We start from the raw sequence: 121,896 nt of genomic DNA on the forward strand, positions 1-121,896 counted from the left end.
GTTCCATTGTTCTGTTTGTTTGTTTTGAAGACCGGTCTGGCAGCAGAAAGCACATCCCTTTCAGAATACAAAAGATGCCTTAGAGGCAACATAAGTGAAGTTTTATGCTGATGACTGACTGTTTGACAAACATCGGGGGTGAAACTACAACTCCATTCGTAGAGAGAAACGGGAGGAAGGCGCTGGGAAGGGGGAGGAAAAAAATTTAATAAATAACAGGGGTACCTGGGTAATGTGTTAAAAGAAAAGGAGGAAAAAAAGGGTTTAAAAACTGAGGGAGTGAGAGAACAAAAAAAAACTAATTTATATCCTATAAGAGGAATGTGAGGCACCCAGGGGGGCCCTGTAAGTTGTGAAAAATTAAAGGAGACGGATTCAAACTGTCCAATTTCCACATCAAACAAACCCTGGGCTCCCTGCTCCTGGAGAGGCTGCCTCATATCCAACACATAGCCTCAGAAAAAGGTGCCCCCCCCCCCCTCCTCCCCGCGTTCTCCTCATCCTCCCCCCGCCCCTTCATCCACTACTCAAGTCCACCACTGCAGCAGCCAGTTTTTTATTTTATTTTATTTTTCCTTTTTTTTACTGGTACTCTCCATTTCCTCAATAACCCCGCTCTCTAATTCCCCTAAGCACTGTACTGGTTACACTAGCCACTGTCTCTCCCCTGCCTAATTATACCCTTGTGAGTCTATTAATCAACTTGTGAATTATTTAAGGAGGAGAGCTCCTCTGCCTGTAACTGGCTTTGACACCGTGAAGGGGAGACGGAGAAGAGAAGAGAAAGGCAGTGGATAGGTGCGGGGGGAGGCTAAAGCGAGGAGGGGGAGAGGAGTGAATGTTAGGATGGAGAGATGGAAGGCGGTAGGTGGGTGGATGGAAAGAAAGAAAGGGAAATGAAAAGATGGAATCAGTATCTTCGTGCATATGCATCCCCTGAGGACCGGTGCAACGCTGCACCCAGACGAGACAAAACCCCGATCAACATTCACCCTGTTTGTTTGCTTCTTTGTGTGTGTGTGTATGTGTGTGTGTGTTGTTGTTGTTTTTTCCCCCATTCCCACCCTCTATTTTCATGCATAAGTTTTCATGATAAACAGGAAATTCATGAATTTATGGAGTGATACAGTGTGCAATGGAGGAGGAGGGGGGAGACAGAGGGGTGAGGTGGAGGAAGAGGAGTGAACAGTCAAAGCCAAAGAGTGAGGCGAGACTGGGGGGGGGGGGGGAGAATTATGTAGACGGCCGAATACACACATATACATAAACATACACACCACCGGGGTCCTTCTGCTGTTTGACAGGAGGCAGTTCCTCCCCAGAGCAGCAGGTATACGTGTGTCGAAGGTGGTGATGATGCTGATGATGGCTGTGGTTGTTACCATGCCGGAGTCTGATCTCCTGCCGCCGCCGCCGCCCCTCATCAGTCGAGATCGCAGCCCCGACCCTTTCTAATGACTCCCATCGACACCGACGCCCACCATAAGCAGCCGGGGCAGGGAAGACACAAGCCTGAAAGTGAGATCATTATTATTTTCATAATGTTTTGTGCTCTAAGTCGCACCCGTGGCGCAGCGCAGCGCAGCCCGTGGAATCTCAATGAACTCCAGCCTGCGGAGTGTTGTGGGGGCCGAAGAGAAGAACTTTTATTTCAAAGACGCCATAAAACAGTCAGTTCGCCTGAATTACAAAAAAAACAATACAGAGTATTTTCTCACAAACCTCTTCTCAAGGCGTCCGATATTTCTGGTTTTCAGATCTCGTATCTTTTTCTTGGAAGATGTTACTCTGGGTAGTTTATCGAGCAACATCAGTTTCTAGTTTTGGTATAAAATAATGCCAAATACAAATGTTCACCCCAAGCTCTGTGGGCTGAACCAAAATACCAGGTTTAAAAGACAGAATCAAAATCTCCACCACTGTTTGGAGGGAAGAGGTGTTTTGAACAAATTAATTTCCATTCACTTCTATTGTATTCGTGTGGAAAGAGATATCATAAAACTTGTGATAATAAAGAACAAATCTGGGCTTTATTTATCCAACAATGCCAATCAAGCTTGCATGTTTTTTAGACAGGGTTGTGTGCGCTTCTCATGCATGTGTGAATATGTGAGTGTGTTAGAAGAACATGTCATTATGCCCGAGCCGTTGCCGATGTCTGCGAGGGTACGTGAGTCCACACTGCTCCGTCTCTGTGGGATGTTTATTAAATTAATAAAAAGTTGCTCAAGGCGAGCTGAACCAAGGAATGCCCAGGGCTCGGCCGTGATTGGCACACTCCGCCGCCCTGCATTCTCTCCAGGGTCCGGCCGCGTTTGCTTTAACTAACTGGCCGTGACTGAGGAGAGCAGGCTGACATGAAGCCCCCCCCCTTCCACCCCCCATCCCCAGATATTATAAGAGGTAGGAAACAGAAGAGACTGAAGTCTGAATGTAAAAAAAAAAATTGAACAAATTTGTCCTCGATTGTCTGCTGTAATAAGTGTCATGGAAATTTCTAGATGCTTCATATTTCGCTGAATTACTGTGACCACAAAGTCTTCATGTGAGAAGTAAAATATGCGGATGCCAAGTTTGTGGTGTCAATTTCCGTTGAATAAAAAGCAAAGTCGACGCTGGTCCTTCTCTAAGTTTAATTCAGCTTCTGCAGAACGACTCACAACTAATTCAAGTACAAAAGACGCACAAATGCATAGATGGAAGAGGAAATATCAGACTTTCTTTCCGGCTGGTTGTGTCTAATGCTAAACTAACACGTTGTCTTAACCTTGACAGATTCTCCTGAGCGTCTGCCAGGCCGTCTCATCTCGTCCTGTCCTTGGACATCGAGCGAGGAGCTGGGAATTTGATCTTCATATTCTACCTCTCACATATAAAAGGTAAAGAGATGTTTGGTCTCAACTATTCGGCAGAATCTATCAGATCTAACTATTTCCATTACATGTGAGACGTAATGGAAGATTTACGTTGCCTGGCTAATGTTTGAGACCCACATTTTTTGTTTTGTTTGTTTTTGTTGTGCTTGTTTGATCTGTTTTTTTACCATAATTTGCAGCTCGGAGCGTCTGGTGATGTGATTTTAAAACTCAACTCGTCCGCACCCGACAGGACGGCTGAGCAGGAGGCAAAGGTCTGCGGACAAAAAACAACAACACAAAAACGAGATGGAGCAGAGGTCACAGAGAGGAAACAGTATTCATATCAAAAGAGAATAATCAGAAAGGCAGGGGGGGAGGAGACTCCTGAGGGGATGATGAGTGTTGTTTGTTGCAGAAAAAATGTATAAAACCCCAAAATGAGTCATTATACAACCATTTCTTACTTCACACAACCGCTTTATATAGACTACCGGCATTATGTTCCAATTAAATACAAAAGAAAAAGTCTGGCATTCGAAACTCTTCAGAGAATCTGCATATCGCCTTTTAGGAAAAAAACAAAGGGAAAAATTAAAATATGTTATCATCTTTTAAAAAATCCTTTCAAAAGTAAACAAGACAAACACAAACAAAACACAACAAAAAAGCCCCACTCTGTCTCTTTCACTTTATATCTCTCCGTCTATCTCTCTCTCTCTCTCTCTCCAGCTCGGCAACTCATAGGAGGAAGAAGCCGCGGGAACACATTTGCATATAAACTGCGAGAGGCAGGGATTGTCATCGGCGGCACATTAGACGCAAGGAGCGCGAAGGGAGAGTATTTTCATGTGCAAATTTCAGCCTCGCCAACTCCCTGCATTATTATTTCATTAGAGCCGAAGAAGGAAACCCTTCCAATCCCCAAACCCTGCCATCATCCCCACGGACACTTCAAGAATCACACCAAATCCCCCCGCCGCGCCTCTTCCCCAGAAGGCCCCACTACTGAGTAGCTGTTTACACCGGGGCCCACCGCGCAGGAGGAGTCAATCCGCTGCTGCGATGGTGACGGGAGATCAGATAAGAGGGAGCCGCAGGAAGAGGGAGCAGAGATACACCAGTTGTGACCAGCAATATTGGTGTTCCTCGGCATTAATTGCTTGTAAACTGCGAGGCTGGAGGCTTGCCGGCTTTCAAGTTTAAAAAGGAGATTACAGCCAATTAGTAAGGCCTCTGAAAACCCTTTACTGCCTGGGGAATAGTGGCTGATCCCTAATGTGGGACAGCTGCGAGCAACAAAGGAACAGTCGCAGTCCTGCTTTTGAAAAACACACTTGCAAGCAGAGCAGTTTCAAAAGACACACATAACGTATGCGCTCACATATAATCTCACAAGCAAACAAAAAACTGAGCCTGATTGATAGAAATAGCTGCAAAGAAGTGCCATTACAAGCATGAAAAATGAATGAGCACATGCAAACATGCAAACAGACGTGCGAACGTGCACACGCGCTCCTAAAGTGACACAAAGGGAACAGACAGGAAGGTAAATATGTTTTAAAAGGTGAGGGGAAAACGTTTGTGGGTTGGGGAACGCATTTCATCCTTTTAAATCAATTTGTCAGGTTTTTCTTGGAGCCGTGTTGCCGAAAGAGCCGAGTGTTTCCCTGTAAACTGCCATCTTTAATTTCTTTGTCTGACACGCTAGACTGCACCACGACACACCAGAGACCGAGCGTGAGGTGAGCAAAAGGTTCAAAGCCCAAATGGGAGCAGAGCCTGTGTACCCTTGAGCACCGTGGATTACCTCATTCACTCTCATGTCAAACAGAAGGCAGGAAGAGGAGGAACACAAGTCGAAAGATCTCCACAGGCTCCGTAATCTACCACGATTTGTGCCGAGCCCCGCGACTCCCACATTACGAGTCGCGCTCAATGATCTCCTACTTCCTCTTTATCTTTCCTCCCCGTGTCTCATTCCACATTGCACCTGCACCTGCACATCCTCAGCTACACCCCACCGCCCTGCCATCCTCCCCCCTCCTCCTCCGGCTCCCTCGTCCCTGTGCACACATTAGCAAAAACAGCTGTCTGCCAACTATTCTGACTTCAGGTAATGAGATTCAGATTCCTCCATATGTACCTAACAGCGTTCACCTGAAAGAGTTTGTGAAATGTAAGTGTCTACGAACGCTTCATAGCACCAAAAATAGGCTTTTTGTACAGCAGTTAAACTCGTTCAGGTGTTAAAAGGGACGTTTTTTGCCAAAGTGCTTCAGCGGGATTGTTCTCCACATGCCTGCCTGGAATCCTCATGCTGATAACAACGACTATTTAGAAGTCATGGCACCGTGTGAAACTGCCCCCAAAAGACGTACTTGAATTTTGTAAAAGTGCTGTTAAGCTGTTAAAGGAACACCAGTACAGATTTGAAGTTTACGTTTATTTAGCCGATAAAATGTTTAAAATGAGATGATAGAACTTTTGAAGAGCGAAATACCAGATTCTTTCTCCAACACTTGAAAAGTTAAACACACATAGAAGCTTTCTAATGGATAACTATTGCTGTTTGTGACAAAAAAAGCATAGTGGTGTATTTTTTGAAGAACTAAACCTCTTCTTCTATCATTGACTGTAAATAAAGATGGACAACACACTCTTCTTCCTCGTGTTTTGCTAAAAGCTCAAATATCCCCAAATCAAGTTCCGCTTTTTACAATATTTGGAATATAATTCTGGTGTATATCTGTGTATATCTGTGGTATCGAGGTCCCGTTGATACTCATAACTACTTTAAACCAAACTTACCAGAAACATGAACAAACAAACACCAAAAACACAGAAAAATGCCTTGAGCATGTACGTTGACCTTCTTAGAAATGCCCCACCTGCAGCCAGCGTTTATGTCCTATACTGCAGCCAGCCAACAGGGGGCGAGCAAGATGGTTTTGGCTTCACTTTTGGGTAGCACCAAAAGTGACCACTCCAGAGGTCACCGGCACAAGATAGCGACTGAACTTAACATGCTAACCTATGTCTGGGAATTCATTCTCAGATAAGGGGAAATAGAAGAATGCAGAAATTAAGAAATGTTTCTTCCCAACCATTTTCCATTGCGTTTTTAATTGACTGGTCAATTTGTAAAAAAAAAAAAAATCTTGATTAGTATGTTCCCTTTGATCAAAATGTAATCTGAGTAGACTTACGTTTGTTTCTTCATAGTATATAAATATTTATACAACCCATTTAATGTCCAAGAAATAAAAGATGGAGACAGACATTTCTCTCCAGCCCCACCCGTCAAACTTGGTAATATCGCATGTCACTTTCTGCGAGTTGGTGTCCCGTCTCCTCGCTGTGCTCAGGGGAGTATTTGTTTATAGCCTGAACCTCTCAGGAAAGTCGACAGCTGTTTGCAGTCGAGCTTAGCAGCGACACCACCATCCTTCAACATGATGGGTTTCGCCTTTTAATGCATCGCAGTTAACCACATCCTAATTAGATCTAACGACTTGCTCATTAAAGAGCTCTACAGCTTAATTGGCGTTCTGAACTGCAAACAGGGAAACACCACAAGGAGGTCGGCGATTTAAAAAAATAATATGGAAGTTGTAAAATCGGGAAGGGGGGGAAGGCGGAGGCTGACCAGAGAAGGCTACTAACCTTCTCATCAGACTGCATTTTTAATTAGAGATAATCAATATTCAAGGACGATGGATTTACCACAGTTTATATATCCATCAAGGATCATAAATACTTAATGCTTAAAAAAGTAAGAAACCCCAACACTCACAAAATTTATTCCCCAAGATTGTGGCAATCTGGCAAATCAGATATGATTAATTATAAATTGAACCATTACAGCACGCTTCAGAAGCTCACGTACCACAAATTGCATCCAAAACCGGGGTAGAACATGAATTTGCTCTCCTGGTATTTCTGCAGCTCGTATGCAAAGTCGCCGGATCTGATTCACATGCAGGGTCCGTTTGACGCCCTGTAGTTTCATTTAGATCAAAAAGACTCAAGTAGACAGAGAATCACAGGATATCCAGAATATCTGATCATATATACACACACATAGCACCCCCCCCCCATCACCAACACCCCCACCTCACCTTGCCTCTGAGAATCTCTGCGACTCAAGAGACAATCTCATTAAATCAAAGAGCCAGAGAGAAATACATAACGCAAATACTCCCGTCTTTTGTCTTTGTTATGAGACACAGTGAATCCCGGTTAAGCGCTTCCATAATTCTCCATGTTGGACTGTTCAGGGGAGCAGTGGACACTCGACGAGGCTTTGACAGTCACACCACATTAGTGCAGTAACTGTAAAGAGGCCTTTCTGAGATTTGTCCCCTAAAAATATTCTCACACCACCGGAAGCCGGAGCCTCTCAGGAGCCTGAATTGAAACCTCACAGCCTGAGGACAAGGCAGGCAAAGGCAGAAAATTAAATAAAAAAAACAAATGCCCCCAAACTGCTCCTATTATAGACACAACATGGCAAAGAGTAGGGAAACAATAGAGTTATTTCGGCGCAGAGCAGAGACGGACGGAGAGCGATGGCATCTAGGGGCAGAGGGCTGCAGGGCTGGGTGGGGGCTACCCAGGCGGAGGTGGAAGGAGGGGTGCTCTAATGGGCTCAGGGAGGCTGGCGAGCCCTGCTGGAGGCCCACAAGAGGCCCTAGCCTGTGGTCTTGCCTTGGGCGGGCCTGCCACAGCAGCAGTCAGGTGGGCTGACAGACTGAGGGAGAGGAGTCCCTCCCCATGTGGCCTGCCATCAACCCCCCCACCACGCCTTCCCTCTGCACAGATGTTCGGGGTTTGGGGAGCAACAAGCTGTGCGGAAACACACAAAGACGGGAATTTAACGTCGGCAAGTTGCATTGGAGCGTCATCTTCCACAGGATTTCTCTAATTGAGTCAATCTGCAGGTTTGAGCATGTTTCAACTGTGGACAGATTAAAAGTTAAACATTCACTCACGCAGCATGGAGCGCGCCGACGTATGAGGTTTATTAATTAATGGTCATTTACAGGATTGAATTAAACATGAGAACAAGTCTTGAGCGTCCGCACATATTACTACAAAGTTTTATTTTTGAGAAGAGAGAATAAAGCGCCGTCATCAGTGTGAATCAGTGCATCGACACACAAGTCTTTTCTCTCAGGTGTGTTATGGACTTGTACTCTGTACTTATACACTGAACCTTTGGCCGTGGAGCTCCCCGAAGCCCCATCCATATAGCCCACTGCAGGAGGTAAAGATCAGGGCGGCCCGGCCTGGACTCTCCCCTCCTGCCCGGCGAGGCGTGTGAAGCCTCTGGCACGACTCTCAGCATGGGAAAAGTGCAGCTTTATCACTGCTGCTCAAACATTCATCACACAACCTCTTCTGCAGCGCGCTCCAAAGGGAGACAATAGAGCCTTCATCAACTCCCATCTGAAGCTGCCGATTTACACAGAAGGTGGCAGAGAGGCAACTTCAAAGTTTTTTTTGGGGGGGGGGCCCGGGTCGATGCACACACACACACACTGAAGAAGAAGAAGAGAGAGGAGAGGAAGGAGAGGAGAGGAAAGAGAGGGGGACAGTCGAGGAGGAGCAGCTCTCTCCAGTCTGGAGGGAGGTCATTATCAGGCCATGTTTACCGCAGCACAGAGAACACTGATGTGCTGCTGCTGTTTTAACATTTGGAATATAGCATTGCAGCCATCACTGCAGGCAAAATAGTTTATGTCCCTCTGTTTGTCTACGTATGCATGTGCAGTATGTGTGTGTGTTTGCGTCCCAGCCGACTGAGACAAGATTTTAAAAGGCATTTGCGTTATTTCCTGCATATAGAGGTGAAGGTCAGCGTTTCCCCGGCGAATATCAACATCTTTGCACAAACAGCAGAATAAATACTTTATACCATAAGGTATCGGGAGAATATGCTGCAAGAAACATCAGATTTAACAACTAATACGTTAGTTGTGGACTCCTAAAACTGTCATTTTCACTGCAGCAAACAAATAAAAATGAGGCTGCAATCAGTTCTCTGGGCTCGAGCAAATATCAAGTTGTTTCAAGAATTTTGTTGACTTGAGCTAATTCATCTGCCCTACTTTGCCTCGTTTAATATAATCATGAATTGCTGGAAAATTATAAAACAAGTGAACTCTCTCTCATTTAGAGACTATTTTTAGGCCTGGATCTGAGAAAGAAATGAAATAAGCAACACATTAATTACATATGATCATTGTCTCAGATGTTTGTAGTTTAACTTTTATTTAACTTAAATTATGAATGTGAGGTTTCACATTGCTAGTTCAAACCTAATGAAAGTCTATGACTGCAACAGAAGTACTGCCAACTGTGAATTCAAGATGGTGGCATGTACAGACGCAGCGATCCCTCCCAACACAGTGTTTTAATGTTTACCTTCTACTTTTAGTAATGATTGCACTCTATGCGTAATGTTTCAAGTACTTATTATGTTACTGTACATACTTATATGTACTGTATATAAATATGTTTACACCAGGGATCAGAGAGAAATAGCATTACAATCCCATCTATGCTCTGTACATGTTGCATAATTAACAATAAAGTTGAATCTGACTAGAAAGTGCGCAGGAGTACACGACCTTGCCAGGAGATCAAGGTTGTTGGTTCAATTCTCAGATCCTCTAGTCAAAGTGACCTTGGCCACATGATTGATCTTTGTTTTGCGAGTGTATGGACATTTGAGACTAACTTCCTACTGGTCCCCCTGATAATAATTAAGGAGTCGTATGTTACATGTTGTGGATAACTGTAGTTTCTCTGTATTGTCAGTGGACCACTTTTACACATAAAACGTGTATGTGTGCTAGTGTGTTAATTCTAAATAAAATATGTATATAATCCTAGTTTAGCCCATGCAGCATTATCATGAATAAACTGCTCTGTTTTCACATGTGGGCAAAGAAAAGAAAAAACTGGCTGCGTCTTACGAATCAAGAACAATAAAGAACAATAAATGTGCAGTTATTTCTCTCAGTGGCAAAGATGTTTACAGACCTGCTGTGTCTCCCCTGTATCTACAGACCAGTTAACCCATATTTCATAAACACACAGTGTGACTGAAAATAGCAAAACAAAGTCAAACTATGCCTCATCGCCGGTGTCAAGCGAAGTACGACACCGTATTTGAATTGGAAATCCGGCAAAGTGACAATAACAACCTCGTGCACTCGCTCGGAAGGCGAGAAGAGGGTTAAACGAACAAAGCCTTGAAAAACAGTCCAATTCTCCAGCTCCTGCCCCGATCCTCGCAGTTACCCCCACAAAGTACACAAGAAAAAAGAAAATAGTATCATGCATATCATTCATTAGCAGCAAATAAAAGAAATTCTCTCTAATAGTGCCCCCAAATCCCAGAGCTCCCAGCACCACAGAGCCGGGAACTGAAGAAACAGTGAGGTGGGGGTGGGAGATGCAAAAGGAAGCCGTCTCCCTCAAGTGCTTGTTAGGCCCAAATTATTACAGCGATGAATAATTTTAAAAATAAATAAGAAAATAAATAAATAAAAAAGAAACATTTATAGATCTAAGTATTATCAGAGGAGCCGCGGGTCTGTTGCCGAGCTCTCAGGGCCCGTTTGAAATCCGCCTTTGTTTTTCCCTTTGATCTTTAACTGCTAACCTATCCATCGCTTCACCTGATCCCCCCCCCCGTTAGTGCCTCTTCACCCACTTCCCCTTGTTAAACTTTTCTCAATACGTGGCGCAGCACTGCCCGCACTAAGCGGTGTAATCATAATCGCAGCATCATCATCATCACCATCATCATCCTCCTCCTCCTCCTCGTCATCATTAACTTTTCCCTGTTCTTTCACAACAATAATTAACATACTGCACGGGGAGCGAGATTACAGAGACGGCAGAGAGTAAATGAGGGAGTGTGGAGGAGCGTGGAGCAAACGAGTGGAGGGGAGGAGGAAGAAAGAAAGAGACATGAGGGGAAGCTGCGACCACTTCCTCTATTCTCGCCTCCTTTCCTCTCATTGCAGTTCCTCTGATTCGCTTCCCTTTCCTCTCCTTGTGTCTCGTCTCTTTTCATCCAATTTCCTTTTCTCATGCTTCATCTCCTTATCTCGTCTTCTCACTCTTCATCTTCTTCCTTCTTCTTTGCTCTCTCCTCTCCTCCAGTGCTCTCGTCACCCCTTTGGACTTAACTTGCACCCTATATCCTCTCACTTCCCCTTTCTTTCGTCCACTTCTTATGTTTCCTCTTTACTGTCTTTTTCCAATATTTCTTTCTTCCTTGTCTTCCTCTCTGGGCTCTTTCCTGTTATTCTGGCTCCTTGCATCCTTTCACCTCTTGCTTCCTCTACTCTTCCTCTCAATGTTTCCTCTTTTCTTACTTCCTTGTCTCCCCACTGGTTTCCTCTCATCTAATTTCCTTTTCTCTCATCCAAACTACTCTCCTTTGCCTCCCTCTTGTTTCTACTATGCTAATTGTTTCAATATTATCTTTTACCTTCCTCCTGATGCACTGCTCTTTATCACTACTACCCTTTCCTTTCCAATTTCATCTAATTTAGTCTCGTGCCATCTGGTTGATTTTTTTCCCTTCTTTCATTTGTTATTTCCGATTTCCTTTCCTCTCCCCTCATATCCTTATCGTCTTCTCAACTTTGTTTCCTAGTTTGTTTACTCCTTCCTTCACCTTGATTTATTAATCCCATCATGATTTCTCACATCTTAGTGACTCAATCCTTGTTTCCTTTCTTCCTGCTTCCTATCCTTGCCTTTTTCTCTCATCTCATTTTCTCTCCTCTCCTTTCAGGTTCTTTTTCTTCTTATCTCCTCCGACATTCATCTTTCATCTCTTTTCCTTTCCTTGTTTCCCCTTTCTGTTCTTCTCTGAACTTGTCTCTTCTCATCCACCTTCCTTTCCTTGAAGCTCTTTTCTCTTTTCCCCTGGATTTTTTTGATATTATCTCATTCCTTCCCGTGTCCCTCACTTCCTATCCTCATCTCTCCTCTCCTCGTTTCCTGCCCTCTCTTCCTTCCCATCATGCACCTCCTCAGGTTTGTGACCTCCAGTGCGGGGATGTCCCAACTCTATGCTTTGTGCCCATGCTCTGATTTATATTGTAATGAGACTTGTCCCAACATCCCTTCCTCCCTGTACTCTCCCCCACCTGCCTGTCTCCTCCTCAGCCCACTCCCATCTTTTGCCGGTACCCTTCCTCACCCCATCTCCCCCCTTTGCTCCCTGAGCCCCTGAGTGGCTCGCTCGATTCCGTTTCATCACACATCAAACAGGCCTGACGCTCTCCACGCGGGCAGGACCCAGGGAGCGCAACATCTGCACGGGGAGGCAAGCGGGGGAGTGGAGGGGGGGTGGACTCTGGCCTCCGAAAGGGCGGGGGGTGGGGGGGTGCACGTCGTGCTACAAGCAGATGTCACTGGGACCTGAACAGCAGGCTGGGGGGGGGGGACGCCGCGGGGAAAGAGATGTAGCGAGGGACCCACCCCTACAGCCCGGCCCAGGGAGGGGGAAGAGAGGAGATGAACCTGAGTTTCTCCAAACACTCCACCTTTGCTCCCCTTCTCCTCTCCTCACCTTGCAGCCTGGTTCCCCTCCTGCTCCCCCTTGTGATTGTACAATTAGGTAATTAGTCACCTCAGTGCTTATAACCTTATCATTACTTACCTGTGTGTGCTTTCTCTCCATTTCAAAATTTGTGTCCTTCACAGGCGCTCCCCTGAGTCCTGACTTGGAGGTGCAGGGGCAGAGGAGGTGCACAATTACCTTTGTCTGGCTACTCCCCGTGGCACAGAGAGAGCCGAGGCTCTGATCCAGACCAAAGCAAAGGCCCTTGATAATCGAGACGGAGAGCCTGCTCTTTGGAGAGGGTCAAGATTGCTCTCACATCCATTAACACCACAGCTATTTCATCAGTGCCTCGTTCTGGCAGGCGGGACCTGTAGAGGGACTGTGATCAGCCTTCGTCGAGTGCAGTTGCTGACATTTCCCCAGTTAGTGAAAGTGGCAGTTGGGAGCTTCCGCTGTCAATGAGTCATCAAAGGGCTTGTTTGAGAACAGCTGTTGACGTCAGTGCACTGCCACGAGCATTAACCCTAGTCGAGAAGTGAAGTTTTTCCTTTTTTTTCCTACCGGGATTGGTGATGATCCTTTCATCTGCATGGGGCTACAGGCAGATCTCAAAGTTCACAGAAATGTTATCTGTCATCAAAAAGGAATCCTTTTCTCTTAGAAGAATTTGGAAAAGGTTGAGCAGAAGAGTTAATATTAATAACTGGAATTTTTCATTTTTTTTTTGCCTGCTTCAGCATTTACTGAGAATCCCTCCAACTTCATACAGCTGCCCAACAAAGCATTCATTAAAAGAGAAACAGTGGTTTTCCTTCTTCCTGAGCGCCGCTGGATTCATTTCATTTCAGCGCAGTGTGAAACTCAAGTTCAACTTTTCTCGAGTCGATGTTTTCAGACCAGTTCAAGCTGTCACAGAGTCTCAAGAGGGATTTTAAGTTAAAAACTTAATGATGACTCTATCTCAAGGTGAATGGCATGACAGCTCCCCAAAAGTAATGCCAAATATCATTGATCGCCCCCTGTTGGCTGGCTGCAATGTAGGCAATAAACCCTGCCTCCTCTATGTTGGTTGATGGGACATTGACCAAACTATCAAAACACATCAAATAAATCTTTTCAAAATATCAATTGGGTCATTGTAGTTAGTTATTATGATACAGATGTTTGCTCAAGGGTTTGATTCTAATGAGTTAGATTTGTATTAGTTATTCAATTAAAATAGTGTTACAACCTTATGATAGACAGCTGAGACTGACTCTCGGTTTGGTCGAGCTCATGTATCAGTGGAACCTCAATACCGTGGCTGCACTCTCAGAATTGCACAAGATAGATTTTACAGCTTCCATTTTGGAGAGGAAATGAAGGTGTTGTTTATATTCAATGTTTATTTACAGTCAGTAAACAGTCTGAAGTTTCTATTGGAGACAGATGATACGATCACCACATTTAAACTGTCCTTGCAAAAAGGTGCATATTAGACCTATTTAGTTTCTGTATCAGACAAATATATCTTTACATTTTGAGTATCTTTCATCTCCAGCAAGGTCAGATTGAGTTCTCTCAGAGATATTTTGTACCTTTCTCAAGTTGATACCTATTTGGCCTCATGAAACACTGACATGCTCTGTCAGTTGATCTTTCCTAGAGTTTAAAGTCCCATTCGTGGAACGGATGGCAGACGTCCATTTCCGGATATTCACATGTTTCCAGTGCAAACTTATGGAGGGAAGTTGTTGCAGATATTGATTGACGTAGTCTATAGTAGCCAATCTTTTTACTGAGGGTGCTCTATACGCGTCAGTAGCAGGCAACAACACATGGAAAGCCATGAGAACTTTTTACCACTATCTTCGCCTACACCTGCAGATTTAATATCGATGAATCGGATAGGGATGAAACCGAGGAGGTTGGAGGAAGCGTCTTACTACTTAGAGGAATTATCAAATATTTAAAAAACCTTTTTTATAGGAGAAAAGATCTCAAAGATATTTTGATACAAAAATACTACGATACTGTTTTTTGACACATTTGTCAAGACAAAAATGAGCAATTAACACTGGTTCACAATGTTTAAACCTGTACTTTTCATTTCATGGGAACTTTGAACTTGTAGCATTTGTCAAATCTCCTCAAAGTTTCAGCGGCACAGAAAAAAATCTTCTCATCTTTGCCACAAATTCACCCTCATCCATTCCTCATGAAGTAGTCTCATGTTTTAGGCTGGTGGAGTTTGGGTTCCCTGCTGTGCTCGCAGCGACAGCCGTCATGTCATCCTCTTTATAATTCAGATTTCTCGGAGCCAAACATCTGTTTTTCGTTGCAGATTGAATCAGAGCCTCTGTCCTGACTCCTGACACTCACATGTCACGTTGAAGGACAGCGGTCTTGAATTATGGCAGAAACACAAAGGCAGGTTGATGTTGTTATTGTAATCCCTTGTAGACCAATGAACAATTTCACAAGACTACTTTTTAAGTGCACTGTGGGGGTCATATAGACGGAGATATTCTCGCAGCCATACTTGTATATAAATTAATTTTTACAATGAATAAAACATCCAGACTTCTTGTGCAGGGAGTTTTAACTATGGAGACAAACGTCAAAGCACACAGAGAGAAAATTAATCGTTGCAGCCAGTAACAATATTTTTCCTCTGTAACAAACTGCTGAAAATGGATTTCAGGAGCAAGTGCGTGGTAGGCAGCAGCCTTTATTAGACAGGGCTGAATGCATTGCTTTAGCCTGACAGGGAAGTCGGTGCACTTTATCACAGTCAGGGTAATGAGAGATAACTTCTCTGTGTCTGCGGGGAAGCGAGTCCGGCACCACAACCCCCATGCATTTTTTATCAGCCGCAATTACTCAGAGCTTGTTGATATTTCCTTTTCGTTTCATTTGGGAACATTTGCATCAGATAACCAGAGGCCTGCTGTAGGGCTAACTGAGCTGCGCTGCAGTAAATTATAGGTCTCCAACTGTCCGACAGCATATCGGAGGATTTGCTAATGGCCAGGCTGCAGCACGAGAGGTCAGACGGTTCTGTGTGACGTCTGGGCTGTTGTCACGTCTCCTGGTTTATCCAGTCCAACAATTTGTGGGTCAAAACTTGGTGTCAGCTCATGATACGATCAGTAGAAACACACAGCGGGCTCAGCTACATGCTTGTTAGCAACTCAAAAACTTCTTCTACGTGTTTTGAAAAGAGATTTTTGTTCATCGTGAGGTGAAATAAAAACATTTCATAATTTTCACAAGGTCCAGAACTTTGACACGAGAGCAAGAACTTTGGATCCAACCACCAACCATGAAATTAGTGGACAACCCTGCATCCTGATATCAAAATATTTCATCCAGTTAAAAACAAATTCATCCAGTTCGCATCACACATGGACAATAAGTGTAACAATAAATGGACTGTATTTATTTATTGCTTTTTGCCTTATTGACAAGTCAATACTCTTTAGATTAAAAGCCACACTCACCTACTCACACACTTCTAAACACTGGTAGTCCATTCACACACTGCCGGCCCCACTCTCAGGGGCATTTTGGGGTTAAGTATCTTGCCACTATGGCCTTGAGGAACCAGGGATCAAACCACCAACCTTCTTGTTGGTGGATGAACCGCTCTCCCCCCTGAGCCAAAGCCGCAAAGCAGCACATAGCAAAGTAGCAGGATTAACAGGATACACAGCATGTTTTTACTAAAGACAATTTGATACATGTTTTGCAAAACTTAAATACAAAGTATCCAGAAATATACATTATATCAATATATATAATTAATGAGACCACTTCCAAATGAGCTTGTATGTGTGTGTTGCTGTATTGTCACTGTGAAACACTATCACACACATCCTCTCATCACTTTTAATTAGCTGCAGTTCTGCTCAATTAATGCTGCAGAGCTGAGGTGGAGATGAAGGGATGAGTTTCAGTCTCTCCCTGACAGCTCAGGTTAGATCAGGCCTGATTGACAGGCAGACTTCTACCCTGATCAAGGTGCAGAGACCAGGGCAGCTGCTTCCTGGTGTTTCGGATTTGTCATAATTGACAGGTGCAGAGAGACGTTCGGGGGGTCCTGGTGGAGCTCTGCTCCGTTTATGCAGATTAACACGTCAAAAGTACAAATGAATAAATAAACTGGTAAGCACGAATCAGGCATTTAGCCTGAGGGGATGCCATGATTACTAGATTAAACAAAGTGACTAATCACAAAAACAATCCGCCTCAGAAGTGGAGGAAGTCAATAGACGCCAAAGCTTGGGGGTAAAAAGCTAAGTCATCTTAATTATTCAGCTATAGGCAAACAAAGATAGGAATTCATGATTAATTCAGCAATGACAGATAAAAAAATATAAATATATGAAGCGATACTGTAGTTCGGATGAAAGAGAATGTGCCCGGATAGCTACATTATTCAAATGACGACATACAGGAGATTATGATGTTTTTGACAATGGACATTTTTTTAATTCAAATGAAATATTCAGATTTGTGGACAGGATCAGAGAATTGGCACAAATTCCCAAAGCAGCCCGGGCACTGGAGGTAGAGGCCCCATGGGAATTCTTTAGGTCAGTATAAAGAAGAAGGTGAAATAACAGATAAAGAACAAACGCTGCACACGTGAGCTGTTTTGACACTAAAAAGAAAATCCTGGTTCCTTTGAAACCCAAATGAGCTGATCGGAGGTCCTCGTTCAAAACACACAACCTAGCCACTGCCCATGAATCCATTCCTCAGATGTTTCAGTGTCTTTTCGCGGGTGTTTCTTTAATACAGAGCCGAGTTGACCAGAGCAACCGTAACCTCAGCTTGAACTTCCTTCATGTCTGGACACAACTCAGCAGCAAACACATCGCTTCTCTTAAATTGGCCTAAAAGCGCCCCTGGTTTCCGGACTCCTCGCTACGTGCCGCGGACACCAGCCTCCTTCGACCTTCGCACCAAGCTGCGGCCTGAACCTCGGTTATTGATTTTTTCTAACTATCTGTTTACTCCTCGTCTGCACACTTTCCCAGCTGCTTGGAGAGCAGCGTGTGCCCCGGGGCGATCAGCAGGGCTCAGCTTGTTCCAGTCTTTGATCATCGTTCAGCCAGCGGATTAACATATGCACACTCTCTTCCTCTCTTTGTCGCTGAGCTTGATAATAAATCTACGGCCCTCTTCTATCTATCTCTCTCTCCTCCCTCTTTCTCTCGCTCTCTCTCTCTTGCTTCAATATGGGACAAGCCATGAATCAATCAACCCCGCTTTACGCCTCGTGTCCGACATGGATGCAAATCACAGAAGGATCTGTGGGTAAAGCTCTGCTTATTAAAACCCGATGCCTGACTCATTACAACCCGCTCATGCACACGCCTGTCGCCAAGACGAACAGCAGGTAGCACGTGTGAAATACAGCAACATTGAACGAGACAAAACATGGAAAGACGAGATTAGCCGATTTCCGCGACTATTATCTCAACAGAGGCCGGAATTAGGCCTCACCCACTTTGCCAAAACTAAAAGAGAATCGAAGGCTAACGAAGTTAATCACCGCGGCATTGTGGGAGGTTACAGCCTCGTCTGAAAAGGGGCTTAATCAGAGGGAAACCACGGTGCCGAGGCTCGCCTCCGTACCTGCCCTTGCTGTGCAGTAAGTGTACTAATTAAGGTTGGTTTGAGTCTGCAGCCACCCCAGTTAGCTCACTTAAAGGGCCAAGGCTTCTGGGGTTTGGAACAACATTCACAACGACTCTGCAAGTAGGACACCGAGCAACCGTGTGTGAGAATGAGCAGAAAAACAGTATGTGTGTTTTTCCAGGTATATAAGTCACTTTTTTTTTTTTTCTTAAAAAGCAACCGATGTGGTTTCTCTAAATGGCCACCGCTGGGACACGCCCTCACTCCCCGTTGCTGTTCTTATTTATTACGACCTAATTATATCAGCGTGTCAGCGAACGCACCCGGCTCCTTGCCCTAAATGCCACAACGCTCTAACGGCTGAGCTCGCACTCGCAGACCTTACGTTTGCAAGCCGTGTACCATTTAACCACGGCTTCTCGAGGAACGCAGGGTTGTTAAAGCCTGTTCGCTCTTTTCTTTTTTTTCAACCCCGCTCATCCCATTACAAATGCAACGAATGAGGCAGAGGAGCACACGCCGTGAATAAAAATACAGTAACAACATGAGTCCAGGACTGGCAGGAGGAGGAGGAAAGAGCGTGGACGAGTTCCCCTCCTCATCATCAGCGTGTCGGCCTGAGCAGGCCTGCGAGGAGCTGGAGCTGGGGCCCTATTAAAAAAAACAGAAGCCCAGCTTGCTGGAAAAGATCCGTCCTCTCACCTCGGAAAACAACAACCCCGCTCGCCCCGACAGCGAGACAATCAGCCGTGCACTGCTCAGGGTGAGACGGCGGTGACCCGGCATGCCGAGATGAGGCCGGTTCTACACACTGATGAGCGCTTTCACAGACATCAAACGGGGGGCGCCGCAGACCTCCTCACGACCTGCCTGTGCTGCCCTGTCTCCTGCTCTCTGCTTTTATTTGAGGTTGATACGGGCAGACGGATCGGCAAATATCGATCACGGCGCGCTTGGTAAAATTCTCCCTCCAGGTTTGAAAGGTGATTACAGGCCCTGGACCCAGCTGATGCAGACCGGGTGTGTGTGTGTGTGCACATTTACAGTTTGTGTTTTTCCTACCCCACCTGTCAGACAGGCCAAGGAGAGCAGCCCTATATTCTTTGGTTCGAGTGTCTCCAATCATCTGCAGAAGAGAGACATCTTTAAAAAAAAAAACATCCATACAGAGACAGGCAGGCGGGCAGGCAGGCACACTGTACAACACAGAAAATAGGTTATAAAGCGTGGAGAATAATGCATGTGAATCCTAATCATCGAAATTCAAATGATTTGGATGCATCCCCAACCAGCCCTCCTCTCCTTGTCTGCCTTCTGTCGAGGCCTCAGAACTCACCAATAGGATCGGAGGGAAACAGGCTGCAGATTCAGAGGGTTTGCATTAGGAATGGCCCGTTATTAATTAAGCTTGTGGGGAAGAGTTTTTTGACAGCGGCTCCCGAGGCGGCAAGCGGTGTGGATCTTGGCGCTGACCTGGCCCAGCAGGGGTAGGAGCTGAGTCTTTGAGGTGGTGATGGTGTGGGTAGTGGGGTAGAATGGGCGGGTGGGCGGGAGAGAAAGAGAAGGAGGGAGGAGGGGTGGCGGCGGCGGTGGTGGGGGTGGGGGGGTTGGGGGGGGACTGGCTCCATGCCGACAGCCAAGCCTGCCACGTCTGCATGCCCGCTTTGAAGTGTCACCTTGAGGGAAGAGCCGATGGCCGGGAAGCCAGGAGGGCGGGAGCCGCGGAGAGGAGTGGCACGGTTGGCATTGCCAGACACGGCGCTTTAATATTGCATGGGCTCCCGTCCATCTCTGTACACACTCAGGACATTTCCTTCTGCTTGATTTAGTTTGAAAGTAGATCTCTGTTGTTTTTTTTCATCCCCTCCTCTCTCGCCATGCTGTGGCTCAACACCTGTGCTGGTTTTGTGCTCGTTCTTCACTGAACAAATGTCAAGCTCTGCAGTCAGAGGAACTTTAACAGCTCCCTGCATTATGAAACTTGACAGTGTTGCATTCCGCCTGCTGAGTGATGCAGAGCGGATGCATATGGCCTCAAAAACGCCTTCAATTATTACGGTGCAAATAGTCATGTCCAGCGTCATGAGTCACTGCCCTCAACTGGTTTATAGATGGAAATATTTGCATGTTTTCTGCAGGATATAAGAATATTTGAAAGATTCCATGTTTACTCTCCTTTGTTGAAGGTGAAAAACTGAAACCTAGTAGAAAATAAAAGATTATTCCGAGTGATTTTACTGCATAAATGTTTTATAATTGCAGGACTTTGACTCCTTCTCACCTTCTACCTCCGTGTATCGTGAAACAAAAAAGAATAAGATGAAATGTGGTTTATAAAATGTGTGAGACAAGTTGATCAGCATTGGAAACCAACAACACTTTCCTCACTTTAAATAATAATAATGTCCTCTGCTGGTAAACATGACTTGCTTAGCGAGAATGAATCAGAATTAAAAAGGAAAATACTCTTAAATCGATAATCACATGCAACATTGGCCGACTTTCTGCAAAAATCCAAGCACGATCCCGTCTGGTGCTAATTGCTAATGTTGCTTTCATCACTTGCTCAAATGGTGTCTTCCTTGAGGAGACCCCACCGGGGGACCGAACTTAAACTTTCACTATCTTCTCTCCAGTCGCGCCGCGTTTCGCCTCGACCTGCTGCCAGCTCGGCTTAAGAGCGCGGCGGGGAATCAAACATTGCGTTAGTTTGAGGAGTTTATCAACAGAGGCTGCATGAAGGAGGTGTTTTGAAGTGAGGGAAAAACGCGTTTAAAAAAAATAAAACACTCACACTGCATGCACTTTCTACCCACTTTAACAACCGTCCCAGTTCACAAATAGCAGTTTTAACTCCCCTGATTAACGCTGACATATGCAGGCTTTCATCTCTCCCTCCATCTTGTTTTTTTAATCAGATTAACCCAAACGGGCATCCTTTAATGGCCTCTTTTTTAGGAAAGCTGAAAGAAGGGAGATAATTAAAATAATTAAACCGCTGGGACCGGCCTGTGCGCGCTCCTCTTTTCTTTCTTGCCTTTAAGTTTCGATTCTGCCTTGCTTACTGATTCGAGCGGCACAGAGAGAGAAAGACTCATCATCCTCACTTAATTGCATTAAGTTGACTCTCGGAGGTCCAATTTTTTCCCTCCAAAACTAGCAGCCAATGTAGGATCTGATCTTTAGGTGCATGTCAGCCATCTAAATGCGGAAGCAGAGGGGGGAGGGCGTGTTTCTAAACAGCCTTTATGGAGCATATTTATTTAGTCAGTGAGTGTATTTTGCATAAGGCCGAAGATAAAATTAAAAAAAGAGCAGAGAAAAAAGTATTCTCTTTAATGATTATTTATTCATGGACTTTTAAGCTTTTAATGAGGACAAATGAAGCCGTTTTCCAGAGTGTCAGTATGTAGTATGCTTACCAAAAATATTCTTGTTTAGCATTATCTCTTGCACTGCGTCCACAAGGAATAAACACTAACATTTAAATATAACTAGGATTTTGGAGCAAGACTTTGAAGCAATCAGTTGGTCTTGATCTTGCATGAATAGAACATTTCCCCACAAGTTCTGATCAGACCCAGCGATGATGATGATGATGAGGATGATGATTTATTCATTTTCAGTTATTCTAATTGGACTTAAATTGGTAAGAATTCAATTGATGAAGATTGGATTGAAAAAAAAAGGAGCTTGGGTAATTTTTTTCAGGTTAAATTGTTAAACTTAATTTGAGCAACTTTATCAGTCAATGACCCCCTGAACCTGGCAAATAAGTGCTCCTTTATATCAATTATTCACTAATATATTCTCATTCATATGAATCACATGTGTCGTACGTTTGTAACTTCAACACCGACAACCGCAAAGGAGGAAAAAAAAAGTAGGCTATACGGCAGCATCTGAGTTATCTTCTGCATTATAGGTGTACATATCTTGAATATTATAATTACACATCTTCAGATAAATTCAAACTTTACTTCCTGTCAAAAAGAATCTAATGAATTTCTTGTATGAGGATTTTACTGAGAGCACGAGCCCCGACATCCTCCTCAGAGCGCAGCCCCGAACTTTACACAAGCTTGGATGTGTCTTCCCCCCCCCCATGCACTTTCGCTTCATTCAGATCATTTTCACAGGGCTTCATTTCAAGTTGGCACAAAAAGAGAGAGGGAAGAATCCCTTTGCTGGAAATACTTAAGATTTATATTTAAACTTTCATGGAATCTTTGAGAACATTGAGGAGCAATTTCACATTTGCACTGACATCTAATTTCTCAAGTAGAGTCTGAAAGCACAAATTGCCAAGGATTCCCTATGTGCCCAATTATCCTGCATCAATTTCCTTGACCCTGCGGTATGCTGGTAAATTAATCATGGCACTTTTTCTTTTTTTTTCTTGAAATACATATGCACACGTTTGATAAACTAATCATACTTGGTCGGTTATGCTCACAAAAAAAATGATTCAGTCCCTAAAGTGGGATGAGAGTTAGCAGCAAGGCCCTGGGAATAGGGAGCTGATAAAACATATGTCGTCACATGTGCACACACAAAAACAATAAAACATGTGCACGAGAGAAAGTCAAACACAAAAATCACGAGATAAAGTTAAAGCAAAAGATATAAAATTTTCGAATTTTAAGTTGCTTCTTTTTTATTTCTATTATAGAAAAAAGTCAAATCAAATCCATCAATATGACATATTCAATTATTGATTAAATATAAATCAATATAGATGAATGTTTACATTCTATATTTATATTGCTGGCTTGACTTTTTATGATTTTTCGATAGCCTTGATGTTGTATTAATTTAATCAAGTAAAGTGAAATGTAAAAAAAATAAAAATATATTTAGACTTGAGGGAAACAAATCACATAATGACATTTCATCAATATCATCAATACCGTGGTCGTGTGTTGACCTTAGCAGCACCATTAACAGCCTAAGGATGTGAATCATCTCCACCTATTAGCTGTGTAACACCACATTTACCAGGATGACTTACCTGTTGATCCCAACATGGCTGCAGAGCCGGCTGCAGTTTTCTGGAGCAGCAGTGTCCTCTGGTGGGAAAGAGCAGAAGAAGTCGAATCAAACACAGAAGACGCCACAACAGGGAAATTACCATTAACAAAGAGAGATATTCACCTGGGAATGGGTGGTTTGGTGGATATCAGAGACAATACATTAAAAAAACTACAGACAAAGTAAAAGATTGCTATTAAAAACACTAACTTGAGAAACAATTCCTATAGTTATTGAAAATGTCAGCTCGAAAATGTACAAGTCTAAACTGTTACATTACAAATATATATGTTCAATTGTGTGATACATTGTTATAAAATCATATTATATTTACCATAAATAACCGAAGCCTGAATAAAAATGTATAAAGTATACCATTGCAAATATATATGTTTAAATTTTACAACATAATAATATAAACTAAACAATTAGATTTTCCAACTTCCTAAATCCCAAACAGTGAATGTAATAGCTTCAATTAAACTGACAAAATAATACATTGCAAATATCCACATAGAATTATTATGAAAATATATACAGTGTCATATTTACCTTTAATGACCCAAACCCTTGATATACAAGCCTAAATTAAAATGTACAAAATATTACATTGCACAAAAAATCTTTAAATTGTATAATACATTTTGAAAAGTTACTTCTCTAGTGAATACCACCGTCAACAGTTCTATACCCAAAGATTAATTTTATGTTGTTGTTGGTATTAGTGTCTAAACCTATTGAATCTGAAAACAATGAAAAAGTTTCCCCACTCACCTTGTGTGAAAAGAAAAGTTTGACATTAAGAGAAATACGTTCATTTACTTTCTTTCTCAGTCAAAGGACTAATTTACTTAACTTCACTTAACTTAGAGACGACTGAGGAAACAAATGGCTCCACTCACTTTCCATTTACTTTCATTTCCAATCCACCTGCCAGTAAAAAACTCCAGGAAATAGTCACCTCCATAACCGTTTGAAAAGCCACAACTTATCCTTGCACTAACATTTTTAAAACAACCTAACACTTGTTATTTTTATATGTGCTTGCTGGTGGACTTACCTTTGGTGGCCTTCTTGTTTCCATATGGTGTGTGCTATGCTATGCTAAGCTAACTGATTTCCTTGCTCCAGCACATAGACGGTAAATAAAAATGTCCGACGTGTCTCCACTTCGTCCCGCTGTCCAGAGCAGAAGCTAAAATATCCCGGACATTCGGTTAGCAAAACTCCCGCCTATGCACTCCCTCGACCAATCAGGAGTCTGGTCTCAGCTGTCAATCATGGCGTTTCGCCCCGTTTAATTGGCAGCAGAGATTAATGACTTAAAAGTAAACACACCTGAAATAAGGAATAATCCAGAATGACAAATATCTGAGAAATGTTTACTTTTAAATTTGATCCATGTCCCAACCACCAGCATGGAGGAGACTGGGTTTCTCACCTTGAGGCTATGGCAGCCAACCACCAGGGGGCGATTGAGTTTATAATATCTATATAGTACAGCCTCTAGCTTTATATGTAATGAAAACTTTATTTGTATAGCTCTTATCTAAACAAGGTTAGCTAATGTAGCTATTCTTTCATGGGCAGCTCCATAGCGACAATTCTAATTGTATTGTTTATATAACGTTTAAGTTGTTGGTTTACCTTGACTTCACTTTACAATTTGTCATAATTTAGTCCTGTTCCTGAAAAAATAATAAGTGATAATAATAGAAGAAGAAGTATTAAATGCTGCCTTAAGTTTTAAACTATACTTTTTAAGGCAATGTTTAGGATTTATGTTTTAAAAAATGATTTCTTTGTCAACCTGCACAATAAATACTATCATATAAAATACTTCAGCTCTATTTGAACGTATATATTCAAATGTCTTGTTTTGTCGATTTTAGGTAACCAATAAATAAATAAAAGTTAGATATATTAAAATTGGAAGTGGAAAAAGATGATTTTTTTTGTCTATAATTAACTATAATTATTTCAGCTCTTGGGCTCATTTACGTGTTTGTTCCATCGCACCCGATGTGAATATTAACCTCTTCTCATCTTCAATATCTGAAAATGTTCAAACACCAAAACAAACTTAGCTAATTGGTCATAATGACGTTGAGCATCATTCAGGAACAGAAGCAGAACTCAAAGGGTTGTAGTGCAAAACATTGAAGACGATCTTTATTGTTCACAGTTAAACACAAGCCACTGCTTTAAGAACTTCCTTTTTTGTCGTTTTTGTCCCAGGCTCTCCGGCTCCGGTCAGAGTCCTGGTTCCTTCACTTTGTGCTGATTGTACCTTCTGTCTTGATTTGCTGTTGTTACTACGGTTGGCGTTTAAAGTGGATTGTTGAACATGCTTTAGATAGCGAGGCAGAAGGAAATGACAGCAGGAGCTCCCGGTGGACAACAGGATTTAGACGACTTTGAAAAGAGAGAGTTTAGGTTTGACACAAATTCTGTGTTTGTCTCGGTTGTTACACAGCACGTGAGGAACACCACTGTTGTTTGGAGATATTTGAATCCAGTCAGATTACAAATGTTTTCTCGCCATCTTTACCAAAGATAAACCTTTATATTTGGGAGTTTAGGTTTGTGTAACGTCTCTGGTCTCGTTCAAATTTCGGATATGTAGTGGTGGGCACACCTCTTGGGTGGCGGAATAAAAAGTAAAAGGTACAACACAATTTGGAATTCGTAAAAAAAAAAAAAAAATGCATAAAATTTCATCAGTTCCTTCATTTCGTTCACTTTCCTCATCTTTTCCGACACAGGAGAATCAACACGACGCCGTTACCTGCGACCTCACGCACGCACGCTCGCAAAAACAAAACACACTTCGACGTAGTTTGGAAAAAAAGTTAAGTCGGTCCAGCAGCAACAACGTCACAGTTCAAGGTTTCCCCCTGAGTAACACACACACACACACACTCTTCGCACCAATCACTTCCATCGCTCTCCGCTGTAACACTCGCAGAAAAACAAAAACACGAATCAAGTCTGTCGTCAATCCAAAGATCGAGGAGAATGTAACAATGTCTGATTTAAAGTTTGTATTTTGAAACTCCTGCAGTTTTATTTGACAACAGCAGAGGATTTCGGTTTTTATTGGTCCAATGTTTTTAGATACCGTCTCCGAGGATTCTGCATCCGATAAATATGACAACAGAGGTGAATGGAACTTTGTTTGTCATCCTCACAGCATTGAAACTAAATCCTAAAAATGATAACAGCAAAGTGTGTTTCTGAAAACAGTGTCCCCACGTCACTCTGGGTAATCCACAGAGCTCTGAATGCTGATCTGAGGTCTGAGGACTCAAGCCTGAAACATGCTTCTGCGACTGCGTCTGCGTCTTTTCACGCCGCTGTGGCGCAAGACTCGTTTTCATTCATGCTTCCCCAACCGTTGTGCGTCTTACAAAGCAATTCCGCGCCAGAACACTAGGCGGAGTAATGCTTTTTGTCGAGACGACCTTAGAGACGCCTTCTTTCTTCTTCGTCGATTGTTTATTTACATAGCCACTGCGGCTCCTCGTAGCCTTTTTCTGGCGGACAAATCCGCCAGTCAGTGACAGGTTATACAAGTGATCATACTATCGGATATCTTCTGCCAAGTGCTCTTCTATTTGGTCCATATTCGTTCTTCTAAATCTTCCGTGATTTCTGCCGGAATTATGGGGCATGAAACCGGAAATGCAGCTCCAGAAGGGATGTAGAGCAGACCAATCACAGCCTTGCGGGCTGAGTGAGCTTGCGGAGCTTTGCCGTAAATTTTAGAAAAGGGGGTCGACACCCGTCAGCACGTAAGGAGGGATACATAAGCACGTAAGGGACCCGGAAGGGCTCTTGCGCTTACGGGCCCGTGAAAACGCAGAAGCATGTTTCAGGCTTAACCAGAGTCACTAGGAGGCTGTTTCAAGTCAAACTGCTGCAGGGTGGGAGAAACTAAATGTTTCACCTCCATCGTTTTGGGGCGAAGGGAGAAAACTAACACAGATTTCTCAAAATATGGACATATCGACACAACTGGAGCCAATTGGGAAAAGTTTCTAATTTGGTTGATCGTTACATCTCAGACTTATAGTGTCACATCGTGTTCGTCTTTGTCTCATGATCCAACTCATAAGTTTAGCATCCTCACTGGTAACATTGCATCTCAGTCTTCCTGTCTCCTCCTCAAACAAACATTCTTCAGGGGAATGAATCAGTATAAATAAAAAGAAAAAGAAACGGTGGGGGGGGGGGGGGGTCTGGGGTCCTGCTGTCCACTCAGAGGAATGGATCAAATAACACTGAATTGTGGAGAGTAGCAGACACGTTACTCTTGCTGATTTTGTAGCTCTTCTCCATTTTCCAACCTAAGTCCGTCCTCATCCGCTTTCCATCCCGGCTCAGTTCTATGTCTCTTAACTGTGCTCGTGATGTGTTTCATTGTAGTCCATGATCTTTAGATGCTGCTGCCGGGGGCGCCCTGACCCTGCCTGAACCCGCCCTACACCGGGCCCGGCCCCTGCCTTCTTGCGGGGGCTTTCCTGGCTGGAGGCCCGCTGCTTGGGCCCAGATGGGGGCTCCTTGGTGGGCACGGTGGGCACCGTGAGCGGGGTGGCAGGAGCTGGCATTGCAGGAGGTGCCCGAATGGGGCAGGGAGCGGGGTTGACGGGGGCAATATAATCTGGGCAGGGTGGCTCCACACACATCTCAGTCTTCAGACCGTGGGCGAGGCCCGCAAGGCGCGGAGGCGGCGGCTGCTCCTCCTCGTCGCACTGGCTCTCGCTCTTGTTGCGGAACAGCTCGCGCGCCCTCATGCCCAGGAAGCTCTTGGCACTGGGGTAGGAGCCCACAGTGAGAGGCGCGTCGGCGGGGGGCAGGGGTGCAAGCGGGTTGACGTGGGGACAGGACAGCGAGGGCTCCACCAGCAGGGGCGGGGCCAGGTCCTGGCTGCCATTGATAGAGTTGGCTGATGACTTGGAAGAGCGGCTCGCCTTTGGTTGCCCTGGCGTTAAAGTGCTGCCGTTGCCCCGAGGGGAGTCGTGTGGTGTTTTACTGGCCGCCGCCTCGTTGGTGTGACTTTTACTTGGTCCATCTGGCACCGGGACACTGAGGAGAGGACAATATTGACGTGTTAGGAGAGATAATTGCTCTGTCAAGATGTTTAGAGCTGTAAAGGCGTTTTAAGGCATGACGTCCCTAAACAACGTGTTGATGTTGGGTCCATGCATGTTTGTTAGTATCCGCTTCTTTAGAAACATGGCTGTGCAACATGCAGATAGAACGAGGTGATAACGATTCTTAGTTTTGGACATATAGACTAATGAAAACATACATTTTTATATTCATTCATTCTATTTTCTGCCAATAGTGGTTCAAAGGTTGAGTGTTCAAAGGCCATGTTAATAAAAATGTGATGTGTGATTGTGTTACTGTGAGATCTGAGTCTGACCTGGTGTCAGCAAGAGTGTGTGGGTCAGCTCTGCCCCCTGGTGGCAAGCTGGCAGCAGTGCTGGCTGGAGCTTCCATCTCCACTCGGCTGTAGAGCTGCAGGAGTTCGGTCTGCAGCAGCTGAGTGATTCTCCTCTGAGCCCGATGTCTGCTGTCTGAGGCCTGCAGCTCCGACCTGAACACGGAGACACGACACCAGGTTCGAGGAAACAGATGAGAAGAGGGGGAAAGAAAACACGAGAACAGAGGCGGTTAAAAGACAAGCAGAGGGATGGAGGTGACAGATTGTACAAACAGGCATAGAGACAGGTGACTGATTTCCAGCATGTTTACACAGGTTTGTAGCTGCCGCTTTAAATACAAACACATATATGTTGTGTTGTATCTAGTTTAATGTCTCCACGTTTACAGGAGTTATTATTGTGCCGATGAACCTCAACTGAAGAGGCCTCCAGGAACCAAACTCACTTCGCCTGACATTTCACATCCTCCAGGAACTTCTTCTGCTCGGCGATGAGGTGTTCCTTCTTGGAGAGGTGCGTCTCCAGCTCGCCGACTCTCTGTTGCGCTGCCTCCATCTTCTGACCCTGAACCAACAAACTCTGCCTCAACGTCTCCACCTCTTTCCCGTAAGACGCCTGCAGCATCCGGGCCTCCTGGAGCGACGGGTCGTTGTCAACAGCAGCAGGAGGAGGAGCAGGAGGAGCAGGAGGAGCAGGAGGCGCAGGAGGGATGAAGAAAAACACAATGATGAAAGATGAATGAGGAACTTTACAGAGATTTTTATTATGACTCTACAGTGAATGAATCTTGGACCTTTATCATGTTCACTTATGTAGTTTTCTACGTCAAACTACTGTATCAGGGATGCAAACCGATGAAGGGTGATTCAATTAAAAAGGAAAAAGCAGCATTAACTGAACCTGCCAAAACACACAATTCGACAACAATAGTTTATCTTATATACTTCATGAGAAATGAACACAAACCCCTGACTATGCGAGTGTATCCTCATAGTTCAGATGAAGTTAGCTTCCTGCCTGAGGTTAAAACGATTCAGTCGTTATGACTTGATGCCAAACAAACCCAATTAGTTTCCCCTTTTTTCCCCCACAGTACGACTTCCCTGCATTTCACTGATTCTGACTCACACACACTTGCACTGTACCTTTGCATTATCGCCGCCGCTGTGGTGTAGCTCCTGCATGGACAGCTTATGTGCCTCCCCGAGGAGCAGCAGCTGCTTGTTCAGGAAGCTCATCTGCTGCTGGGTGCTCTCGCTGTTGCTCAGCTGAAGGACACACGAGACAAACAATGACGACGGAGGGCAAAACAGCGATTATGCTACAAATACCTGTCCACAAATATCTGGGTTATACTTCACAAGATGATTTAGGAGATAATCATCTATGAATTCATCAGAGACTCAACAAGAGTTGTGCAGATGCTTCAACATCACCAGAAGAAGCTCATTGGGGTTTATGACAGAATTCACTATGAGGTTGTTTAAAAGGGGAAATGTTTCACTCTACAGCTGCCATGTGACAATTATCCTAAAAAAAAATTAAAAAAATTCAATCCCATCTGCCCTCGCGGCTAAACCGATTCCACAATTTGTATTCTTGTTGTCCGCATTCCATGAATTAGGATCTCTACTCGACTCTGTGGTTGCTGTCTGATTTGAAATGCCCGTTCCCTGAATCAACGGCTCCTTGTTTGTCAGGACTTCGGTTCAGTCTGGGTCAGAGGAGCAAAACAGAGCTGTAAAAACCCCGGGAGGCAGAATAACACCCAGATCCCCAACGTCACTGACCTAAAAATAGAGGGCGAGAGATGACATTTCCAAGGCAACTAAGCCCCGGGACAGACTACAGAGAGGTGAGGGGACAAGGGTGGGAAGGAGGGGGGGGGGGGTGTGTGTCGTAACCCCCTGCATGTCTGACCCAACTGTCTGCCACTGCTTTTGCTGTCCTTCCAAGTGCATCCATTTAGAAAACAGTAGGGAGGGAAATTAAATCTGTGGATGAGCCTAAAGAGCAGAGCTTGAAATCTCTCGCTGATTTAAAATAAGTCTATGTTTGAACACCTGACAAAATAGTACCAATCAAAAATGTTGATAAAGACCTTCTGTGTAAAAAGCAGCATTTGGTTTTAAGGTCCGACAAAGAAAGAAGAAGGCAGCTTTACCTTGATGGCCGTCTGGTTGAGGAGGTGACCGGTGTGGCACACTTTGTTGTTGGCTCTCTGAAGCTCCGCCTCCAGGTCATCCATCCTTTTCTGACCCTCCTGTAACTTACTCTGGAGACACAAGACAGTTTTGGATTAAAGACGTATTTGTACTGAATATGTGTACTGTTATTTGTCCAAACGTGTCCGTGTGTGTGTATGAGTGTGTGTTTTTGTGTACCTGGAGCTCCTGGTTCTTGGTGTAGTAGTCGTCTCGACCCTGCTGCAGCTGCCTGATCTGACTATGGAGCCTGGTCACCACAGTCTCCCTGTCATCCCACAGCTGCCTGTACCGTTGCTGCTCCACCTGCAGACTCTCCCTCAGAGACAAGATGTCCACACTCTGCAGGTTCAGCTGGTCCTTCTGGGGACACACACACACACAGACACACACACAGATATTATAAATATCGAAATGTTTAAGGCAGTTGCAACAGTCTGTGCCACAAGTTTTTGTGAGAATAGCGATGAACACACACAAAGAGGCTCGCACACATTTTTCTCAACAATACAAAATCAGCGGGCAACATTTCCGCAGAAAACGAATGAGTCTTTCAGTTGATTGCTGCATGAATGTGCCAACGATCCTCCCCCTTGTTTATGTTTCCTTCCTGACAAAACAGCCCTCATGGCTTCTTTGTGACCATCACTTGTTGAAAACAATAATAATAATCTGTCTGAATAGGCGCAAACAAAACAGTTTCAGTTCAATTTCCTCTGCGACAAGCTGCAGATGAGACCTGACTGTAGAAGAGATTTGACAGCTGGAGTCATGAAGCGGCACAAATGCCTCAGCGATCAGTAGAAACCTCTGAAGAATTTAGTTGCTCTTTCTCCTCTCGCTGATCAAAATGCAAAGAGGTTGCTGAAGAATAAAACCTGTAAACACTCGTCTTATTGTTCTGTGTCGCTGCATCTAAAGAAACAAAGACTACTACACACCTTTTGTCTAATTCAAGCACAGTTGGTATTTATAAGTCCTGAAATTAGAAAGGTGCTTAAAAGGGCAAATCACCATAGCATTGTTCTGCTCCTCCAGTGCAGTGGCGTTGATGATGCGTCGGAGGAGGCGTCGGTTGCGGACGGCGTGCTGCTCCCTCTTGTAGCGCTCGTACAGCAGCTGGTTGTGCAGCAGGAGCAGCTGGCTGCGCAGCGTGTGAAGCTCGTCCAGCGGAGCAGAGCCTGGGGAGGTCATGATAATAATAACGTAATTAACAGAGCCACACACACACACTGCCAGGAATGGGATCAATTATCATTCAAGTGTGGGATGCCAAAAATAGCACGGTTAATATTGTGTCAATATAAGTGAAGAAATTACTGTACATAAACGTGTGAAATATAATCAAAACTCTGTTATCAGTTGTGAGATTTTGTTGTTGAACTTAAAAAAATTAGCTGATCAGTCACACACACTTAGCCACACACACACACACAATTTGACAATATGTTTAAAATGTGTAAAATGCTGTTCAATCAAGATTAAAAAATACAAATCATAAAATTGTCAAACATAATTTAAGATAAACAGAATCATTTTTTTACGATATATAAATGGAAAGAGAGCAGAGAAAATGTTTTTCCTCTGGAGAATCAGATCAGTCAAGAGAATAGACAGGAGCTTTGTGTTAGTTGTTATGAAAAAAAAAAACAGGGGAGATGATTCAATTCCAGAGTTGTTATTCCAAGTTGGCAAAGACTTGAGCAAAATCACAGTGTTTCTATTTTGTCGTGAACTGCAGCTGGAGAAAATCTGATTCCTGCTCTGGGAAGCCGAGTGAAGAAGAAAATTCCAAACAGCTAAAAACATCTAAGTTTCTGACCTGATCCGTGATCTGCATGACTGTGGGAACTCTGTGTTCTGAATAACCTCGGCTTAAACAGATTCCCTGTCCGGCCTGGCAGCATTTTCACTTGCTGTTTATGTCTCAAGCGCTCGTGATGAATACCTAGTCATGGCCTAAATAATGCTCCATCTGCAGCCTCTATAATAGCCTCTTTTATCAGTGTGCAACAGTGTTGCTGTGTTAGTGCTTTACCTCCAAAGTGCGTCCAGTCAGCTGACTTACTTGGCAAAGGTAATCTGTGAAGGGAGATAGAGAGAAAAACTGTTTATAAAAAGTGTTTTCTGGGGTTTTTCTGTTCCTAAGCTGCTCTCAGTATTCATTATGCAAATGTGAGGCATTGTAATATCAAGGTGTCAAAGGGGCTTCAAGAACTTCTGTGTTTTCTGTGGGGGCAGAATCTCCTTTTACCACAAACTATGGAAGTTTTAAACTTTGCAGAACTTAAATATCCACCGTAAAAAACTGTATGAGACACTTTATGAGAAATGTATATTCGAATATTTCGAATTTTCGTCTCTTATAAATGTATCATGGAGTTATCAAACCCAAGATACTGTGTTTAAAACTCTCTTGTCTGAATTAATAATACGTTTAAATTCACAGAATACATACTTGTAAGTTTGACATTTTAGGAAATAAGCAAATTAGCGTTTATAATGAAGGTAATAGGATAAGATATTATTATAGAGGAAATAAGCAAATTAGCGTTTATAATGAAAGTAATAGGAGAAGATAGACGGATACTTTGTCCGACTGTTTAAGACGAAGCGGCAGCCAGCAGCCACTTAGATTGAAACACAGACTGGAAGCAGGCGGTAACAGTTAAGTCTGCTTCTGTCCATCAGAGACAAAATCCACCTTCCAGCTCTAAAGACCGTTTTCTCACAGGTCAAATCAAGCTCGTTTCACATTATGTATCTAAACCAAGAGGGTGAAAATATAGATTTCGTCACATTAACTACTGCGAGTGTCCAGTTTGGAATAAAGTGACTTGCTGGTTTGTGTTTCAGGTGACATCACTCGCTCCATCGGCCGTGTTTGTCTCTGGTGAAGCTGTTCAAATGTGACGGTGATGAGCGACTGAATTGATTGTTCTGAGGCCGGCGCTGACTTTGCTGACACTGTCTCTACTGTTGTGCCATTGGGTTTGGAGGACTGGTGCACTCTGTGTGTGTGTGTGTGTGTGTCTGTGTGTGTGTGTCGAAAGAAGGGGGTGGCAGCTCCTGAACAATGTCAGACTTGTTCTCTACTGGGTGTTTCCTTTGGGCCACTGAAACAGACTGGAAACAACCCAAGCAGCCTCGGCAGAGTGAACTGCACATCAAAACACACTCCTGGGTTTCTTCAGTGATCAACACCAGCTTCACATCGACGACACATTCACAGCAACTGCAGTATCTCACAATCCTCTCCATTAAACAGACATGGGTCAATAGCATTTATGATTTTCGACAACTGTGTAGAAAGTGCAGTTGAAGAGCAGTGTAGATTTTACAGAGATCTGGACACGTGATAGAATCAATATAAATAAACTTCGAATAAATAGGCGACCAGTTCTCTGCAGCATCAGCGGCTGGGACTCGTCAACGTAGATAGAGAACAGCAACAACGGATTCTCTAGTTCGGGGTTCTGCGTAGTGAGTGGAGCTTCAGTGATCTGTGGAGTCCAGCAGGCAAGTCTTCACTTGCCATGGCTCAATTACTGAAGGTCACTTTAGCAGTTTTAGAAAGAAAGCTACACTCACATTTAACACAGATTAAGCAATCAGGTCTATCCAAACAGACAAGTTTACAATGGGCCGTGTACTCGTATAATTAAAATACTATCACATTTTACAAGGTTGCTAAAGGCTGATTCAAGATCAGGCCCCTCACCTCTTTAGAACTTTATCGTGGACGTCGCTCCCCTGCTGAACTAGGCGATCCAGCACCTCCAGTGGTGAAGCAGCCACTACCCCTTCCTCCTCCCCGTCCTCCAACCCCTCCTCTTGCTGCAGCAGCTTCTCCATCGCCGCCTTGTGCACCGCCTCCGACGTCTTCTGGCCCACGAAGAGCGAAGCCGCCCTGGGCAGAGCCAGGTCGAAAAACGACTCGTAGGGCACCGGGGCCGGCGTCTTGCTGCACGGGCTCGGGGAGAACATCCCAAACCTGCCCATCTCGTCGTCTGGGGCTGAGGGACTCCGGTGCAGGTGGTGATCGATCGGGGTGAAACAGGACTGGAAAGACCAAGACTGCTCTAGGCCGAGGGCTGAACTCCTGCTGTCTCCTCCTGCTCCTCCACCTCCTCTTTCGCTGCCAACCCCGCTGGTGCTTGCCGTGTTCTCCGCTTTGTCTGGTGTTGACACATTCTGGGGGTCGCGGATGGGGCCCTCGGGCTGGGCGTTGGAGTGGGTCTTGTCTTGTGCCTGACAGCCAGTCAGAGTCTCAGTGGTGTGATAGAAAGGGGAGTCGAAGCCCCTCAGGCCCTGCAGCTCCTGTGTATCTTCAGTGATCTTCAGCAGCTCCTCTGTGATGGCAGCTGCAGCAGAAACAAGACAGAGCTCAACATGAACCTATGCATCTTCTATTTAACAGTCCAACACCCACAACAGGGGTCAAAAGGTGCATTTGCTTATTACACAGGTGGGATTTAGACACACAGGGATCTAAACAGAGATCTATGTGTATCAAGGATTTTTAGGACTTTCGTTTGTATATATTTTTAATTATGAAATGTCCATTTACTGGTTCCCATGGATATATGTAGGTCTATATTTATTTTTCAGTTGAGATAAATTCAAGCGATGTATGGCATCTTCTCTAGAATATATTTGTAGGGGTCCCAGGGGCACCTTTTTGCTCTCACTCTTTTCCCTCCTGCTCCATTAGTGTTGTTTTCAGGTAACATGAATGTATTGGTTGGCTTTTTGGTCCACGGTTTAGAACCTATACAGCAACCAGCCACCAGGGGGTGATCCACATGTTTTGGCTTCATTTTCTGGAGGATTCATGTCGGCCATCTTTATAAATATGTCTATGAATCACACACACACCTTCCCAACTACCTTGACATCTCATTTTGCCGTTTTCTATAACTTGAGATGCCGGTAATTTTTATGGATTCTTTTCTTGAGGAAGTTGACTAACAAATTGCTAGGATCTGGTTCTATGAGATAAATACATAAATACAAACACACAGACTTAAACGGATGCTCACCCTCTTCCCTCTCCTTCTCTGTTCTCAGCTGAAGCTCCAGCTCCTGTTTCTTCATGAAGACCGACAACTCTGTTAAAGTCATGGAGATATTCTCAGCAGCTCCGGCATCTACGGATGAAACATCTGCATCAGAAAAAAGATCCACTCGAAAAAAGCACAAATACCAAAACAAGCAATACAAATCTGGTGTGGTTATTTTGGGGACGGTGATTTCAACCTTCAATATAACTTATGATCCAATAATTCCTCGTCTGGAATCACAAAGAGAGGTCCACCAACCAGAGAGCTCAGTCGAGCCAAGTCCAAATTATATTGCATGAGTTCAGGCCTGTAAAAAGTCATCTACTGTTAAATTTAATGCAATAAACTGCAGTAATTAGACTCATCATGACTCACCTCTATTTGTTATCTCTGAACTCTTCTCCGTGTCTTTCACTGGCTCCTGACGCACCAGCGTGGGTTTACTGCTCTCTCCTTGTCTGCGATCCTGAGAAGTCACAGCATTGAGAGTTTTATTCTAGTATTTCTTGTATTCACTCCGGGTTTGGTTAATGTAATAACCTGCAGGTCAGAAATAGAGACTCTGCATTTAATGCTTCTCACTGTCTTTTTGCAAACCACTTTAACTCAAGTTCCTGACAGATAGAGGCTTTTAATTTAACTACAACTAAAAATCATTAAAAACAGCTTTAATTACTCTCTTTTAACTTATTCGTTAACTTCTGAGCACAAATGGAAGACTTTAAAACATATTAGAAAAAGCAATTTGCCTCCTACTGTCAAGGAAATTAGTTTTCAAAGTGACTAATGAGATAATTTCAAATGTCTGGCGTGTTTTTCATATTTGTTTGGATGTTTCTGATTGACGCAAAAAGGAAAAGTATTCAACTGGCTTTTCATTAAGTCCTTCTGGATATTTGTCTTTTAGTGATTCCTTCACATTACAAACTCACTGAGGAGACAGTTTGAAAACTAGGAGAGATCCAAGGACATGTTTTTAAAAGGGAGAGGAGACAACATACCTTTCTTGGGGGACTGGACTGGACTGTGCTGCCTGGTAATGAGATTATGGGAAAGTCATCTGATAGGGTGGGTGGTGGGGAAGAGGTGGCTGGAGTGCTAGAGGCAGGCGTTCCTTTCCCTCCTGCTCAGACCAAAAAAATCAGAAATCAAAATTCCACAGCGTCACTCAAGTTCAACATTAAAGAACCCCCACTGGTGCAGATTGAAATATCTTCACATGATGTAACTTGTACCTGATGTGCAGTGGAAGCGGCTGGGAAGGTGTGAGGCACTGTGGGAGAGCTCCAAGTTGGGCGACATGCCCCTGGAGGAAGGGGGTGTGGCCATGCCACACAACGAGGAGGGGCTCCACAGAGGGTCCTTCCCCCCGCAGGAAGAGTTGAGTTCACAGGTCGAGTTCTGCAACAACAAAAGACCAGAAACAAGGTAAACATGCGAATTAAATAAAAGCTCAATAAATTACGTTATTTCCAAATTGAAGAAACATGCTGATTGGATTTCGTGTTGATACTTTATTAAGCCATTTTCCCATTTCCAATCTTTAACTGCATTCTTACTGTAATTTCATACTATGGACTGTAAATACAAATTGAGGACACTTCTCTACTTCATCCCACTATCCAGAAATGAAGATAAAATATCCTAGATATGAAAACTTGGCCAGCCAGAGTCTGCTCAGGTGCAATCAGGGGATGGAGCCCCGACCGATAATAACTCCAATTGCAAATTGATCTACGCATTACAAACGTACTGGGTAGCTGATTAATAATAAAAGTTGTTATATCATCACCTGGTTATGCAAGTACTTTATTAGTCCCAGTGGTATTTGCCTAAACAAACAGTCCTGGTTTAATCTGGATTTGTATTAACTTTTAACTCAATACAGCAAACCAACAAGAACAACTCAGCAGAGTTCACGAGAGCCTGTGTGTGAAAATCTATTTATAACTTTTGTGAGCAGACCCTTTAAGAAGTGACTCAGGGAAAACAGCGAATTAAAAGTACTTGATTTTATGATCACGACCCAGATTCCACAACTTCTGTAATTACTGGGTCGCAGAGACAAATCCTCAGATGGACCCCAGGGGGCAGAACAACACCCAGACCCCTGCTTCATGTGGCCGGGCCAATAATTGAAAGTCAGAGACAGTATCTGCTACGTAACCAACCCTCAGGGGCTTCTACAGAGGGGTATCAGGTCGAAGATGCCTTGTAATTCCTGAAGCTTGACCTAACGCTCTGTCAAAACACCACCTGTCTGCTCACTTTCTATCCACGCCTTACGAAACATGGTAGTCAGTGGTTGCTCTAATTGAGGGCTTTGTGGGGGATTCTGAAGGAAAGCAATTAACTCACCACATGTGACAGATGATACTTGAAATGTAAACATGACCCGGTGTATGACAGCAAGCAGCAAACAGAAGCTTGACGACCTAGTGCTCTGGTATTACCTCTGATCATCAGTTTCGGACCAGTCTTGTGTATTAAACCAGGATTTTGACAGCGTTTGAGCGGATTATGGATGATGTTACCTGGCGTCTGGAGGTCGGTGGGCTGCGGGAGGAGGGCTGTGTCCCTGAGAAGGGGGGCAAGGACAGGGGCGGGGGTAGCGGCTGCCGTGGAGTTGAGAATGGGGTCGAAGAAGAGCTTCCTGTTGTCGGGAAGAAAAATAGCCTGATCAATCGTTAAATGGATGAAACATGCAGGTTTCTATGCTCTTTTGGAAACTGCTGCTAAATGTTTGTGATTTAAACCAGTCAGAGAAAACAATGTTTAATTTGGGAAATAAAATGGAATTGCTGAGATCAATCCTAGTTATAACTTATTGTTTTGAGTTATAAACGTTAGAGTAGTGAAAAACAGGAAAGATTTATATATACAACAAAAAGGAAATACATATATTGATCATCATGAATTTGTGTATAAAAAAATACTAATAACACCAGAGAAAAAGTTAACATCAGCAAAATCCTTAAAAATCCAATATTGTTCCAGCTTGGTCAGGTTTCATAAATATCTGAGATGTTTTCTGACCGTAGCTGCTGTGGAGGTCTGTGTAGGGGCTGGAAGTGCAGTCTTGTGGTCGCATGTGGATTTGGGGGTAAAAGCTCTCAGGCATGGTGGCGTAACCCTCCTCACAGGAGGCCTCCTTGGGGTCTAGAGACACTTTGGCACATTCGATGACGATATCATGGATTTCATACTTTTTCCACCTACAGAGAAACACAGCACCGCATGTCAAAGTCATGAAGTAGAGAAGATGTAACACCAAATTGTTCCTTGGTTTGGTTAACGCAGCGTGCGACTTGCCTTGTGGGATCAAGCTCATGGTCCTTTGTTCCAGTCACCAGTTCAGGATGTATACGAACGTGTTCAAGCATCGGCTGAGTGGAAAGATAGGACACAAAATGTATATTACAGATTACAAAGAAACCTTAATGAAGAACAGCAGCGGAAAGTTCTCACCTTTACCACCTCCTCAAACGTTTCCATGTTCTCCTTCATGCTGTAGTGGGACCGCAGGTAGGACACAAAGTTGCACGGGTACATGCCGTAGAGGCGGTGGAAGAGGGAATAGACGCTGGCGTGCAGATGGATTAGATAAACCTCCGAAATATGACCTGAATGTGTAAAAAGCCACAAATGTGAAATCCGGCAAAACATATTCGTCACACCGCAAGATACTTTCAAGAAAAAGGCTCAAAGTGTAAATCGTCTATTTCTGTATTTAATATAGAATCTTTCCTAGTCTTGATGACCACTCACACAGTACATTGACATTCACACATTCATACAGTGTATCTACGGGCAGCACTTGATTCTCTTCGGGGATTTTCTGGATACAGTATCTTGCCCAAGGACACTTCAGAAAGCAGATGGGGAGACTGGGATCGAACCACTGGAGGACGACTGCTCTCCCCCTTCAGCAACTGTCTACTTTTTAGCTTCAGGTAAGCAAGATAGAGGTTCCTACCCGGGTTCTTAAGGTTCCAGGATGCCAGGCGGCCGAAGATGTCAAAATACTCCCACAGGTGTTGTTTCCCCGCTTGAGGGATCATGGGCAGCAGGGTGATCAGAACCAGCACTCCGGTTATCAGCACCACTACGTCCGCATCCGTCTGCCAAGGAGAATTTGTGGGAACTTGAGTGACAGGTTTAATTGCTAACATTCTGCATCGAACGTATAAGGAAATGTTTACTTAAAAATGTATAACTTAATTTTAACTAACTATAAAACTTGTTCCATAGAAGCTACATAAAGCCAGCCTCCAAAAAGGTCAGTGCAGATCAAATAAATGGCTTTTGCCTGACGTGCCTCGACAATGATAAAAACACACAATGAAAAGCTCAGTTGTTGAATAAATAATTCTCATCCTATAACCTCTCAACCCCTAGCGAGGAGATTTCTTTGTGTATAACTGGGCCGCTACCTTGAGGCATTTGAGCAGTGAGAGCAGCAGGGGGTATCGGGCAATCTTGTGGATCCAGGACGGCTGCTTGCGGATTACATGGCCGAGCAGGGTGAGGGTGGGCAGACGGCAGGCCTGCTTGGTCATGCACTCGTTCATCTTGTCCAGAAGGTGCTGTGAGGAAGTCGGGAGAGGAGGTGCAGCAGGTTCAGATTCAAGCAGTTACTCTTGCAGCAGTGATTTCACTGGAATAAATTGATTTGACCTTAAACTTTAAATCCTGTGACCGGGATTATGTTGTGATGGTTCTCACCTTATCATGTGGCTCTCTGACTGAGGAGAGGATATGCATGGCCTGGGTAGAATTAGTTTCCAGAAAGTAGTCCACCAGGCTGTTCAGCAGCATGGACCCTCGCTCTTTAAGAAAAAACGGGAGAAATAAATTATTCATTTTCGAGACGGGTATAATAAATATGAAACTTATGTTAAAAGACAATGACTCGTCAACCAAACGATAATAAAAAGGATATGATAAAGGCCGCCTGGTGCAATCTATCCATCAATCAAAACCTCACCACATTGACAAATCACGCTGACATGAATCAATCCAAATGGTCCTACCGGTGCTCAGCTGCTCATTGATAAGGCCTCGGATCTCTTCTAGCTGGTGGAGGTCGGAGGTCTCCAGGAGTGGGAGGAGGTCCCCCACATTGGGCTGCTCCCTGGCCATGGTGGCGGTGGCAGTGCAGGAGGTGGAGGCAGTGTCTCTCTGTCAAGGTGTCAGTCCCTGCCTGCCTGGAGGACTCCTGGGCCCACCCTCCGATACAGTCTCCAGGCACCTCTGCATCACAACAGGACATAAAGATTTCCCAGAGTTAGTCAGAGCTCTGATCGAGGGTTAATGGTCACACAAGACGATAGGGACGCTGTGCAGGAATTTTCTTTTAATCTGTCATCGGCAATGATTAAATGACCTTCATCTAAATGAATTAGTCATGAAGAATGAAGAAGTTTGAAGGGAATTGAAAAATGTTGTCCCCATGATGTTGTCACATTGAATCTATATACCATTTATATCAAGGACACCATTTATTGTTGTTAAACACGCAACTGAATCCCAATGGAGCCTCAGTTTGAGTCCAACTGAATTAAATATAAATGATTATTTCCATTCCATGAATTCTGTGACTCCATCTTTAGTATCCAGTTTTTTTACAACTCTTATGTCCTTTTACCAACTTAATTAAACAGACCTTGACGTCGTGCCTGATAAGGAACCATATATATATATATATATATATATATATATATATATATAAGAGCCATTGAGCTGCTTTCATTAAGTGACAAAGGTCCGGTTCAGACCTGGTATTAACAATCGCCTCTGGTGATACGGTCACAGGTGGACAGCTCAAAGTGTGAGCTCACCCATGATGCATTAAGGTCTGATCACCCAGACCACATTCGAAGGTGGAATGGCACACGCTCATTGACACTGACCCCATAAATAAGTCTGCAATCAATGAAATGGTCACACAGAGTCAAACTTAACACGCAAGGTACAATTCACGAGGTCCTGATTCCATTTGATTCAGGATATTTCAATCATAAAACATATTTTGCTCAAATATGAAAGAGATTCTCAGAGAACTAATGTCAATTGTAAAATAAACCTGTTGCATTATACATAATTATGACTGTTTACTGTTACGACATGCATTTAGTGCAGAGGGTGTGGTGCAGCACCTCAGTCAAGTCAACAACTCTTCATGGGAAAACAAATCCAATATATTCATCATTTGTACATACACAGTGTATTATAAACCATAACTTTATGTGGAATCCCTTTGCAGCATGTGCAAATAAGACATACATAATGTAAACATCACTAATACCAGTGAAACACACGCTTTGCTGTGATTGCCTGAAAAAACTACACTGGTTAAGACACAAGATAGCAAAAAGTGTGTATCAGCATAAAAAACAGAGCCATACATGTCGAAGACAAAGATGTCAACTTGGAAAGACAATGAGATTCTAGAGCTTCTGGTGATAAGAGCCAACGCTGGTGTCAATGTGACGTCGACAAAAACATGCAATCTCCTGAGTGGAAGTCATAAATCAAGTCCTGCCTCCTGCTGCTACCAGACGCTGTCCTCCGCCAAAACACTCCAGTGACTTTCCTGAACACATCGGACAATCTACTGCAGAGTTCGTCAGCAGAATCGCAACCGCACAAATACAAACCTCCTCTGACCCCGCAACCCATTTCAATCCTTCCTGTTTACTGTCAATGACCTACATTCAATAGGGACTGTTTAATTTAACAGTTATCAAACCACAGAAAGAACAGGCATGAAAACATGTTTACGGTTTCAGGTTAATAGTCTATTTGTATTCTGTGTAATATATTTAGGCGCAGCGCTGAGTCACTAGTTTGAATTAAAGCAGAGTCATGCAAATCTCCATCTGAAAAACAGGCCCAGATAATGTAGATAGGCAGGTCATTATCCTCAGGGTGTTTGTGCCCAACAGGGGAGATCGCGTCACTCTGTTTTTCAACACCTTGGCCACACACTCAACACACTAAAGGATGATTAGCACTTCATCAGTGACGAATAACAAATCTTTCAACACAGTCACATGTCCTCCACCAGCCCCCCCCCCCGAAAAAAAAGCTCCAATACAACAGGAGGTCATTTAGAAAACGAGACACGAAGGAATTAAACGATTTCCAGCACATTTGATCTCATTTCCACTGAAGTCATATGTCGGATGGAGACCCTGCCCTCGAGCTACTCTCACTCACAACAAATAAACACAAGATGAAAAGAACCGGAATACGACGTCCCTGCTTTTTGAATCCCAACAAGAAAACCCAACCTGTTATCAATTAACTGCCCAGTCATGCTGGGAGGCGGGGGGTGCGGGCAGTGGATTGAAATGTAGGTGGGTTCCCCCCCCCGCTTCATTCTTGCAGGGACAGGTCAGTGGCACAGGAGCCACCCTCAGTGTGGTCCCGGGTAGTTTGGGATAAGCTCAGGACGAAACAAAGAACCTTTATGTGGCCCGGACGCTCCCATGTACACACTAGAAATAACATCTGGCTCAGTGCAAGCGTTTACCGACAGGCTCCTACTCCCCTGTGCAAATATTCTAAAGTGGAATCAGAGAGAAAAACAACCTGGCCAGTCAATTTCAAGAAAAATGTCTACCAGCCACCTAACTGACCTGTTCAGGGCCCTGCGAGGCAAAGTGGGATTTGTGGTCAGCGAAGTAACTTCAGGTTTGATTCTGGGGTTTGAGTTCACTTCTTAGGGAGAGTGAATGCAGGTTAGCATCGAAGGATCTGATCATAACCTGTCAACTGGCCAGCTACTACTCAAACCAGTCCCATTCCCTGGAAACCACTGGACTGAGACCTACGCTCACCCCGACAGAAGGGATCCAGCAGTGTTGCCACCTCAGGACCCTTAATTTAGATCAGGAGGCCGCCAGCTTATTTTAGACTGTGTTCAATTTTGTCCAAATTCTTGTAAAGCAGCGTGTGTTTAGACATTAAAGGTTGTTAAAGCCATTTTTTAAATGATCTGCAGTATTGTATAAATGTATTATTGTAGATAACAGTGACATAACCTGGAACACTGTAAACGTAAGATTAAGGAACATTGCTTTTAACTCATTTTCCAATTCTGTAAAAACAATGATAACTCAAATATGTCCTCATCTTGACTCAGCATGCATGTGTATAAAGGTTTGTTGTCCGTTCTCTTTTTAATATCAACCTGCCTGAGAGTGCAGATTAAAAATTAATCTAAGGGACTTAACTCTGGTGCATGTATATGAACCATTGTGCTCAAATGCATGAATGTAAACTGTGCCTTTTAAATAAATAAAAGTTAAAGTGAACGTGTGTCTCAGGATATGAACGGGTGATGTGATGACAGGAAAAACAAAGTCAGGCTGTTTCAAGTTGCAATGCAGCTGCAGGATATAGTTTGAACGAGCAGAGAGATGCATGATGATGTTGGTGTTGAAATGAAGCAGAAGTAGAAGTGATGCAAGCACCGAGGCCCTGGTGGCCCCGTGGCCCAGCGGAATGAGGTGCAGGGTGACGGCAGCTGCAGGAGAAGCTGCTGCTGTGTGCGGACTGACCACAGGCTGCTGCTGCTGCTTGTCGTAAACAACTCGCAGAGAACAATGGGCAGGGTTGGGTTTTACTTCATCCCCCCGTTAATAGAACCACCCGGGCGGCCTGTCCCGAACGAACCCGACCCGCGGCGAACCGAACACGCCAGACGAGCCCCCGATGAGGCGGCTTGAAAGCACCGACATCCACGTTAAACCCCATCACTCGGGAAAACAAGCCAGTCCCACCGCCGGAGAGCTAACGTTAGCTGGCAGCAGCGACCCCGCGCTCGGTCCGGGGCTCATCCCGCCTGTCAGCCGCGGCCACCCGGCGGAGACGGAGGCCCGCCAGCCCCCGGTGGACCACACGGGTCCCCGGGGACGAGATTCGCTGCGGGGGAAAGCAAGTTAGCTGTGAATAATCGGAGCTGTTTACCTGTTAGAGACGCTGCACTCCACAGGGCGCCGCCATCTTGAACACCTCACAGCCCATCCCACCGCTGTCACCCTCCGCTGTCGGGGCTGCATGCGAACTAATCCCACAAGTTAGCGCCGCCGCGAGCCGCAACACCCAACTTTAGCGACTGATTTACCGCAAGAAATGTGAAGAATAAGTTACAAAAATTACACCAAGTGACTCTGAAGTGTCACCAGCGCCCGGGCACATCGGGGTTTTCGCCTGTGTTTGCAAAGCTAATATTGTTTTTCCCGTCTCCTCATTGGTGGAGGGATGGAGTGAGTGTAATGCGGTTTCGCGTGACCCACATGTGCACAGCGCACGCGCAAATTAGTCTTATTTTTTATCCCACCAGGTTCATTTTCTTTGCCAAATTAATAAAAATCAAATGTGTTATGTTTGAGGAAACTGAGACAAAGATTTGTCAAATGTTCATCTTCTTCGTCAAATTAAAAAAATAAAGTTAGTACTGGTCTGGAATAAAATAAATAAACCTCCATTGGAGAAAAGAACTGATGATACCAGTCATAATAATGAAGCACTGAGCAAAATATTAATCCCCCAAGTCAAATATATTCATGGTCATTTAACCGTTTATACCTCCTCAGGATGTTAAAAAATATCAGGACTTTCAATTTGACATTTGAACTAGAGAGCAGAGTTGCACAGTTCTCGCAAACCGACCAAGGGTAGTGCAGAGTCATATTTTGTGTCATTTGGACCCACACTAAAACAGTAGTCTTCTACAACTGGATCAAACTTTTGAGTATTACAAATTTCAAAGTGAATGCACTTTAACTTGGGTCTGAAGATTATAACGATTGCTTATAAGACCTCAACACGAAACTGTAACAGCAGTGTAGGGATGAAGCAAGTTTTATTAGATTATTTATGCAAAACACATAAAATCTTCACTGCAGATAAACCAGGGAGGATGAACACAAAGTTGTCTGACTCCCCTGGGCCTGTTTATAAAAAGCTCTGCACAGAAATAATAAATACAGTGAAGTTACACACTCGCACCACCAGATGGCAGACTTGCCATTAGTTCTCCTCACGTAACTCCCCTTCTCTCCAAAGTTTTTCTCCTCCCCTTAACTTTGTTTTTAACAGGATTTCACATTATCATTACTATGATTATTATTATGATTATTATTATACCCATTTTATTGTCATTATACCTGGTTGGACTCTTCTTCTGCAGCTGTAATGTGTGAAACTGGAGCCTCCCCGGATAAAATCTGACTGAACACCTATGTTGATGTAGAGTAAATCTCCCGGACTGGTTTGGTGTGTGTATCTTTGGAGGTGCTACACTATCATATGATTTCTCTATGGTCGTTTAAATCTTGCAAACAACACACACACATTCACCGGAATCCTGTAAATCAAACACTGTTAGGTGGAAACAATTAGTCGGATTTTCTTGGGGGTGTTGAAATATACCGTTTTCGAAGTTGAAAATTGAAAATGTACATACCGGTAATATTTTGCTGTTTTAAATGCAAAGTATGAGATACATGTATTTCTCTCCGAAAGCATTGAAATGTATTTAATTCATCATGTTGTAGTTAACACGTTTAAATCGCAACATGTTTTTTTTCGCTTCACCTGTCCTCTTCACCTTGTTTCGTCTAACTGCTGCGAAGGCCCCGTGTTTTTCTAGGCAAATTTCACTCTGCAGCTCTGGCCTCTCATTGGTGGAAAACCACACTCAGATTCCACTGTGAAATTATCTGATTGGATATCAGGGAGGGGAGAGAAGAGACAGCAGCGAAGTGAGATGCTCTCTTTAAAACACTGCTTTGCTTTGCTGACTTTTAGGAAAGGATTTAACGACAGGTCCTCGGCCTCTGCCCATCTGCTCCTTTTACACACGACGGAAATTAATATTATTAATATTATTAAGACGCTCTTAATTGGACGGGAACCTGCTCTGTTCACGGTGAGTAGCCGCAACTTGGGAAATAGACCGAAAAGTAGTTTATAAACTAAAATGAAACTTAGAAACAAACTTTTTAATTTACCATTATTGTCCTCCAAGCTCCAAAAATGATAACAAGCCGTCTTTCACAGCTAATTATTATTATTTATTATAATCAAATAATGTTTTGTTATTTTTCTGTATAACTGTGAGTGATCAAATTGTTTTTCTTGACGTTATTCGATGAGAAGTGAACTTCCAGCGGCCGTTCTTAGTTCTACTGACTCGATCAAACCTCCCAATTAACTTAAATGAACCACTCGTTATAATTTCTCTGGTGTAGGATCAACATGCCTCGGTCATTTCTGGTGAAAAACAAAAGGTGCACGTCCTACAATGTCCACCGTTCACATGAAGAGGAGCCCAAAGCCGCCACATATACAGGTAAGACTTATTATATAACGTGAGTACATGAGGGACACCTAAACTGATGCTGTCTACTTTTATTGACATAGAAAAAAACTTTAGAGCAGCTTGCTTTGTATTAAATATTTAAAATGGGATATGTCTAATTATATCAACACATCAGTGTTCAAATCCGAAAGTCAAGATTTAGCTCTTTCTGAATGTCTCCTGTTTGATAAATGTCTTCCAAGAGGAACCGCAGGGTTCTTTGTTTACTTGCTGTCCATAACCACACAGAGTGACACTTCTGTTTGAAACAGTCCTACTCATTTTGTTTGTTGCAGAAGTCCCAACAGCAACTCAGGTCTCAGAAACTTCAGATGGGGCTCAGTCGGAGGGGGAGTTCTCCCCCCCGGACCACTCCTCATTTGAAAAGGAAGAGCCAGAGCTCTCCTGTCCCTTACCCGTTCACCCAGAGCCAACCAGGCCTGCTGCAGCTCCCACACAGCCATACTTCCTCCCTGGTGAGCTGCAAGTGCATCTCCTTCTTATTCCTGTTGCATTGCATCACTTCAGATCAGAGTGTTAAATCTTGTCTTCTTTTTACTGTGTCTGCAACCTCAGAGCCTCACATGGCAGAGTTCCCTCCCTACTACAAGCCGTCCTATGCCTGGGATCAGGTGCCTTCGTCCTACGAGTTGCGTCAGGTGACTTTCAGCCCCACGGTGCTGCAGCACGCCAGCAATCTGTACGGGAGCCACATCAGCCGCAGTCCACAGCCTCAGCACCCTCTGGACTGCAGCACGCACTACTCCCCCACCTCCAACACCTACCACTGCATCACCTGTGACAAGGTACGCACCACAGTATGACTTTCAACATGTGGGAGATGATATCTAGGATCTAGGATAGTTTGCTCAGTCATACAAAAAATCCACTGTACATTGAAAATGTCAAAAACATAGATGCATTTCATATTGATTTGATTTCCTCAGCCGGCTGTGTCACTGATGGTCAAACTTTGTTCCAGGTGTTCTCGACGCCACACGGACTGGAGGTCCACGTCAGGAGGTCGCACAGCGGAACGAGGCCTTTCGGGTGCAACATCTGCAGGAAAACCTTCGGCCACGCCGTCAGTCTGGAGCAACACATGAATGTCCACTCGCAGGTAAAGCACCATAAGTCATAACTCAGCACTAACCTTTCCTAGAGTTTATAGGACGCGTGAGAGACTGTCTGAAGAGCCAGATTCAAAGCAGCCGAGAAGAATCTGGAACTTTTAGACCCTTGGTGTGAATTAAGGTTGACAATTGCTGGATCCTATACTTCACATAATGCACCTGTCTTTATTTGACTCTAAATAAATGACTGCAAGTCCATCAGGGTCATCTGCTGGGTTCAAATGACACTCGTGAGCTTGTGGTAATGACACAGGAAGTCATGTCCATGAACAGTCTTGTATGGTTGGCGTTCCCATGGTCATGTTGCAACATGGATGTCTCGACAAAACTCAGCTCAGACTTATGATAAATTTACAAAGAAAAACTATATATATGTATGTATATATATGCAACTAAAAATAAAACATGAAGTTATAATTCAAAGAAAAATGCACTTCTGTGGCTTTTGCCATTTCGGAAAATTAGCACAGTCCCAGTTCTAAACCTACTGGTTTAGAATGGGCTGTTAGCTTAGCCTGTGGTAATGGTCTGTAGATTTCTTCAGAATACCTTGTGATTCCCCCTAAAGCAGTTCTGCAGCTTATTGTCACTTTTAATTGTTTGTGAGCTTGACGTTGTGTGCAGAGCGTTTTTTAAACAATCGATGGTGCAGAGTCAAGTTAGAGAACTTTGTACTGTCCTACCTGGTTTATTTGCACAATGCAAAATACAAGGTCAAACTAAATCTTGTAACATCTCCAATTCCCTGACAACTGGGCAAAGTCCATCTGCCGATGAAGACCATGTGTTATGACCGAAAGCACCAGAAAAGCTAGCCGCAGTAAATGGACCTTTATTCCGAATGCATTTGAGTGTAACACTTCTGTCGTACTTTTGTTTTTGATCAGGAAAAAAGCTTTGAGTGCAAGATGTGTGGAAAATCCTTCAAGCGCTCGTCCACTCTCTCCACACACCTGCTCATCCACTCGGACACGAGGCCTTACCCCTGCCAGTACTGCGGCAAGAGGTTCCACCAGAAGTCGGACATGAAGAAACACACGTACATTCACACTGGTACGTCTCAAAATGGAGGTGTTGTAAAAAAAAAAAAAAAAAACTGTGCATGGCTCCTCTCACTGTAATCATCTGCTTTCCAAGTGCAGAGTCTCCAGGAGTAATATAACTGCTGATAAATCTGAAAAAGAAACTTTAAACAAATGTCCTGTTGATTTGCCTATCGGCTTTTCCTGCTTCACACGAAGCTCTGTGAGAGGAACTTCCTGCAGCCCACATTTGTTGCCAGCAAATGTCTAAACAATGACAGGATTCTTCACTAATTCATATGAATATACATTTTAAATTCATGGAAAAGTAGTTGGCACCATTTGTGGTGCTTGTGCACGGCAAACGTGATTTTCCAGACCCAGTGGAGAGGAAGTTGAAGCTCCTTTTCCTCCCCATAAATCATTGGAACATGATCTTTGATTTTAATCCTGTTGATTTCTCATTGTATTCTTTGTATTTTACAGGTGAAAAACCTCACAAATGCCAAGTGTGCGGCAAAGCGTTCAGTCAGAGCTCCAACCTGATCACCCACAGCAGGAAACACACGGGATTCAAGCCGTTCGGATGTGACATTTGTTCCAAAGGCTTCCAACGCAAGGTGGATCTCCGCCGGCACCACGAGAGCCAGCACGGCATGAAGTGAAGCCGAAGTGAGCACAAAGCCCAGAGCGTAGCAGTAGCACTCTTTTGTACAAATGCTTTTAATAGAAGAATCTGTAATTTATTGTTATCATTGATAATAACAAACAAGATGATATAACATTTATTTATACATCTGGTTTGTTTTTGGTCTTCTCAGATAATGTATAAAAATAAAGCTGTGAAATCAAATCATGTTTTAAGGTGATTTAACTTTGGAAAATTGTGTCAGGAGGATAATTACTAGCTGATAAAAATGTATTTTTTAATATATTGGAAGTTTTCTTCTTTCAAATATGTGTTTACATCCCTTTTGGTTTTCCCTACTGTTAATTTAAAATAAGCTTCAGCAATGTAAATCTGTCAGAGCCGATGAATGCTTTGCTTCTTGAAAAATAAAGTTGAACTGAGTATGAAAATCTTTGGTTGCCCCGTTGAATAAAAATTAACAAAGTGTAATACAACATGCAATCCATCATGGCTGGAAGGGAAACGACAAGCGCGGTGTTTGTCTAAGATGACACGATGAGCAGTGCAAACACACAATTTCTCGCCGTTCGACTCTTTCTGTGTGTTTTCCTGAGTCACTTTCCTGTCGAAGCAGGATGTAGAACAACGACACAACTGTAGCCTCGGGGGGAAATCTCTTGCGGGACCGGGAAGAGATATGGAGTGGAGTAGTACTGCATTCAAATAACACACCTGGAGCAGCATGCAAATCTGAGGCCGGGGAGCTTTTCATTCCTCAGAATCGAGGAAAAAGTTGTTAAAGGAGAAGTTTTACATCCCCGAACGTTCGAGGGACTGCAGCTTCCTTGTTATAGAGGCCGAACCAGCTCCATAATCTCAATTTGAAATCAGAACTGTCGCATAGATGGTAATTGTGGCCAAACACACACACACACACATCCATTGTTGCTGCTTGGCCCTTCACAGTGAGTCCAGTGGGATACAGGGATTAAATAAGAGGCTGAGGGAAAAAGGGATTGATTACTTAGTCAACTGTCACCACACCCAGTCAGCCTCCTGGATTTACTTTAACTCACCACCTTCCTCAAACACCAAACCTGTTGGGACATTAATCTGCTCCAGGCAAATCAGATCATCACCTCAGCCTGTTAAATCTGACAAACACTGCAGTCACAGTTCCTAGGACGGGTTTTTAAAAAGGGACGTTAGACCAACTGCTGATGTAACGACGGGACAATAAACTCAGCTTGGTGGCTCAATCGAACCTAATCGGGATGTCGAAGTTGGTTTTCATGTGAAAATGAATGACTTCTGTTAATGTGCTATAAAAAATACAGTCAAACAATAGAAAATAGAAAATATTGAGGGACTTTTCGGGGGTTTTGTTGAAAAATTTAATTTAAACTCTTTTAAACTAAACAAAATTATCTTCTGAACTTTTCAGATGGGATTTCTTTCTGCTTAAACAAGTTAAATAAAATATAAGTCAGAAAAATGTATTGAGTATCATTGTATCACATAGCCATCTTAATCTTTCGTTGATATTAAAATGACTGTATCATTGCCTTCACTTGTGTCTTTCAGTTGGACAAAGATGAATGGATCAGTTCTTTTAACCTGGCTCTCCGCCTGTGCTTCGCTGGATTCTGATTGGCTGATTCGCACAAGTCTGACAAAAAAATGACAAAAACGCCAAGTTGTCTTCACTCTTTGTGTTTTTTTAATGTACCTTCAAGTCATGTTATCTGCAAAGGTGTCTTTACCATTTTTTTTTTTTTTACATTACTGGACGAGTGCAGACACGTTTGAACTGCTGACGGCAACAAAGCTAAACCAGCTCTGTCATTTTTACCCGTCATTGTTTTACCTATCATGACGTATAACTTTTGACTAATAACAACAAATTACAATCCACAGTTGATATTGATCTATTTAAATAATGTAAATACTTAAATACTTGTCAGAAGTGTAGTTTACTGCAACATGTAAATGTGTCTTTGTTGTTGTTGTTGTTGGGGGATTGAAGCTGAAGTCAAATGTGTGGTTTACTCTGTGCAGATGGAAATCAGCTGCTCTTTCAAACATCTGCTTCCTTCTTCGGAAGCAGCTCTGTGAATAAATGCATCTGAGTTTATTTCACATTTTAAGAAATTAACTTTTACTGATGCTGCAACTTGTCCTTTACTTTATTTGTCTCTCAGCATTAAGCCACTGATGACGAGTCCTCTGCCTTCAGAGAGACGTGGCCCAAACCAACTCCTCCTCCTGAATTTTTCATTTGCCTCAAAGTTTTTCCGAAAAGTGACCTGAGGATGAATTTGAGTTCTAAACTTTGGATCTTTGACAGCTGGATAAAAAGGATTTAACACGCAGGGCCAAACTTTGGTTCATTATATTTTCTATACCAAGAATCAAAAGATGGCCTCACAGATTAAAGAACAATAGTTTATTCGCCTGTGTTGCAGAAATCAGTGTCTGAACCGGGGAACAGAGGAGACATGAGAGGTTACTGTCTGGCAAATAAATCTGTGAGCTCTATGCAAAATGCTGTTGATATTACTGGGGCAGCGGGGTCTGTTGTGATGCCGCGCGACAGTTAGACCCGCCACCGCATCCTGGTGTGTGTGCTGGAAACCAAGCAAATCAAAATCCTGCACAGGTAACCAACACAGAAGAGGATCATCCTGGGTGGGACTGAACAAACAGGACATAGGTCCTGAAAGAGAGGGGGCGGAGCTACAGGTGGGTGGGGGTGGCCTGGGGTTAAACAGGATGAAGAAAGCGTGCGGGGCCCAGATGCACCTGTTACATTCCTCCACAGGTAAACAGGTGCACATGGGGGTAAACAGCGTTATACTCAGTGGAGACATTTTCTTAATTTACGTTTGAACCAAAATTTCTGGCAAAGCAGCAGAGGGGGAGGGAGCTGGAGCTGTTGATGTGGTTATCCAGCCCTCGGTCATTTGCATATGCGTGTGGCCTGAGGCGCTGTGGTATCCTGAAAGTGACAAATACACCTGATTTTATTTCTAAAACAGTCACTGAGCAACATTTTTCTCAGTCGAGATGCAAACGTATATGGAAGACATGTACAGAAACAGCATAATGACAGTTTCGAAATGTTTTTTTCATATTATAAAAGTGTAATTGGTTCTTGAAGAACGGCGACATGGATCGTGTCGGAACAATCTGAACCCAGAACTAGTCTCAGCACCAACAAACACTAGATCCACCAAACCGGTTCCACTCGGCAAAGGATCAATCAATTCATAAATACAAATCAAACATGACTGCACCAAACCGAATGCAGCACTCTCTCTAACACACACACACACACACATACTGAAAGTAACAGCAGGTATTGCAACGGAGCACAGGGGTGAAATTTGTCTTGCAAATGGCTTCTATGCAAATGAACCCTGGACAGTTCTCTGAAAACGCTCCAGGACGCATGGATGAACGAGCCCCAGGCCACGGGGCCACGCTCATGGAAAACTGAGCCCGAGATCTCCCCTCTCTACCAGTCAGATCAAACACATGTCATGGAAATCTGAGGCACTATTTACTGTCATCACATGGACAGTTTGTCTCATGGTATGGGTTTTCTAGCCGGCTTTGTTTTGGTCATCCACATCTCTGCTCCTCCCCTCCACTGCCCCCAAAAAATCACTTTAACTGTTGCATGTCCCAGATTTTGTCTTTCTTCTTACTGTTTCTACATTTGATCTGTTTCCACGTGAGCTGCTTAAGAAATTTAGGATTCAGCAAATGTTTTTTCTCTTTGGTTATTGGACCTTAGGGACTTAAAGAAAAAGTTTCCTTCCCACGAAGCTTCTGGAAAACTGTTTCCCATAAAATCAGGGCCAAACTGTGAAATGACTTGAGTGGAGACCAAAGGTAACAACTGATTAATTAGGTTAAATCTTTATCTGTAGGAGAAAACAATATGAAACAACACTAACCACAATTATTGGAGCGTTTCTCCAATTGATTGATTAAAGTTTAAATTTTAAGACTTTTAAGACTTGAGTGGCTGTGGTTATAGGTGAAAGTTAATATTACAGTGTCTTATTCATTTCCAGAGAGTTGATGCAAAAGGCAGAATCCACAATTATATAAAACAAGAGCCATGCTTTTAATAATAACAATATGAATGATAATAATATTTTTGTATAGTGCTCTAAACAAATGCTTGAGGAAACTAACCAGGATTACATAAACAGAGAGCAGATGAAAATAGATAACTATAAATGTAAACTATATATCAATCCACACATTGAAATGTAAGACACACGTCATATCATATTGAAAGCAGTTATGAAAATGTGGGTTTTAAGCAGCGTATACTTGTGGATCATCTTTCTACATTGCACAAATGATTATAATGTAATCTAATAAAGAGTTTACATAAAATAAATATAATATACTAAATACAAATTGCAATTCTTTCAGTGTATGGAGGTAGAAACTACAGTTTCTTGGACTTTTTGTTATGAGTGAGCCGGAACTTAAACATTTTATTATCAGATAATAATAAAATGTTTAATAAGTTATGTTACATCCTGGAATCCAAATCGTAAACACATGACAGTTACCAACAGTTGTGCTGTTTTCTGAAAAGTTTGTGTAGAATGAGAAGCCTGCCAATGATGCTTTGTTTACAAAACAGACAGATGAATCTAAAACCGAGCTGTCAGCAGATTTCCTCTATGTGACTTGCACACAGGAAGCCGCTGTCACAGTGTGAGGGTGTGATACTGTTTGATTGCCAGTGACACTGTGGTGTGGTCCTGGGCTCCTATAGATAAGTGCAAAGATGACGGCTGCGCCTACGAAGTGTCGAGCGAGAGCGATAAGGGGGAAAGAAAATCTACTTTTGTTTGAGGCGGATTTTTCTTCAGGATTTAATCGTCTGTTTTAGAAGCAAGCGAGACAACCTGCAGGCTTCAGGGAGAAAAACACAACTCACCGAACTTGAAGTTACACGTGTGGGCTTCAGCTATCGTTGTAAAACTCAGCTCAGATCTTTGTTCTCCTCATCAAGCAGCCAGAAACGATGTTCATCACTCACTAAAAGATGAGCTGGCGTGTCAATAAAACATGTCAGAGCATGTGTACGACACACTTAATGACAAAAGTGATAACAAAGAGTCAAAAACTACGGGGCGGCCATCTTGGATTTTGAAGTTATGGTGTGAGGTTCCTGCGGTTTCATGGACTTAACATTATTCAGGCTTTGCTTTCATGAGTCGAGTTAGCAGCCTAGCCCTATGGCGGCTAACCACCATTTTGGTCCAAAATTCAATCTTAAAGCTAATCATGAATCATTTAATCAAAACTGGGAGAAAAATCATGCTTTTCTAGACCTGGCCATAATGTGCACACGTATTTAAGTTATAAAGTCACGTGATGCCTCTGCTACTGGAAATGTTGGGTCTTCTTAGCCTTGTTGAGAGTTGTGAGTACATTTGTAACGTGGCAGCAGTGAAAGAAATCACTGGTAACAATCTTTTGTTTTGTCAACAGAAAGTGAATAGGTTCAAGTGGGTGCGGCCCACGTGTCCACATCACACACCCAAACATGGACGTGTGTACAGAACGCCTTTCTGACTTACACACGGCGAGCTGACGGGACGCCAGAGCACAAGGCCTGAGTGAGAAGTCAGTGTGAGCGGAAACGGAGGGAGGGTGGAAATCTGAAGGCAGCAGACTCTTCCAGCTCGAGCCGGGTGATGGAGGCCGACAGATAACGTTATCATGGCCGCCCCACACTGTAACGGCTGGAACAGGCCGGCAGAAAGGCAGGGAGGAGCGGACAAGCCCTCGACACAGATAGCAGCGTGAAGAGCTGGGTCGATAGTCGATTTACGAGGGCCCCAGAGAGCGACGGGGGGGAAAGATAGAAAGAGAAAAGATCATCAAAATCTTCACTTCACCACAGCACACAACAGATTGTCAGTCAGTGCCTCCCGTCCCCCACCTCTTTATAACCTCCCCACCAAACACTGAGCTTTATAACACTGTAATAAACTTGGACCAGCCGAATGTGCCGTTGTACCCAGCTAATATTCCTAAAAGAAAGGAAGCACAGAGAGAAGAATCTGACGAAACAAACAGAGATCCAAAGAAGAAAATTAAATGAATATAAAAAATAGATAAAACCCTTCCTGTAAGAACTGAGAGAACAGTAGTTATGGACATGATGGTTTGTCCTTCTGTGTAAAAACCGTGAACTTGGATTTAAATGTTAAGAGCCATTTACCTCAGGAGTCGGTAGACAGTAAAACAGAGGTTCTAAAACTAGCAGAGCGAGGGAATACTGGACTAAGATTTAACATCATTTCACAGCACGCAAATGCAGGAAGAGCACAGTTGTTGTTAAATAATGCTTCTGTCGTGTTCAAGTACAGAGACTGATTCAGGAGCTGCTTAGCTTAGCTAAGTGTTAAGTCAAGCCCAAAACAAATAGACTTAACAGAACCCAACTCCTATTTGCTTTACATGTTGCAAACTGGATTCAAAAATTATTTGCTTGCCCCAGGGCACTGAACCGTAATGCAGTTGTGTATATGATATCCAAACTGTATTTTTAGGTGTGGGTTTTATTCCCTTAATGCATGGGGAAAATTTGCTGCTTTTGATTTTTTTTTTCTTTTTCATTTAATGCTTTTAATCTTTAATGTAAGACCGATCAACCTCTAATGTACTTGATACACAGGGTTGATATTCGGTGGTGCTTATAGGTTTATTATTAGTTGCCGTGTTGAGAGTCAGATGCAAAACAAGCTGACTCCCAATAGAGGAAGTTATTCCTTCAATCTCTACCATGTGAAATCTATGCACCTGGCATGACAAAATCATAAAAAACACATCTGATTGTTCCTTTAAAATAAATACTAATAGAGGAGAAAACAACTCAACTCAAAAGAAGGCGATTCCAAAAGGGCAAATACCTCCAGGCCCACACTGTTGAAATCTAATGTCAAGCTTTGCACTTGCCGGCAAACATGAGAGAAGAAGGCAAACTAGAATCAAAGTAAACAGAGTGTAATTCCCTATATGACTGCATCTTAATAAGTTGGTAAACTGACACATGTGTTGAGGCCTCTTTCTTCTCTGAGGGGTTGACACTGTGTTGACAGTTTCAGGGAGGGACCGCAAGCAAATCCTCTTTGCTGAGCCGCTCCTGACATCAGTGGACGTCTCCTTCCCACAATGCTGAGGTACTTTTGGTAAATGTTAAAGCCCCCGGAGCTGGAGACAGAATGATAAGAAGTCATAGATGGACCCATTAATTTCAAATAGACTCTGGAAAGTGCGTTCAGGTGAATTCAGTCATTTGTGGGGTGGAACTTTAATGGAGGCATAATCTCAATCATGCAGTCATTGACTGTTGTATTTGGTTTTACACTGCCACCTTGTGGTGAGAGAATGTCCAGCAACAGACACTTACTTTCAGCACAATATATAAATATATAGAATTTACTGTGAGACACAATTCTTCTTTTTTTTTATTGAAAATAGATTAAGATGAATCAGGGAACTTGGTGAAAGTAGAAGAAGCCAACGATGAGAAATAAGAAAACACCAATAAAAAAATACACATGCAAATTATACAGAAATAAATACATAAGTTATAAAAATTATAAAAACAGATCTGTCTGTAGTTCAATGCTTTGTGAGGTTATTAAAGTGTGCTGCTCGTCAGTGGTGAGGGAACTACACAAAGCATTGAACTACAACCATGTTCATCACTTTTTTGGGTCCCCTAGAAACATTTTCGAAGTTCGTTTTTCGCCATCTTCATGCGTATCTGTCTTTGCAGGTATTGAAACTTTTTTTTTTTTTGTCACCAAATTGATAAAGCATGTGTTTTTTTCTACTTGGATGAGTTTTCTTAATTGGCAGTATAAACTATTAATATATTTATTTAAACAAAAATAGAGAAAATAAATGGAAGAGGAGGAGCGACATACATCCCTCAGTGTCCTTTTTTATTTATTATATTGTAAGGTTTTTGTTTGACGTTGAATATATCGTTTTAGTGAAACCTGCGGAACTGTGTGTGTGTGTGTGTCAGCAAGGATTTCCGCCCGGTGTTATTTTGCAAACGGACACGTGCTCGCTCTTTGCTAGCTACAGGCGTGTAAACCGGGATATTTACTTTGATTTCACGTCTTTCTCGCGCTTTAACTACAACTGTCACTGTTTCCTGTGAGTGTTACAAACGTAAGGGGGCGAAATGGCGGAGCTCAATGAGCTGAAGCTGGATTTTACCCTGAAACAACTGACCTGCGGGGCGGAGGACCAGGACGTGCCCGGCGCCTCGTCCGCCGTGGAGCTGCGGCCCGACCGCCTGGTGTGTGTGGAGTATCCGGCGGTGGTGAGCAGCACCGACAACATGCTGGAGACTCTGGGCGGGATACGAGCTGTGTCCAAAGTAAGTAGAGACATGTCTTACTCTGTTTCCTGCCCCATCATTTGTTCACAATATTCTCATCCAAGTGCCACCCTGTTGTGTATTTAATACATACAAGTACACGCTGTTTAGTGAATAAATAACTTTATAATAAAGTTGTGGGTGATAGGATTAACAAATGGACTTTATCTTAGTTATTCAAAGCTTTAAACAGTTTTACAAAGTCTCTTGTAGATTCAATCTCTAAGTTCAGGCTTCAAAATTAGATCTTTATGCTTTTATTGGCCTCATTTACATTGTGTTGTACTATAATAAATAGTAGGTAAACAGTTTTGAACTTTGACATTGTAAAACTTGATAACCAACGATTTTTCCATAAGTTTGTGGTTAACATATAATATTATATGCCAATTCGAGGTAGTAAACAATCTGATGCTGATACACTGGTTGAACAATTATTCCTTAATCATTGTTATCAAACCCTTATGACGATGAAATGTACTTGAGGATGGATATTTTACAGTGTAACCCTAAACTTTATTAAAAGCAACTATAAAGTAAAAAGTCTATATATTCGTACAACAGTTACTTATAATTTCAGTCCATATTCGCAAACAAACGCAGACATCATATGTTCATATACCATATTTGAAAGGCTCAAAATAGTATCAACCAATAGATATATCTGTCTCATCCTATCATCTTATGTGTAATCGCCTGCAGTGATCTGATAACTGTCCGGTTTTCCTGTGACTCCACAGACCTTCGCTCACCCGAACAGGCGTCTTGAGCTGCGTTACCGGCCTCAGGATCCCTTCTGTCACCCTCTGTGTGGGAACCGCTTTCCGTCCAGCAACCTCCTGCTCAGGGTGCGGCGGCGGGTGCGAAAAAAAGACCCCAAAGATGTGCAGATCCAAATGGATTTGCTGGGCGTCATCGGAACAACCTATAAATTCCAAGGTTGGAGCAAAAGTCTTCTCTTGTGTGAAGCACAGGATATGAATATCTGATGTGTCAACTTCATTAAATGACAGGATTTGATCGTATCAGACATAAAATGATGAGGTTGTCTTTTTTCTGATCACGTCTTTGTTCTTTGTAGGGATGGCCGACTTCCAGTGCCTCGCCGTGCATTCAGAAGGTGGAAACAATGTGTCTTTGTACGACAAAATCATCCTTCGTAAATCCGAGAATCTGGAGTTCTTTGAAAAGCCCATGCCTTACTTTCTTCCCCCGGCCCTCTTCTCACGTCTGGACACTCCCGTGGATTATTTCTACCGACCCGACATCCATAACAAGTCAGTAATGGCTCCGTGATTTTGAACCCTGAATTGGAATTAGTGTTTTAATACTTTTGAATAGGTGTATTAATACAAATTCTCTGTTGTCTTTATTTGAAACATAAACATGTTTTCCCACTGTGATAATAATGCAGCTTTTCAGGAGTACAATTCATGATATTAATTATTTCCCCTCTCCATTCTGTTTATAGCCAGATACCCTCCAACAAGAAAAGCTTTATCGGTCTGAATCGGGTGCGTCGGCCCAATAATGCAATTTTTGTCAGCTTCACTGATCCCACTGTGCCCACTGAGTGTCTCGAGGGGGCCAGGATTAACTGGGTACGAGTCCGCCTGAAGGACTCCGACCGAAAAACTGAAGAACAACTGAAAGCGGTTTGTGTGGCTGCTTCGTTATTAATACTACAGGATGCTTTAACACCTACTCAAGTTATTTTTTTCCCCATCAGGTTGTTTATACTCCATAAATGGCATCTGCTTTAAGTTGGAAAAAGATGTTGCAATATAATGTTTCAATTTCGGAGCCTTTATCTTATCTCAAACCAAACTTTTTGTGCTTAGATGTTTGAGAGCCGGCCCATCTGGTCTCGGAACGCAGTCAAGGCCAACATCAACGCTCACCCTGATAAAGTGAAGCTGCTGCTGCCCGTATATGCCTACTACATGGTGAGCTCAGTTCATTTTTCCTGATGTCATTCAGATATATTGTGAAAATGTTGAAACTGACGCCGTAGTGAGGGTTTGCTCTGCAGCAGCTGAACAGAAAAAGTTATAGGATGGAAAATTCACATGTATTAATAGGTTTGAATTAAAAATATATATAGTTAATATAGAAATGTAACACAAAAGCCTCCCAAAGTATACTACCATCGTGACTCATACAAAATAAAATGTTTTGTCAATAATTTTTTTTTCACATAGTTCATAACAGCAGTGTTTCAGTGGATTCAATTTTCTTGTAAGTGTTCGTGATGTTGATTTAGATAATTTCCCCAAATATGAGTTAAACATGCAACTTCATTTTGTAGGTGACCGGGCCGTGGAGGAGTCTGTGGGTGCGTTTAGGCCATGACCCCCGAAAAGACCCAGAATCCAAGATATACCAAATGCTGGATTTCAGGATCCGCTGCCGCAACAAGCACGGTGAGAGCCTGAGGCCGGACAGGACCGGAGCTGCTGTGTTTTGATTGTTAATGAGCAAGTACAACAGTTCCTATTGGTAACAATATGTTCGGTGACATTGTAGAATATAACTGATACTGACTTCTGGTGTTTCCTTTTTTAGGTCATTCAATATCTGACGTGCCAATAAAAGCCAAGAGGAGTGCGTTTAACTACACTCTGCCTATTACGTTCAATAAAACAGGTGAGTGGGAGGGTTTTATTACATGTGTGTAGAGGGTTTTTGTTTTATTATGGAAGTCAAGAACACGTGTCAATAACAACATTTACAGTTAAACATTTTCTGTTATTGTTTACGTGTCCCAGTAAGTAACAACTACTAAAATGGTTAACTTGACACCATGAAAACACATTGACAGTGATTAAATCCATTGCACTGAGTGGTCCTTTCAGATAATGCTTATTCAGCTCCCTAAATTAAATAGCATTAACGTGTTCTCTATAAACTCGGCCATCTTGACGCTCTGCCAGAGTCGAGGGAAAACATGTTGGCCAAACTGCTGTTCTTCTTTTTCCAGGCCCACAGCCAGCGAGTGTGATGGATCTTCCCGGTCAGGAGGGTCCAAGCTCCAGTCGAGACACAGCCCCAATCTCGTACCAGCTGAGGGTCAGTGAATGTCCAGTGCTCCCACCACATGTAAAAGTATTATCACAAGCTAACTGGTTTCAAGCTGGTGCTTATGCTGAATGGCAGATTTCATGGGGATACTTTATATTTTGTCTATTCCTTCATTTATTTTATTTATAATTATTTATTTATCATGTGGATTATGTGAATGCCCAATAGGGAAAATGGTGGAACATAAACGGCATTGTGTTTTAATTTATACAATAAATACTGACCTTTGCATCACCAGGAGGCCTCCTATATCTTCAGAGAGGGTATGCTGCCTCCTCACAGACAGATGTTTTACCAGCTCTGTGATCTGGATGTGGAAAGGTATTCCAGTTCTGTGCAAACACGACTATGTTATTTTTCATCTTAAAGGATTTAGGGCAATCAGACAGAAGCTGGCATTAACATTTTGGAACTCAAGTTGTCCTCCAAAACACTTTTGAAACCCATATTTAACCAGATTTCCAAACCCAGATCTTATGTTTCATTAAATTGGAATCAAATTGGGCCTAAGCAACAGCTCGTCTCACAGCTTTTAGTTGTAATGCAGTTGTTGGTGTGTTTTCCAGTATCAAAGAGGTGATTAAGCAGAAGGGGGATGAACAGGTGTGTAACGAGCGGGACGGCTGGTGTGTTATCGGTACAACCGACAAGCTGAGGAACATGATCTCAGCCATGATCCACAAAGTCACCCGGGCAATGAAACCAGGTAAGAAAGGCAATGGGTTCCCCGTTGGGTCATACTTCACTTCCAGAACAGACAGACACACAAACAGCAGTGAAAACATAACCCCACTGGTGGAGGCACATGATCTGTTGTCTGATGTCCTCTCTGTCCCCCAGCAGTGCCTCCAGTCCTCAGAAGAAGCCAACGCAAAGTGTCAAAATCCCCTTTGAAAGATGGTTACGCAGAAGACGGGGAGGACCAGGATGAAGGTGAAAACGAGGACGATGACGATGACGAATTTGTGCCGTCTGAGGGAAGTGAAAACGAGATGGAGACAGAGATTCTGGATTACATGTAGCAAAGAACAGACATTTGATCACACGTCTCTTTACTGATGATATTTTTGTATTATTTGTTTCTGTAAAGTGTAAAGTAACTTAGTCAAATGGAAATAAAAACCAAAGTATTTCTATTCTTTGTGTTTGTGTGTTTATATGTCTTTGAACAATATGATTTTCAATTGGTCAGATACTGAGAATTTCATTTAAAACTTTTCAAAACTTTGACACAAGACATACACAACATTATACAAGTAAATTCCCTAGAATTGCCGTCTACTGACCATATGCTTCAAATACTGAATTTCCTTCACTTAACTGATAATGTGGTGGCTCATGGTCAAAACTCAAAATTGCTGTAACGCCTTTCCCATTCTTGTGATATCGATATATCAAAAACAGTTTAATTACAAGATGCAGAAATGTACAATCAGACTTGAGGTTAAACTGATAAGAATTTGGTGGTCAGAGGGTCGTGACCCCACAAAACACGGCTTTAAGTCAAGAATTTTTTAAACACAAAATATGGTCAAATGAGGTCTATGGGGCCAATTTTAAAATGGGTTTTGAAAAGTCCTGTATCATGTTTTTATACAGTATTTAAGATCGCTGCAAAACTGCAAAAGCTGGAAAGTCACTTCTCAAAGGTGAATGTCTCATAAACCATCTTTATGTAAGACCTTATCAAGTCAATGCCTCATAGTGATTGTAAAGCCTAACACAACCTAACTGTGCAGTCACAGGACAATTAACATCCATATTAATAGATCTCATATGCTGTACCTTGGTAAAATGGCTTTAATTTGATATTCCATTAGAGGCAAAGAGGTTTTCTGAGGACAAGGTGGGTAAATATTGTGTAACAGCAAGAAACGCTGCCCTCACACTGCCCAGTGGTCAGATGTTCAGGGGAGGAGTCCCCTTTATAAAAGACCAAGCCTGGAAACCAACCTGGTTCTCACAGTCATGATGGCGATGCTGGGGATTTTGGTGGCTTTTGCCGTGTTCCAGGAGGTGTTCACCGGGTCCACTGTGAGTGCTTCACATAACCACATTTGTTAAATTCTTATATGTTCATTTGCCAAATGTCATTGATGTAGTGATGTGATTTTGTTACTTCACAACTTTTTGTGTGCTGAACCTCTGTAGCTCGGGGTAGTGTACACGGAGGGGGGGATGGTGCAGGGTGAGAATATTCGTCTCGGGTACCGTCGTCACATGGACGTCTTCAGAGGGATTCCATTTGCGGACATCCCTGGAAGGTTTGAGAAGCCTCAGCGTCACCCTGGCTGGGACGGTGGGTAATTGACCTTCTCACAAATGAGATCTAACAATCAGACCAAAACTTAAACCGTGTCTGTCTTCTTTCAGGAGTCATGAAGACCACTGCGTTCAGAGAGAGATGCATTCAGGTGAACCTCATCATGAGCGATACCAGAGGGAGTGAGGACTGTCTGTACCTTAACATCTGGGTTCCCCATGGCAGCTCAGGTAAACACAGAGAGAAGCACCCTGTGTCGTTCACAATAGATCAACACTGCAGCTGCCTCTGATTCTGTTTGGTCTGTAGTCTCCACAGATCTGCCCGTCATGGTGTGGATCTACGGAGGAGGCTTCCTGGCAGGAGGCTCCATGGGTGCTAACTTCCTGAACAACTATCTGTACAGCGGTCAGGAGATTGCAGACAGAGGAAATGTTATCGTGGTGACGCTGGGATACCGTGTGGGAACTATGGGTTTCCTGAGCACCGGAGACTCAAGCCTGCCCGGTAGATGCTAGTTTATTCTCTTACAACAGCCACAGAATCAATTATATGATAATGAAATTTTCCATCTTGTCAGGAAACTACGGTCTGTGGGACCAGCAAGCCGCCATCGCCTGGGTGCACAGGAACATCCGCTCATTTGGAGGAGACCCGGACAACATCACCATCTTTGGAGAGTCTGCAGGTGCAGCTAGTGTTAGCTTCCAGGTGCGTTTTGTTTCTAAGCTCAAGCTCATTGAGCTCCTGAATAAAAGTGTGTGTTTCAAGGGACTTTGTGGGTCTTAAAGGACCAATCGTATCCCCTTTTTACTACAGTTGATATGGTTCCTTGGGGTCTTAATGAAATGTCTGTAACATATTTTGGTCAAAATACCACAAGGATAATTTAAAACAGCACCCTTTTTACCCTGTTTAAAACAGCCCTCCTCAGATTGACCTGTTTTGAGTGCCCCACCCCCCTCTCACCCCCCTCTACCCTCCTCCCTCCTTCATGAAATACAAGCGCCCAGATTTTTAGCTATCCATTACTTCTGTAGAAATATGGCTACTGGAGACGAAGATACAATCTTGCAACCATATCGTTTTGAACCAGAGTCAGGTTGGCCGAATCCTGGCTGCGAGAGCCCTAGTGCCCCAGCTCCACAGCTCCCCAGCGCAGCCCCGCAGTGGGAGCTGGAACTGGCGCAGCAGCAGCCTCCTTCCACACTGTTGAGTTAACGTTTAGAGGTGTCCCGGGGTCTCCGCCTCGACGATCGGCATGTTTATGCGGCCACTTAGATGTCTGACGGGTAGCAGCAGCGAGCTAATGCTAGCTCTCCCCGGGAGACGGCGAGATGGTGGAGCCCAGGCTCCACCGGCCCGGCTCAGTCAGCGCCGTCTCCCCGGGGAGAGGGTTGAGCGCATTAGCGCTAGCCAGGGAGTCGGGCCGTCTCTTCCCGGTGCCAGTGAGATGAGGGTGGGGGGTGGTCCAAGGCCATGTAGCAAGACCCCCTACAGGGGCATGGTTGGAATATGACGTATTTTTCGGTCGTAATCCCATTAGACAACATCTAGTGTATCGTTTTTGACATAGAGGAACCGCAACAAATCGCGGGAGTTGTTTTTTTTCCAGAGTTTTTGGGACGGTAGACACTTCAGATACCCAAATTAACGTGTAGAAGCACTACAAAGTGGAATTTTCATAATATGTCCCCTTTAAGTCAAAGGGGCCAAGGGCGCCTTCATTGAAAAAACCAAACCAAATGCACAGGGGACACCGAGGACATGAAACCCCCTGACCAGGCCCCGTGGCATGGAGTGTCGCAGTCTACCGTTCATAGCCGATCATAGAATTTAAGAGTTGTCCCTCTCCTCTTCAGGCCCCAAGACCAGTGCCTGCCATACCGCCCTGTTGCATTACACCTGAATACAATGCATAGTTTGTATGTTTGAGTCTAACCTCTCTGTTTTTTTGTGTTTCTGCCCACAGACTCTCACTCCCCACAATAAAGGTCTGTTCAAGAGAGCCATCTCCCAGAGTGGAGTTGCCCTTTGCCCGTGGGCCATCAACAAGAACCCCCGCAGGTTCGCTGAGGAGGTAAACCACGGATTCTCATAAATCTTTCCAGTTCCTCTATTAGACTTTGACCTCTCTTATTATTGGTTATCAGGTCTTTAAAGATGGACATCAGTGTATATTAAATGTAAACGGAACCCTCTTCTCAGGTCGCTCTGAAAGTCAACTGCCCAACGGATCAAACAATGGCTGCTTGTTTGAAGATGACCGATCCCGCACTCCTAACGTTGGCCGGCTCGCTCAGTCTGGCCAGCTCACCTGATAGTAAGCACTGCAACCACACACAGTTGCCTAGATTACATTTAAACCTAAATGTTAAGTTCTTTTTCAGATACAGTATGCATAACATAATTAAGTATTTGTTTATACAAGTCAACAGCAGCTCTGTCAAATGGTTAGTAAGATGCCACAGTTGTAATGAGTGCCTGGTGGTATCTTGCCCCTGTTAGGCCCCATCGTAGGAAACCTGCTCCTGTCTCCCGTGATCGATGGCGACTTCCTGCCTGATGACCCTCGCAACCTGTTCCCCAACGCTGCTGACATTGACTACATCGCTGGAATCAACGACATGGATGGACACCTCTTCACCAGTTTAGATGTTCCTTCAATCAACTCTCCCCTGGTGGACACCGATATGTGAGTTCAAGTGTCATGTGATCAGTGCGAAACATTGACTGCCACTGCGGAGCATAGTTTTATCAGACCTAACTTCCAACCGTTACCATGTGCAGTGATGATATGAAGAGGCTTCTGGGTTCGTACACCAAGGAGAAGGGCAAGGCTGGTTTGGACAACGCCTACTCCACATACACCTCAACCTGGGGATCCAGACCAAGCAGGGAAACCATCAAGACAACTGTGGTAGACATCGGAACAGACTTCATTTTCCTGGTTCCTACACAGGCTGCCCTCTACCTTCATGCTGCAAATGCCAGGTGAGAAAAGGATCATTTATCAATGTTATCATTATATATATTTAATAAGAATCCATCTGTTAGAGCATCTTTTTTTTTTTTTTTTTTAAGTACTGGCCGCACCTATTCCTACGTATTCTCCCAGCCCAACCGTATGGGCGGCATAGGCAGACCCTACCCCAGCTGGATGGGAGCCGACCATGCTGATGACCTGCAATACGTGTTCGGAAAGCCTTTCAGCACGCCACTGGGATACTGGCCTCGCCACCGTGACGTCTCCGGCTACATGATTGCCTACTGGACCAACTTTGCCAGAACTGGGTATAATTAGACAGACACAATATATAGTAGAATCGCGGAAATAGGAGATAAAACAGTGACTGAAATAGAAAAGAACAACAGCCTCAATTCATTTGCTCTATTGTCTTTGCTTCCACAGAGATCCCAACAAAGGAGATATGAGCGTGCCCGTCACATGGCCTGAATTCACCAGCACCTCACACCAGTTCCTGGATATCAATTCCAACATGAAGAACGGCTCTGTGGGACAGAAGATGAGAATGCGTTACGTTCATTTCTGGACCAGCGTCCTGCCAAACCTTTCCACAACCGTCTAAGAATAAAGAGCTTGTGCACTAACTGTGCATCTTAAGTGTAAAACCATTAGATGGAAGGAATCACATCAGTACTGTGCATCATAAATAAATTGATAAGGATAAATTATATTTTGTTTTGTTTTATTTAATATTTCATTGTGCCTCAATGTAGTGCTCAAAAAACTCCCTTTGCATGTGTGTATTTGGAGTTAAGGTGTGTTTGAGCGCGATAAAAAAAAATCGATCGCCTAGAACAAAATTTTTTTGTTGGATTGTTTGTCTTGAACAAATCTGTCAGGAATAAATACACAATCTGCAGAGCTTGACAACAAGACAATCTGACAACTGGGCAGTGATTAGGTTCTGGCAATGCATGACACCACTGCCATACTGTTACCAGCCTGTCAGCATTAACTAGCATCCAGTTAACTAGCCAGCTAACACAGCTAGCGTAGGCCTAGACATTCAAAATGTCAAGCTTCTAAAATTACCCCTTTAAGAAAAAAGTATGCTTATGTTTGAATGGATATATGTGCAGTTTAATACCAGAAGTGGAACCAGCTTACTAACCTATGACTGAAAAATACGTCTGTTTTTGCTTTAAATCCAACCTTTTCGTGCTTAGATGTTCGAGAGCCGGCCCATCTGCTCTCGGAACACAGTCAAGGCCAACATCTACATCCACCCTGATAAACTGATACTGCTGCTGCGCGTATTTGCCTACTACATGGTGAGCTCAGTTAATTTTCCCTGATCTCATTCAGATATATATTGTAAATGATTCGGTGGTCGTGACCCCACAAAACACGGCTTTTAGTCAAGAATTGAAATGCAAGATATAGTCAAATGTGGTCAGATAATGAATTAGTAACACACATTTTGGAGGTCGATCTGGAAACTTTACTAAAATTCACCTAATTAAAATTCTTTCAGTTTCTTAAGTGCATATGTCTGGATGGACATAAACGTTTAATTTTTTAACATTGTTTGATTAATGTCCTTTTTAATACGGTGGCATATATGAGGCACATTGTAAAATGGGTATTATAAGGTCCTGTATCATTATTTTTTTTTTTAAGAAAGTATTTAAGATAGATTCCATCTTAATTTACCTAAGTTCTTCTTTATTGCTGGTTATAAAAGGTATTTATAGTCCAGGTTGGATTCCTGATGCAAAACTGCAAAAGTTGGAAAGTCACTTCTAAAGGGTTAGTATCATAAACCATCTTTATATTAGACCTAATCAAGTTAATGCCTCAAAAGGATTGTAAAGTCAAACACAACCTAACTGTGCAGTCACAGGACAATTAACTTCCATATTAATATTTCTAATATCCCTAAACTTTTTAAAATGGCTTTAATTTGATATTACATTAAAGTTACAGAGGTTAGAAGGTGTTTTCTGTGCATTGTGGACAAGGTGGGTAAATATTATGTAACAGCGAGAAAAGTGGCTCTCATTCTGCCCAGTGGTCAGATGTTCAGGGGAGGAGTCCCCTTTATAAAAGACCAAGCCTGGAAACCAACTTGATTCTCACAGTCATGATGGCGATGCTGGTGATTTTGGTGGCTTTTGCCGTGTTCCAGGAGGTGTTCACCGGGTCCACTGTGAGTGCTTCACAATAACAGTATCACATTTGTTGAATTCTGATATGTCCATTTGCCAAATGTCAATGGCTGTGCTTTTGTTACTTCACAACTATTTGTGTGCTGAACCTCTGTAGCTCGGGGTAGTGTACACGGAGGGGGGGATGGTGCAGGGCGAGAACATTCGTCTCGGGTACCGTCGTCACATGGACGTCTTCAGAGGGATTCCCTTTGCTGACATCCCTGGAAGGTTTGAGAAGCCAGAGCGTCACCCTGGCTGGGACGGTGGGTAATTGACCTTCTCACAAATTAGATCTAACAATCAGACTAAAACTTAAACCGTGTGTGTCTTGTTTCAGGAGTCATGAAGACCACTGAGTTCAAAAAGAGATGCATTCAGGTGAACCTCCTCATGAGCGATACCAGAGGGAGTGAGGACTGTCTGTACCTTAACATCTGGGTTCCCCATGGCCGCTCAGGTAAACACAGAGAGAAGCACCAAGTGTCGTTCACAATAGATCAACACTGCAGCTGCCTCTGATTCTGTTTGGTCTGTAGTCTCCAAAGATCTGCCCGTCATGGTGTGGATCTACGGAGGAGGCTTCCTGGCCGGAGGCTCCATGGGTGTTAACTTCCTGGACAACTATCTGTACAGCGGTCAGGAGATTGCAGACAGAGGAAATGTTATCGTGGTGACGCTGGGATACCGTGTGGGAACTATGGGTTTCCTGAGCACCGGAGACTCAAGCATGCCCGGTAGATGCTAGTTTATTCTCTTACAACAGCCACAGAATCAATTATATGATAATTAAATGTTGCATCTTGTCAGGAAACTACGGTCTGTGGGACCAGCACGCCGCCATCGCCTGGACAAACAGGAACATCCGCTCGTTTGGAGGAGACCCGGACAACATCACCATCTTTGGAGAGTCTGCAGGTGGAGCTAGTGTTAGCTTCCAGGTGAGTTTTGTTTCTAGACTCAAGCTCATTGAGTGTGTTGAAGTGGAAACACCTGAGAGGTCGAAAAACGCTACGATAAAATCAAGAGCTTTTCAATGGACTTCGTTGGTCTTAGGCAAAAGGGACCAAGGGCCCCTTCATCGAAGAAAACCAAACCAAATGCACAGGGGACTTCGCGGTTATGGAACCCCCTGACTAGGCCCGTGGCATGGAGTGTCGCAGTCTACCGTTCATAGCCGATCATAGAATTTAACAGAGTTGTCCTTCTCCTCTTCAGGCCCCAAGAGCAGTGCCTGCCATACCTACCCTGTTGCAACACACCTGAAAACAATGCCTAGTTTTTATATTTCAGTCAAACCTCTTTGTTTTGTGTGTGTCTGCCCAAAGACTCTCACTCCCCACAATAAAGGTCTGTTCAAGAGAGCCATCTCCCAGAGTGGAGTTGCCCTTTGCCCGTGGGCCATCAACAGGAATCCCCGCAGGTTCGCTGAGGAGGTAAACCACGGATTCTCATAAATCTTTCCAGTTCCTCTATTAGACTTTGACCTCTCTTATCATTGGTTATCAGGGCTTTAAAGATGGAAATCAGTTCATATTAAATGTAAACGGAACCCTCTCCTCAGGTCGCTATGAAAGTCAACTGCCCCACAGATCAAACAATGGCTGCTTGTTTGAAGATGACTGATCCCGCACTCCTAACGTTGGCCGGCTCGCTCAGTCTGGCCAGCTCACCTGATAGTAAGCACTGCAACCACACACTGTCGCCTAGATTATATTTAAACCTAAATGTTAAGTTTTTTTTCAGATACAGTTTGCACAACACGATTAAGTGTTTGTTTATACAAGTCAACAGCAGCTCTCTCAAATGGTTAGTAAGATTCCACAGTTGTAATGCCTGGTGGTATCTTGCCCCTGTTAGGCCCCATCGTAGGAAACCTGCTCCTGTCTCCCGTGATCGATGGCGACTTCCTGCCTGATGACCCTCGCAACCTGTTCCACAACGCCGCTGACATTGACTACATCGCTGGAATCAACGACATGGATGGACATCTCTTCACCGGTTTAGATGTTCCTTCAATCAACTCTCCCCTGGTGGACACCCATGTGTGAGTTCAAGTGTCATATGATCAGTGCAAAACATCGACAGCCACCGCAGAGCATAGTTTTATCAGAACTAACTTCCAACCGTTTACATGTGCAGTGAGGATGTGAAGAGGCTTCTGGGTTCGTACACCAAGGAGAAGGGCAAGGCTGGTTTGGACAACGCCTACTCCACATACACCTCAACCTGGGGAGCCAGACCAAGCAGGGAAACCATCAAGAGAACTGTGGTTGACATCGGAACAGACGTAATTTTCCTGGTTCCTACACAGGCTGCTCTCTACCTTCATGCTTCCAATGCCAAGTGAGAACAGGATCTATTATCAGCGTTATCATTGTCCTTATCATTGTTTCACCATATTGATTTAGTAGTTGGGGAGTAATAGTGGAGCTGACATCTGGTTCCATGGTGGCAAAGGTAGGAGGATACATTTACAGGAAGTAAATGGTAAGGTACAAAACAAGGCTTTTACAACTAGATGACTGTCATTTTTACCAAAGTCCTGAATATGTGTATATATTTCAATAAGAATACAACTTTAAGAGGATCTTTTCTTTTTTTTTTTAAGTACTGGCCGTACCTACTCCTTCTTATTCTCCCAGCCCAACCGTATGGGCGGCATAGGCAGACCTTACCCCAGCTGGATGGGAGCCGACCATTCCGATGACCTGCAATACGTGTTCGGAAAGCCTTTCAGCACGCCACTGGCATACTGGCCTCGCCACCGTGACGTCTCCGGCTACATGATTGCCTACTGGACCAACTTTGCCAGAACTGGGTATAATTAGACAGACACAATATGCAGTAGAATCGCTGAAATTGGAGATAAAACAGTGACTGAAATAGAAAAACACAACTGCCACAATTGCTCTGTTGTCTTTGCTTCCACAGAGATCCCAACAAAGGAGAGCTGAGTGTGCCCGTCACTTGGCCCGAATTCACAAGCACCTCACACCAGTTCCTGGATATCAATTCCAACATGGAGAAAGACTCTGTGGGACAGAAGATGAGAATGCGTTACGTTCATTTCTGGACCAGTGTCCTGCCAAACCTTTCCACAACCATCTAAGAATAAAGAGCTTGTGCACTAACTGTGCACCTTAAGTGTAAAACCATTTGATGTTATGAATCCCATCTGTACTGTGCATCATAAATAAATTGATAAGTGACAATAATATTTCTTTTATTTTATTTAATATTTTATTGTGTCTCAATGTAGTGCTCAAAGAACTCCCTTTGCATGTGTGCATTAACCTCATAATGCAAAATAAACCAAAGCAAGAGTCTAAAAACCTGACTGGTTTGTCTTGAACAAACCAGTGGGCAATGATCAGGTTCCGGCAATGCATGACAGCACTGTGATTCTAGTTACCAGCCTGTCAGCATTAACTAGCATCCAGCTATCTAGCCAGCTAACACAGTTAGCATAGGCATGCAAGTTCTCTCCAGGCCTCTCCAGTTTAAAATGTTATATCAGGTGACATGTAGAATGCCTGAATAGCTCTACATTGAAATGAAGCATAAGTACGTTGGGAGTTTCCTTTATAGTTCTCCAGGAATACTGATAAAGTGTTTGAATCTGTCATGGCAGGAAGGATCAAAAGGGATTTGTCTTCTCTTAATCTCTTGACTGGTCACAACACTGAAACACAAATACATTTTTCAGTCAACTTGCAGAACCGTTGCGTGTGTTGTGGGTTATTTCGGAGGTTTTTATCTTATCTCAAACCTCGTTTTTTTTGGACAATCTGAGAAATTCTCCACCTGCGTCTGTAAATCAACTTTTGTACCAGTTTTACAAGCACAATGAGCTATCTCTCTTCCATGGGCTCAGTATTTTTTCAATATGGGTACATCTTCAATGTTTATGCTCATACTTTGCATGCTGTATCTTACAACAGTTTTTTAGGTGTGAAAATACACTCTTAATAAAACAGACCTGTGGTTCTCATGTCAGAATAAAGCATCTGAAAATAAACCAGCCACTAACTATGGTTTCTTACCTATTTGCTGTATTTAGTTGGATTGACAATTCATTTCTAGGAGACATGGTTGAATAGAGATGTTGAAACAAATATATATCGTCCCCTCGATGTTAAACACTAGCAACTTAACTTTACATTTTTCAAAACAATTAAACCATAATGCACCCCATCAAATCCCTGAAGTTAATTCCATCAGTTCATATGAGTTTTTGAAACATACAACATGACAACACTGGAATGGTTTTATATCTCGTTTCTCTTCTTTTGGCCATGTTTCCACCCCGCCGCTTCCCATCAGAGGTCAGAGGTTCAGAGGTCAAATGTTTTCCAGTGAGACCACAGGTTGTATAACATGTGTAAACAGCTATATTTACCAGTATTCCTCTTGTACTGGAGGGGGGGGGGGGGGTCTACGTGTATATAAGCATGTGGAGAGGCATCTGCTGGTTTGTGGACAGCCATGGAGAAAGTGAAGATTTTGTTGGCGGTGGTTCTTTCCCTGGGAATGGCCTCTGCAGCCTCTGTAAGTCAAATCATGATCGGACTCTGCAAATATGTGAAAATAAACTAGTGTACAAACAACCCTGACACTTAAATAGTTATTCTATGAAATGTCGTACTTTATTTTGTTAAGCTCTTTATCATGATCCACTGTGTTTTACACTGTCAGTGAATGCTCTTCTGACTGTGTGTGTCCAGCTGGGGGTGGTGCAGACAGAAGGCGGCAGCGTTCAGGGACGAAATATTCCGCTCCGTCTTTTCCGCTCTGTGGACGTTTTCAAGGGAATTCCCTTTGCTGCACAACCTGGAACCTTTGAGAAACCCAAACCCCACCCTGGCTGGGACGGTGTGTTCAGATCTGATCCAACCAAACAGAGCAGGACACTTTAATCTGTATATTTTGATGTAGAAGCTAAGAAATGTCTTAATCTTAAACACTGAGAAGGAGCAATAACAACGATTTTCTTCTTTCTCCTCAGGTGTACTCAAGGCAACTAAGTTTGCCAAACGATGTCTCCAGATGAGCGTGCTCCAGACCTCGAGTTTCGGTAGTGAGGACTGCCTGCACCTCAACATCTGGGTTCCTCAAGGCCGACAGGGTACCTTCTTTATGTTTCACCACATCGACATGAGAAGCACTGATGCAGCAGAGGAGTTTCTAATTCTCTCTTCTTCTCCTCTAGTTTCCTCCAACCTCCCAGTGATGATTTGGTTCTACGGAGGCGGCTTCATGGTCGGTGGCTCAATGGGGGCGAACTTTCTGAACAATTATCTGTACAGTGGTCAGGAAATTGCAGACAAGGGGGATGTTATTGTGGTGTCGGTGGGATACCGTGTGGGAACTTTGGGCTTCCTCAGCACAGGGGATTCCAATTTACCTGGTGAGTACTGTTAACAGGGATTGACCGAAACAAAAGGAAATAGTGTTGGAGTTAGTTTAATGTGCGTTTGTCACCATGACAGGGAACTACGGTCTATGGGACCAGCACGCCGCCATCGCCTGGGTGCACAGGAACATCCGCTCCTTTGGAGGAGACCCCGGGAACGTCACCATCTTCGGAGAGTCTGCAGGTGGCGCCAGTGTTAACTTCCAGGTCAGAGGCTTTGCTAACAAAACATTTACAAAATATAGTTAGCTAATGTTAGCATTTAAGCATTCCTTGCCATGAGGGCGGTTTCATATTGAAATATTGATGCAGGCCTTGGACACATTAATTTAAATCTGTAAGTAAACTGGATGTAATCAAACTAGCAATGTAACGTTCACTGTCGTGTCTTCATTCAAGTTTAAGGTCCTAAACAACTATTTCATTGTCAATTCTTCTGTTGAGCAAGACAAGTTGTCAATTGAACTAAACTACAAATAGTAATTTTGATGCTATTTGCACGTAATCCTACCAGATGCTCTCCCCCCACAACAAAGGGCTGTTCAACAGAGCCATCTCCCAGAGTGGAGTTGCCTTCTGCCCCTGGGCTTTCAGCAGGAACCCACGAAAGATCGCCATGGAGGTATGTCACCATCAGAACTTAATGGAGGGCATCATTGTTTTTTGGACTTTCAGCGATACAAACTTGACATTTTATAGTTCTGACCTAAATGTAAATGTCAGCTGATATAATTAAGATGTTAAAACAAGCACAAGCGTCTCACAAGTCCACTTACAACACGGCTTGATTTCGTGTTTGTGCTCAGGTTGCTGTGAAGGTCGGCTGCCCCACTGACGACAGGATGGTGGACTGTCTGAAATCGACTGATGCTGCGACTCTCTGCATGGCTTCTCCTCTCATCCGACCGGGCTCCCCAGACCGTGAGCATTACTCCTCCACATCCACAAATTTGAAATTATGAACCCAGGAAAGAGTCACAAACACATAAGATGCCACTTTTTTAATTTATCTGTTTCAATCCTTCTCAGATCCTGGTGTGGAGAATCTGTCTCTGTCTCCGGTTGTCGATGGTGACTTCCTCCCTGATCTGCCCAACAACCTGTTCCAGAACTCTGCCGACATAGACTACCTTATTGGGGTTAATAACATGGACGGCCACCTCTTCACCTCAAAAGACATTCCCTCCTTTGGCGACAAGAATAAAGACACTCCTGTGTGAGGCCTCATTTTGTTCCAGGCGCTCCTTTAGCTGTGAAATTTAAATCATGACACGTAGGAGCCTCCACTGTCCTCTGACTAACCGAGCATGCTGTTATTTTCTCTGCAGAGAAGACATGAGGCGTCTCCTTGCTGCTTATACCAAAGAGAAGGGCCAAGCTGGTTTGGAAGTGGCCTTCACTGAATATTCCTCCAACTGGGGGTCAGAACCCAGTCAGGACATCATCAAGAGAACTGTAGTGGACATTGGGACTGATTACATCTTCCTCGTTCCCATTCAGGCCGCCATTCACCTGCATATTGCATATGCCAGGTGAGGCCACAATTTACTGTCCTGCTTAATATAACATGACAGAGTAATACTTTAGTTTGTGCTTGAAAAAACTCCTGATATTTTTTTAAAGTTAAAGTTTGAGACTTGCATTGTCAGCTTGATGATAATGACGAAACATGTTGTGATGGTGTCGGACAGGTCTTGCCGCACCTTCTCCTACCTGCTCTCTGAGCCCAGTTTAATGGCCGGGCCAGGCAAACCCTACCATGACTGGACGGGAACCGACCACGCGGACGACCTCCAGTACGTGTTTGGCAAACCCTTCACCACACCGAGCGCTTACGGAGACAGACACAGAGACCTGTCTGGCTACATGATCTCATACTGGACCAACTTTGCCAGAACTGGGTAAAAAGAAACACTATACATGCTTGTTCGAAACCATGATTAACTTAGGGATGATTTTACGAAGCTTCACATCAAAACTTCACTATTATTTCCCCAGAAACCCCAACAAAGGAAACCTGGTGGTGCCTGTGATCTGGCCTGAATGTACCAGTAATGGGTACCAGTTCCTGGAGATCAACGCTAAAATGAACGAGACCTCCACTGGACAGGACATGAGGTCACGCTTTGTCCGCCTGTGGAACAGCACCCTGCCCGCCCTTCCATCACATCATGACACAGATGCTCTGTGATACATTTCCCTTTCCATTAAGACACATACTGTACTTATAACAGAGTCTGTACAATAAACTTTATGTGTGTAAAAAATGTGTTCTGTGGCTTCTTATGTAGTTGACTGACTAAAGTGGAAGCCTTAGACAGCTTCAGGAGAAAATACCATAATCTGTAAACTGTATAAAATCTTGTTTTTAAGCTAATACAATAAATGTTAGTGTGCACAAGCCCAGAAAACAATATTTATAGTTTTATTCCTGCTTATTGTCACGTTGCAGATAATTAAATACATGGTTGTGACCACTGCGAGTCCAATGTCTCTCCATACATACTTACAAATTATATAATTTATTTTTAAATGATTCTTAAAAAACATTATTTATTTGTAAATATTGGCCCTGTGAATTAAACACAAGTTGCAGTGCATTTATCACATACGACCAGCAGGGGGTGCATTCAGAACAGGAATCTGCTCCACTCAGGCTACAGGTCGGTCTCTATGGTCTGAATCTGCTCAGTGCAGAAGTACAAGGATGCACATTTACTACACTACACTTTGTGTTATGAGCTGCAGGCGTCTCAGACTGGTCCCAAAAAATATGATTATCAATCATAACAGAATAGATGCACAAAAGTGTGTGGACAGCCCGGTCCTCAATGCACAGTTACTATTATTACGAATATTAGACAAGCACCATTCATTTACTTCCCACTAGCACCAGAACCTTGTTCATAAATTGGAAGATATATATTATTATTAATATTAATACACCATTCGGACACAAGTGCAACTCTTTTCTGCACTTGTTGTCTTGTTTTGCATCTGGATTTTTGTGGCAGCAGTTTGTTTGAAGGCACTTCCCAGTTATCTATACAGACAAACAGTCACAGTTTGATGTGGAAGAACCAAACATAGAGAAACATCAAACCTGCTACTGACGAATTTCAAAATAAAATTTGTCAGTAATTAAAGCTGGAGGCATATTTCAATGCATGAATCACTGTATGAAATTCCATGGATTTGACAAAGGGACTAACTCAGTGTCAGGCCATGGGCGTAGCTTGACTAAATATCTTGTCTCCAGGACACTTCATAACCAAACTCACCCGCTGCCCCTGCTCCAGTGAGCAGACCTGAGATCCGCTATGAAGGCGCCACCTGCTGGACTCTTCCCCGGGGACCTCATGTGGAGGTTCGAGGGGCCGCTGGATGCTCAGGCCCGGGCTGCGGTCCTGTGCATCATCGCCGGGGTCTCCCTCTACGCCGTGTGGCGGCTCTACCGGCTGCTCTTCTGCCCCCTGGTGCTGCTCAGGGCCCTGGAGGATGTGGGATACGTCTCCGAGGACGGACGCTCCAAAGCCCGGGCAGCGAACGAGGTGCGCCGCAGGAGGAAGATCGGTGACCTGCCTCCGGTTTATCCGAACGGGTGGTACCGAGTCCTGGACACGTGCGTGCTGACGAGGGGCCAGGTCAGGAATGTCACGGTTCTAGGTATGATAATAATATGTCATATAATAAATACAACAACTAATGGTTCATTCACATAACTGATTACACACTGGGTCACTGACTGTATTCAGATACTATCAATTACTGACTGTGTTCAGATACTGACTTGATTACTGAATACAGTCAGCTGCTATCAGTAACTGGGACAGTAATTGTATTCACTTATTGAGTATTCAATGACTGCAGTAACTAAACATACTCAGTAACTGAGAGAACAACGGTCAGTAACTTTATGCAGTAACTGAGAGTAATTGGGTCAGTATGAGTAAATTGAGTGTATTGAGTTCATAAAGTATTCAGCCCAAATGTCTGCTTTGCAGTTAGAGACTGGAATCAAATGGAAAAAATTCTTAGTGATGCCAAACATGGACACATGCAGGCAAAAAAGTGTCATTCTCACGTGTTCAAATGTTTTAATATTTATAAAACAAGTTTTTCTTTTACATGATCTGCGGTATGGATGAATAACATGTTACTTGACTACAATCACATCTCCGACAATACAGAGACACAAATAATCAATCAAAAAAAAGCATGTGTAGATTTACCGGTTTTTCAGTTTCATGCTATGTTAAATCATATTCATTTCCCCTGGATTTCCATTTCCGTGCAATAGTTTCTAGGTAAGATGAGACCAGCTCAGTTGATAAAGTAGTAGCAACACACAGCGCACACATTGGCCCGCTGCCATTGTTTGAGAGGTTTACACTCTCGGCTGCTTAGTGACGTTCTGCTTTTGAACAAAGCCTCATTCTGACGGCTCGAGGCTCGCGTGTCATTTAACCTTAAGGTGTCATGGAGGTGAATGTTGTGGATACTGATAATAACTCGGTAGTGGATCTAGGATTTTTTTCAATGGGGGGGGCAACAGAGGGGCCAATTATGTCCAACAGTCATGTTAGCTCTTGTGCCAGTGCCCCCCCTGGTCCAGCCCCTGGATCCGCCACTGTAATAACTCAATTATCTCATAAAGGTAATAAAGCTTCAACTCATTAATTAATTCACTCTCAGTTTATCTGCTGATTCCTGTTTAATCGTGTGAGAGCCATTCTGCCTCAGGTAATTTGCCACAGTCCTACAGACTCAATGTTTATGAGCGGTGTGACGCAGTGTGACCCACTGCACCACTGACACCTGACCTGCACTAATCTGGGAGCAATCCCAGCGATGTGGGTCAACTAAATATCAAGCACAGACAGTGGATACAGAGAGTGAAGCTCTCCAGATGTGGTCCGCAGGTTCGATTTCCACACTCGCCACACGCACTGGCGAGGGAACTATACTGTGGATGTAAACGATCCCCGGGGTCAAATATGTGATGCTTATTCTGGAACGCCTGTGGAGAGAAGGATCCAGGGGCTTAAAGTAGCCTATGTCTGGGTGAACCTACTTTAAATAGAATATTGCATTAAAACCTGACGCTGTATTAATCATTTCTCGTAGGTGAGCAGGTGGCAGTGTTTCGGGGCCAGGACGGGAAGGCCTACGTGTTGGACGCCTACTGCCCTCACCTGGGGGCCAACCTGGCTGTGGGAGGACGGGTGGTGGGAAACTGCATAGAGTGCCCATTTCATGGGTGGCAGTTTGCTGGGAATGATGGGAAGTGTGTGAAGATCCCCTACGCGGAGAAAGGTAGGACCAGAACCGAGAAATCTCTCCCACATACACCATCTGAACAACATGTGAAGCAAAAACAGATGAAAAGATTATCGTGGAACATGAAGATTAATTATAGCCTAGAAGATGTATCGATTGGCCATTATAAATCTGCCAATAAGAGCTTTTCAGAGAAATATTAGAACCAGAATTTTCCATATACACCCATATGAAAACTCTTAACAGGGTAACAATGCAGAGATGTGTATTTATGTTTATATTTTATGTCAAAACTTTGTGGAAAACTGATGGAAAAATGGTTCATCTTCTTGCCAGCATGAATAGACTGTCGATCTTCTACATTCATAAAAATCGAATTTCTCCATATACATCCTGGGGAGAGCGTGGCCTAGGGGATAGAGCGGCTGTTCTGCAACAAGACGGGTGCCGGTTTGAATCCCACTCTATCCCATCTGCATACCAAAGTGTCCTTGGCAAGATACTGAACCCCTAAAATGGCCCCTCATAAATACTGAGTGTTCTTAAAATGTAAGTCGCTTTGGACAAAAGCGTCAGCTAAATGACATGTAATGTAATGTAACATCCTGACTGAAGAGACAGTGAATCAGCTCCAGGTTTCATTTGTCTTCCAGTGCCGGATTTTGCAAAGGTGCGCCGCTGGCCCAGCTGTGAGGTCAACGGCCACATCATGGTTTGGTTCCACTGTGACGGAGAGGACCCTCAGTGGACTGTCCCAGAGAAGCGAGCGATCACAAAGGGAGAATGGGTCTACCGGGGTCGAAGCGAGCACTTCATCAACGCTCACATACAGGTAGGTGGATGTATATGTTAGTTTTGAGGGTAGAATCCCCAAAAACTGGAGCCAGCCACCAGGTGGTGATCCAGTCACTTTGGCTTCACTTTTAGGGAGCCGCCATCTTCATATACAGTCAACGGTCTTGATGCTTGTCTTTCAATCCAGTCATGAGGTTGTTTCATGCTGTCTTCTCCTCTCTGCAGGAGATTCCTGAAAACGCAGGCGACTTTGCTCACCTCAATCATCTGCACACCCCGGGCATCATATTTAAATTTCTCCAACATGAGTGGAAGGTAAGACTCTCTCTCTCTTTTAGTGTCATTATGCCGTTAACATTTTGATCTTTGACGGTGCAGGGTATATTTATTATGAGAGGATGCAGGAGTAATTTACTTGTTGGGTTTGTGTTTTTGTTAGCAAAATTATGCAAAAACAACAGAATGGATTTTTACAAAACCTGGTGTGTGTGTGTGTTTGTGTTTTTTCCCCCCAGGCTAGCTGGGATCCACAGTCAGAGCCCAACACGCACTGTGCTAAGATGTTCTTGAAACACAGTTTGATTCTGTTTGGACACCACTGCTCCCTGGGGGATATTCATGTTGTGGCCTCACAGGTACAGTAAAGTTTAAACCTATATAAATGCGGTTGAACATAATATCTCGACTTTGCCTTGATGGAATTTCTTCAGATTTTGACCAGTTGTCACTCAAAGATGAACTGGTGTGTTGCCAGCGGTCAAAGGTCAAAGATCATGGTGACCTCATATGAATCTGAATTAAAATGTATGTAGACTGAAAGTGCTGATAGTATTTACGGCATAAGCTACATACATATTATTTAGAGTATATGAATGTAGTTTATGAATCAATAACTAGTGCATAAAAACTGGTTTACACACTTCATCACAAGAATAAACAGAATGAAATGACGACACGTCGGTTTGTGTTTCAGGTTGGTCCCGGACTCGTGTTTCTAGATTTTGAGCAACTTTTGATTGGCCGGGGTACAATCATACAATGTGTGACACCAGTGGAGCCCCTGCTGCAATGTGTCACTCACACCATCTTTTACCAGTGGAATGTCTTACCTCTGATCCCCAAAATCATCCTGGCTGGAGAGAGCGTTCAGGTACTGCACACACAAACCCTCTATCACAGTGATATCGTCTTTCACTGTCAGGTCATTTATATATTTAATATATTCATGTCCAGTGAGCTTCTCCTGTTTCCTCTTTGTTTCTAGTTTGAGCGAGATGTGATCATCTGGAACAATAAGAAGTACGTCTCCAAGCCTCTGATTGTGAAGGAGGACTCGACCATCCAGAGGCACAGGCGCTGGTTCAGTCAGTTCTACAGCGAGAACAGCCCGCGGCTGCATTTCCAGCGCGACACTTTTGATTTTTGAGCTCTCTGGACTAGAAGAGTAGAGATCAGCCGGGGAGAAGTCAGGGTTAGGGGTTAGGTGTCTCCATAGAATCCACAATTTATTTTATATGTCACATATTTAAGGGGGAAAGGCGACCTGAATTTTGTAGCTGCAAGGGCTTTGCCTTCATTTCCATTTCCATGAAAAATGTCCTTTGCTTGTGTTTCTTGGACTTTCCAGCCTGTGTCTATACAAGTGCCTGAAATGTATTTGATTAAGTGACTGGTTTGAAATTTGTAAGAACCACTTTACTCATCAAAATAAAGATAACTGAGAATTGTGATTTTCTGTGACTGTTGTGACGCAGTATGTCTTCATCAGCAGTCTCCCTGAAAAAGGGACTTTTTTTCGGTGGTAGTTTTTTCGGTGGTAGCAATCATAGATTTTATGGTAGCAATGTTTGAACAGTAGACTCTTAGTCAGCTTTGGAAAAGCAAGGTCTAAGAAATTTGTTAAGAAATCACCATTAATGTTTTTTTTAATAGCACTGATATTATTGAGTGTATTAGCCAAATGACACATCTCTTTAATATTAAGGGACAAATCCAGGGTAAAGAAAACAACAAATTGTACATTAAGATGAAAACATACAATATTCAAAACAAAAAAATATTATTTTATATTCAATTTCTGCCAATACATCCCTTCAACCTCAATCTCAAACACTGGATGTTTAAAAAAATCTGTATTTACAAACATCTCAGACATTTTTCAAGGAGTTAGGTGCAATTCGTCACACCTCCACCAGGTGGGACAGGATCGGGAAACTTCATGCAGCCTGACATTTTGCATTACTTGTTTCAGGTTGAATGGATCAGAGGCTGGACTGAATAGTAAATGCCCAGAAAATGTATTTTACACAATATGGGCCCTTTAAGACATTCAGTAGTAATCATGAGGTAAGAAATGCACATTTCTGCTCTGTCTTGTGTTGAATTACCTCATGATTGGTGTTGACTTACAGCTTAAAGGGAACATGCTGAATGGCTGTTGGCTGAGCATGAGGTTGGTATATCCCTGTTCTTAGAAAGCTGCTGTCTTCTATGAAAAAAACATTCACTGACATACAGGTCAACCAAGACAGTTCTAAATTACACAACGTGTTCTAGAGAAAGTGTGTGTTGTTCCATTGTAAAGCACTATGCCTACAATTATAACACAATACTACTAATACTACAATAATCCGTCTTGATCCCTGTGATTGCAAAACTTCCAGGGTCCTACCCCTTACCAGCGAAACCCTCTGTAGACATCCTCCTAATATGTGATAAAAGTCTAATTTCTCTCCATAGATGATTGAATATTATAGCCTACTTGTTTTTAAAATAATTCTAAATCTCCTGCCAAGCTCCAATTACATCAAGACATCACAGACAGAGATCTCTGCAGTGATGGCTTTACAGAGTATTAATCCCAAAACGCCACTAGAGGGTTCGTTTGGAACACGAGTCTACTCAGGCTGCAGGTTTGGGTCACGCTCTTTGTGTTATGTGCTGCAGTCGTCTCCAATTGGCCTCATTTGTCTAAAATATGACGCAGTTTACGAAAGTATTTTTTTTTTCGCCTTTCCAGCTCTCGCTCAGACCCAAACCTCTCACAGTCACAAATCATGTTGACCCAAATCAGGACTGCTGTGAGTGAGTGCATCCATTTACATGATATATTGAATTCCTTGAGAGTGTCTCTGTCCCCCCTGTGCTGACCTCACACACTTCACTGTGGCTCAGCTCTGCTGTGCGGTGCAGACTCATGCCTCATTTGAATGAGCCTTATTTTGAATTTCTCAGAATTCTATCTAGGGGTGCTCCCTCAGCAGATCACTCTTGACGTGACCTTAGTGTCAGCCGGCCTGTTGCAATTTGAGCACTGTGGGTCAGCTAGATGTCAAGCCAAAGACAGTGGATACAGCAAGCAGACAGCTCCTGATGGGGTGTCTGACTGGGGACAGATTCAGTTTGCACACTCACCATTAGAGAGTTCCTATAGATATAATACAAATCAAGTGTCATACACATTTAAAAGCCTTCCACAGTGATCAGCTCCTGTTATTTTTGATGTGTCTAGTTTGAGCAAGATTTGATGATCTGGAATAATACGAAGTATGTTGCCAAGCCTCTTCTTGTGAAGGAGGACTCAGTCATCCAGAAGCACAGGCGCTGGCTCAGTCGGTTCTACAGTGAGATCAGCCCGCGGCTGCAGTACCAGCTCGACACTTTGAACTTTTGACCTCTCTGGACTATGTAGGAGAGATCAGCAGGGGAGAGGTCAGAGTTGACATAAACCACAGGTCTCAGGGGGTCCAGGATTTATTTATTACATCACATATAATATATTAACAGTGGAAAAGAGCACTTTCAAGGTTATAGATACCCAACAAAAAAATGTTTTCAACTTTTTGTGTGTTAGTGTTTCCTGTTTTATTTTGGTAGTCACTTCCGTTGATTGTCTGCCTGCCCCCCACCCTGGTGAATTTCACCTGTGTCAGTGTTCACCTGAGTGTGTGTGTCAGTTTGTCTGTGTGTATTTTAGGAACTCTAGTTTTACACCTTTCTTTTTGTCTGTGTGTATGTCTTTCTGTGTGTGTTTGTGTGTGTGTGTGTGCGTGCGTTTGTCTGTCTGTGAGTGTTTGTCTGTGTGTGTTTGTCTCTCTGTGTTTGTCTGTGTGTGTTTGTCTGTGTGTGTTTGTCTGTCTGTGTTTGTCTGTGTGTGTTTGTCTTGGTGCCTTTTGGACACCTCTGCCTCACGCTGCCTGTTCACCGGACCAGCAAGTCTGATCAACGACTGTGTAACAGAACTATTGTCATCACGCTGAGACATGTTGTGTCTGACATGTGATGTTTATATGTCAACACAAACCAGCTGCTCTCTCAGTTTCTCTCTCACTCTGCCTTCATCCGCATTAGAAAGGATTTGTGTGTAAGTATGAAGTTAAATCCAGAACGTGCAAACAAACGTTCTGTCAATCAACTGCTGTGTTTGTTTTCTGATTCACGTCTCAGGTGACAGCTGATAAGGATTTATGACTATTTAAAGAACCACTTCACCAGTTTGTCCTGTGTCTCTACAGAGAAATTAAACAGGTAGTTTGTGCTACTGCAGTTTGTCACAGAATCAGGTGGACGTCTTTATAATGTACAACAATAATAACGTCAGCTAGTGGAAAAATCCAACAGTGTATATTTAAAAATGTTTACTTTACACTTGGTATAAACACTTTAAGGTAAAAACATGTTGAACGATCATATTCTAATGTAGAAAGAAACTATTTACATTTACAATTGTACAACAGCCCGGGTTGGTCCTGCTGCCACAACAAAATGGGATTTGAATTACATAGGGGACTGTGAAATGACTTGTGAGTGATTACTATCTGAACTGTACACTGCTTACCATTGTTCATTTGGATTTGTATTTCCTTTGTCAACTGTCTGGATTTTACGTGCAGGTAACGTCTGAAAACAGTTTGAATTGTCAGTTGGTCGTAGAAGACAGAGAGGACACTTTCTAAAGCAATAGAATAGTTTCCATTAGACAGCACGCAACACTTCTTCTGAATAACGCATGAACCCTTGTGCTCAATACTCAATATTATAACATATTTTCATGACCAGGGCCAATCTACAGATGTAATGTGTATTTTACATATGCCGAATAAATCTGCTCCGCTCTGATGTGTTTGCTCACGCATCTCTGAACTGGCACAACCTCTCCATTGCACTAAATATGTTAGTGTGTTAAATTGAGCAGAGTAGTTAAATGTTCACCGTTCTACTTGGCCACTGGCACTTCTCCGAGGCACAGGGCATTGCTTAGTGGCCCTTATCTTTGAGTATGCTTATCTTATCTGGGTTCGCGGTGGGAGAAAACTGTGCTGCCTTTGTTTCGCTGAAGCATTACCTCAGCAGTTGGCACATTGGATTTAAAGTAATGAGGAACTGTTGTGTTAATGTGTTGAACAGATGGGAACAAGGAAGCATGGCGGAAGCAGGAGACCTCGACAGTGAGAAGGAAGCCGTTGTTATGCTGGAGGAAAACCAGCTACCAGGTGCCATTAGGTTTCTAAACACAGCGAGGGGATCAGAGAGGCGAGAGGACGAGAGCGATGCGGTCCTCCAGCCTCTGCTTCAGCTCAAACACCAGGACAGCCGGGATGAGACAGATGTTGCTGACCCAGAGACATCTGGTCCCCACGAGCTAGAATTGTCAGGCGGGGATCAGCATGGCCGCAGCGGACGTGTCCGGAGCTTGTGCAGTGACAGCGGCCGAACCGAGTGCCACATCTGCAATGAGTGGTTTGACTCGCACACTTTGCTCCAATGTAACCACACACTGTGCCAACGCTGCGTGGATGGCATCATGAGCCGGGCCAAAGAGCCGGGCAGAGTGCGATGCCCCTTCTGTCGCCAGACCAGCCCGCTCCCACAGTGGGAGATCAGACGACTTCAGGAGGAGTTCTACAGCAGCTGTGTCTCCGAGGCCATACCGGCCCTCGTCAACCGCCCCGGCCCTGAACCTCAGGCCCCTCAGGCCCCTCAGGCCCCTCAGGCCGTCGATGCTTCCCACCTTGACAGAGATCTGAGAAGGATGCGACCAACCTCGCGCTGCCTCTTCATCATTGTCTTCGTGACGCTGTGCCCTGGGCTGCTGGGCTGTTTCCTGTATTTGGCTTTTACTTATATATTTCAATTCCTTTTTTCCAGTTTGGCTTCACTTTTCAATTGAGGGCCTTCAGGTCTTTCCAGAGTTTGACCTCAGGAAAATGGTTTTTGTTCAACTTTGTGTTTTCACCAGAGGGACCAGGGTCTACATTCAGTTTCAGGGGAAATCCTTTTATCCCCTAACGAAGGTTGTTCTTCACAAAAGTACAGGAACCTTTGGAAAGGAGCCTGCAACGTTAACAATGCCTGACTGGTCGAGTACTTTAAATATACTTTGATACTGGAGCTTATCTCATTTCCAATCAACATAATTGTTGTATAGTCCTCTGCATTTCCGCCACCGCCTGCTGGACTGGAGTGGAACAGCTTGTTGTTGCTATTGGTTGTTAATAGATCAGCCGGATAATTTGTTCAATCCCCCCTGGTCTTTTGACCATGGTGGAAACGGTAGGTAGACTGGTACTTTAGGTTGAAAAGCTGAAAAAGTTAATGTTGTTTTCTTTTAATAACCTCGTTGATCATTCCTTTCACGCAGTCTGATCATTTCCGACACTTCCTTGGGCTCACCAAGGAACAAAGGAGAATGTGAATATAAGTTATCAGAAACATAAACGCTTCTGTCAACCTCTGACTCTTTAGTTTCTTTGAAGAATACTTTGTGCCACAGGGAAGCTAATAGAGGTTTGACTTTGGATCAAAACCTCTTTCTGGGTCTTGTGTTGACCTCCTTCTGACTAGAACAGCTTGGATGCTTTGTGCTGTTACTGCTGAATATTCTTAGCAACAAAAACTCAGCTTGATCTCCTTTCAAAGTGCTCATGAAGGAGACTGGGCCCGATAAGTTCACCTCTTACATCAATGTTGTTCTTTCAAAGGCAATAATGACAGATAGATTTAACGCTTCTCCCTTTAATTGTGGATGTACTTGCACCTTCATGTTTGTTATTATGTCCATGTGCATTTAAATATATATTTATAAACAGTATGCAAGTTATAATTCTAGTTATAGCTCCTATAAACATATTGATCATGTCTGCTGTGTAAAAATAAAATCAGGATTTCTGCGGAATTCTGAGATTCTAATTGTCTGTCACATACCACACAATGATATGCATTATTAACTCAATATTGTAAAGGAACATTCCTGAATTTACTTTGAAGCAGTTATCGCTTACTTACACAATATATTTACAATACATCAAATGAAAATGTAATGTGAAAGGGGTTCATCAATCCCTTTTAGGGCTTTGTGAGCCTACATGAGTTACCTGCTTTCAGACATGCACTGAACTCTGCAGTTCTTGTGTGTTTTGTCCAGAGGGGGGTGCATGTGTGAACGCAAATGTCCGAGTGAGACGCTCTCAAGTATCTGAAGAATTTCTCCGACTGGCCTCCTCGAATAAAGTCCCTAGAAATCCACGAGAATCCCACGTGAGAACAAGTAGAATATCTCTCTGTGACAAAGCGGTTACACACGCGTAGAAGAGAGGAGATGGTGATAAGAGCTGACACCAGTGTGTTGCTGTTGTGAACGCGTCTGTGCAGGGAACCTCCCGTTGTCTTGTGCATGTGTGAAAGGCAAACTGCCGGTGAACTCTGCAGCCGATTCTCTTGATTTTACCCAGAGGTCGTGTCTGAAAGTGACTTTGAGACTTCTGACAAACCCAGGAGGACCCACCTGCCTGCAGCATCAGATGGCAGCCAGATATTTTTTATTTTTTTACTCCAGTTTTTCTTGGGAGAGAAACATATCTCGTTCACAAGGTTCACAAGGTTGTTAGCTTGTTCCTCGTCCACCAAGAGGCTAAAACTTATAACAAAGATTTATTTAAATAAAATGTCAATCATTGGTCGACTGGCTGTTGACTCAAATGCCGAGGATTAAGTGGTCACAGCCGAAACGTGTTTCTCAGAAGTATAAAAAATACATTGCTCACATTACTTAGAAAAATGTATGAAAAATGCATGCATATCTTGCCTTGGGCAAACTAATGTAGAGACAATAACACTTAACGCCCTCGGTTTCAACATGGTGAGCTGCAGAACGAGAACATCATGTGAAAAGACAATTCAAAGCACTTCATAGAACACAGACTCTACATGTGTATACATACGTTGTATCTGGAGAACAGGACGGGTCTTTAAATCCTGTGGAATTATGTACGACTGTTTATCTGCTCCTGAGTCAGTGGCCTGTCTATGACTCAAGCGCAAATTTGTAATCTGAAATAGGGCATCGCTCTCTACTGAGAAATATAAAAGGGTATCCATATTGATCAGGCCTGCAGCCGACCCCCCCCTATAGGGCTCTGCAGAATGTTGGCAAGTCAAGATGGAGTCTGAAATCCGGACGACTCTCTGTGTTCAGTGCAGCACCAACGCTTCAGCTCCGGGACGAGCGAGCAGGCGAGCGCTGTGAGGGCTCACACATCCATAATTTATGCAAGGACTTAACACTACATGAGAAACACATCAGATCGGCAGGCATCCATCTGGAGATGACTCATGAGACAATCCATTTCTCAGACCCCATCAGCTCTGTTTGTGTCACAGCACACGGCCTGTTTGGTTCCGTGCTTCGATCACAAACGGTGGGCTCCATGTCGGCGGCGTCCAGCGATCGATGACAGCAGACACCTCCGCTCAAAGCACTGCTAGGTTGCTTTGCTAAAGGAAGCCTCACACATCATTTATGGTGCGCCTCTTCACACCACTTCCACACGCACACGTTGTGAAAGTGTTCGAAAAAACACTTGTGTGATGGACAAAGCAACACAAGGAGCCGAGGCGCAGTTTTCTGACAATTGTGACTCTGTCGTGCTAAGCGCTAAAGCATGTAGGAGTTCGAGTACTAAAGGCTCTGTGTGTTTCATACATGGGAAATCCTTCAATTACAGTAAATACATATGATTTAGAAAACCAGTTAGATCTTCTTTAACAGGATATTGATTTAAACTTTAAGACCTTTTAATGCTTCCAAAGCTAAATTTCATCACCTAGTTAAAATCATGATTCATCACCAGCTTTTAAGGTGCATAAAGCTCATTAAATTGAAATCACTAAAATTGCTTAGCTGCTACAATCGCTAATAACGTCTTGATCGCCCCCTGGTGGCTGGCTGCAGTATAGGCTGTAAACATCAACATTTTTCTGGTACATTTGGTTTTGATGACGTAAGTTTGAAACTGACGTGATTGATGAAAAGTAATGTTCAAATATATTCAACCTTTGTTGTCGTATAGAAATATTCCAATCAAATGACAGATAAGTTAATGAGAAATTATTTTTGTTGTTAACTTAAAACTCACAGATACACACTCACTCCTTGCAGAGTACTGTGTGGGTTGTGTATCAGTCTGTGTTGCTTCTGTGTGGGTGGATGGCTGGAAGTGTGAACACAAGATTGTGCCTGTGTGCCTGTGTGTGTGTTTGTGTGTGTGTGTGTGTGTGCATGTGCTTCTGTGTGGATTAGTGTGTATATGTGTAAACTTAGGTTTAAAAGCCAACGATGATCTGTGTGTGCTCTGCTGCCTGCATGTGCTTATTCGTGTGCGTCAGCCTTCACAGGACTCTGTGTTGTGTTGCCCCAGCTGCAGACGTATATGATATTATGCCTGCAGAGCAGATTGGTCCGGCTTTATTGATGTGTGAGTAGTTGATGAGTGGGCGGGGAGAGGAGGGCTTCATAACCTCGTTTAATAAGAGGCCTTCACACGGTCAGGGCTGCCGATAAGTGGAGAGTTTCATACAAACTGGCTGTGGCACCGAAGCTGGAGGAGGGGCTTTAATCATCAAGGGCTCTGTTCACCACCGTTATCTGTTACCTTCGGTCGATTGGTGGTGACAGGGACTTGTCTCGTTTGTTTCGCATTTTGAAGGCAGCGTATTTCCTGAATGTCGCTTTTTTATTTACTTCATCGAAGACAAACACCTTTTTAAAATGGACGTGTCCGGGCTGTGCTCCAGAGAGACGCTGTGTGTCGAGATCAATGGAACCAACCACGTCTGACCAGTCACACAAACAACCTGCAGCTTCTCAATCACACCAATTCTGTCTTCTTGAGAAGTTTATAGACACTAAAGTGATTTGTCTTTCAAACTATAACATTGTATAGGATTGTATTGGATGTACAAATGAAGTCAGATGAGCTGAATTAAATTGAAAGTGGAAATAATGATAATTTAGGCATGGGGATGCAGGACAGTGATGCTTTCCCTGAATGTTGTCCCATGTATTTGAACTGGTTTTCTGGCTGTTTGATGGACTGGTGGTCTGTCCAGGGTGAACGTCACAGCTCTTCAAATGTCAGCAGGGACCAACTCAACCCTCAAAACGCCTAAATTGCTGATGGATGGATGTTTCCAGCTAAGCCTCCACTTAACAGCTAACGTACATTCTCCTCGTCTTCAGTTATGTAAAGAGAACCAATCATATGTGAGCCGGACTCGTTGTGGGAGCGCACAGCCAGCAGCTGATGGATGTTGATTCTTTCAGCCTTGTTGATTAATTCATCAGCTCCCTGCAACCCGGAGACACACCGCTGGGCTGCGTGATTTATAATTCAGAGCAGCGTTCAATGATTTTTTTTTTTTAACTCTGGCCTCTTTTTTCAAATCACCTTTGGTTTTCTTTTCCTCGAATGTAGGAATCGTTCATGTTAATACCCCCCCCCCCCCCCCAGTGAAATATCTGACTGTTATTATTAATGATATAAAAATGATTGATTCACTCACACTATTGTTTTTTTCATCCTGAAGGCTGGTTTGTTTAAAGTGATCTATTTTGACATTCCCTGAATAAAGTCTTACCACAGTGTAAAGATCTTCTTTGTGTGTGTGTGTGTGTGTGTGTTTGTGTGTGTGTGTGTGTGTTGTTAAAAAATATCTTGTTTCCTAGGTAACAAGGGGGGGGGGGGGTTATCTGCAGGGATGCTGCACTCAACTTCAAATTACCCAACATGCACATCTTCACCTCTGCCTGAGATTGATGAGCTGTCCAATGAGCTCGGTCCATTTTGGGGCGAGCCAGACCAACCTCTCCCAGTGTCACGGAGGAATAAACTCGCATCAGAGCGCGTGTCAGTGGCACAACTCTGACCTGAAACCCGTCAGGTTGGAATGAACAGCCACCTCCTCCATCTGCTCCAGTGCAATCGGGCTAATTCAAGAGATAATATGTAAATCTCACAAGCGTCTCATCCTCATTTCGAACCACACGCACTAAGCAGGTCGCGCACACCGGGCTGAATTAACGCTGCAGCAGCATCCACACGCCCCGCAGGTGAACGCGACCCCAGCGCTGCGAGTGAGCATCCTCCACAGATCCGGCCCTTTCGAGTCTCATCACATTTTACGCGTATTTGGAACAAGCGAGTGCATTTATTTTTCATACGAGCAGCTTCTCCTCCAGCAGCATCACGCCAACGCGCAAATCCCAGAGTAGGGGGAGCTGCTGATGCGGCGGGAGCGCGCACCACCACCACCACTACCACCACCACCGCGGCGGCGCGCATGCACAGCTGTCAGCACCAAGGACAGCGGCAGCAGCGGCTCATCCAGGAGCGACCCGCCTCACAGAGATAGTTCAGTCTGCTCACAGCGCAGCGAGCAGCGGCCACAGGGAGCGACACGCACCCCGGAGAGGAACCAGCCTGGAGGACAATGCTGCAACTCTCCCTTCAGAACCAGCGGGAGGTTTGAGCCATTCTGCAGAGGAGGATGTGGACAATGCGGTTCCCTGGTTAACACCCTGTCCCTAGTATGCTTGTGCACATTCCTCCGCATTGCACATAAAGCCACATCTTTTTCCTCCCTCCGTCCTTCTTTCTTTTTCCTTTTCGCACCCCCTCCCCCGCTCTCGCCGCCCACCTGGATCGAGCCCGCAGTCGTGCATACCGCAGGCTGAGCCGTGCTGCTGCCCACAAGCCGGTCGAGCCGACCCGCCACCGGAGAGGATAGCGGCCGGGCTGCACGGTGCCGTCTGCTGGTGCGCACGATGCGTCTGTTTCTGCTGGCGGTGCTCTTCTGGTGCTCCTGCGCGCGGGCCGGCTGCGAGCCGAAGATCGTGAACATCGGGGCCGTGCTGAGCCAGAAGAGGTTCGAGCAGGTCTTCAAAGATGCCGTGACCCAGGCCAACCAGGTCTACGGCCGGGACAAATTCAAGCTGAACGCCATCTCCGTCACTCACAAGCCCAACGCCATCCAAATGGCTCTGTCCGTCTGCGAGGACCTCATCTCCAGTCAGGTATAGTTCTCTGGTGCCTCTGCGTGGGAGCACTGCTCCATTCTCCATCCAACACCACCTAGATCCATCCACCTCCACTACTGTCAGACTCTGCATCAGGCGCAGCAGCTTAGAAATCTTCATCTCCTTCAATAGAAAGTTGATTTAAACGCCTTCATCTGATGCGTTTTCTCCCTCAAGTGCCATTGAAGTGGTTACTGGACCAGACGGAGATGTTGTTTATGTCTCCAGAGCCTCACACTTGCAGATTAACTCTCCACTCAGCATGCAATGTATAGGAACACTTACAGAGAGCAGCCGGGAGATCATAACAGAGCTGCCTTTTATCCAATTTGGCATCCATACCACACATGCACAGGATTAATTCACTTTGTATAGAGCTCACCACAGACCCATCTGTTTAATACAGACGTGAAAAAAAAAACAGGCTTTGGTTTGGGGCATTTCTCTTAATGAGAGGGCAACTGTATAATCCAGGACAAACAGCTGCAGAGCCACTGAACCAGTGAGAAACATTGAAAATGTGGAGAACGTCATTAGCCACTTGGCGTTCGGTGAGAGTGTAATGTAGGATAACATTTTGGCATGAGCAGAAACTGCCTGTGTGTTGGCGTGGATCACACCCGCTCAGACGCAGCCTGTTTGAAATGCTGCAGAGGGAACGGTAACAACTTCTGTGCTCCAATTAAATTCCTTTTTTTTTTTAATTGCCTCAAACAAGAAGGTTGTGTCTTCTTCAATGTTTCAAATTTTTGATTTGTAAGCCAGATTCGGATGGGCCCTGAATCGGCAAAGAACCTATAACGGTTTGGTTTAGATGTGGATTAACGGACGGCATCAGAAATACATTTTCACTCTCATAACCAATGCAGCAATCAGGCATATTTCCACATTTGCATTTGTTTTTCAGGGTATAAAAGCATAGATATTAATCTCGCCTGTTTAGGACTAATAAATGTATATTTTAGATGATCAGACGACTTCATTTACTTTTTATTTCTACTGCAAGAAGTACATAATCAACCAATGTTCAGGATTGCTGGCATTGGCGGAGCTGTGCAACTAACTCTGCCACTCTAGTTTCCCTAAGTGCTTAAACGCAGGTTTTCCTTTCAGCTACACATGCTTTACGACTCATGCATGTGCTGCAGCTCTTACGAACAAAACACATGTCATCAGCTATGCACGGTGCATGCTAAGCGTGTGTATTCGCCTTAAAGAGTTGACACACACCGATGCACACCCAACCTTCCTTTGTGATGCTCTACATGGCTTCTATAAAAGAAGCCGGCGTTATGTCAGAGCATGTTGAGGCGTGAAGTCCCTCTCGCTCTCGCTCCCACACATGCAATTAGTCCTCATTGGAAAAAAACACCCCCAGCTTCAGTGCTGCTTTCATGTCCTTGATCCTGGGTCTGTTGTAATGACTCTAATTGATTCAGGCTTGGAGAATAATACTGTCACATCCAGGCTTTTGTCACCCAAAGCACGAGCGGGCGAGCCGCCTATCAGGCCGTACAGATTACACCAACAGGGATTTCAGTTCACCACACACAAGCACACGCCCTTTTGTAAATGACAAAGTGAAACATGGTTTGGACAGGAAAGTCCACAGAAGGTTAAATCGGATGAGAGTGGGTGGTAGGCCATAACAGTCAGTGACGGGGAAAGTCTGTGGCAGATGGAGGAGTAGATGCCTGGGAGCAGTCCTTGGAAGACAGACCTCATTTTTGACCCAACCATACGGAGAGCTCGAATCCAATAATCCATGCCTTCACAGCCGTGCCATCTTTATTCCCCTTCCTCCGCGTCTCCATGGCAGCTCTCAAGGCTCTTCTTCAGGGGAGGCACACAGAAAACAACTTCTCTATTCGTTGACCCCCCTTTGTTTGGCTTAATGCTGGAATAAGATAAAAAGTAAACAGCCACATTGTAATATTCTGCTGGCAGCACCCGCTCCTCCAAACAAAGGAGAACATTTCTTTGCTCTTCTGTTTCTCTGTTGTCCCTGAATATAATTTACAAAGACACTCCAGGTAAAACATTTTTTATTTTTAACCGGTTATACAATAATGTTAGGGTGGCAGTTGTACCCAATAAAAGATTTGATTTTAAAGCACGTGCAATTTTCATTCATCTTGAGGTCGGGGGAGAATTTAGGCTGGAGCAGAAAACTGCCCCGAGCCCAAAATCTGTGGAGTCATTTGTCTGTATTAATTTGATTTATTATAGATAGAACTAAAGAGGAAAGGGCTTAAATAAATTTGCATTAATCCGATTTAAACTAAGACGAAGAACACTCTCTTACTCTTCTTCCACCAACAGAGTGAAGTCAAGAAATCTTGAGGCTTTTCTACATATATAACCTTTTTTTATTATGTAATTATCATATATTCATCACTGCAATGTTTTCTTCTGGTGCTGACAGACCTGACAGAGTCATGGAGGCATCATGTCCTGTTGTTCCTGTGTAAATAAAACAGAAATGTCAGCAAGTCAGAACAGTTTTTGCAAAGTAATTCTGCAATAGTCAATTTGACTAAGGAGGATGGATGATGGACATTTTGCTCCCTACTCTAATTATCACATGTGATGAATGTGGTAACGACCATTTGGAATTTAAAGTTTACGCACAAGTTTGATTAATCTTGAGGTTGGAAAACAGGTGTTTTGGTTCAGGTTGTATTAACATCCAGACAAAGCAGACACCTGCCCCCGAGCCCAGAGTCTGTGAAGTAATTTGTCATTTGATTAATCGTAAACTAAACTAATGAGGAAAGGGCTTGAATGAATTTGCATTAAATCAACTTGAAGGTGCAAAACACACTCTCACTTTCTCCTCAACGAGCAGGTTAATCAGCTTTAAATGAAATCTTGATGCTTTCTACAACAACAAAATGAAATGTTTATGATGATGTATATATGTTACGTGTGATGAATTAATGTTTTTTAAGTCTTATTTTTCAGAACACTGCATGTGTTCAGCCTTATCATCTATATAACTACCAATTAATCCATCAAAAAGACAAATGTAAAGAGAGAAAAGCATAAAAAATGGATGCCTGTATGAATATAGCGCGACTGTACTTCATCTTAGTGCCAGTATCAAAAAAGACAAAGTGTTCTTCTTCTGTGTCTCTGCAGGTCTATGCCATCCTGGTGAGTCACCCCCCCCAGTCCAATGACCACCTCACGCCAACGCCTGTCTCCTACACGGCGGGCTTCTACCGTATCCCTGTGGTGGGACTCACCACCCGCATGTCCATCTACTCAGACAAGGTGAGTGATGGATGAGAAAGATGTAAAGACAGAGAGATAGAGAGAAAGAGAGACGGGAGAGAGAGAGAGAGAGAGAGAGAGAGAGAGAGAGAGAGAGAGAGAGAGAGAGAGGACGACAGGAAGTGAGAGAACGCAGAGCGAGGGAGGACGACGCTCCCCCGGGGCAACTTCAAAAGCTTCTTAGATTAAACGTCCCATCGCTCTCCATTAGAGGAGCTGTGATTAAATGGGTTTCCAGCTGGAAATTGAATGAACATCATTAATAATGCGTCGCCTGACCTCAGACATTTTTTGTATCAAGCACAAACAAGTAAAATGAGACTTTAAAGCGATCGCATGAATAAAAAACACCCACGGACTCGGTTTAACATCTTTTTAAGGGTACATCACTCACAAGCTTCATCAAATTAACGTGTCGGTTAATATTCAAGTATCTAAATGGTTTTTTTATGACATGTTTTTTTCACTGAAGAAGCTGTTTTTATAATCAAATGTTATATTTTTAAAACAGCCATTCAATCTTCTATGTGCTTTTCCAGTACATAACTGGACATAAAGGTAGAAATTTACAAAGCATGATCCTCCCCACTTTGCTAAAGACGCCATTTTGGAGTGTGGCTGCAGGGCTGCGCTCCCATTCAGCTGCAGCAGCGTTAGTTAGTAAGTCGGGCTCTCAGCCAGTGTGTCATTTCATCCAGTGGGTGTCAGCTCCTCCAGTGGTTGGCGGACAGGGGGTCAAGCTCGAGCTCAGCAGGGACCAACATTTCTCCATGATGACAGAAATGTCATATTAGATGACAAAATACATCTGCCCTTTAGAAGGAGCAGCCGTGTCTGTGCTGTCCAACACCATTGCACATCACTGGGGAAACATGCGATGCAATGGTGCCACATTGAAACTTCATGGTTGGATTTTGAATAAATTTACGTTCAAATGATTAAATCTCTTAAGGTTTGATGGCCTTTGTCGCTATAGTCACAATATCCACTTGATTAAGGCCGCTCTGACAAATCCTGTTTGAAATTCTTTATTAATTTAAGTTTCCTGCTGAATATTGGAGATAAACGCTGGTATTTAATAACCTCTAAGTCTTTTTAACTGATCTACAGTTCAGCTTTACTCTTCAACTTGCTGGACCTGATTCTAACAATTAAAGCTGGGACACACAGTCAGTTCCACACTTCTCACCAAAGTTAATTAGAATAGACGTTCAGGGTGAAGAGTGGGATTGAAAAAAGGAAAAATTCTCCATATTTACACATTGACTGATCCATCAACTCATTTTAATGAAGCTGCTGGTTTATTGTGAAAAGGTCCCATGTTTTGTGGATCCTCCAAACCCCCCAGAACCTCCGACTTCTATTTCCAAACCAGGACACAGTGTTCTCCAAATGTTATCTGACTAAATCCTGTATGTTACATTTATAAATGTATTACAAGACGTAAGTGACCTTTTAAAAAGGCCAGAATCTGCCTTTTGGGAGAGCTTGCCTCCGCTCATTTTGTGATGAGTCATTCATTAAAAGTCAAGTTTGGTCATGTGTGTGTCTCATCCCCTCGTCTCCTGCTCCTCAGAGCATCCACCTGTCCTTCCTGCGGACAGTCCCTCCCTACTCCCACCAGGCGCACGTGTGGTTCGACCTGATGCGCGAGTTCAACTGGAACCACATCATCCTGATTGTGAGTGACGACCACGAGGGGCGGGCGGCTCAGAAGAGGCTGGAGACCCTCCTGGAGGAGAGGGAGACCAAGGTGAGACGCTCCGGCTGCGCACGAGCGAGGGGGCTTTTTCTTTTTCTGTGTATGTAACTGTTTTCCTTTCTGTTGTGTGGCAACATCTCTTTCTCACCATTGTGTAAACATTGGCTAACACACCTAGTGACATCAACAGCGTCTAATGTGGTCTAATCTGACAAGAGTTTGTATGTTTATTTGCTCATCTTCACGTTGCTTTCCGCCATAGTCCAAATTATCCTGTGTCTATCCACAGTGGGAGCCAAATAGTGGACTTTAACACGGGGCTTTGCAAACCATCACAGACTTGGGGTGTGTGGACGTGTCTTACTGGGCGGCCGCGGTGGCACTCAGGAGTTTCTCTCCTCGCGGTGCTTGTGCGGCGAGGGGGCCGTTGTTTTCTTGCTTCCCTGCTAACTCATGTTCACAAGATGCTGGAGATGGAGTTTTTCCGGATACCGCTGATGCATCCATTTTAAGTGTAGCTCTGAGCTGTGTATGTGGGTCAGTGAAATGCTGATCTTCTGTGAGCCCAAACAGACTTGAGACTGCAGCGATGCATGGCCTTCAGGAGCAGGGAGAGAGGAAGAGAAGAGGGGGGGGGGGGTTGCTATATTTTTCATCTATTCATTTACTAAGATGAAATTACCTTGGGATATGTCTTTCTTTTGCTTCTTCTTCTCCTTCTTCTTCCCTCTGTGTCATTCTCGCCCCTCTCTGGGGCTCTTTGCTGTAATTGTGTGGCTGAACCAAATGAGTCCTGGTTCAGAGATTTAATTAAATCAGAAGCGGAGGAGACATTGAATATGACACACACTAACACACACACACACACACACACACACACACACACACACACACACACACACACACACACACACCGAAGTATTACAGACGGCAGCTACAGCTGAAGAGCAAACTGTGTCAGTTTAAATGACTGGCATCACTTTCGATCAACAACCACCATTAGAAGAAAGAACGTTTCCACCATCTCAGTTAATCATGTTTAATTTTGCATCCGCATCCAAGCGGTTTGAAGGATAACGCTGATGAGTCACATCATCCAGTATTGACTCACATCCTGCAGCCTGACAGAGAGACGTGTGTATGAAAAAGCCCTTAAATCCGCTGAATTCATCCAACTGACAACTGCAGCATCTGCGTCTCTGGAGTCTGATCCACAGCAGCTTCGGAAATGATTCACACCCCTTCACTTCTACTGGGTTGCAGATTTCACTTCAAGTGGGAGCACTCCCATGGATCCACACTCAGTGACACAAAGTGCAAATTTAACAAAAGTTTTCCTCTTTGCTGTGGTACTTTAAAGGTTCAGTGTCTAGAATTGAGTGACACCTAGTGGTGGAGTTTCATGTTACAGCTGAATGCAAAAGGTAACACATCACTAGGATTATTTTGTATTCAATTTCTTCCAATAGATCCGTTTCACCTAAATCTCTGAGTGAATCCCTCCACAATAAAATTTATGCTGAAGCCCAGAGAATATTTCCGATGTTTGCCAGGGCCCCCTGCTGAGTTGCCCTGGGTCAACAGTCCTCTCACCTCCGCCTCTGCTCTGAGATCTCCTGTTTGCTACGACATCAGCAGAGGGATGAATTGTCTCTTCTATTCTCTGTTGGGTTTTGTGTCACGGTGTCGAATAATCACCTCTATCTGTAAATGCATTAGCAGGTTGAACTGTGGAAGGTGATGTGACACGATGCTAGTTTCCGTGCAGAAAATCCTCAGCTTCGACACATTATCCTCTCAGCAGGAAACAGGGTGCTGTGATTCTCGCCAATCACCCAATTTGTGCTGCATAATCACTGTGAATTTACATGATTATAATTCTTTAGCTCCACACAGGAGGTCACATGGGGTGGGGGGGAAGAGGGACTGCTGCCTACACTAGCAAAGAGGCTCAGGACACGGTGGACTTAGTCACAGAGCAACCGTGAGCAACACAACATGAAATATTTATGCCTGACTGTGAGGATACAAAAATAGATCGCTCAGAAAAAACTCTTCGGGGAGAACGAGACAAAGAGAGGGAGTGTTTGTTCGCTGTGCTGCCGGAACGTTCTCGCTGAGAGGAATTCTACAAGCTCGAGACGCTTAAACACTCATTTTATCATGTTTAGTATTTACACAGTGGAGTGTTACGACAGACGGAATAAAACTGTGTAGATATCACTCCTTTCATTATATACTGCAGTTTTCATCCATCTTCTAAAATGCCACAGAACCTTTATTATTTTTCAAATGTAAGTGGTTTTATATATGACAGCTTGGCGTTTCGGTTTCATTTATAAAAAAGGATGGAACAGTAACCTAATTTAAAATGAATGGAACCAAAACGCCTGACTGGAAGCTCCCAGGAGCCTCAGCTTGTGTTGCGGCCTCTCGGCTCGGTGTGAACGGAGCAGCTTGTCCGTGTGCATCTGCTCGCCAGCCAGCAGCTCTGTTAACCGATGCACCGTCTGCGTCGCCTTTTGTGAAGGAAGGGAATCGGGCCCAGAGTGCACTGAGGTGTGAGCTGTGAAGGAAAGCGGCTGTGCGAGAAAACCAGGCGAAGCAGAAAGACGACGCGTTTTCCTGCAAAATGGCTCTGTGCCCCCCCCCCCCGACAGGAAACTTTCCTCCGAGCTTCACAGGACTCGGGTGTTTGAATTAAGTCAGAGAGTCAGTGTCCAGTGTGGAGACCAAATCCAACACTGCATGCTGAATAGCACTGTGTCGTCTTCATGAAGTTCTGTGTCGCAGAAAAGACTTCAACTCTCAAAAGGGAAAGCTGATTATTTTTTAAGATTTAAAGCTTATTTTTTAAGATCCTCCTCCACCAGTGATCACAGGCTGCTTCCCCTTGAAGCATAATCCCAGAGTTCACTCAGAATTCTGGGATTTTCAATTTAGAATGCTTGAATATTTGTCTTTTTTTTTTTTTTATGTGGACACATCCATCCTTAGAACCAATTTAGAACGAGCATGTATTATCGAACTGGGACACAGCTATTGGAGCATTGGCTGGAATTACAATGTAGGATGGAAAATCAGAGAGTTAATTGTTGGCTTCTCTTTGATTTGTTTTGAATGGATTTAAAAGACATTTACAGTGGATGAATGTTCCAAGCTTTTAATTTGTGTCTGGTCAGATGAGTTGCTAACGACTGCATGGGGAGAATTAGCTGCAGCCTTCGGGGCCAGAATGATGTCACGTCAACAGATGGCTGGAGAGCGTGAACATTTCCTTGTGCAAGTTTTGTTATTGCTCTTAGTGTAAATAGATGTCGCACAAGAAAAGTCCCTCTTTGGAATTGATCGCATGTTTTGTCGGCTGTGATTGTTGCTGCGGTTTTTGCATTTCCAGATGTGTTTTAGACATTTGTTTGTCGTCCAATAAATGTAGTGACGCAACGGTGTGAGTTCAGTTGTGTTTGTGAAATGTTCTACGTTTCCAGTTGTGTCACGTTAACCGACAATTTCGTGAAAGAAGAAACAAACATTTCACATAACTGACCGACGCAGGTGAATCACAGAATCAATGATGATGATGAATTAAGTTCTGTATCATCTGGGGTGTCTGGGTATTCGGTCACGTCTGCTGCTCTTTGCAAGCCCCTCTGTTAAAGATCCCAATTTGAAGCAGAAAAGTGGAGATTTGTTGGAATGCTTTACTGCCCTCCATTTTCAACTGTTTATAATATTTTTCTGTGTCTGCATATTTTCTCTGTGCACATTACTCATCAGAATAAAAAAAGGAACTATGAAAACCTCGACCAACTGTCCTATGACAACAAGCGAGGACCTAAGGTATATTTGCATGGTCAATGCACGCCGCCCACCAACTTTCCAAACGTAGCAACTAGAAACCAGCCCAAACCAGTCACCAGCCGAACCCAGAAATGTCCCTCTCTTGGTAGCACGTGTTTTCTTTAATTTTTTACTTTTGAGACATTTCCCTATGATTTTAATGACGAATGATTTTGTTATGAAAAATCTATAATTTTCGGTCATTCCAGTGAACCAAAAAAAAAGAAATCAGTGAACTGCGCCCCCCCCCTCCCCCCGCTTTTTATCATTTTCATTTTATCCTTTAATAAAGGAATGCATGCACTCAGAACACACACACACACTCACGCACTAAACAAGTTTGCAAGTCCATCCCTTTGTGGAGAACCAGTAGTGTGGGACGAGGCCGTTTCCCAGATGCTACTTCCTCCTGTTCTGGAGCACTTCCCTAGTTTTCAGCAAGTTTTTTTGTTGGGGGAAAACGTCCCCCTCACCCCCCTCCCCCCCACCTGTTTTTAGTTACTGGTTGCATTGACCTTCTTCTTCCCCCCTACCTAACACATGCACGTCCTTCTTTGGAGCCTTGATAACCCTCAGTTTGCATGCGAACAAATGCAAAAAGTTTTTTTTTTCCCCCCCTTCAAGCTTTTTCTTTTATATTTTTGAAAGTTTTTTTTAGTTCAGCCGGTTCCCCTGGATCGCTCTCCTTTTTTTTATCTCTGTCTTCCGTTTTGAAACAAAATCGGCCAAGCTCGAAAACCAAACAGGTAAAAAAGGCAGCATGGTGTCTGAGGCAGGGATAAGTAGCTGGCTTGACCTTTCTTATGCCCCGATCACAGGCAGAGAAAGTCCTCCAGTTCAGCCAGGAGACTAACTTAACTGCCCTGCTGCTGGAGGCCAAAGAGCTGGAGGCCCGAGTCATCATTCTGTCCGCCAGGTGAGACGTTCACAAACCACCAGATATGTGCAACCTATAGAAATAGCTCAAGGTTGGTTAAGGGCTGTTTTTTTTAACGTGTTCAATTCCAGTGAGGAAGACGCTGCAGCGGTGTACAAGGCGGCCCGCTTCCTCAACATGACGGGCTCTGGCTACGTGTGGCTGGTGGGCGAGCGGGAGATGTCGGGTAAAGCCCTGATCGAGGCGCCAGACGGTACGTTCATCCAGGAGAACACAGGAGTCGGTCCCCCCCTCCCCCCCCTATCTGGGCCTATCATAACACACAGAGGATTAGAGAAAGCGATGACGTGATTAACTGTATCATGGTTTGTTGTGTGTTGAGCCTTTAAACGTTTAAGCATTCTCCGCTTAAAGGTTTAAATGTTGTGTGTCCGCACGCAGTTTGTGGTTTATTCAAAGGTTCATTCATTCTGCCCTTCTGCCGTATTAACACGCTGGTTTCTAATGAATTATAAAGGGAGAGGTTTGGAACAGGTAACTGATAGAATGGTAAGACACAACAGCCTCTTTATCTCTGTGTTCCTCACGATAATTTGTCACTTTCTTGGTCACAAACGTTGAGCGTCTTTTCTTCCTCAAGGCACTTGAACACAAACCAGACCCCCCCCCCCCCCCCCCCGAGCGTTTTATTATTTCTCTGTGTCCTGTCCGTGTCTCGTCTCATCCACCTCCTCTGCAGCTTCTCCCGGGAGTCTGCGAGACTGATGGACCTGGTTGCAATCAGAAAACTTAGTTGAAGTTGGATTGTTGCTTGGTTTAGATTTAGGTCTTGTGCTATTTTGTGTGTGTTTTTGTTCCTTCCCTGATGCTTTGTCCCAATACTGAAAAGAAAAGAGATCCAACTTCAAGGGCCACTTTATACATGCTGCGAAAAGGTCACCGGTGGCCACATCAGAAAAGTGATCCGTTTATTTCACATCATTAAATTCCAAGACATTTTACCAGCAATCGTGGATCACACACCTGATGTCTGACCTTTATTCGGGATGTCTAAAGCCCTATAAGTTTTTTTCCCACTGTGTGCATTGCAAAAGGATCCAGGGAGGCCGTCGCTGGCTCAGGTTGGTGATTGTCTGTTTGTCGGCCCGATCTCCTCAGGTCTGATCGGCCTCCAGCTCATCAACGGCAAGAATGAGTCGGCCCACATCAATGACGCGGTGGCTGTGGTGGCTCAGTCCATCCAGGAGCTGTTTGAGAAGGAAAACATCACAGAGCCGCCGAGAGGATGCGTGGGCAACACCAACATCTGGAAGACGGGGCCCCTCTTTAAACGGTGAGATCGAATCTGACGGTGGAATGTCAGTCACTGGATCTCATGCCTCCTTTTCGTAAGATATCAAAAGGAACCGTTTAATGGGAAAGTGCTGTATACATAAAGTTTAAATTATAGGAATGGTTTAAAACTTGATTTTCATTTAGCCGCACGTGTCTTCAAATTTCTCAGGTAAAAAAAAAGCTTGTGTCAAATTCGTAAATGATCCGTATTCAGTTTTCTGGCTCTATGACTTGAGAGCCCTGCACTGAGCGATACCCAATCAAAGGCACAGCTGCGTTCCCTAATAGGTGACACACGATAGCCATGCATGAACAAGTGTGCGCTCGTTCACACGTGTAATCGTTCTCGCTCGCTCGCCGCAGGGTCCTGATGTCATCCAAATACCCAGAGGGCCTCACGGGGCGCGTGGAGTTCAACGACGACGGCGACAGGAAATACGCTCACTACGGAATCCTCAACTACCAGAAGACTCGACTAGTTCAAGTCGGCATCTACAACGGAACGCAGGTAAACAGAGAGACATCCTGTTGGATCAAGTGTGGGGATTTTATAGGAAGTCAAATGTCTTCTTTATTTTCTGCTCCCTGCCCATTAGTAGGTCGTAATGTACCCACACTGTGTCATCCTCCTTTTTTTTTTAAATCCATGCCGGACGTGCAGACCCAGTTTTCTATCTATAGCACAATGCACTTACTGGAGGACAAGTCTGCAATTCACTGAAGACCACCCTGTGTGCGAACAGGGGGGGGGGGGGGGGTTCAAATATTTATTGCCATGATGAATTGAAACATGCATACAATTTACAGCAGATGGATTCTAAAAGGATGAGAGAAAGAGGAGGGAAAGAGGACAGAAGATGGCTAAAGAACAAAATAAGATGAGGCTTAAAAGTGTTACAGTTCCCCGAACGCTTTTAAAGTTTCATGTCAGTTTCACTCCTGAAAGTGAGACAGCCGCCGTCTTTGAAAGATTTATTGCCTGAGGCCAGTGGAACCAGGGATTCATGGGAGGGTGTTATGTTACCTGTTAAGTTGGAAAGCGTTCACAGAAGACTTTTTTGTTTGGGTTTACTCGTCACTAAATTAGTGTTTGATGCTTTTGCGTAAATTGTAAATATCGTTATAAAAATGTAAGTCAGTTCATTCACCTCTTCAGCAGATGTTCCATTAATATGACTTTTTTATTTTTGTCACATTTCCCACTTGATCGATCAAGTATCCATTAATTCAATTCCATTCCATTTGTGGTTAATGGTGGTTATTAAATTGGCCGGCTTTTCCTGGTAATAGCTGTAATAACGATAAATCGGAGAAACCCTCTGGTATAAGACATAGGTCAAAGGTCGACATGATACATCAAAGGGACGCTGAGCGGTGGTTATATAACGCTGACTCATTAGTGAAGCTCACCCAGGGTTGGAGCCTCATCAGCAGCTCAACCTTCTGTCGGCACTCACCTCCATTACTTTATATCCGTGTGGCGTCCCCGCAGGTGGTGATGAACAATCAGCGGAAGATCATCTGGCCCGGAGGAGAGACGGAGAAACCGCAGGGCTTCCAGATGTCCACTCGACTAAAGGTAGCGTACCTTCCCTGTGCTGCTGCTGCGATGTGACGTCCGTGTCCACACGGATCGAGTGCGAGACGGCGGCTGACGTGCTCGCGTTGGACAGCCCGCTAACGCTCGCCCCTCAGAGAGGAGTGAAGCTCATCTATGTTAATAAAGGCAGTGGTGATGTATCCGCTATGAGCTGTATCTCTTCAGATTTCTCCTGGGCCCCAGAATGGCCTTTCCTAGGCTATTTTTACACCCATCCCTTCATCCTGAGTATCTGGGGAGTGTGTACTTACAGTATTTGTGAATCTGATGGGATATTTCTGAGTATTTTTCTCGCTGTTGGTGCTCAAGAAGTCCTCCGGGATTGATCAGCTCAAGCTCCATCGGCTGAACAGCTCTCTGCCCCATCTGCTGTAGATCGTGACGATCCACCAGGAGCCGTTTGTGTACGTGAAGCCCACGCAGCCGGACGGAACGTGCCACGAGGAGATGACACTGAATGGAGTCTTAATTAAAAAGGTTATCTGCACTGGGCCCAATGAGACCATCCCAGGTAACACTTCAGGGACGTTTATATTATCACTGTGCTTTTACTGCACTCGCCAAACACCCACTGGAGATGCATACATATATATGCAGTAGGTATCTATATATGTATGCATGTAGCTGAGTGTGCCATTCAGAGTGAGTGGTTGCTGAGGTGCTGGGACATGCTTTTGTCTGTGTGTTGTGTGCAGTGCGAGTGTGTGTGGTTGTGTGCTGTGCACCGTGTGTCACGCATCCTCCGTGTTCAGTCTACGTGCGCCGCCGCCTTTGGATTAAAGAAAACAAAAATCTCACGCATTTCCCCCCAGGAGTGATTTTAACGTGCAACCCTTGCTGTTTTTTTTACAGGTCGCCCAATCGTACCCCAGTGTTGTTACGGATTCTGCGTCGACCTGCTGATCAAGCTAGCTATGACAATGAACTTCACCTACGAGGTGCATCTGGTGGCTGATGGGAAGTTCGGAACTCAGGAGAGGGTCAGTTTCAACATCAACATATATATATATATATACAATTTGTTTATAATAACCTGCATATATCCTGCATGCCGTTGCACAAGTTGCATGCAATATGTCACATTTCAATACTTGTTTTTAATGATTTTATTTTACTCCACTAACAGTTTTGATCTCACTAACTATTCAGAGGTGAAGTGATAAGCAGACGTCAAATGTCCGGAGGGTGAATCTGCATTTTATCCCTGATGAAGAGCCGGTTTTTGAATATCTGCACAAAAAGGATTAGACAAGCAGCACCCCTGACATTACTTTTATTCTGAAAGGGCCATAACATCACTGAACTTGATAAAAGGAGAATGTTTCGAAATGTGCCTGATTTCTCATTCGTCAAGATCCATGAATTATTTCTCTGTGGAAAATGTCAGAAAACCGATCTTTAATGCAACGATAGAATCAGAGAAACAAATCAAACTTCTGCAGAACCCTGTGATTTTAACAGCTTAAAATCCTGCAGGAGTTTCTATTCGATTCTAACCCCGGAAAATGCTGAAGGCGAATAACGAGCATGCCATTTGATTCTTGCTGTGTTGTGCAGTGCATGATTTTAATTAGAAAACAGCAATCTGTCTGTTACGTAAGACGGAGACAGTTCGAAAGCTGTGCAGCACACCACCCCCACTAGGCTTAACCCAAATCCTGAAAACTTGCACGCATGCTGTGGTCTAGACGACAGCAGGTTGTTCACCGATCCTCGTTCTAACACCTTCCTTTTTCTGGGCTCCAGGTGAACAACAGTAACAAGAAAGAGTGGAACGGCATGATGGGAGAGCTCCTGGGGGGCCTGGCCGACATGATCGTGGCCCCGCTGACTATAAACAACGAGCGAGCCCAGTACATCGAGTTCTCCAAACCCTTTAAATATCAAGGCCTCACAATCCTCGTTAAAAAGGTAAGTGGCCTGTTTGCTGCTCCATCACATCAGATGTGTGCAAACCTGTTATTTCACACAAACAAAAACCTTGTCCCTCCATCCATCCATTATCTACACCACTTATGACTCAGAGGGTCGGGTAGGGAGCTGGGAGCCGTTCTCCTCCTATCTTTGTATTTTAGTGAAAGTACAGATATTTACTGAAGCTATATAATGTTATAAAAGTAAAAAAGTACCCTAAAATAAATCTACTTGTGTACAGATACATGGAAAATTAACTTTTGTACAATAACAAAGTAAAGAAACTGTGTTACATGTAGCCACTGCATACATTCAAGGTATTTATGTTAGTTAGGAAAATTACTTTCAAATCTGCTTCAGAAATGTTTAGTAAAACTATAAAAGGAAATATTTCCTATATGTTTGTCTGCGATATGAAAATGTAAGATAATCGTTACAGTTGATTCTGATTAATCAGTATTGCCCTGCGTTGTGTGTTTTCAGGAAATTCCTCGCAGCACACTGGACTCGTTCATGCAGCCGTTCCAAAGCACGCTGTGGCTGCTGGTGGGTCTATCGGTACATGTGGTGGCGGTGATGCTTTACCTACTAGACCGGTTCAGGTACAAGGGGGACCTGTCTGTGTGTGTGTGTGTGTGTGTGTGTGTGTAAACGTGTGCCCATGTGTGTGTTCACGTCTGTCTATTCATGACTGAATCGGTGTGCGTGTGTGTACCTGCACTCCTGAGCGCTGCAGATCTTCCCTCCGTGTGGACGCGGAGGCAGACAGAGGTGAAGATCGTCTCCAACCATCCCACCGCTCCGTCCCTGTGCCACCCGTCTTTGTCTGCTTTTCTTTTCTGTGGACGTTGTCTCCCTCTCGCTTTGCTTGCTCTCGGCCAGTTCCCTTCCCTGCCTGGGGCTGCCAGGGTTTTCCCTCTCTGCAGGTTCTCAGCCATTTCTCACCATGTCTCCTGCAACCCTCCCAATTTCTCCACTCTAGCCCGTTTGGAAGATTTAAAGTGAACAGTGAAGAAGAAGAAGAGGACGCCCTCACCTTGTCATCCGCTATGTGGTTCTCCTGGGGAGTGTTGCTGAACTCCGGAATAGGAGAAGGTGAGACACGAGCGACTTGACAAAGAAAAAAGAGTCATAACTGAAAACTAACAAATCGTCTCTCACTGAGCAGTAAATGTCCCTTTGTCCCAGAACAGTGGGACGTTGTCGAGAACCTTTGATCCCTTCACAGTCTTGCAGATTTATAAAAGAAAAAACGTGTCGGTTGTGTCTTCAGCTGCAAGAGTTTTTCGTTATTGGATGACAACTTTTTTCCTTTCAACTCAGCTTTAGCACAAACAGGCTTTGATTCAGTTTAAACCTGTTGACTTCCCTCGATTCCTTTGCCTTCAAGAGTTTCCTTTTCCTGTTTGATATTTAAGTGGGTTATATGTTTTTCTAGGTCACTTCTTTAGGTTCACGTTTTGTTGAAACTTTTCTGTCATATGTGGGTTTGCATTGTTTGACTATCTACTGAGTATAGCTGCAAACAGAACATTTACTGTTCTGTTTGCAGCTATACTCAGTGGTAATTTTTAGAAATGGAGGTATGCAACTAACAACCTCACTTATCTGACTTGAAGTAGAAAATGACAGAGCTGAAGGTTAAAACTTGAGCTCACCTCACAACAGGTGCGCCGCGCAGCTTCTCAGCGAGAATCCTGGGTATGGTGTGGGCCGGATTTGCTATGATCATAGTAGCCTCTTATACTGCCAACCTGGCTGCCTTCCTGGTGTTGGACCGGCCTGAGGAGCGCATCACCGGCATCAATGACCCAAGGGTGTGTAGAGTATGGTGTTCGCCCCATACCATCACACACAACAACATTTGTATTCGTAGAAATGCAAAAATTATGTCAAACTATTTCTTATATAGCGCTGGAAGTTATTAACAGGCATCACATGACTGTCTCCTCCCTCCTCCTTCTGTTTTTCGCAGCTGAGAAACCCATCGGACAAATTCATCTACGCCACGGTGAAGCAGAGCTCCGTGGACATCTACTTCCGGCGGCAGGTGGAGCTTAGCACCATGTACCGCCACATGGAGAAGCACAACTATGAGAGTGCCGCCGAAGCCATCCAGGCCGTGCGTGACAAGTGAGTCTCGGCCAGGCCGGGCCGACCAGACCTAGGGTCGGCCGGCTGCTCGACCTATCAGACACAGAGGCCAGGGTCAGTCCAGTCAGCTTGAGGGTGGGTGGGTGGTTGGGTGGGGGGGACATGGACCTCCGGACCAGGCGGAGGATGTAGGTCTTACTGCGGCGTTCCCTCTGATCCAGGCCCATCGCCCGGCCAGGACAGGGACAGCGGCAGGTGTAGACGTGTCAACAGCACTGACACCAGTGTGAGATCGAGCTAACATTGAGTGGAGCAGCCCCCTTTTTCAGGTGGTACCCAGACGAGCATCTTTGAGATGGGGGGAGCCCGATGGGGGACGCGCCCCTCACCCATCAGGCATTGGATTTCATTTGGGTCGTAAGCAACGGTAGCGATTGCTGGTAAAAGCCGAATGACACACGATGTGGTGTGCAAGAGAGAGAGAAAGAGAGAGAGGGGGGTTGGAAGCTGTAATTATGTATGTTAATCATTGTACTGTTGCACCGTAACCCCCTCCTTCCCCTCCTCCTCCTCCTCCTCCCACCTTCCTCCTCCCGCCTCCCCCCTCCCCCTCCCCCACAGCAAGCTGCATGCTTTCATCTGGGACTCTGCGGTGCTGGAGTTTGAAGCCTCGCAGAAGTGCGACCTGGTGACCACGGGAGAGCTGTTTTTCCGCTCGGGCTTTGGCATAGGCATGCGCAAGGACAGCCCCTGGAAACAGAATGTGTCCCTGGCCATTCTCAGGTCTGTCCCAGCAGAAGCTGCCTTACTCGTATGACTTTTTTCTAATTTTGGTTTCTTGTTAATTTGATTTCCTGGTCAGGTATCGACCAGTTACAGCCGCCCAATACATTGCCTTATGTCACATCTTCTTCTTTGGATCTCCCCTCTCCGTCTGTCTGTCTGTCTATTTGTCTCTGCACGTCTTTCATTTATGTTGCTATCTGGGAGTGAGCGGCTCTGGTTATCCTGCCCACCGCGGCCTGTATTAACTTTGTCACCTCTCTCCCCTTGCAGTTCTCATGAGAACGGCTTCATGGAAGACCTAGATAAAACCTGGGTGAGATACCAGGAGTGTGACTCGAGGAGCAATGCCCCAGCCACACTCACCTTTGAAAACATGGCAGGTATGGTCCTCATGGCGTAGCGAAAGCGTTAAAAAGTGATTGGACAAAAACTGCAGTGGTAAGGTACTGTAGTCCTTTTTTGTCCAATACCTTTACAAAATCATTGTTTTGGTGTCGGCGTGGGTTCTCTGTGGAAGAGTGGTATTCAGTATCTAGTGCTATGACTTTGTGGGTGTGGTCTATTAGTATGATGTGGTTTTCAGCTGCTGTGGTCAGTACGTGCTGGTTGAGGGCGACCACTGGGCATGATGGGCAGACCTTGCAGTCATGTTGAGTGGAAGCGGAGTTGTTGACCACCACCTGACATGTCCCTCTCTCTGCTTTGTCTCTGTTCGTCTGCCCCGCCCGGAAAGGTGTCTTCATGCTGGTGGCTGGAGGCATAGCCGCCGGGATCTTCCTCATTTTCATCGAAATCGCCTACAAACGGCATAAAGACGCCCGCAGGAAGCAGATGCAGCTGGCCTTTGCGGCCGTCAATGTTTGGAGGAAGAACCTGCAGGTAGGAATGCTCACACTTGGGGGGGAGGGCCTAAACTTGGGTGCAAGGAGCCAGCAAAGACCCTATGGAGGTTGATTTCTAGGACCTTTTCTTTTTCACCACTGGTGGTCAAACTGCCACGTTGCCACATGAGAAACCGTGATCTCCGTTGTCGTCGTGTCCTGCAAGCGGCCACCCTGTAGGGCCTCAGAGTCTCAAGAGGCCAACAGCGCCTGTGTGTCTTGTGTGTGCCTGCAGGACACTAAGGACGCCTCTGGAAGTCAAGCAATGGCCGGGACGCCCTCATTAGTATGTAACGAAATAGCAGGGACCATTTCCACCTCATATCACCTCTTGCTGTTAGACTAACGATAAGATAACTGGCTTTGTGGCCCACCAACACGATGGACATCAGGTTCAAGCCCCCACCTTCCATGGCCATGGCATGAACTAGTAGTTCTAAGCTGCTGCCTTGCTTCTAACGCTTCATAAGGTCAGATGAAGTGGACATGGAAAGACAACGAAAGGAGATAAATCTACAGTGATACAGTGATTGATGTACGGGTGATGCTCTTTGATCGTATCATATTTTAACGACAGCCAGGGGCAGGAAACACAAGTAGAGCATGAAGAGTAAAATCAATGCCCTGGCACAATTGCACAGAAGTGACTCTCCCAGTATTGTCAGTGTAACTGCGTCATGCTAGAGTGCACACTGTGTGTTCTTAACCAGTGTGGTGTCCACTGAGCGACAACAAGTAAAGAGAGTAAAACATGTGCACGCCGGAGGCTTCATGCAACACAGTGGCATCGGATTTAAGGGTCAGTTCTCCCAAATTTAAAAAGTGCATGTTATCAAATTCTTCTTGTGCTTTGTGGTGTCAAGTCATGCAAATAGTTTTGGTTGCACGAGCCAGGAATTTGACCTTTCTGCCAACAAACCTATAAAATCAAGGAAGACCAAATCACGCCTGTTGTTCAAAGCCACCTGCACGATGAGATACACCAAGTAAATGAGAATTTAGCGTTTTTAATTTGAGTGAACCGCCCTCTTCCATGTTCCAGAGAAGAACATGATTTTCCGCTGTGCTCCGATGCAATCAAACAAAGTGTTGGAGCTTCTCTCCCGCGCCCACACTCACAGCTCCGTCCCTCCACCCTTTATGGTTTGATTCCTGAGAGTCAGTGATGTGTGCAGCCCATCTGCTGCCTCTCTGTAAAGCTCAGGGTCCTGGCCCTGCTGAGTAGTGACAGGAAGGTACAGTATAAATCACAAGTGCCTGTCAGCAAATCCGTGTCCTCCAGAGAGTGTCTGCCATCGACCTGACTATTGTACGTAACTGACTTGAGCGTCTTCGTATGTTCGGTCTCACAGGTGCACACAGCAGGGAAATGCATGCAGGGGGGGTGGGCAACACTGAGAAAGGAGAGGGACACACTAAACTGCTCTCAGACCAGCGCATTTAGATCCATGATGGTGGTGATCATGTTGATTCCTCTGCTCCGCTGAACACAGACAGCTCATGCATGTTCATCCGGCTCATCGACCGTCACCGTGGACCCTCGAGCAAAAAGAAAGGACACACACAATCTTCACTGCTCTCACTATAACCGTTGTAATAGGGTCTGATGCAAGGGGCACAGAGGGAGCCCACGGAGTCCAGCTAATACAATCTGTTCTGTTCCGTGCGGACATTACTCCGGGATCTTATTAAGACTGTTTGCGTGCGCTGCTGCTCTGATTACTCACTGTGATCTGATTTGCACAAACTCCAAATGACAACTTGGTTATGTAGGACACAAACTCCGCACGATGGATAAAGTCCAAGTTCTCAGTTTGTGTTGCCCCCTCCTTCCTCAGTGAGACCTGGAGTCCCATCGTCAGCCTCGTTTCGACTGCTTACACCCGGATGTGTGTTCGTGGCTCTGTGCTAACACTGCCTCAGGTCGGTGTGCGATGCAGAGCACTGCAGAGGACAGTGCACCCACGTACCTTTCAACATGAACGATCTAATCTCAGAGTGCGTGCACTTCTGACTAAGTGAAATCTGTTCACTTAGTACACAACTCATCCCCCGCTGGCTGACATCATCTCCACCATGTCGTTGATGCTCAGGCGCCCTCGGAATAAAAGTTAATTATCTAAGGTGCATGCAATGTTCGAGCTTCATTTCTGAGACCGTTTAGAATCTGAAGCCACAGAGATGTAGAGGGAGAAGACCGACTGAATCTCAGAGAGTACATTAAGCATTTAGCTGCCTTTTAAAGCTAATTTAATCTCTATCATTTAATTTCATTATTTATATCATACAAAGTTTTATATCTAATTCAGCAATGGATGATTTTAATGTCCAGTACAAAACAAAGAACAAGCTGGGGAACATAATGGTGCATTAATATGATGGAGATCAAACCCAGAGTTAGTATTGGATTCATATTGATGCGTAACTAAATTGGCAAATTAAAGATATAATATGTAGGAATTCTTTATTAAGATATTTAAAAACAACTACACTGATATTATATATTTAGATGAATTGTATACTGCATTATCCATAATATTTTAACAATGTTCAAACCAGGAGAAATCCACAATTAACAGGACATTTTATTTTGGTCGCCTTTTAAATGCGTCATATAATTGATTATAATCAGACTCTTCAGGCTGTGTTGACCTCTACATCCCTGAGAGGCTACATGTGTGGCTTGTGGCTTCCCCTTTAAAAAGCTGACGTCATTCAGAAGTGCACCGTCTGAGCTAAAAAAGATTTGTCCGTTTGGGATTGAAAACAAATTGTCGCAGTTCCGCTCCCGACGGACGATAATAACGATGATGTACGACGATGCTCTGCGGTTGCTCGTGTGATTCCAACGTGAAACAGGCGGCTTCCTCCTCCACACTCTGCAAGTCCCATGCCCCGCTTCATCCGACGGACCAGCATGCACTGCATGGCCGGAGCTGTGCACACGCAGCACCTCATCAGGGATCAGAGCAACCAGACTGCAGCCCGACCGTTAGAAGAAGAGCACTGACCTCACTTTGGAACTGATTTCCTTCCTTTTTTTATCTGAATCAAGACGAAAAGTTGCACAGGCTGAATTTCACCATTTACTAACATGAAATGTCGTCTTCCAACAGGAAAACAAATCATTTTATATTCTATTACCTTCTCTAAAATCAAGTGATGTTGTGCCAGCTTTCATCTCCACTCCACGCCAGCTAGTGCCTGCCCCCCCCGCCTGACCTCATGTCTTCAGGGCTGTGGGAGGAGAGCGCAGGTTGGCGGCGTGATGGGCGGTACGAGCGTACCCTAAAAGAGCCTGGTCATGTGACCTGATGAACAAGGATGCACTGCGGGGGCCCAGTGCTGGCCAGGATTGATTTGTCATGCTATTTGTTTTGTGTTTACCTATTCTAAGTTTTTCCCCCTTTTTTATTCCTTCCCTTCATCCATAAAGATGTTTTTTCGGCATGTTGAAATTCACACCACACTGCCCCGCCCGCCCCCAGGGCTACCGCTCCCTCCTCCTCCACCTATTCTTGACGAACATCCATCTCAGAGCTGCTTTCTTTCTTTAAAACATTTAGCCTGTTTGAAATCAAACAAATTGCTAATCTCTCCTGTTTTTGCAGCAGCAGTGAGAAACCATTCCTCCTCAATCTTTTGTTTTCTTGCACTCTTTCTCATTCTCCATCCCATTCCCTTGTGTGTGGGGTGAATTTCCGTTATACCGCTTTCAGGTATAATGACTCTAAATGGGCTTTAATTACTGACATTTGTCGCTGTTGTTTTCCCTCCTTGATATGCATTTTACTGGCCTCTTGATACTGAAGCTTCTCGACTTTTTAGTACCTGCCTGGCTTTGGATGTGGATGTTTGCTTTGCTAGTTTTTCCTCTTTCGTTCTTTTTGATATATCCACCCTTTTTTGGGGCTTTTGCTTATAAGGATTCTTCTTTAAAGTAATAACGATCAAGTGGATGGAAATTTATTTCATTTTTTTCTTTTCTCCCCCTATGCAGCCCTCTTCCTCTCTAGAGACTCAGGATGTAAGAATACCTTAATATGAGTTTTTTTTTATCTTCGCACACCAACACGCAGTTATTGTGCCGAGAGTAGCTGTGGGGCACTCTGACGGTTTATGAGCGGAGGGAGGGCACAGAAATTGGCTCAATATCTTCTCAGGGAACAGCTTCTTTTCTTTATTTCTTAACGGGAAGCTACTCTGAGCACTGTCAGAACGAGTACCGAGTAGATCCCAGATATCTTTAAAGGGTATGTTTGGCATTTCAAGTTGAACTTTCAACTGTCAAGTGTGTGTTCAGGCTTTAATCCAGCGTATTTCAGATCACACCCACTGACATCTTTACTAGCCATCACTCATTTCAATGCATTTCTAGGGGTCAAGTCAGTGTGTGTGCACATTTCTAAGGGTCAAACTGTGACATCTCGTACAGTTCCTGTGTTGGCATCAAAATGCAGAAGCCCTCACATCAAGCCTGAACAGATATTTCCACTCTCTAACAGGCTGTATCCCTTTCTTTCTCCCTCTTTGTGCATATCACACTTCCAAGTGCTGTAATCTTTCTCACTAGGACCCTCCCTCTATTTAGACAATACACAGTAAGGTCATTTACTGGGGTGGTGGTGGTGGTGGTGGTTGTGGTGGGAAGAGAGCACGGGTGAGACTGGAACCCCGGTTGTCACCCCAGCCAGAGAACATGAATAATGTGTCTAAATATATTCATTATAGGATAGGAAAAGTGGTAGAGCAGAGCCCGACCCCCAAAAGAAAGCCTCTTTTAGGTCCATCAGTACCAACCTGGCCTCCAGCATCAAGAGACGTAGGTCCTCCAAAGACACGGTAAGGAGACGAAGAAGCGACATCTTCCCTTGTTTATTCCTCCGTCTCTTTTTCCGTTTCCTCTCCTCCTCCTCCTCCTCCTCCTCCTCCTCCTCTGTCTCTTCCTCCGTCCTCTTTCTCTGTCCACTCTGCCAACATCCCCATAACCGGCCGCGACAGAGACCCATACTCCACTCACCCATTTCCACGCGTCTCCGCAGCCTCAGCCACGTGTCTGTCCGTCTCACCATCGATCAGCCATCACCATCTCGCATCTGTAGCTCCTCTAAAGGCCGGAGGGCATCAGTGCAGGAACTCAGGATAGGCCAGGGAGCAGGCGTCCCACGTGTCCAGGTTTTTTTTTGTTTTTGGTGGGATATAGTGGCTTCTGCGGGACTGGGGGGGGGGGGGGGGGCGACAAAAGCAAAAGGAAGTCTGCCAGTGGTGTTTTGTCTTGGGCTGCTCTTCCTCCGTGCCGCTGGTTTGGACGTGGGTTCTGGCGATTGTGTCCTAATTGGTGGCGATGTGGTGTGTGTACTGTACATCAACTTGTGTCTTTACATGTTTGCGTCCTGTCTCTTTGATTGCTTGATATTTCGTATATCTCCACCTTTCTTTGCACCAAATCCCGCCGCTGTTGGTTTGCCTTTGGTTTGAAAAGCATGCGCTGGTGTTCTGTCTTTTTTCTTTTTCCCATCTTTCAAGGTAGTCGTCGGGACGGCCAGTCCTCCTGAGAAGAAGAACTAATATGATGTCTTATTGATCAACAGGGTTACACTCACGGATTCCAATTAATCAAATTACTTTTTTTGCTTTGTCATATTTTTATTTGTCATGATTCTTGTTTATTTTTCAGTGTCCTCGTGCTCTGACCTGTGCATGCCTCTTTCAGGGAATATTTTCAGGTGGTGAAAATGCTGTTCTCGTGTTTTAACTGGCTTCAAACTCTGTGAAGCCTCAGACTCTCATTGTGTTTCAAGCACAAGCTCTTTTCTATTTCCCCTAAATTGCGTTTTTACACCAGTTTTGTTGCTTGACTCCTTTGTGGCAGCACAATGAGAGTGTCAGGTTTTCTTCACGCCTTCACAGTTCAGATAAAAAGCCCTGTGTGTTGCGGTTGGGAGGTTTTGCTCCACAAGCTCCCAGTGCCCTGACAGACCAGTGACCCGTGGTCATTGTCCCCAGCTGCTTCACCGGGCGAATATGGAACAAGCCTCTAGAATAAAAAAAACATAAATAAGGACATTAGATCTCTGGAAATATGGCAGAGACACCTTCAAGGAAAGAGAGGCTTCCGGAATAACACTGTTTTTCAATGTGGGTCTCAGGGGAGATGGAGCCCGAGCTCACGGGTCACACAGTAAAGATATTTATCTGGGTGTTATTATTTGCTTTCCTGTCTTTCTCTCTTTCTCTTTTATTGGGGCGGGATATTTCACATTTAGCCAAACCACCTCTCTTCTTCCCGGGAGGTTTCTCATTTGATTTGGTCTTGTTTGAAGAGAAGAAGAATGGAATCACCATTGCTCACCCGGTTCAGATGCTGGTTCTGGACCCCTAGTGGATAAATATATAAATATATATATATATATATATATATATATATATATACAGCTTTAAGTATCGCTACGAAAAAAAGATGCTCTACTTACCAATATTTACCATCTTCAGTCTTTGACCATTATTTTAATTTTATATAAATGTTCTTCTTTTATATATTAATGGATATAAATGGACTTGAGTGTCAGTGTCCCTCACCCACATGCCACACTGCTCCTCTCTCCCTCCGCCAGCATGCCGACTACTCTAACTGTCGTAGAAACGGTAGAACAAGTAGAAATTAATCCTTTTAATTTTCATCGTGCCACATGTTTAGAATCAGTAGCGTTATAAGCATTAACTGTGGTTGTGATGTGAGTGAAGTGTCTCTCTCTTGCTGGTCCACTTGACCCCCAGTAGGGTGCGCTGTTAGCAGGTCCTCAAGGTACAAGACATTATGGAGGGGGCTTTAAGCCACACGATAATGATGATGATGATGATGCAACTCGCGGTCAAGGAGATGAGCAACATCCAACAATTTTTCCACTTGTTACGATTGGGTCTGGATGTTGCCTCATCTGTCAGCATGTTAGTTGCATCACAAACAGCTTCTAAAGCTCACATGCTTGAATACACTGGCTCTAAAGTGAGAGGCGACAAAATTCAAAGATCTTGCCTCCTAATTGAGAAAATACAAAAAATTAAAATCTTTGTGAGATGTGTAAAAACAGAAGCAAGACTCTTCCCTGTCCTGGTTCTGCAACAATATTTATTTGTTATGCATTTAATGTTCCAACCAAAGGTTTGTGAAACCGGTTTTACCAACAAAGCGCTGAGTCAGGATTACGAGTGGCCTGTTGGAAAATCAAGTTGGATTATGAAAAGCATAATGCAGACGACTCTGCTGCTCCGCCCCAATTTCCCAAAATGATGAAGCAATTCCACCGAATCCTCTCTATTTCTCCAGCATTTGACTCTATTCACAGCGTCTAATGAGGCATTGTTTCATCAGGTTTCTAATTTCCTTGCTCGTTAGCAGAGAAACAAGCCTCTTCAGCGATACGTGCAAACGTGGCTCGCTGCTGTCGAACACTGAAAAGACTTCGGAGGCAATAAAAAAGAAAAATCACTGTTGCCATAGAAACTGAGCACCTGCATGGAGCCGGGATGCGGTTTCCCTCTCATCACCGCAGACGCCTACAATTCAACGCACTCCGCTTTGAAAGAAGCACAGTGAAGTGGGGACGCGACGTAAGATCCCACACAACAGCACTTTGAAATCGGCCCAAAAATCTCATCTTCTCTGCACCCAGATGCTAAAATTAGACGAGCCGCCCAAGTCTGCACGAGTAGAAATGGCTGCGGGGAAGATGAATGAGCTGTCCCGCTCTCTATCCAGGGCAGAACATGATCACCCAGGGCTGAGAAGACAAATATACAACTAAATGATGCCCGATTCAAATCTGCTGTTGTCTGCTCTCAGGGGCCTTACGTCTGCGCCCAGCTAGCCCACCTCAGGCAGACTGCTTCCAAAATCTAATTCAAATGGATGTCAGAATGAAACTGAGGTCTGCCTGAGGCGGGCTAGAGAAACCTCCTGCTTCAGAACCCGTGTACCTTTCGTCCTTTGTTTTTTTCTGTATCGCAACCGCATCTTAAAAAAACAACAAAAAGAATGTCTATTTTTCTGTTTTAAAACCAGAACTAGAAAAAACAGATTAAAGAGAAAAACATTAAATAATCTTCTGTTATTACAAAATTGTTTTCAATCCAAAATGGAAAAAATGGAAAACAGAAATATAACCTAGTGATTTAAGTTTGTTTTATCCATCAATGGAAATGTAGGAGCAGAATAGATAAGTGTTTTAGTGAAGTCAGCTTTCAAGCCGGTAAACAACTCTCTCCAGGCACTGCCACATTCTATAATGTTGAAATTATAGATTTTGATTTGATTTTGAAATCAAGAGGTTTTGTTATACTGTTTTCCTGCTCTGGTTGTCAAAAAAAAAAAAAAAACGACGCCAGGTTTTTGTTTTCATGACTCCGGTTTCGAAACAGAAAAACCAAAAGAACAAAGGGTACATGGATTCTTCTGGTTCTTAAAATCTAAATTAACGTTAACTTAAAGGAATAATGATGCAAAAAATAAATAAATGCTGTCTCTTGCCCAGAAATGACATCTTGTCATGTGTCTGCTCTTTCCCTCCATTTGTTTTCACCTCTGCAGCAGTACCCACCCACTGACATCACGGGCCAACTCAACTTGTCAGACCCGTCTGTCAGCACCGTGGTGTAGGAGCGAGGGAGCCACTGAGGTCAGCCCCCCCCCCCCCCGAGGAGAGAGGAAACCAGACGAGGAAGGAGGAAGGAGGAAGGAGGAGGGAGAGGAGGAGACCTTTCCCCCTGTTCCCTTCAAAAGGCCAAAAGCTTTTCTTTTTCACCGCCTGCTGGAGAAGAGGCTGAAAACTGAATTTGCACCTTTGTTTTTTATTCTTTACATAGATCCCTGAGCATGCACTGACGAACCCATCAGACTCATCTACAACTCTTCTGTATATTATCCGCCAACTTATTTAACCTTGTTTCCGTCCTTTTACTCACAGATTTACTTAATGTTGGGTGTTTATCTAAGTTCCTCCGCAGCTGTATAGCATTTAGCAAGCCAGGTTCAGTTTGGTTAACGTTAAGGGATTCAAACCAGTACTGTTCTCTACATATCACTTATAATTAGGGCCTGGATACCAATAGTAATATTTAATATTTCTTAACAACATGTACTGCAATAGAAGGCGGACTGTATAAGCTTCAAAGTATTTTTTAATAAGTACTTGTGTTTTTAATATACACTTTTAGACGAGGATGGGAAACACTAATAATGGCACTAACAAAGAGAATATGACTAATCTTGTCTAATGGAAGCATGTGTGTGCTTGTATAAGAGCTTTATGTATCTGAATGAGGATATCGATGTGTGTTATTTTCAACATATAGAATTTGTTTCTCGTATTTAATCTTGCACCAATCTCCCAAAACGCATGTGTTCTTTTTTTCTGGCAGGAACTCGGCTGATTAGCTTTAATTCTATTTATAGCAGGTGAAGTTTCATCATTCGTCTGTTGAAACCGTTACGTAAGGCTTCTGTGTTTTCTTTTGTTTCGTTTTTTTCTTAGTTTAAGTCCGAAATAGTTTGACATGCAGCTACAAGCCACGTTGTGTTTGGGGACGCCCTCTCTCTTCCTCTCTCCTGCCGCAGCACACTTTCTCATTTCCAGTCTCCAAGGGGTTGCATCAGGGGGCCAGGTTTTTCACCCAACCAGAACTCAGTCTTTCTTGCAAAACCTCCTGGGGAGGACTTTTACAAGAAGGAGCCTGAGTGAATCGAAAGCTTTGCTCAGCCTGCAGCTTTGTGTGCAGGTGTTGGTTAGATGCAAAAACAGGCCTTTTCCCAGCTTCTGGATCTGAGAAACCACTGCTGTCGGTTTACAAAGACTATCACCACCCTTCCTGGTGTCTGGCACTGAAGAGCACTTTACGTCGAGGGGTCTCCCAAACCGAAAGCTGCTGACTTACCCAGAACAGAACCACTATGACATCGGTCTGATGTATTAACTTCTCCACTTGATTCAATTGCACAAATCTCTTTTTAACGCTTTATCGAGAAATTGTGTTTACAGTCTTTTTAAAAAGAAAGAACAAAATAACACTTTTTAAAACACCTTTTGGTTTCTGAACTTGAAACCCGAGACGTTGCTTCTGATCCTGTTCTCCTTCCAGCCCGTGCATGCTTCTGTCTTCTTATTGGTATTTTAGTTTGTTTTCCGGGATGCGTGTCGTGGCCGTGTTCAGTGAGCTGAGCTGCGCCTCGGTCGATTGAAATGTAAATAAGAGTCTTATGTCCAGTGTAGACGGGGCTGGGGAGATTGTACCGCGCTCGTTTGATGACTGCGGCTGAGAATGTCCTATGTTATAGTTAAACAATACAGCCGTGATACACAGACATGCATTAACACACACTGACACACACACACACAACACACAACACACACACACACACACAAAGACAAAACCCCTAAAGGGAGAAATTGCCTGTTTTTCTTACCTTTTTCCAGTAAAGATTGCATTGAATCATCCTGTTTATACAATTGTAAATAAAATATACTTAAATTGCGGACTCTAATAACTCTGTCATCTAATTATTTAAGGATTAAAACCAACAGTTTCTTCACATTATCCATGAATCCAAGTCTCATTCAATCCAATTATTGTGTTGGGGGCCAAATACCGCAAAATACTGCATATGGAAGATGACGAGTCTGTGTCAACAAAAGTTAAAAACTTTTTTGAGATTTGAAAAGTGTTGCGATCACAGAGCAACACAACATATTTGTTTCACAGCTCCAGTTCATCACTAATGGAGAGAGAGAGTGCTGCTCACAC

General features: G+C 43.9%; 8 protein-coding genes across 13 annotated transcripts; 7 read left to right on the top strand and 1 right to left on the bottom strand.

Annotated features, from left to right (window-relative positions):
• Positions 1 to 25,256: 25,256 nt before the first annotated feature.
• tsc1b (TSC complex subunit 1b) lies at positions 25,257 to 44,891 on the bottom strand. The gene is made up of 22 exons (XM_062412842.1): positions 44,809 to 44,891; positions 40,866 to 41,085; positions 40,558 to 40,661; positions 40,266 to 40,418; positions 39,809 to 39,953; positions 39,301 to 39,455; positions 39,145 to 39,218; positions 38,869 to 39,047; positions 38,367 to 38,485; positions 37,068 to 37,233; positions 36,834 to 36,955; positions 36,208 to 36,298; positions 35,812 to 35,919; positions 34,491 to 35,133; positions 32,808 to 32,851; positions 31,784 to 31,950; positions 30,950 to 31,132; positions 30,730 to 30,840; positions 29,711 to 29,833; positions 29,011 to 29,198; positions 28,544 to 28,717; positions 25,257 to 28,200 (listed from the first exon to the last, which is right to left on the bottom strand). Exons 2-22 carry the CDS (start codon positions 40,972 to 40,974, stop codon positions 27,510 to 27,512), a joined length of 3,849 nt encoding a protein of 1,282 aa, XP_062268826.1. The 5' UTR covers positions 40,975 to 41,085; positions 44,809 to 44,891; the 3' UTR covers positions 25,257 to 27,509.
• Positions 44,892 to 46,611: 1,720 nt separating this feature from the next.
• On the top strand, positions 46,612 to 50,443 carry gfi1b (growth factor independent 1B transcription repressor). The gene is made up of 7 exons (XM_062412302.1): positions 46,612 to 46,774; positions 47,097 to 47,197; positions 47,503 to 47,682; positions 47,783 to 48,012; positions 48,189 to 48,326; positions 49,227 to 49,392; positions 49,848 to 50,443. Exons 2-7 carry the CDS (start codon positions 47,104 to 47,106, stop codon positions 50,024 to 50,026), a joined length of 987 nt encoding a protein of 328 aa, XP_062268286.1. The 5' UTR covers positions 46,612 to 46,774; positions 47,097 to 47,103; the 3' UTR covers positions 50,027 to 50,443.
• A 7,638-nt stretch (positions 50,444 to 58,081) lies between these two features.
• On the top strand, positions 58,082 to 62,649 carry gtf3c5 (general transcription factor IIIC, polypeptide 5). Of its 2 annotated transcripts, none has more exons than XM_062413511.1 (11): positions 58,082 to 58,432; positions 59,173 to 59,371; positions 59,514 to 59,709; positions 59,904 to 60,087; positions 60,274 to 60,378; positions 60,741 to 60,855; positions 60,998 to 61,078; positions 61,413 to 61,501; positions 61,752 to 61,834; positions 62,080 to 62,219; positions 62,357 to 62,649. In XM_062413511.1, exons 1-11 carry the CDS (start codon positions 58,235 to 58,237, stop codon positions 62,533 to 62,535), a joined length of 1,569 nt encoding a protein of 522 aa, XP_062269495.1. In that variant the 5' UTR covers positions 58,082 to 58,234; the 3' UTR covers positions 62,536 to 62,649. The 2 variants fall into 2 exon arrangements, with proteins under 2 accessions (XP_062269495.1, XP_062269494.1); XM_062413510.1 differs by having other exon boundaries at positions 58,084 to 58,432; positions 62,354 to 62,649.
• A 792-nt stretch (positions 62,650 to 63,441) lies between these two features.
• On the top strand, positions 63,442 to 67,472 carry cel.2 (carboxyl ester lipase, tandem duplicate 2). The gene is made up of 11 exons (XM_062412588.1): positions 63,442 to 63,547; positions 63,665 to 63,812; positions 63,887 to 64,006; positions 64,086 to 64,283; positions 64,357 to 64,487; positions 65,749 to 65,856; positions 65,985 to 66,099; positions 66,285 to 66,471; positions 66,567 to 66,770; positions 66,861 to 67,070; positions 67,189 to 67,472. The coding sequence occupies exons 1-11, from the start codon at positions 63,482 to 63,484 to the stop codon at positions 67,364 to 67,366; spliced, it is 1,665 nt and encodes a 554-aa protein (XP_062268572.1). The 5' UTR covers positions 63,442 to 63,481; the 3' UTR covers positions 67,367 to 67,472.
• A 1,369-nt stretch (positions 67,473 to 68,841) lies between these two features.
• LOC133974818 (bile salt-activated lipase-like) lies at positions 68,842 to 72,178 on the top strand. The gene is made up of 11 exons (XM_062412590.1): positions 68,842 to 68,953; positions 69,070 to 69,217; positions 69,292 to 69,411; positions 69,491 to 69,688; positions 69,762 to 69,892; positions 70,280 to 70,387; positions 70,516 to 70,630; positions 70,812 to 70,998; positions 71,094 to 71,297; positions 71,563 to 71,772; positions 71,886 to 72,178. Exons 1-11 carry the CDS (start codon positions 68,888 to 68,890, stop codon positions 72,061 to 72,063), a joined length of 1,665 nt encoding a protein of 554 aa, XP_062268574.1. The 5' UTR covers positions 68,842 to 68,887; the 3' UTR covers positions 72,064 to 72,178.
• A 1,255-nt stretch (positions 72,179 to 73,433) lies between these two features.
• Positions 73,434 to 76,720, top strand: LOC133975009 (bile salt-activated lipase-like). The gene is made up of 11 exons (XM_062412855.1): positions 73,434 to 73,502; positions 73,679 to 73,826; positions 73,960 to 74,079; positions 74,164 to 74,361; positions 74,444 to 74,574; positions 74,882 to 74,989; positions 75,174 to 75,288; positions 75,397 to 75,583; positions 75,696 to 75,899; positions 76,059 to 76,268; positions 76,366 to 76,720. Exons 1-11 carry the CDS (start codon positions 73,440 to 73,442, stop codon positions 76,556 to 76,558), a joined length of 1,677 nt encoding a protein of 558 aa, XP_062268839.1. The 5' UTR covers positions 73,434 to 73,439; the 3' UTR covers positions 76,559 to 76,720.
• A 967-nt stretch (positions 76,721 to 77,687) lies between these two features.
• zgc:92275 (cholesterol 7-desaturase nvd) lies at positions 77,688 to 82,102 on the top strand. Its single transcript, XM_062413263.1, has 7 exons — positions 77,688 to 78,033; positions 79,495 to 79,683; positions 80,301 to 80,479; positions 80,668 to 80,757; positions 80,958 to 81,077; positions 81,416 to 81,592; positions 81,707 to 82,102. The coding sequence occupies exons 1-7, from the start codon at positions 77,688 to 77,690 to the stop codon at positions 81,866 to 81,868; spliced, it is 1,263 nt and encodes a 420-aa protein (XP_062269247.1). The 3' UTR covers positions 81,869 to 82,102.
• Positions 82,103 to 91,968: 9,866 nt separating this feature from the next.
• On the top strand, positions 91,969 to 121,689 carry grin1a (glutamate receptor, ionotropic, N-methyl D-aspartate 1a). Of its 5 annotated transcripts, XM_062413377.1 has the most exons (23): positions 91,969 to 92,791; positions 95,936 to 96,070; positions 97,647 to 97,823; positions 101,550 to 101,612; positions 102,431 to 102,528; positions 102,621 to 102,742; positions 103,648 to 103,822; positions 104,188 to 104,332; positions 105,317 to 105,403; positions 105,800 to 105,935; positions 106,277 to 106,404; positions 107,171 to 107,335; positions 107,822 to 107,940; positions 108,321 to 108,433; positions 109,007 to 109,155; positions 109,314 to 109,471; positions 110,054 to 110,215; positions 110,489 to 110,598; positions 110,952 to 111,097; positions 111,335 to 111,385; positions 115,100 to 115,126; positions 115,831 to 115,941; positions 119,687 to 121,689. In XM_062413377.1, exons 1-23 carry the CDS (start codon positions 92,543 to 92,545, stop codon positions 119,753 to 119,755), a joined length of 2,895 nt encoding a protein of 964 aa, XP_062269361.1. In that variant the 5' UTR covers positions 91,969 to 92,542; the 3' UTR covers positions 119,756 to 121,689. The 5 variants fall into 5 exon arrangements, with proteins under 5 accessions (XP_062269361.1, XP_062269357.1, XP_062269358.1 ...); XM_062413373.1 differs by lacking the exon at positions 111,335 to 111,385 and having other exon boundaries at positions 91,970 to 92,791; XM_062413374.1 differs by lacking the exons at positions 101,550 to 101,612; positions 111,335 to 111,385 and having other exon boundaries at positions 91,972 to 92,791.
• The last annotated feature ends 207 nt before the right edge of the window (positions 121,690 to 121,896 follow it).

Source organism: Platichthys flesus, chromosome 19 (assembly GCF_949316205.1).
Source record: "Platichthys flesus chromosome 19, fPlaFle2.1, whole genome shotgun sequence".
In the NCBI taxonomy this organism is placed as follows: Eukaryota; Metazoa; Chordata; class Actinopteri; order Pleuronectiformes; family Pleuronectidae; genus Platichthys; species Platichthys flesus.

Bases quoted from the DNA above. Each gene is read 5' to 3' on its own strand.
- tsc1b (XM_062412842.1), bottom strand. From the start codon at position 40,974: ATGGCCAGGGAGCAGCCCAATGTGGGGGACCTCCTCCCACTCCTGGAG. The intron at 30,841-30,949 runs GTACACAAAAAC...TTGTGTCTCCAG, and splicing joins CCAAGAACCAGGAGCTCCAG to AGTAAGTTACAGGAGGGTCA. The intron at 28,718-29,010 runs GTGAGTTTGGTT...CTCCGTGTTCAG, and splicing joins GATGTGAAATGTCAGGCGAA to GTCGGAGCTGCAGGCCTCAG.
- gfi1b (XM_062412302.1), top strand. From the start codon at position 47,104: ATGCCTCGGTCATTTCTGGTGAAAAACAAAAGGTGCACGTCCTACAAT. The intron at 47,198-47,502 runs GTAAGACTTATT...TGTTTGTTGCAG, and splicing joins CAAAGCCGCCACATATACAG to AAGTCCCAACAGCAACTCAG. The intron at 47,683-47,782 runs GTGAGCTGCAAG...CTGCAACCTCAG, and splicing joins ACAGCCATACTTCCTCCCTG to AGCCTCACATGGCAGAGTTC.
- gtf3c5 (XM_062413510.1), top strand. From the start codon at position 58,235: ATGGCGGAGCTCAATGAGCTGAAGCTGGATTTTACCCTGAAACAACTG. The intron at 58,433-59,172 runs GTAAGTAGAGAC...GTGACTCCACAG, and splicing joins GGATACGAGCTGTGTCCAAA to ACCTTCGCTCACCCGAACAG. The intron at 59,372-59,513 runs GTTGGAGCAAAA...TGTTCTTTGTAG, and splicing joins AACAACCTATAAATTCCAAG to GGATGGCCGACTTCCAGTGC.
- cel.2 (XM_062412588.1), top strand. From the start codon at position 63,482: ATGATGGCGATGCTGGGGATTTTGGTGGCTTTTGCCGTGTTCCAGGAG. The intron at 64,284-64,356 runs GTAGATGCTAGT...CCATCTTGTCAG, and splicing joins CGGAGACTCAAGCCTGCCCG to GAAACTACGGTCTGTGGGAC. The intron at 66,472-66,566 runs GTGAGTTCAAGT...TACCATGTGCAG, and splicing joins CCCCTGGTGGACACCGATAT to TGATGATATGAAGAGGCTTC.
- LOC133974818 (XM_062412590.1), top strand. From the start codon at position 68,888: ATGATGGCGATGCTGGTGATTTTGGTGGCTTTTGCCGTGTTCCAGGAG. The intron at 68,954-69,069 runs GTGAGTGCTTCA...GAACCTCTGTAG, and splicing joins AGGTGTTCACCGGGTCCACT to CTCGGGGTAGTGTACACGGA. The intron at 69,412-69,490 runs GTAAACACAGAG...TTTGGTCTGTAG, and splicing joins GGTTCCCCATGGCCGCTCAG to TCTCCAAAGATCTGCCCGTC.
- LOC133975009 (XM_062412855.1), top strand. From the start codon at position 73,440: ATGGAGAAAGTGAAGATTTTGTTGGCGGTGGTTCTTTCCCTGGGAATG. The intron at 75,584-75,695 runs GTGAGGCCTCAT...TTTTCTCTGCAG, and splicing joins AAGAATAAAGACACTCCTGT to AGAAGACATGAGGCGTCTCC. The intron at 75,900-76,058 runs GTGAGGCCACAA...GGTGTCGGACAG, and splicing joins CTGCATATTGCATATGCCAG to GTCTTGCCGCACCTTCTCCT.
- zgc:92275 (XM_062413263.1), top strand. From the start codon at position 77,688: ATGAAGGCGCCACCTGCTGGACTCTTCCCCGGGGACCTCATGTGGAGG. The intron at 78,034-79,494 runs GTATGATAATAA...CATTTCTCGTAG, and splicing joins CAGGAATGTCACGGTTCTAG to GTGAGCAGGTGGCAGTGTTT. The intron at 81,593-81,706 runs GTACTGCACACA...CTTTGTTTCTAG, and splicing joins TGGCTGGAGAGAGCGTTCAG to TTTGAGCGAGATGTGATCAT.
- grin1a (XM_062413377.1), top strand. From the start codon at position 92,543: ATGCGTCTGTTTCTGCTGGCGGTGCTCTTCTGGTGCTCCTGCGCGCGG. The intron at 92,792-95,935 runs GTATAGTTCTCT...GTGTCTCTGCAG, and splicing joins AGGACCTCATCTCCAGTCAG to GTCTATGCCATCCTGGTGAG. The intron at 110,599-110,951 runs GTATGGTCCTCA...CCGCCCGGAAAG, and splicing joins CACCTTTGAAAACATGGCAG to GTGTCTTCATGCTGGTGGCT.